We start from the raw sequence: 104,693 nt of genomic DNA, 5'->3' as shown, positions 1-104,693 counted from the left end.
ATGACAACTTGAACTTCTCCAGATAAGATCTGTGAGAAATGTTTGCTCTGTGGGTGGTTTGTAGGCAGCCAGCAGTAATGCAGACCATAGATGGGTCGAAAACCAGCTGTTTGAACAACCGATTTTTCATTTTTTTTTTAATCGACCGATGTTACCACCAACGGTAAACAAATCGTCCAATGTTCGCCCCGTCTACAGCCACCATTTTTACTTCTGACCCTTGCAGAGAGCTCCGCTATTATATTGTACATGAATAAAGTCTTGCGGTTGCAACAATGTATCTATTTGTATCCATTCGGAATACAGATTGTTTTATTCTGATACAAATGGATACATTGTTGCAACTGCAAGATTTTCATAGAAAATATAATAGCGGACTGGAATCTTCTTAGTCTTCATCGTCTCTTCTTTCTTTGTTCTTCTTCTCCTCTTCTTCCTCTTCCTCCTCTTCCTCCTCTTCCTCCTCTTCCTCTTCCTCTCTTCCTCCTCTCCTCTTCCTCCTCTTCCTCTTCCTCCTCTTCCTCTTCCTCCTCTTCCTCTTCCTCCTCTTCCTCTTCCTCTTCCTCCTCCTCCTCCTCCTCCTCTCCTCCTCCTCCTCCTCCTCCTCTTTCTCTCTTCCTCCTCCTTCCTCTTCCTCCTCCCTCTCTCCTCTCCTCCTCCTCCTCCTTCCTCCCTCCTCCTCCTCCTCTTCCTCCCCTCCTCCTCCTCCTCTTCCTCCCTCCTCCTCCTCCCTCTTCCTCCTCCTCCCTCCTCCCCTTCCTCCCTCCTCCCTCCTCCTCCTCTTCCTCCCTCCTCCTCCTCTTCCTCCCTCCTCCTCCTCCCTCTTCCTCCCTCCTCCTCCTCCCTCTTCCTCCTCCTCCTCCCCTCTCCTCCTCCTCCTCCCTCCTCCTCCCTCTCCCTCCCTCTTCCTCCCTCTTCCTCCTCCTCCTCCTCCCTCTTCCTCCTCCTCCTCCTCCTCTTCCTCTTCCTCCTCCTGCTCCCTCTTCCTCTTCCTCCTCCTGCTCCCTCTTCCTCTTCCTCCTCCTGCTCCCTTCTTCCTCTTCTTCCTCCTCCTGCTCCCTCTTCCTCCTCCTGCTCCCTCTTCCTCCTCCTGCTCCCTCTTCCTCCTCCCTCTTCCTCTTCCTCCTCCTCCCTCTTCCTCCTCTTCCTCCTCCCTCTTCCTCCTCCTCCCTCTTCCTCCTCCTCCCTCTTCCTCCTCTTCTCCCTCCCTCTCCTCCTCCTCTTCTCCCTCCTTCTTCTTTTTCTTCTTTTTTTCAGGTCACAGCTCATGCGCAGATTTTTTTTATCAGTAAATCCATCGGCCGATCTGCTGCAGGGCTGCACAAAATCACGTATATATACCTGATTTGCATTTCTGGGTGGGGGGGCGCACACGCCACCCTACCTGCGCAGCTATTGTTAATCACCAGGTCCCGGCCGCCACTCATCAGGCAAAGCTGACGGGAGAGACCTGTGTGTAAACAGCACAGATCTCTCTTTTGCCAGCAAGGACATGCTGCTTTGTATGTCTCTGCACAGCATGTCTCCCAAGTAAAACAGCACACAGTTAACCCTTTGATTGTCCCAGATGTTAACCCCTTCCTGCTCAGTGCCATTAGTACAGTGTCAGTGCTTTTTATTAGCACTGATCACTGTATTGGTGTCACTGGGGATGTCAGTGGCAGTTCCCACCCAGTGTCAGAATGCACGCCGCAGTCCCGCTGTAAGTCACTGATCGCCACCATTACTAGTATAGAGAAAATAAAAATTCCAGTACATACTGTATACCGCCATTTATAAACGCTATAACCTTCACATAAACCAATTAATTTACACGCATTGGGATTTTTTTATCAAAGACATGGAGCAGAATACATTTTGGCCTAAATGTATTATTTTTTTTAATAATAATAATAATAATAGTTTTTTTTATTTTTTAACTGGATATGTTTTATTGCAAGAAAAGTCAAAAATATTTTTTATTTTTCAAAATTGTCAGTCCTTTTTTGTTTCTAGCACAAAAATTAAAAAACGCGTGATCAAATAGCACTGAAAGAAAGCTCTGTTTGTGGGGAAAAAAGCACATAAATTTCATTTGGGTGCAGCGTTGCATGACTGCACAATTGTGAATATCCAATTTCAGAGACAGCAGACACACAGAACAGGATTTAGTCAGAGACTGTGGGCATGATACAGGAGACGGTCAGAGACTGGGGAGATGGTCAGAGACTGGCGACACGATGTAGGGGACGGTCAGAGACTGGGGACACGATGCAGGAGATGTCAGAGACTGGGGAGACGGTCAGAGACTGGGGGACACCATGACGGAGACGGTCAGAGACTGGGGGACACCGTGCAGGAGACAATCAGAGACTGGGGGACACCGTGCAGGAGACGGACAGAGACTGGGGGACACCGTGCAGGAGACGGTCAGAGACTGGGGGACACCGTGCAGGAGATGGTCAGAGACTGGGGGAACACCGTGCAGGAGACGGTCAGAGACTGGGGGACACCGTGCAGGAGACGGTCAGAGACTGGGGGACACCGTGCAGGAGACGGTCAGAGACTGGGGGACACCGTGCAGGAGACGGTCAGAGGCTGGGGGACACCGTGCAGGAGACGGTCAGAGGCTGGGGGACACCATGGAGGAGACGGTCAGAGACTGGGGGACACCGTGCAGGAGACGGTCAGAGACTGGGGGACACCGTGCAGGAGACGGTCAGAGACTGGGGACAAGATAAAAGAGATGGTCAGAGGCTGCATACATGCTGCAGAAGACTGTCAGAGACTGAGAGCATGATAAAAAGATTATTGGAGACTGGGAAGGTGCATGAAGAGATTGTACAAAACTGGAGACACTTTACATGAGAATGCCTGATGTCACTGCTATAACAGGGCAATAGGTAAACACATCTTGGTGTCAAGTAGGGCCCTGAGGGCCAAACAGAGCCAAAGCGCTGCAGGTTGGGCCTTCAGGGCTATAAGGCCTCCATTACTGAAAGAACTCAAATCCAATGAGTGAAAGGAGTGGGCCAGGGACAGTCAAGCTTGGAAGCAAAGAGCTAGATGATGCTAGATGTCCTCCCACCAGGAAATGAGGCGGAGCTCTGTGTGACTGGCTGCAGCTTCTAATGCACATTGTGAGAAGCTCACAGTGTGCAGTGACATCAGAGGAATCCATTTCAGTCCAGGAGAGGAGCCGCTACAACTGTGCAGAACTGGAGGGGAGGCCGGAGTGCAGCTTTAAGCAATCATCGATCGTTCGTAATACTTTCAAATTCCCGTGACCAATTTCTTGACAAGTATGGATGTCTTCATAACCTGCATTGGGAGACGAATCTCCAGTCCAGACACAAGTTTAATAGACTGCAGTTCATTAATACATAAAATTATCATCGCTTGCGGAAATAAAAGTAATAGAGTCGTACATTCATATTGATTGGGAATGAAATGGAAATCAGGCGGCTCGGCCGTCCAGCGGTGAAACTGCTGAAATAATTTCTCCCATTTATTTAAGTAGCGCGGTTCTGACTAGTCTAAAGCTGGAAATTTTGAAGTGTACCTGTCGCCTTCTCGCATCCTATTCTAGCACATGGCCTCTGTTGGACCAATCCCGCAACTCGGCTGACATCGAACCTTTACTGCTGCAGTTGGTGGCAGCGCCTACTCCTGTGCATGCGTGTTGCCTTGACGTGATTTATGTTGCATGCATGATGCCTTGACATGATTCATGGTGCATGCATGATGCCTTGACATGATTCATGGTGCATGCATGATGCCTTGACATGATTCATGGTGCATGCATGATGCCTTGACGTGATTCGTGGTGCATGCATGATGCCCTTGACGTGATTCGTGGTGCATGCATGATGCCTTGACGTGATTTGTGGTGCATGCATGATGCCTTGACGTGATTCGTGGTGCATGCATGATGCCTTGACGTGATTCGTGATGCATGATGCCTTGACGTGATTCGTGGTGCATGGATGCATGATGCCTTGACGTGATTCGTGGTGCATGCACGCATGATGCCTTGACGTGATTCGTGGTGCATGCACGCATGATGCCTTGACGTGATTCGTGGTGCATGCATGCATGATGCCTTGACGTGATTCGTGGTGCATGCATGCATGATGCCTTGACGTGATTTGTGGTGCATGCATGATGCCTTGACGTGATTCGTGGTGCATGCATGCATGATGCCTTGACGTGATTCGTGGTGCATGCATGATGCCGTGACGTGATTCGTGGTGCGTTTATTGCTGCACATGCCAATGGTTTTCCTGCGAGTCCTGCATGCACACAGCAATATGGACACATGAACATTTTTTTCTCTCAAGCTGCACAAGTGTTTGTATTCTGATCTGTGTTGAAGTTTATGTCCAGCCAAACCGTTTTTCTTAGTTTTGAATACAGTGTAGTAGGATTAACCCAATCCCCCCCCCCCCCCCCCCCACCAGCCATCGCAGGTTTTTACTGCTATCTGGGGCTCCATTAGAGAGATTTCCCTTCACTTCCTTTCTGCTGACAAAAAAGGCTAGAACCCCTGACTGGAGGAGGTGCGTTATGTGACTGGAGGAGGTGCGTTATGTGACGGGGTGGTGTGTTCTGTGACCGGAGGGGGTGCGTCCTGCGACCGGAGGGGGTGCGTCCTGCGGCCGGAGGGGGTGCGTCCTGCGGCCGGAGGGGGTGCGTCCTGCGACCGGGGGAGGTGCGTCCTGCGACCGGGGGAGGTGCGTCCTGCGACCGGGGGAGGTGCGTCCTGCGACCGGGGGAGGTGCGTCCTGCGACCGGGGGAGGTGCGCCCTGTGTCGGGAGGGGGTGCGCCCTGTGTCGGGAGGGGGTGCGCCCTGTGTCGGGAGGGGGTGCACTCTGTGGCGGAAGGAGGTGCGTTCTCTGAATGTAGATTTGAATGAATGTATAATTCCCCCCCCCGTCCAGTCACTGAACACCCTAATTTCATTGAAAAAAAAATGCAAAACTTTTTTTGAATGGATGATGTGGAGAACAAGCAGCCTGCTATCCAAGCTGTACTACAGATAGAACTGTGCATCTCAGCAGTGGATTTTCAGCACTTCTAGCACTGTACAGGCTAAATAAAAGTAAGCGTTTTCCTGAACGCAGCAGCAGCCACACATGGGACCGGAGTTAACAGAAGTAGTTTATATTTACATAGAAATATAAAAATAGTTTTTTTTTCCTCCCAGAGTTCAGGTTTAAGTCAAAAGTGAAGGCACACTGTGAGTTACGTCCAAGGAGGTGCATGACATCTCCATCTCCTAGGACAGTGATGGCGAACCCGTGGCACGCGTGCCACAGCCGGCTCGCCGAGCCTTATCTGTGGGCACGCCAGGAGAATCCAGCGGTGCGCTGTCTTCCCGGCTTCTGTAGTGTGCGTGACAGCCGGGTCCCAAGTGCGCATGCACAAGAAGCAGTGCTCTTTGTGAATGGTAAGGCGGTACCTGGGACACATGACAGATCCCAGAAGCCGCCGGACCAATCACAAAGCGCAGCGCTTCTCGCGCATGCGCACTGGGCATCCGGCTGTCCGACGAGCACCCACACTACAGAAGCCGGGAAGACAGCGCGCGGCTGGATAAAGGAACAGGTAAGATAAAAAAAAAAACTCTGCGGAAGTAAGAGCGGGTACATGTCAAATTCAGGTACCTCCCCCCCCTCCCCAAAGGTCAGCAGTCATCTGTACTGTCCGCAGTCTCTGGTCATCCCTGTGCTTTCCGCAGTCTCTGGTCATCCCTGTACTGTCCGCAGTCTCTGGTCATCCCTGTACTATGTCTGCAGTCTCTGGTCATCCCTGTACTATGTCTGCAGTCTCTGGCCATCCCTGTACTGTGTCCGCAGTCTCTGGTCATCTCCTGTACTTTCCGCAGTCTCTGGTCATCCCTGTACTGTGTCCGCAGTCACTGGTCATCCCTGTACTGTGTCCGCAGTCTCTGGTCATCTCCTGTACTGTGTCCGCAGTCTCTGGTCATCTCCTGTACTGTGTCCGCAGTCTCTGGTCATCCCTGTACTGTCCGCAGTCTCTGGTCATCCCTGTACTGTGTCCGCAGTCTCTGGTCATCCCTGTACTGTCCGCAGTCTCTGGTCATCCCTGTACTGTGTCCGCAGTCTCTGGTCATCTCCTGTACTGTGTCTGCAGTCTCTGGTCATCTCCTGTACTGTGTCTGCAGTCTCTGGTCATCTCCTGTACTGTGTCTGCAGTCTCTGGTCATCTCCTGTACTGTGTCTGCAGTCTCTGGTCACCTCCTGTACTATGTCCGCAGTCTCTGGTCATCTCCTGTACTGTGTCTGCAGTCTCTGGTCATCTCCTGTACTGTGTCCGCAATCTCTGGTCATCTCCTGTACTGTGTCTGCAGTCTCTGGTCACCTCCTGTACTATGTCCGCAGTCTCTGGTCATCTCCTGTACTGTCCGCAGTCTCTGGTCATCTCCTGTACTGTGTCCGCAGTCTCTGGTCATCCCTGTACTGTGTCCGCAGTCTCTGGTCATCCCTGTACTGTGTCCGCAGTCTCTGGTCATCCCTGTACTGTGTCCGCAGTCTCTGGTCATCTCCTGTACTGTGTCCGCAGTCTCTGGTCATCCCTGTACTGTGTCCACAGTCTCTGGTCATCCCTGTACTATGTCTGCAGTCTCTGGTCATCCCTGTACTGTGTCTGCAGTCTCTGGTCATCCCTGTACTGTGTCTGCAGTCTCTGGTCATCCCTGTACTGTGTCTGCAGTCTCTGGTCATCCCTGTACTGTGTCCGCAGTCTCTGGTCATCCCTGTACTGTGTCCGCAGTCTCTGGTCATCCCTGTACTGTGTCCGCAGTCTCTGGTCATCCCTGTACTGTGTCCGCAGTCTCTGGTCATCTCCTGTACTGTGTCCGCAGTCTCTGGTCATCCCCTGTACTGTCCGCAGTCTCTGGTCATCTCCTGTACTGTCCGCAGTCTCTGGTCATCCCTGTACTGTCCGCAGTCTCTGGTCATCCCTGTACTGTGTCCGCAGTCTCTGGTCATCCCTGTACTGTCCGCAGTCTCTGGTCATCTCCTGTACTTTCCGCAGTCTCTGGTCATCCCTGTACTGTCCGCAGTCACTGGTCATCCCTGTACTGTGTCCGCAGTCTCTGGTCATCTCCTGTACTGTCCGCAGTCTCTGGTCATCTCCTGTACTTTCCGCAGTCTCTGGTCATCCCTGTACTGTCCGCAGTCACTGGTCATCCCTGTACTGTGTCCGCAGTCTCCGGTCATCTCCTGTACTGTGTCCGTAGTCTCTGGTCATCCCTGTACTGTGTCCGCAGTCTCTGGTCATCCCTGTACTGTCCGCAGTCTCTGGTCATCTCCTGTACTGTCCGCAGTCTCTGCTCATCTCCTGTACTGTTCGCAGTCTCTGGTCATCTCCTGTACTGTGTCCGCAGTCTCTGGTCATCTCCTGTACTGTCCGCAGTCTCTGGTCATCCCTGTACTGTGTCCGCAGTCTCTGGTCATCCCTGTACTGTGTCCGCAGTCTCTGGTCATCTCCTGTACTGTGTCCGCAGTCTCTGGTCATCCCTGTACTGTCCGCAGTCTCTGGTCATCTCCTGTACTGTGTCCGCAGTCTCTGGTCATCCCTGTACTGTGTCCGCAGTCTCTGGTCATCCCTGTACTGTCCGCAGTCTCTGGTCATCCCTGTACTGTGTCTGCAGTCTCTGGTCATCCCTGTACTGTGTCCGCAGTCTCTGGTCATCCCTGTACTGTGTCCGCAGTCTCTGGTCATCCCTGTACTGTCCGCAGTCTCTGGTCATCCCTGTACTGTCCGCAGTCTCTGGTCATCTCCTGTACTGTTCGCAGTCTCTGGTCATCTCCTGTACTGTGTCCGCAGTCTCTGGTCATCTCCTGTACTGTTCGCAGTCTCTGGTCATCTCCTGTACTGTGTCCGCAGTCTCTGGTCATCTCCTGTACTGTGTCCGCAGTCTCTGGTCATCTCCTGTACTGTGTCCGCAGTCCCTGGTCATCCCTGTACTGTCCGCAGTCTCTGGTCATCTCCTGTACTGTGTCCGCAGTCTCTGGTCATCCCTGTACTGTGTCCGCAGTCTCTGGTCATCCCTGTACTGTCCGCAGTCTCTGGTCATCTCCTGTACTGTCCGCAGTCTCTGGTCATCTCCTGTACTGTCCGCAGTCTCTGGTCATCCCTGTACTGTGTCCGCAGTCTCTGGTCATCCCTGTACTGTGTCCGCAGTCTCTGGTCATCCCTGTACTGTGTCCGCAGTCTCTGGTCATCCCTGTACTGTGTCCGCAGTCTCTGGTCATCCCTGTACTGTCCGCAGTCTCTGGTCATCCCTGTACTGTGTCCACAGTCTCTGGTCATCCCTGTACTGTGTCCGCAGTCTCTGGTCATCCCTGTACTGTGTCCGCAGTCTCTGGTCATCCCTGTACTGTTAATTAGTTTGCACTACTGTACGAGTTGTTTTTTCTAAACCAAAAGCTCGATATTCAGGTTTCATTGCAGTGTTGGCACTTTGAAAGAAATAAGTTGGTTTTGGGTTGCAGTTTGGGCACTCGGGCTCAAAAAGGTTCGCCATCACTGCACTAGGACATCTCCCAGACTTCTCTCTCCTAATATATCTGACAGGTGTATTGCTCTGCAGGAGTATACACTGACACACGGGGCTGTGAGAGAGGCATACAGAGCAGCTATGCCCACCTCTCCCCTCTGCTGCCCATTCACAGAAGCCTTTGTATTTTGTGAATGAGGTCACATAATACAAAGGCATCTGTGAATGGGCAGGAGGATGGGCGGGCATAGCAGCTGCACCGACTCTAATGTTGAAGATGCTTAGACCTGAAGCATCAGCGTTGGGATCCCAGAAATACAGCGATAGCCGTCTTCCGGGAGTGCAATAAGCCTGTCAGATGTAAGTAACAGGGATAAGTCCAGGAGGTGTCAGGCAGCTCCATGGACGTAACTAATAGTGTGCCTTCACATTTCACAAAGGATCTGAATTCCTGGAATTCATATTTAACAACTCAGAAGTTTTTATCTTTCCTGATTTTCACCTCTAAAGTACAAAATCAAAGGTCCGAATTTCTCCATGTTAAACACAGATTGAGAAATTTGCATCTTCACTACTCCATGACACACCCCTCTGAGCTTAGTGTGATTGCCGGGGATGGAACACTCTCCTTTAATTCTGCTCTATGCCTCGTCTTGGCTGGGTTGTCATGAACGAACCCTGCGGCACACCCCCAAACGACTTCCACTCTGCCTTTACCTAACTTGACACATGGCGGGTGTACTGGCTTTTTTTTCAAGCAGCACCAGCAACTTGCCCTTGGTAGCAAAACAGTTTGCACTAACCCCCGCTAAGCCCCCCCCCCCCCGTCCAGCGGTGTCCTCACCACCGCTGATTTCACCGGCCGCCTTCTTTCCCTGGCGCCCCGCCATCTTTAGTGTGGGCACCCACTGCGCATGCGCGAGAAACACTGTGCTTTGTGAATGGTCCTGTAGTCTTCTGGGACCTGTCATGTGTTCCAGAAGACTACGGGGAGTCTTCTGGGACCTGCCGCGTAGTCTTCTGGGACCTGTCGCGTGTCCCAGAAGAAAACGGGGAGTCGTCTGGGACCTGTCGCGTGTCCCAGAAGAAAACGAGGAGTCGTCTGGGACCTGTCGCGTGTCCCAGAAGAAAACGAGGAGTCGTCTGGGACCTGTCGCGTGTCCCAGAAGAAAACGAGGAGTCGTCTGGGACCTGTCGCGTGTCCCAGAAGAAAACGAGGAGTCGTCTGGGACCTGTCGCGTGTCCCAGAAGAAAACGAGGAGTCGTCTGGGACCTGTCGCGTGTCCCAGAAGACTACGGGGAGTCTTCTGGGACCTGCTGCATGTCCCAGAAGACTACGGGGAGTCTTCTGGGACCTGTCGCGTGTCCCTGAAGACTACGAGGAGTCTTCTGGGACCTGTCGCGTGTCCCTGAAGACTACGAGGAGTCTTCTGGGACCTGTCGCGTGTCCCAGAAGACTATGGGGAGTCTTCTGGGACCTGTCACCACGTGTCCCAGAAGACTACGGGGAGTCTTCTGGGACCTGCCTCGTGTTCCAGAAGACTACGGGGAGTCTACTGGGATCTGTCACCACGTGTCCCAGAAGACTACGGGGAGTCTACTGGGATCTGTCACCACGTGTCCCAGAAGACTATGGGGAGTCTACTGGGATCTGTCACCACGTGTCCCAGAAGACTATGGGGAGTCTACTGGGATCTGTCACCACGTGTTCCAAAAGACTATGGGGAGTCTACTGGGATCTGTCACCACGTGTCCCAGAAGACTATGGGGAGTCTACTGGGATCTGTCACCACGTGTCCCAGAAGACTATGGGGAGTCTACTGGGATCTGTCACCACGTGTCCCAGAAGACTATGGGGAGTCTACTGGGATCTGTCACCACGTGTCCCAGAAGACTACGGGGAGTCTTCTGGGACACGCTCCCCAAAAGTGCCAATCCTTAATGGGCAGCGGGGGACAAAAAAGCATTACAGCGGAGCTTCCCCTTTTGGGTGGAGCTCCGCTTTAAATAACAGCATCAAAAAACCCAAGAAATTTACTGCTCCTTCCAATGACTTGTGCCACATGCGTTGAGTATAAACACAGAAACACGAGGGACCGCACTTTCATTACCCGTTAAATCAAAAAGTAGTAAATTCCAATTTTTTTCACATGCCCATCGCCAATTTCTTGACAAGTATAGATGCCTTCATAAACTCCATTCGTAGAAGTGTTCCCCTCAGCCCTCGCAGACATATAAAAAAAAGCTCATTATTAAAGAAAATTATCATTGCTTGCAGAAATAAATGTGAGAGAGTTCTATGCTGGTATTGATCTGAAGTGAGATGCGGACTTTACGACTGTCCCGGGAGTGGAAGTGGTCCGCTGGAAAATGAAGGCAGCCATTCCAGGTATATGCCGGTAGGTGTGTTGACAGAACACTGGACCCCAGAGGTAGGTAGGAGGCTGAAAGTCTAAGTTTCGGAAGCCATTCTCTGTCTATGGTAGTAACTTTGGAGGTCCCTGGTGCTGTCTAAAGTATGTATGTAACAGAACTGGACCCCGACTGCACTAGGGATATTTCCGTTAGTCTCCCGCTTCCCTGTCCAAACACCGTCCACGGACCCCACCGCTGACCATACAAGACAAGATGACACCAGTCTTGTATTAAACCAGGAAATAGACTGCTTTATTTTAACACAGATACAAGATATATACACAGGGCGGGCAATACATTTAGTAACAAGAGACACATCAGCAGACACCCCCCACCAAGCCAATACACAAACACATACATCCCATAATAGTTTGCTCCCAAGCAAGACACACAATAGAACAATGGGATACAGCCACATGGCACTAAACAATCAACAACCCCCACCCCACCTATACATGTCTACACAATATCAGGACATCTCACCCTGCACCCTTAACAGGCACAGGGTGACTTACACATAAGAGGCATATGGGGAGCTGAGGCAGGGGTCTCCCCACCTCTCCAAAGTGAGCTGTGTTCCATGGGCCCCCCACCCAAAGTCACTCCCGTCACAATATAGAGCAGGGGTGGGCAACTGTGGCCCTGCAGCTGTTGGTGAACTACAAGTCCCATCATGCCTCTGCCTTTGGGAGTCATTCTTGTAACTGTCAGTTTTGCACAGCCTCATGGGACTTGTAGTTCTACAACAGCTGGAGCGCCACAGTAGCACTCCCCTGATATAGAGGATGGGAGTGACGCAGAACTAATGCAGGTCCTGGAAGTCTTTTGTTGTACATTAAGCTGGGTACAAACTGTAAGAAAACCGGAAGAAACATTCCGTACGAGGAACGATCATTCGATTTTTGTATAGCTTTTGTCGTCCAATTCAGACGTTCCAAACAAAAATTTCCAAAAGGACAAACGCCACAATTTTCTCGTACGTGAACAGAGCTAAGGATTTTCGTTTTATTATTTTTCGAGAAAAATCAGGTACACAAGACCAGGCAAGATCAAAAACAATAAACTACAATCTATGCTACAACGTTTCTACATCAAACAAAAAAAAAAATCTTCATCTGAGAATTTTCCTATACTTTTTTTTTTTTTTACCCCCTTCCAGTCCAGGCCAATTTTCAGCTTTCAGCTCTATCACACTTTGAATGACAATTGCGCGGTCATGCAACACTGTACCCATATGAATGTTTTAGCATTTTTTTGAGACAGATAAAGCTTTATTTTGGTGGTCTTTATTCACCGCTGGGATTTTTATTTTTTTTTGCTATGTAAATGAAAAAGTCCAAAAATTTTGAAAAAAAGTGTTTTTCTTATAAGATTTTGCAAATAAATAATATTTCATCATAAATCTTGGCCAAAATGTATTCCGTTATCTTTTTAGTAAAAAAAAAAAAACCCAAATTAGTTTATAACCAAAATTTATAAATTTTTAAACATTTTTTTTTCATTTTTTATTTATTTTTTTACATACTGTCACCCTAGCAGTACAGTGTCACCATGGTGACACTGTACTACTTGTGGGGGGGGTGATGAAGATTTTTTTCTTTTTTTTACACTGATTGCTTTTACACCCATAAAGGCTGTAAAAGCAATCATTTCTCCTTCTCTCTGGCTGCATTCTTGCAGCCATTGAGAACTACTGAGTGAGCTGTGATTGGTCACAGCTTGTCACATGGTACAAGGCTGTTGTGAATGGCCCTGTACCATGTGACCTCTGTGATCATTCACAGATTTCACACGTAGTAAGCAATGATGTCAGAAGTGACATCTTGCTTACTACTTTGCATGTGATCACTGATTGGCCAATCAGTGATCACATGATCGGGACCTCGCGCAGAGGTCCCGTCCGACGATCGGTGTTCCACTGTGTCTGGAGGACACAGCGGGCACCGGATCGCGGTGCTGCGAGAGCGCACAAGCATGTTGCGGGGAGGCCGTTTATATACACCGGGAGGTGGTTAATCAAGGTATTTTTGCATGTCATATAAACAAAACAACAAGCAGGAAACATAAACGTTACATGGAACAATAGTATGCTGACACCAAGCTGAACATCAAGTGAGCAGCAAGTACAAAAAAACTAAGAAAAACAAAAGTACAATAACTGAGGCTATAGGACATATAATCCAAAAACTGTTTAGTTACAAAGATCGTGCAAAATGACATTACAGATGTACAAGATGCTCAGAGTCATGTGATCAGATTCAGCAATACAACCCGTACCCTAGCACATCAGAGCCTGAAGATCCTTCAGTATAAGGAACAACGTATCTACTATACCAGAGAGTTTTCCTATATTTAATACCATCCTCTGGTTCGACTTGCTGTGAAACATCGAGGAAAACCGGACGATCGTTCATTTGAATTTCTTATAGTGTGTACCCAGTTTTACAAACCGTCAAAAGAAAAATGCCAATGTATATCCGGTGCTTAAAATTTCCCCTTCGTAGAAAACTGACCACGCTCTGCTTTTCTGCTTGGGGTGGTCAGTTTTTAATAGGAAAGTAGAGGGACTGGCGGGAACACCGGGGATTTCACACAAAGGAAGCAACACAAAGAGAACAGGAGACTCCTTCATACAAGTACATAGTACAGCAAGTACATATCAGCAATATGAAATGTTGCGTTTACATACTCTTTAACCACTTAAGCTCCAGAACATTTTTCCCCCTTCATGACCAGGCCATTTTTCGCTGTTCATCACTGTGCTTATTTAACTGGTAATTGTGCAATCATGCAACGCTGTACGCAAACAAAATTTATACAATTTTTTTTCACACAAATAGAGCTTTCATTTGGTGGTATGTGATCACCACTGTTTGTTTTTTTGCAATATACACTAAAAAAAAAAGACAGAAAATGTAAAGAAATTTTTTTTTAACTTTCTGCCACAAAACATATCCAATAAAAAAAAAAGATCACATTTCTTCATAAATTTTAGCCAAAATATATTCTGCTACATGTTTTCAATAAAAAAAAATCCCAGTAAGTGAATATTGATTGGTTTGCATGAAATTTATAGCGTCTACAAACTACGTTGTGTATATATACTGGAATTTTGTATGTACTACTAATCAATACACTGCAATAGTGTGGCGGGAATCTGACAGTAATGGACGCTGGGGGGGGAACTGACTGCCACTGACATCACCAGTGACACTAATACAATGATCAGTGCTAATACTATACACTGTCACTGTACTAATGACACTGGCTGGGAAGGGGTTAACACCTAGGACGATCAAGGGGTTAAGTGTGTATCTACCTATGTGTAATGTTTGCTGCTTTTTACTAATGATCTCTTAGTTTGTTATCCCTGCTTTGCAGGACTGAGAAACAGAGAGATCCTTCCCTCGCTGCAGAGGTCTGTGTTGATTGTCAACACAGAGTTCTGGGCTGTGATCGGACACAGCCGATCAGCAGACCCCAGCCGTAAATCATTTTCGGGAATTGCTGACAGGCTCCCGCTGTGTACAGTCAGCGGAAACAGACAGGCAGGGGGGCTCCTGCCTAAAACCCAGAAGCAGGCAGCAATTTATGGGTACTTCAGCCTACGGCTGCCACCCGTCCGCAGTGCATTGCAGGTGGGCAGTCTGCAAGTGGTTAAGAACATTTTTCTTTTTTACAGGAAAAAAGTTACAGTAACAAAATAAAAAAAAATAAAATGCAACTCACTCTCTGTCGGGTATGAGAAAAAAACAACACGGGTATATGGGCAGCACAGTGGCTAAATGGTTAGCACTTCCGCCTGGCAGTACTGGGGTCGTTGGTTCGAATCCCAACCATGGCACCACCTGCCTGGAGTTTGCATGTTCTCCCTATGTCTGCGTGGGTTTCCTCCGAGTACTCCGGTTTCCTCCCACACTCCAAAGACATGCTGGTAGGTGAATTGGCTCCTGTCTAAATTGTCCCTAGTATGTGTATGTATGAATGTGAGTTAGGGACCTTAGATTGTACGCCCCTTGAGGGTTAGCGACCTCAGATTGTGCACCCCTTGAGGGTTAGGGACCTTAGATTGTATGCCCCTTGAGGGTTAGGGACCTTAGATTGTACGCCCCTTGAGGGTTAGGGACCTCAGATTGTGCACCCCTTGAGGGTTAGGGACCTTAGATTGTACGCCCCTTGAGGGTTAGGGACCTTAGATTGTACGCCCCTTGAGGGTTAGGGACCTCAGATTGTGCACCCCTTGAGGCTTAGGGACCTTAGATTGTACGCCCCTTGAGGGTTAGGGACCTTAGATTATACACCCCTTGAGGGTTAGGGACCTTTGTGAATGTACAATATATATGTAAAGCGCTGCGTAAATTGATGGCTCTATACAAGTACCTGAAATAAATAATAAATATAGACCATTTGACCAGTACATAGCAGTATCAGAAATCCAAATTTTAGAAAAAGTGTCTCTCAAACAACACAGACGATGAAACTGGTCATCCACCACATTGGTAAACAGCTTGGGTGGCCACATGCACCCATCAATGATAAGATGTTCCTCGTGTCTTCACCAAAAGATAGATACCGTATTATCAAGGTACAAAATTTAGACCTAGGTTTAGGAACAAAAAAGGGGGCGTTGAAGAAAAGAGAGAGGGGAAAGAGAAAAGGGGGGAAAAATAACAAGAAGAAGAATAGATGTCTCCGAAAGAGGGGATGGGCAGGTGTGAAACCTTCCCCTAGCCTGGTCTTAGCTGATAGGGTGACAATGGCCTTCACATGGCAACATTATCCCCAGGGCAGCCCACATTTAAGTATGACCGGCTCCTTGTCTGACTTCACATCTCTCTGCTGTGGGGATAGAGGAGGTGAATGGCCCCAAAGGGTGCATTCAAATTCAGCAGAGCAAGTATACTCAAGCCAGTAATACCAAGTCCTGTTAAATGTCTCTTCTGTGCTCTTCAAGGCCATCGTTGGGGTCTCCATATGACGGAGGTCTTTGACCTTCGGAGACCATTGTGCCAAGGATGGTACAGTCGCGGCAAAATGGTCTCCCATCGGTCATATGGAGAGCCCGATGATGGCCTTGAAGAGCACAGAAGACACATTTAACAGGACTTGGTATTACCGCGTTGACTGTCTTACCGTTGCCCAGGTTTTTTTTTATTATTTGCTACCATCAGCTTTGCCCTGAAGAAGTGGAGACTTTGAGTCCCTGAAATACGTGGAATTTTTCTTTTGACTTCTCATCATGTGCAGTAAAGACTTGCTCGACTTATATTGGATCTGTGTTGCTTCCAAAACTTTAGTTACACGCCAGGGAAGTGCGAAGTTTACCTTGATGAGTGTTTATACTCTTAAGCCGGCCATACACAGGTCGAATTGCGAAAGAATTTTCTTTCCGAAAATCTTTTTAAGAATTTTCTTTCCGAAAATCTTTTTAAGAATTTTCTTTCCGAAAATCTTTTTAAGAATTTTCTTTCCGAAAATCTTTTTAAGAATTTTCTTTCCGAAAATCTTTTTAAGAATTTTCTTTCCGAAAATCTTTTTAAGAATTTTCTTTCCGAAAATCTTTTCGAAGAATTTTCTTTCCGAAAATCTTTTCGAAGGATTTTCTTTCCGAAAATCTTTTCGAAGGATTTTCTTTCCGAAAATCTTTTCGAAGGATTTTCTTTCCGAAAATCTTTTCGAAGGATTTTCTTTCCGAAAATCTTTTCGAAGGATTTTCTTTCCGAAAATCTTTTCGAAGGATTTTCTTTCCGAAAATCTTTTCGAAGAATTTTCTTTCCGAAAATCTTTTCGAAGAATTTTCTTTCCGAAAATCTTTTCGAAGAATTTTCTTTCCGAAAATCTTTTCGAAGAATTTTCTTTCCGAAAATCTTTTCGAAGAATTTTCATTTGAATTTTGCACCGTTAGTGGGCCACAGAAACGGGCGATTTTTGTGTCGCCATCGAATTTGAGTGATCGGGCACATTGGAAATTTTTTGAAAACGAACAAATTTCAAATCAATTATGGGAGAATTGTGTGAGAAATATAAATGAAAAAGAAATAAGCTTCAGCTGTTACCTGGAAAGAAAAGAAAATTCTTGGCCACGAAAACTCTTTTCTGTAGCAACATGAGGAAATTGAAGGCTCGGTTGGTTGAATTTTGAAATCAATGGTGGCATCATCAGATTACAAAACGCATAAAAATTCTGATTTTCTAAAGGATTTTTTGGAATTCGACCCGTGTATGGCCTGCATTAGACTGTGCTGTGTGATTGCACTGTAGACCATACGCCATTTTTCCCTCCACCAGTAAATGCGAATACAATCCTAAGTAAGCATTGAAAGCTAATCAATCTACTTCTCACAACCAGAATTCAGTTGAGTGTGAAGTCAAACCTGGGCTTGTATTGATTATTGGCAGTGGAACAGAATTAGAATTGAAGCAACAATAAACTCCATAGAAATTGATCAAGTTTTTCCACCAATTGGGAGAACCTTCCCTGGTTCCTCGTTTTCCCTCTCGTCAACATTCTACTGTGTTGATGGGGGACTCAATCCTTAGTGTGGTTCTATGTCATTGTTTCCAGGTTAACCCTTTCTGTGTTCCTGTGATGGTTTGAGGATCTTTTGCCCTGTCGCCCCCAGTCACAATGTTTATTGTTTTTTTTTCCTCCACAGGCCCAAACCGCAAATATCCAGAACCGGAGTCCAAAGCCGGGGCCTGCTGCTCCAGACCAGGAGATGAGCTTCTTCCTGGAGACCGGGCTCCAGAGAGCTCATGTGCTCTACTTTAAGAATGGGTGAGTTGGAACTGTCGGACCTTCTGGCCTCCTCATACACTTGGCTGTCTTGCAGATTTTAAAAAGTAGATTCAATTTCCACTTGAAGTCATGAACTAATTTTCTTGGACCGGAAAAAAAAAAACCCTTTGTCTAGTTTCTTTTTTTTTTTTTTTTTTTTTTATCTTTCATTTTTTTATGTCAGTATTGCTGTAATTTTTCTTCTTTGTAGTTCTGTCTTCAGCATGTTTGTATTTTTGTTTCTTTGGTTATTGATCTGTGTGTTTATAACATTCTGCTGCAGGATAAATTTTCACGAGGATGAACAGTATGTATTCTGTATAGTCTGTCTGTCACTTTCATAGTTCCTGTAGACTTGTGCATGTTAACCCTGAGTGTCCCGTCTTCCAGACCTAAAAAGCCCTTCCATTCACACGGGCTTATTTAATGAAGCGGAGCAAAAGAATCAAAGTGCCGTAACCCATGGCAACCGCATTTCCTGCAGTTTGGCGCCGTCCAAAGAATCAGTTGCTGGTTACTGCACTTTATATATTACTTTTTGCTGTATTAAAGGGGTTGGGAACTTCTGTAAAATCAGGTATCTGCGTATGTATCTCTGACCTATGGATGAGCGGCATTCCTTGACTCGATTCTGACATTCCTATAGAACAAATTGCAAAGAGGAAAAAGTAAGTAGATATTTATGATATGCAGCATTCAATGATCACTCATAAAAAATTATTTTATTTTATTTTTTCCTGAAGCTTTTTTTTTTTCCATTCAAAGCTCCTCTTGGGGCTCATTTAGACTTGCTATGGGATTGCAGTAAAAAATGCACATGGTTGAGGCACGTTTTTACTGCTTTCCAAGTGCTCTCCATTAAAATGACAAAAGTTGTTTTTTTTTTTGGTTTTTTTGGGGGGGGTTTTTTGGGGGTTTTTTTTTTTGTTTTGTTTTTTTACATGTTCCAGGCGGGACACTCGCCGTTGTGACTGGGCGTCATATGACATCCTGTCAAAACGAGCCGCTCACTGGGCCGCACAGCGTCGCGATCTGTCACCAGCTGTGTCCACGGGACACAGCCGATGACCTATCACTACACCGGCCCGTTGCCAGTGTCATGTGACCAATCAGAGCAGATCACATGTCAATTGTATACAATGGATGGCTTCCTGTCCTGCCATCCATTGTATATAATTATGTTGTTAGCTGTGACTGGTCAAGGCAGTCACATGATACAGACAGGGCCAATCACAGCCCATCTGTATCATGTGATCAGCTTTGCCCAATCACAGCTAATCACAACAAAAGACTGAATGAATCAGTTTCATTCAGTAACAATGATTGCAAATATCAATGAAATACATCGGTATTAGCAATCGTATTGTGTTAAAAAGAAAAAACTATTTTGATCACTTGCCCAGAGTAGTTCAATGTTACTATGGTAACATTGTATTGCTTTGGTCACGGTGCGCTGAAAAATAAAATAGTGAAAAAATGTAATACAAAATAAAAAAAAAATAGAAACATTTGGGAAAAAAAAATACAAATTCAATTATTATTATTATTTGCACCAAATAAATGAAGCAGAATACATTTTGACCTAAATTTATGAAAAAATGTTATTTATTTGCAATATTTTATAACAGAAACGAAGAAAAGTGCGTTTTGGTTTTTTTTTCAGTAGTTTCAGGTGTTTTTTGTTTTATTTAGCAAAAAAATAAACTCAGGGGTGATTAAATACCACCAAAAGAAAGCCCTAGTTGTGTGAAAAAAATTATAAAAATTTCATATGGGTACAGTGTTGCATGACCGCGCAATTGTCATTCAAAGTGCGACAGCGCTGAAAGCTGAAAAAAACCTGGGCAGGAAGGGGGTATAAGTGCCGGGTATTGAAATGGTTAAATAACAAACATGTTATACTTACCTTCTCTGTGTAATGGTTTTGCTCAGAGCAGCCCCAATCCTCCTCTTCTCGGGTCCCCCGGCGCTTTTGGCCCTTTCTTCCTACCTAATGCCCCCTTAGCAAGCAGCTTGCTATGGGGCACCTGAGCAGGCCCACTTCTGAGCTGCTGCTCTGCATGTCCATTCACACATGAGCAGGGGCGGGGCCAAACCGTGCTCTATGAAGCATGGTTCGGCCCTGCCCCTGCTCTCTCCTCATTGGCTTACTGGCTGTGATTTACAATGGGAGCCAATGGCTATCACTGCTGTCTCAGCCAATGAGTTGGGAGAGCCGATGCTCTTGTGCACAACGCTAGATTGAAATTGGACTTGGTAAAAAAAAAACCTTGAGCTTTTACAACCACTTTTAGCTGTGAAGGCAGGGGGAGGGGATGTACACATATCATGCCAAGAACCTCCTGCCATGTTTGGTGGGCAGTACCAAGTGAATGGGGCCATGTCGCATCCACCCCATAAACTGTACAATGCGTACAATTGTGGTGCAGGCCTATGGGGGTTAAAACAGATGGTGAGGAGGTGACCTACCACCTCACTGCCTGTTGAACACCCTCTGAAGAACAGTCCACTGTGGATCACTCTTCAGAGGGCTAACACTGTAAACGAGCCCTTAAAACAGCGTTCCAGCCAAAACCTAACTATACCTAAACCTGCTTCCATCCCCATTGTAAGCCTATTCTTTCTATCCTGTGAAAGGAAAGTTGTCTATATTTACCTATTCTGAGGGCGCTCTGGTCCGGTCACATGAGAAACTTCCAGTGCCTGCTCCAGTGTAGAGGAGGGACAGCCAACAACGGATGCCCCATAGTAAGTCTATGGGTGACATCAGCGCCCAGACTCTGAAGCCGTTGTCACTGCCTCTCCTCATCACTGCAGCCGGCACTGGAAGCTGGTAATTTGACCGGACCAGAGCGACTTCAGCAAAGGTAAGTATAGACTTCTTTTCTGTTGCAGGATAGATGGAACAGTCTGAGAATGGGGGTGGGGGTATATTTATGCTTCGGGTATGGCTGGAATTCCACTTTAATTGGATCATAGAAGAAAGATCCCTTACAGACTCAGATTACATCATACATCACATCCAATGTGACTTTTTCAAGGATGAATATGCAGTTTCAACAGAATATCAAGCGAAATCTAATCCACCTTTTCCTCAGGATCTCCTCTTTGACTTGTGGCATTGATCCTCCATATTTGGCTGTTTTTTTTTTTGTTTTTTTTTCTTTCTTAATGACCAAATACGTTTTTCTGAAAAGTCTACTCTGATCCATTACATGAGATTATCTTCACTGTTTGAACTGTATATGCATCCTTGAAAACGTGGCCTTTGTGCTGGGAAATGTTGGATGAAAAGCAACATATTCAAGATCAGCTGTAAAACCTGTATTGTATGACTTGTAATAATGAGATTGTAAAAGATCTTTCTTTTATAATCCAATTTAAAGAAATGATAAATGTCAGGATAGTTTATTGGATTTTATGAAAAAAATTAAAATTGGATTATTTGTATAAATGTGTTGTTGAATGCTGCATGTCATAAATATCCTCCTTTTTCTTTTTTTTTTAAATTTGCTTCAATAGGAATTTTAATTAAAGGTGTTTTGTAATGTTAAGATTATTCCCTCTGATTCCCCCATCCAATTCCGAATTATCAACTCCAACACTCTCAAACATTCTGTCCAAAATACTGCACTGGCACATTTTATTTTTTATCGTTACACCTTGTATCTATACTTTTTTTAGTTTAATCCTTTTTCTTTTTTTACTGTTTTTTTTGTTCATAATTCTGTTTTTTATTGAACAAGTGCACTTTAGCAAACATACAAATACCATTCACACCGATCAGCCTTAACTTTATGACCATCTGCCTAATATTGAGTAGGTCCCCTTATGCCATCAAAACAGCCCTGACTCTTTCGAGGCATGGACTCCATTAGACCTCTGAAGGTATGGTGTAGTACAGGGGTGGGCAAACTTTTTGACTTGAGGGCCGCAATGGGTTCATATATTGGACCCGGGGGCCAGACCAAGAGTAGATGAATGATGTGTATGTGTCATCCATAGTAAGTATAGTAATATTCCCCCATAGTAAGCATAGTAATTAATCCCCCATATAGTAATTCACCCCCCATAGTAATTCATCCCCCATAGTATTTCATCCCCCATATAGTAATTCATCCCCCATAGTAATTCATCCCCCATATAGTAATTCGTCCCCCATATAGTAATTCGTCCCCCATATAGTAATTCATCCCCCCTATAGTAATTCGTCCCCCATAGTAATTCATCCCCCATATAGTAATTCATCCCCCATAGTAATTCATCCCCCATATAGTAATTCATCCCCCATATAGTAATTCATCCCCCATATAGTAATTCATCCCCCATATAGTAATTCATCCCCCCTATAGTAATTCATCCCCCATATAGTAATTCGTCCCCCATAGTAATTCGTCCCCCATAGTAATTCGTCCCCCATAGTAATTCGTCCCCCATAGTAATTCGTCCCCCCTATAGTAATTCATCCCCCACATAGTAATTCATCCCCCCTATAGTAATTCATTCCCCATATTAATTCATCCCCCATATTAAGTCCCCAAGTCCCCCCTGTGTCAATTCACTTACCTTTGCTCCGCGCGTTCCTCTCGCCGTGTTCCCTCGCCCTTCCGGTGTAGCATGAAAATCTGTCTCCTATGAGGATCTGTCCCCCTCGACGTATCTGCGCATGTGCCAGTTTCAGGCATTAGCAGCCGATCGGCGATCTCCGGCACATGCGCAGATACGTCGAGGGGGACAGATCCTCATAGGAGACAGATTTTCATGCTACTTCGGTCTTCAGGGCGGACTGTGAGAGGAGCCTAGCGGGAGCCTAGCTCCGCGGGCCGGATTAAAAGGTCCGCCGGGCCGTAGTTTGCCCATTGCTGGTGTAGTATGACACCAAGCCATTAATAGCGGATCCTTTTGAAAAAAAAAAAAATGCTCCTTTTTTTTTTTTCTTTTTTCAGGTAAAAAATATGAATGCTTCTTTTTTCCCCAATGGAGCCTGCAGAGCATTGCACCCAGGATCAGCAGATCGTGGGTGCTAGGCCTGGCTCCTGCAGACTCTCAGTACCTCTGATATGGCGAGGCAGACTAATGAACTACAAGGACACTCAGCAGCGCTCTCGCAGTTCATTGAGAACTACAAGCCATCAGCTGCAATGGCTGGCACTAGACTGGCAAGCAGTAAACTGTGAATGAATGGCGTGGCCGTGTCGGCAGAGCCCCACACAGTTGTGAAGATCCCCTGCCTGCTGTCATGGGGGGGAGGGGAGAGGGGGTGAGAGAAGGTGCAGGAACTGGAACATGTTACATGTTCCTAAGGTGAACTTCTCTTTTAAGACCTGTAAGTTGTGAGGTGGGGCCTCCATGGATAGGACTTGTTTTTCCAGCATGTCTAACAGATGTTCAATTAGATTAAGATCTGGAGAATTTGGAGGCCAAGTCAACATTTCAAACTTGTATTATTCAAACCATTTTTGCAGTGTGGCAGGGTGCATTATACTGCTGGAAGAGGCCACTACCATCAGGGAATACAGTTTGCATGAAGGGGTGTACTTGGTCACCAACAATGTTTAGGTAGGTGGTACGTGTCAAGTAACATCCTCATGAATGGCGGGAGCCAAGGTTTCCCAGCAGAACATTGCCCAAAGCATCACACTGCCTCCCCCGGCTTGTTTTCTTCCCATACTCCATCCTGGTGACACCTCTTCCCCAAGTAAGTGATGCACACACACCCAGCCGTCCGCATGATGTAAAAGAAAAAGTGATTCATTAGACCAGGCCACCTTCTTCAGTTGCTCCATAGTCCACAGGGTTAGCATGGACACCCTGACCGGTCTGCAGCTACACAGCCCCATATACACAACACTGCGATTCCAATTTTTTTTTCTGCTTTCAACACATCAACTTCAGGCACAACATGTTCACTTGCTGCCTAATATATCCAGCCCACTTTCAGATACCATTGTAATGGGATAATCAATGTTATTCACTTTACCTGTAAGTGGTCATAAAGTTATGGCACATCGGTGTATACCACATATATGTTCTGGTTTGTAACCAGTTAGGTTCTTTCATGACTGGGCAAATCCAACATTTTTCCCAGGATACCCAAATATGACTGGAGACATAAACTTCCTTCATTATTCAGTAGGGAGTATCTGTGAAATTATACACATTGGGGAAGATTAACTAAAACTGGAGGGTGCAAAATTTGGCTGCCATGCACAGCCGCACCAGATATTGCTCTCTCCGGTTTTAGTAAGTCTCCCCCCTTATATGTAAGTAAAATGAATGCACATTGTGGGGATTTGAGAGAAGAGGATTGTCCTGAGGGGACCTGTCATACAGAAATATCCAGGATCGCTGATATAGAAGCTTGCTTTGTTTTAGTCTGGCATGGTGACACAACCCCTTTAAACCTGGTAGGTGTGTGAAGAGCAGGAACTGTGTGTCGTGTTCTGTATTTCCAGGAGAGGTAAAGGAAAATGAACGCTGAGTAGTCGGCTGTGTTCATTTTATCCTCCTTCAAAGCTTGGAGTCTCACCAATCTGTTTTTAGTGATTTAATTTAAAGCTAAAGGTTAATCTGCTTATATTGTGCCTTCCCTGGTTCCTCCCTCACACCTCATGTACATGCTAATGCATATTTACATATGTCCTTTCCATTTTCATTACATTCCTTATTTTAGATGTAGTGATATGATCACTGGGCCTGTGAGGTTCTCTATGCAATGCAGGTAGATCATGACCAGTAGGAGGGGCTGAAACAAAAAAGTCCCCTGCGCTCGAGAGTGGTGTACTGTACTGGAAACATATCAGGTCTTTAGCACATCCAATGCTTTCATATTCCTTGCTGCTATTTAAGGGTCGGGGAAACACCCAAAGGAAATCACTGTAACAACAGGTGAGAAGAGGGTGCAGCAGCCTAGTGAAATTACCAAAGATAGCAGCTTTATTAAATTCAAAGTAGATATATAGTCACAAACAACTGGGGTAAAAAAGCGTATCAAAGTCCAAAGCGACCAGTTCACTGGATCAGCTCCCAATCATGAGAGGACCCTCAAGATGGTTGACGCGTTTTGAGCCCATTGGCAGAGGAGACTACTCCTCGAAACGCGTCAACCATCTTTAGGGTTGGGTTTAATGATGGGGTGGGTACAATAGGCAAGGGTTTAGTGATGGGGTGACTATAACAGGCAAGGGTTTAGTGATGGGTACAACAGGTAAGGGTTTAGTGATGGGGTGGGTACAACAGGTAAGGGTTTAGTGATGGGGTGGGTACAACAGGTAAGGGTTTAGTGATGGGGTGGGTACAGCAGGTAAGGGTTTAGTGATGGGGTGGGTACAATAGGTAAGGGTTTAGTGATGGGGTGGGTACAGCAGATAAGGGTTTAGTGATGGGGTGGGTACCATAGGTAAGGGTTTAGTGATGGGGTGACTACAACAGGCAAAGGTTTAGTGATGGGGTGGGTACAACAGGTAAGGGTTTAGTGATGGGGTGGGTACAACAGGTAAGGGTTTAGTGATGGGGTGGGTACAACAGGTAAGGGTTTAGTGATGGGGTGGGTACAACAGGTAAGGGTTTAGTGATGGGTGGGTACAACAGGTAAGGGTTTAGTGATGGGGTGGGTACAATAGGTAAGGGTTTAGTGATGGGGTGGATACAACAGGTAAGGGTTTAGTGATGGGGTGGGTACAACAGGTAAGGGTTTAGTGATGGGTGGGTACAACGGGTAAGGGTTTAGTGATGGGTGGGTACAACGGGTAAGGGTTTAGTGATGGGGTGGGTACAACGGGTAAGGGTTTAGTGATGGGGTGGGTACAACGGGTAAGGGTTTAGTGATGGGGTGGGTACAACGGGTAAGGGTTTAGTGATGGGGTGGGTACAACGGGTAAGGGTTTAGTGATGGGGTGGGTACAACGGGTAAGGGTTTAATGATGGGTACAACAGGTAAGGGTTTAGTGATGGGGTGGGTACAACGGGTAAGGGTTTAGTGATGGGGTGGGTACAACGGGTAAGGGTTTAGTGATGGGGTGGGTACAACGGGTAAGAGTTTAGTGATGGGGTGGGTACAACGGGTAAGGGTTTAGTGATGGGGTGGGTACAACGGGTAAGAGTTTAGTGATGGGGTGGGTACAACGGGTAAGAGTTTAGTGATGGGGTGGGTACAACGGGTAAGGGTTTAGTGATGGGGTGGGTACAACGGGTAAGAGTTTAGTGATGGGGTGGGTACAACGGGTAAGGGTTTAGTGATGGGGTGGGTACAACGGGTAAGGGTTTAGTGATGGGGTGGGTACAACGGGTAAGAGTTTAGTGATGGGGTGGCTACAACGGGTAAGGGTTTAGTGATGGGGTGGGTACAACGGGTAAGGGTTTAGTGATGGGGTGGGTACAACGGGTAAGGGTTTAGTGATGGGGTGGGTACAACGGGTAAGGGTTTAGTGATGGGGTGGGTACAACGGGTAAGGGTTTAGTGATGGGGTGGGTACAACAGGTAAGGGTTTAGTGATGGGGTGGGTACAACGGGTAAGGGTTTAGTGATGGGGTGGGTACAACAGGTAAGGGTTTAGTGATGGCGTGGGTACAACAGAGAATAAAATGATGGATATTACATGTTTATTTGTCACACAATATTTGTGCAGTGATTTTTCGAACGCAATATTTAAAAAAAATATATGATTGAATAAGTTTTAATGTACGAAATCACAATATAATATCCAATTGTTTGGTAAAATATAAAAGATGTTACGCTGAGTAAATAGATCCCTAACATTTCACGCTTTAAAATTGCGTACACCCATGGAACAGCACCAAACTACGGTCCCTAAAAACCTCCATAGGCAAGGCTGTAAAAATGTTTCCAGGTTACCAGTTTAGAGTTACACAAGAGTTCTGGGGCCATGTGTGGTTCAAACACTGTTAACGTATGCATCTGCCTCTGCACGGGGGGGGACTTTAACTTTTTTTTTTAATATTGGTACACTGTTTCTTTAATTTTTTAAATCACTTTTTTTGCTTTCACAAGGAATGTAAACATCCCTTGTGATAGCAATAGACAGTGACAGGTACTCTTTATGGAGGGATCTGGAGTCTCTTGGACCCCAGATGTCTGTTCTGCTCTTATAAGCATGTGATCACACCAAGTTCCGTATGATCAGATGATTTACCAATTTCAAAATGGCGCTGTTTACATCTGGGAAACTGGAAGTGATGGAAATGCTCGTTGCAGCTGGTTTATTATTCCATAGCGATCATTCAGTCCTCCGCAATCTCTATGTTCAGCCGGCACCGCCTGCAATCCTGGGTTTCCCGGTGAGATGGGAGAGCCCGGAAAGGCAGCGGAAGTTTCCCCTAGAGAACATTTGATTTTTTTAAACTCTGCACGCTGGCCGCACACAAATGTGCGGCCTCTCGGCGTCTGCGGTCTCCATGTGACTGCGGTCACATGATCCCTAAACCCCGCCCCGTCCGTCCCACCTCCCAGCTTCTGAAACTCTTAAAGGGCCGGGAGGTGAAGGGGTTAAGGTTGAGTGTTTCTGGGGCTTCGAGCTTCTAAACTTCAAGTGTGAGTGCCGCCTTAAAGTGATACAGCGTCTAGTTAGCTGCTAGGAACGCTTTTACGAAAACGGGAATTGCCGGCTAAAAAAAAAAAAAGGATGATTGTAGCTGCAGGCATCGTCCCGGTTTAACCACCGAAAGTCCAGGACAACCATGGACATCCTTGGGTGGGAAGTGGTTAAGATAAAAAAGTTTTAACTCCAGAACCTCTTTAACTTGAAACAGAATTGTCAGACTTGGGAAATATTTGAGCTTCAACTCGTGGGCCGGGCCCGAGAGTCTCTAGGAATGCTTCAGGATCTAAAAACTGCCCAATAAATACTGTGAATCATCTGCGTCCTCATGTTAATAATTCTCAATTTCATGAGTAAATTCCATTTACAGATCCTCACTCCAAGTTTTGAAATGTTAAATTCTTGTCTCAGTGTGTGTTTGTGTGTCGATACATCATCATATATAAATCCAGAGTGAGTCACTCATCATATATAAATCCAGAGTGAGTCACTCATCATATATAAATCCAGAGTGAGTCACTCATCATATATAAATCCAGAGTGAGTCACTCATCATATATAAATCCAGAGTGAGTCACTCATCATATATAAATCCAGAGTGAGTCACTCATCATATATAAATCCAGAGTGAGTCACTCATCATATATAAATCCAGAGTGAAACTCTATAGTTTTCTGGAAGGTTCTCATTAATATTGTGAATTTAAAGTGGTTGTAAGCCTTTCCATATATCCAGCGAAGTGACTGGTACACAGATACACAGAGATGAAACAAATCCTCCTACATAGGTTGTACCTGTTTATCTGCAATATTCTCTTCTCTACATCCTTGCTGAATTTATAAAGCTTGTCTGACAGTTCAGAAAAAAGGGGGTGGAGGGCTCTGAGAGCTGTCTGGAGGGAAGAGACACCCCCACTGCACACAGGAAGAGAGCTGAGGCTGCCAATCTATTGAAGGTCCCCCTTTTGTCACCATTTTTCTCTTTGGTGTCAGGAAAACTTGTCAGAAGAGTCTCATGCTGATAAGAAAGGAATGAAGTAGCAGACAGAAATTACACTTGAGACAAGTACACACTATAGAGGGATATGCTTTGTTCATATTTCATGTCGTAGGTTTTCAACCACTTTAACCAGTTAGTAAATCTAAACCCAAGAATAAATATTTCATATATTGCAGCTTTACAGTAACCAGTGGTGGTTGCATTAGTTTCCAATGTTCAGACTAAGGACATTTTTTTGCATGCACAGGAAATACCTGCTGATGCTGATAGAATTCCAGTATCCTTGTACATTTCTGTGTCCTCGGCTGACATCTCAAACCATTTTGTTAGCTTCCCCAGATATCTTCTGTGTGCTACAAATCCCATCCTCCCTTTGAAATAGATGGATGAGGAGGGGGGGGGGACGTTTGTAGGTTTAGATCAGGAGCGCAGACTAGGGTGACAACTGTGGTCCTTCATAGATCACAAAAAAAACTGCGAGAGAGCTCATTGCACACGAAGTGTGTTACTGGCAGGATCATGAGGAAAAGATGAAGAAAAGACAATCCTTGAAAAAAAAAAGGAAAATTAATGCAGCAACCACATAGGACGATATGGCATGTTTGTTTTAACACTGTGGTCATGGCATTACAAGTATCCCAATAACCGCACACAATACAAAGCTGATTGTCCTGGAAGTAATAACCTCAGCTGACTCTGTAAAGCCAAGCCCCAGCGCGTTTCGTCTCATATCTGGGGCTTAATGGTGGTGCTCCATGCTTAAGGACTGGGCAAAACACGTTGGGGGTGAGGTTTTGAAGCTGCTATTACTTCCAGGACAATTGACTTGGTACAGTGTGCAGTTATTGGGATACTTTTTTAGCCTCTACAGTGTGCATAGAGTCAGGACAGACTGTTATCCAACCAGCACCCACAGCGGCTCCCAATGAATACGGTTGCGAAAACCTGCACTAAGACCCAAAGTGTATTTAGGTTCACATTGCAGTAGGGATGTAAAGATACCCTTTTTTGATCAGCAAGTACAAGTACTGATACTTTCGGTCAAGTACTCGCTGATACTGAGCACCGATTCTTTGCGGTGCGACTTGCGTCAATACAAAATGTATGGATGCAAATTACACTGCAAAGAATAGCATGCGATTTGAACAGGAATGCGATTCCTGTCCGAATCGCATGCAGTTTCCCCACTGCTCCTGTGTATTCTCCGCAGAGTATTGCCATGGATAGAGAAGGAGCTGCAGAAGGCGATGCTTCCTCTGTAGCACCGACTTCTGTCCCAGACGGAGTTATACCAAGTGGACTAGGATCTTTCTAGCAGCCTGGGGAGTGATGCCGGCAGAAGCTGGAAGAGGAAAAGAAGGTCAGTGTATTAAAAATCACATACACTGTACCTTTGCAATGGACACATTAGCACTTGTTTTCGCACTGATCCTCAGGCTCAGCACAGTGCACCAGCGGCTTTCCTGCTGGTTAGTTGCACCGAGCCATAGACTTGTATTATATCCTGTGGGTTTGGTGCGCTTTCAGGTAGTGCACCACACCCGCAAGATGTAATAGAAGGCTATGGCAAAGTGCAGGAAAGCCACTGCGCCCCTGACGATGTCAATTGTATGATGAAACGCGTAGGGTGGAGCTTTGGCGTGTGACGTCATCACGTTTTGGAGGGACGGCGGCCATTTTCCTGGTTAGAAATGCTGGTAGCTATCCAATACAATGTACGAGTAACCTTTAATAAACTGAGTGATTTTATTTTATAATTACTGCACTATAAGTGGTCTTCTCTTATTCCTCATCTAAATACTGGATGGGAGTCTTCTTTCAGGGCATGTAAAGTTCTTTTTGAGAAGAAGATTGAAATCAATCTTGGTGAGGATTGCCAGTTTCATTATCTGCAAATATTCATCTCTCATTTAAGCTGCTGACTGGTGTGTTTCGGTCAGAACTTCTGGTAAGAGGCTCAACCATTCGGGTGTTTTGGTAATGGTGGATCGTGGGAACTTTGCTTGGGACATTATAATTGGAACTTTTCTTATTAATTGGACTTTATGATTATATGTTTTTGATTAGCGCAGCAATTTTATATTATATTTTTTATCATAGTTTTGTATTATATCTTGTTTTGGTGCGCTTTCAGATGTAATAGAAGTCTATGGCAAAGTGCAGGAAAGCCACTGCGCTGCAGCTGTGGTGCAGCACATCTGTGTGAAAGCAGCCTTATAGGGGGCTCAGGACAGTAAGGACTCATTTATATTTTGAGTTTGGGGGCGCGGGAAAACCCCGTAGTTCATTGTGGCACGTAAGCAGTTACCAAATCACTTAGGGTGGCCCTTGTTCTTCAAAAGAGCACCCCTGGTTTACATGCTGGGGAGTGCTGAGAGCAGACAGGTAGGTATGTTTTATTACAGAAGAGACATGTAATGCCTCTTCTGCAATAAAAGAAAAAACTTGCCTGCTCTCAGAGAATAACAGAACTTTAGTTCCACTTTAGGGCATTGCTGCTCGTGTCTGTGTCTCACTAGATTTGGAGTGAGATTTGGTGAAATCATTACTGTTTTCCTTGCTGGAGAGGAAGCTGTATCTGAGGACCTGCAGCACAAGAATCTCCCTGCTTTTGCTTCATTAATTCTGTGGATCTGTGCTGCTTCCTCTTCTCCTACTACTTGCCTACAAATCATCAAGGGGACTGCTCTGACCTGAGGAAGCAAAGACCTGTCTTTTCCAAGATGGCCGCCACTACACAGAGGCACAGTGCAAAACAAGGCATGGTAAGTTAAGTCCGTAATAGGGAGAAGATCAGCTGCAGGGAGCTTATAGTCATTACCGGTAATCTAGCCCTTTGCCACCTGCTTGCCTTGTTTTGGGCACAGCTTCTACAGTACAGATCCTCTTTAAAGTGGTTATAAAGGCTTAAGGTTTTGTACTTTCATGCATTCTATGCCCGAAGGTAAAAACCTTCTGTGTGCAGCAGTGCCCGCAGCCTCCTCAATACTTACCTGAGCCTCATCGAGATCCAGCGATGTGAATGACAGCCTCTGCTGCCCCAAATCTCTGCCTCCTCATTGGCTGAGCCATTAACTCCTGCTGCTGTCAATTACAACCAGTCAGCCAATGAGGTGGGGGTGGGGCCAAGCCACGGCTCCATTTGTGAACGGACACACGGAGCAGTGAGTGCCCCCATAGCAAGCTGCTTGCTGTGGGGACACCCGACAGGAAGGAGAGGCCAGGAAAGCCTGCGAGGGACCCGAGAAGATTAGGATCCAGGCTGCTCTGTGCAAAACCACTACACACAGCATGTAAATATAGACATTTTTGTTATTTTAGAACAAAAAAAAATGAATCACTTTAAATGTAAGATATATTGATGATTAAAAGAAGATATCCATGCAAAGTGGTCCCGGAGTCTTGTTGCCATCAGCCTTTATTTCTTCAGTGCCCACACACATTACCAGTGTCAAGGCTGTATGCAAGTGGCCCTTGCCAAAGAAACTTGTAGAACCAACCAGTTGGTAGTTTCTCCATGGACTGATACCTGCCATGGAATTGGGTGTAGTGACTCACAAGATCCTTTCTTGTTTTTCCGTATTCGTCTTCACTCATCTAAAGGGTTTAGCCACCCTGTGTCAGGTTCTCACCACCTCAATTGTTCTTTATTTATGGAGCTTTGGGGTCCATTTACTATAAATCTGTTCATTGCCCTATGTTGGTCACTCACACTTTTATATAGTCAGATTTTTATGGGTTTTTTTGCATGTTTTTGCTAAAACATGCAACTGAGAGATCTGCTTTCATTTAAAAAAAATGGTTGTATTTAGGTCGCAGCAAACCAGAATTTAGCTTTTAACGATGAATATGCGAGGACGACCTGTAAGGCTTGGTGTTACGGAACCGACCACAGACTGCGCTTGGGTACTCTGTTAGACTACCACGTTCCTGACCAAACACTGACAACAGACACCACAGCCGACCATACAAGACTAGTTTATTTGAACACAGATACAAGACATATACACTCAGGGGGCAATCCCCCCTCCCTGCATAATGACACAGGGTGGGGCAATCTACATTTAGTAACAAGAGACACACAGGTATCCAAACTTCACACAAACAGACAGTCCCATCAAGAGGGAGAGCTGCTGGAGACCCCCCCCACCAAGCCAATAAACATAAACACATACATCCCATAATAGTTTGCTCCCAAGCCAGACACACAATAGAACAATGGGATGCAACCACATAACATCAAACAATCAACAACCCCCCACCCCAATATTAGGACAGATCACCCTGTACCCCTAACACACAGGGTGACTTACACATAAGAGTGATATGGGGAGCAGAGACAGGGGTCTCCCCACCTCTCCAGTTAGCTGTGTTCCATGGGCCCCCCACCCAAAGTGACTCACACTTGGTTCACGTATGTGCGTGTGGCGCCGCTGTGGATCCACACGAAAATCCGTGCAGCCACACAGAGGAATGCGGACCCATGGGCGGGTGCCATAAGTTCTAATGGCACGCCGCCTGCACTGGAAAACTCAACCGTACTGGGAACCGAGGATCCCGTGTGGGCTGCGTTTTCAGAAGAAGTGCAGGGACTTCTTCCCTGCGTGTTACGGGGCACGGGAGTCCATTCAAATGAGTGGGCTCTTGTGCCCGCACAAAACGCGGTCCGGACGGTCGCAGATATGTGAATCGGGGATAACGAATTCATCCAGTGCTGTTTACAGTATGAAAAAACCGGACACCCTGTGAGGTTACTGCAGACACCGGCTCTATTTTTCATCCCATTGATGAGCTCCGCAATGTAATAATACAGTTGGAAGCGGACAACGTCAAATATCTGTTGCTGCGATCGATAGAACGTTACTTAGTCTGCTTTCTGCGCAGTAGCTGCCGCAGTCGTCGAGTCTGACCTTTAATTGCATTGCACACTGGATTTGGGCGAATGCAATTTTCCGTAGTTTAATGAAGATCAAACATCTTGGCTTTCGCTAATGGAGTCGGCTATTATTTGGAGGTCGTAGCCGTTCTGTAAACGTTATAAATGAGAGCACTTCCCGCTCTCAGACATGTAAAAATTAAAAAGCTTTATCATCTCAGCACTGCCCCGATCCCTATCTGTTCTGGGGAAGGCGGAATTCAACGCTGTGCCGCGCTGGCTATTAGTGTGTTGAGCAGATAGAGGAAAACAACAGAAATGGAAAATAAAAGAAAGGTGATATGCTGTACATCACCTGCACCGCTGAAGTTGTTCTTTTAAAATATAAACTAAAATAAAAATTATATCAAAATGAATTGCAGCACTAAACAAATAAAATTATAAACCAAGCTCCACAAAATCATAAATTCTAAATTCCACACAGTGAGTAGGAGAATTGTGTAAAAGTTCCACCAGTGCTCATGTGCTAGTAAACTTCTGCAAGAGTTAAAATTTATAAAAATTAATAAACCAAATAGTTCATAAAAGTTCACTTCAATGTATAAACTGTTCTGTGTTGTTATATCTTCACAGAAGATTATTGGCACATGAACACTGATGGAAATTTGCAATTTTATAAACTTTTATACTCCTTTTTTTTTTTTTTCTCGAAGTACGGAATTGCAAATTTATGCTTTTGCGGCGCTTGATTTATAACTTATTAATTGTACAGCACTAAAGTTCATTTTGATAGTTTATTGGGATTGTTATAATTTAATGCAGCTGCAGTGATTTTGGGGTTGTTTTACACTTTTTAAGAAATATCCAGGAGTGCAGATTAAGGGAGGATTATTTTTATAATTGATTGGAATGTATTTCCCTTTACGGCAAAAGCTTTTTAAGTAATTTTTTAAACAAATTTAGAACAGTGCGGTGGTGATCTACTAAAGTGGTCTCCAGCCTGCGGCCTGATTTTCACCCTTTGGTCTTATCTGGCCTTTGAGGCTCTTTTCCACACTATGAGGCACTATTCCTCTAATTTATACGAAGCATATTTCCTTCTGCTGACACCAATAATGGGGCGTTATTCCTCCCACTGACATCAACAACGGGACACTATTCCTCCCACTGACACCAAGGATGCAGGTGCTATTCCTCCCACTAACACCCAACAGAGGTGCCCTGCTCCTCCCACTGAGACCACCTGTGGGGCACTATACCTTCCAATATTAAAATTGATGAGGCACTATTCCTCCCATGGACACCAATGATGGGGCACTCCCATGGACACCAATGATGGGGCACTCCCATGGACACCAATGATGGGGCACTATTCCTCCCACTGACACCAACAATACGGGTGCTATTCCTCGCTCTAACACCCAACAGCGGTGCCTTGCTCCTCCCACTGAGACCACCTTTGGGGCACTATGCCTTCCAATATTAAAATTGATGGGGCACTATTCCTCCCACTGACAACATCGATGGGACACTATTCCTCCCACTGACACCATCGATGCGGGTGTTATTCCTCCCACTTACACTCAACAGCGGTGCCTTCCTCCTCCCACTGAGACCACCTGTGGGGCACTATACCTTACAATATTAAAATTGATGGGGTGCTATTCATCCCATGGACACCAATGATGGGGCACTATTCCTCCCATGGACACCAATGATGGGGCACTATTCCTTCCAATGAAAGCAGCGATGGGACACTATTCCTCCCACTGACACCATCAATGGGATACTATTCCTCCCACTGACACCAACGATGCGGGTGTTATTCCGCCCACTAACACCCAACAGCGGTGCCTTCCTCCTCCCACTGAGACAACCAGTGGGGCACTATACCTTCCAATATTAAAATTGATGGGACACTATTCCACCCACTGACACCAACAATGCGGATGGTATTCCTCTCACTAACACCAAACAGCGGTGCCTTGCTCCTCCCACTGAGACCACCTGTGGGGCACTATACCTTCCAATATTAAAATTGATGGGGCTTTATTCCTCCTATGGACACCAATGATGGGGCACTATTCCTCCCATGGACACCAATGATGGGGCACTATTCCTCCAATGGACACCAATGATGGGGCACTATTCCTCCCATGGACACCAATGATGGGGCACTATTCCTCCAATGGACACCAATGATGGGGCACTATTCCTCCTATGGACACCAATGATGGGGCACTATTCCTCCCATGGACACCAATGATGGGGCACTATTCCTCCAATGGACACCAATGATGGGGCACTATTCATCCTATGGACACCAATGATGGGGCACTATTCCTTCCATGGACACCAGTGACGGGGCACTATTCCTCCCATGTACACCAGTGATGGGGCACTATTCCTCCCATGGACACCAGTGATGGGGCACTATTCCTCCCACTGACACCAGTGATGGGGCACTATTCCTCCCACTGACACCAGTGATGGGGCACTATTCCTCCCACTGACACCAGTGATGGGGCACTATTCCTCCCAATAATACCAGTGATGGGGCACTATTCCTTTTATTGACAAGAACGATGGGCCACTGTTATTCCCACTGACACCAATGAGGGGCTTTATTCCTCCCACTGACACCAACGATGGGGCATTGCTCCTTCCACTGACACCACCGATGGGACACTATACCTTCCACTAATACCAATGATGAGACACTATTCCTTCCCTTGCTGAACACAGGTGCTACTGTATATATTTGTTATGCTCTCACTGACCAGCAGACCTTTTCTACTCCTACTTGTCACAGTCCAGCCCCCCTATAGTCTGAAGGACAGTAAACTGGCCCTTTGTTTACAAGGTTTGGAGACCCCTGATCTTACAACATAACGAAAACTCAGCATCTGCAGGTCTATGTGTATAAATGCAGGTGAGCAAAAGAGAACTGTAAACTGCAGGTACATATTACAGGTTTTAGGAGGGGGCGCAAGGACCAATGTCTTAATAGTGTAGGGGTATATGTCTCCATGATCATGCCATGATGATGATACATGGTGGGCACTGGTGCATGCATGGTTCATTACTGGAGTGACTTGGGAAGGAGTGTCCAGTAACAAAAGATTGTCACTTAATGGTTTATTTGAGAAATGTATTAAACATCGAAAGTAACACGTGGGGCCGACGTGTTTTGAGGGAATTGCCTCCCCTTCCTCAGGGCTGTTTGTGATAAACTTTGAAAAGTGGTCAGGCTCAGACAGAGGCTTCTTTGATGATGTTGGCACTTCTGCGGAGTGTCAGCACTCTGGGACATTTGGCCTTTCTATCTTCAGTAAACTGATCAAATAAACCATGAAATGAGATGATCCTTTGTTACCAGGCTCGTCTTTATACTCACCCAGGTGTCCCCCAATGAGATGTCTGCCATCGTATCAGAATGGTAGCAGCCCAAGGCCTTAACTGAGCTTACTTCCCTTCATTTGGTAATAACCCCCCCAGAAGGGACTCCCTCTGTATCCCTCTGAGTTATTTAGGGATGTCTGAGAGCATTGTGAAACACAAGTGTGAACTTTGACCTCCTTATGTAAAAAGTATTAAGTCAGATTAGTTCTGTAAGTTCCATTTAGCTGCTAAATTATGTTAAACTGAGACATGTGCTTCCTGTTGGTCGTCCCTCTTCAGATGTGGAGGCTGAGAATGGCGGACGTTCTCCGTGGTAGGCTGTCTGTTCCTGCGCTGCAGTGATACTACTGCTCCCAGCATGGATGGGCTGCCATGGTGGGTTCTTATAGCTCCACCATGGACATAACCACTCTCTTCCGGCTAGTTGGTATTGTAGAGTTTCTCACCGAAGTTGTATTTACTGAGATCAGCGCACAGACTCTACAAGATAATGATGTACCCACGTGGAAGAAAAATATATTTGAAATATATTTTAAAAAATATTCCTCCCAAATACATATATTTGAAATGCTACAATTTTGTCCATATTCAAATATCTCAATATGGATGGAGGGATAGATGGAGGGATGGATGGAAGGATAGATAGATGGAGGGATAGATAGATGGAGGGATGGATGGAGGGATAGATAGATGGAGGGATGGATGGAGGGATAGATAGATGGAGGGATGGATGGAAGGATAGATAGATGGAGGGATAGATAGATGGAGGGATGGATGTAAGGATAGATAGATGGAGGGATAGATAGATGGAGGAATGGATGGAAGGATAGATAGATGGATGGATGGAAGGATAGATAGATGGATGGATGGAAGGATAGATGGATGGATGGATGGATTGAAGGATAGATAGATGGATGGATGGAAAGATAGAGGGATGGATAGAGAGATAGATAGAGGGATGGGTAGATAGAGAGATAGATAAATAGATGGATGGATTGAGAAAGATAGATGGATGGATAGAGGGATGGATCGAGAGATAGAGGGATAGATAGATGGATAGAGAAAGAGAGATGGATGGATAGATAGAGAGATAGATAAATAGATGGCTGGATGGAGAAAGAGAGATGGATGGATGGATAGAGATAGAGATGGATGGATAGAGAGATAAATAGATGGCTGGATGGAGAAAGATAGATAGATAGATAGATAGATAGATAATAGATAGATAATAGATAGATAATAGATAGATAGATGATAGATAGATAGATGATAGATTTTGTTTAACATCCCAAAAATGTAGATTTGTATTTTTAAAGACATACAGTATATTTGAAATGTATTTTTAAAAAAAATTTTCATATATTTTGTAATAAAAATGCATTTCAACATGCAGTATAGATATATACATTTATATATATGTATTTATTGAATTATATTGAATATGGCCAAAATTGTAGCATTTCAAATATATGGCAATATGTTTGGGAAAATGTTTTTCAAATATATTTTTCTTCCATATGGGTAGGCTTGTTCCGTAAGGCATTGCAGATTGTTAGGGACGTTGGATGTCTCACAATTGCTTTCATAACTGACCCCATGTGCTTTATAATCTGTAGACCTTTAAGGTTCATTTCAGGTTTTTATCCTTCAACTTCCATTCCTGTTAAATGAACCCGTTAAGCGATGAAGCCGGTTTTACAGTTAAAGTGGCTGTAAACCCTCATATATACCCAGTGAAGTGACTGGCCTCAGGTGATACACAGAGATGAAACAAATCCTCCTAAATAAGTTGTACATGTTTATCTGCAGTCTTCTCTTCTCATCTGTTCAAAGTGCTGAATTTTTTAAAGCTTGCTTGAGTGTTCATAAAAGAGGGGGTGGAGAGCTGAAATTACACACTTTTCAAAATCAAATTTAAAAAAATGCAGCACTAATGTATAAACAGTGATTCATGAAAAATTAAAAGAGTGATCAAAAAATAAAAGTTTAATATAGATAAATATTTGTGCTTCAATATTGCAAAGTGCAGCCAATAGAAAAAGGCATTCAATAAGACTGAAGGGAAAACTCCTCAGAGATCCGGTGGTGATGAAAGTAGTTAGGATGATTACTGTAAGTGTTTGGCTTTCAAATTAATGAAAAAGCCAGCAGCGCTTTAGGAGTTACCCCCAAACAGATGCACAGTAGATGGAAGAACGACAGCACTGTGACCCTCGGCTCCGCTCCAACTCCACTTTCAAGCAGCATGGGCATATAACATACAAAAGCTCCTAGTGCACTATATCCTTGTGTGAAAGATGTATTTAAGATGAACTTATTGCATTCACGTGACGTCACCACGCTTAGCGGATGCTGGCTGAAAGGAATGTGTTGCTGTTTTTGTGATTGCTGCAGATTTGAAATTATGGTGCCTGCCTACTTTTAACCTGATGTGAGTGTTGTATCTGTTAACCTGTGCCAGCAGCTTTATTCATTTGTTATATAAATATTTTCTTAATCTTGGCACAGAAAATAACATGTTTATGTTGAAATTACACACTGTAGAGCTCAGTGAGGAGAGCTCTGAGAGCTGATTGGAGGGAAGAGACACACCCCCCTCCACACAGCACATAGGAACAGAGCTGAGGCTGTCAATCTGCTGAAGGTCCCTCCCCTGTCACCATTTTTTGGTGTCAGGAAAACTTGTCAGTAGTGACTCGTACTGATAGCAGCGGATGGTTGCAGCAGACAGAAATGACACTCTAGACTGAGACAAGTACACACTATAGAGGGATATGCTTTGTTCAGATTTCGTGTCTGAGGTTTTCAACTACTTTAAGCCTAGGTTCACACATATGCGGTGTAAAATCGCTCAGTTTTGTAGGGAGCCTATGCAGTGCGAATTACATGCTGTTCTGTTTCAATAGTAGTGCATTTCTGATGTGCTTTTACTACAGCTGTGTTTTTGGAGCTGCCTTCTGCATAGGTTTTTCATACAGAGTCAGTTATGCATGCCTCTGCATCCCTCTTCCCCCCTCTCTCTCTCCCTCCTTCTCCCTCTCTCCCCCTCTCTCCCTCCTCCCTCTCTCCCCCTCTCTCCCTCCTTCTCCCTCTCTCCCTCCTCCCTCTCTCCCCCTCTCTCCCTCCCTCTCCCTCCTTCTCCCTCTCTCCCTCCTTCTCCCTCTCTCCCTCCTTCTCCCTCTCTCCCCCTCTCTCCCTCCTTCTCCCTCTCTCCCCCTCTCTCCCTCCTTCTCCCTCTCCCCCTCTCTCCCTCCTTCTCCCTCCTTCTCCCTCTCCTCCCTCTCTCCCCCCCTCTCTCCCCCCTCTCTCCCCCCTCTCTCCCCCCTCTCTCCCCCCTCTCTCCCCCCTCTCTCTCCCCCCCTCTCTCCCCCCCTCTCTCCCCCCCTCTCTCCTCCCTCTCTCTCCTCCCTCTCTCTCCCCCCCTCTCCCCCCTCTCTCTCTCTCCCCCTCCCTCCCCTCTCTCCCCTCCTCCTCTCTCCCCCCCTCTCTTCCCCCTCTCCCCCCTCTCTTCCCCCCTCTCCCCCCTCTCTTCCCCCCTCTCCCCCCTCTCTCTCCTCCCGCTTTCCCCCCTCTCTCCCCTCCCGCTTTCCCCCCTCTCTCCCTCTCCCCCCCTCTCTTCCCCCTCTCCCCCCTCCCCCTCTCTCCCCCCTCCCCCCTCCCCCTCTCTCCCCCCTCCCCCTCTCTCTCCCCCTCCCCCTCTCTCTCCCCCTCCCTCTCCCCCTCCCTCTCTCTCTCCCCCTCCCTCTCCCCCTCCCTCTCCCCCTCAATCCGCCATCTGAATTCGCATCCGAATCCGGACATGCGTGAACCAGGGATAAAGGAAACCAATGCTAAGACATTTCTGTTGGCCGCTATTGCTGCCATGCTTCTGAAATTGCTAATTGCCTGGATGTCGTGGTAATCCAGAGTCTTTAGTACTTTCTCAGTCACTGACCCAGAACAAGATAACATGATGTGAAAAGATCATTTGTACGAGGGAAGTGACCTAAATATTCCGGTTCCCCAGATCTTACCAGTGACAGCAGTCTGATGCAAGAATCGCATTAGTGAAAGCTCTCACAATTTCCCATTGACCAGCCTTTCTTAAAGAAACATAAAACCCCAAAACAAAAGTGTATTAAAATGAAGCTCACCAATTCTTAGATGTGGTGGCTGCATTAGTTTTTTTTTTTATATTTACTTAGAGATTCTGTGGATAGATCTGTTATTTTTCAACTTACTTAAAGGGCTCACCCACACCAGCCTTGGTCCCTGAAGAGCCATCCGCTTTCAGATGGCTCTTCAGAGAGCGCTTGACAGGTGGTAAATAGGTGTTATATCACCTCCTTACTGCCTGCTTTAACTCCCCGATCCCCATTGCACGCAGTTGCAGAGCCGCCCCTTTTATTGGACAATGAGGTATAATTCCTGCTGAGATTGCAAAGCATCATGGCTGCGGCATGTGCGCACACGGCTCTGCAGCTGAGAAGGGTAGTGGTTGATGGGTGGTGAAAGTGGAGCTCAACTGCAGGGTTTTACCATCCACCCAACCGCTAGTGTGAATGAGCCCTTACAGACCAAGCTGTACAGACAAAGTGGCAGTTAGAGGATTAAGGCAAACCATGTACCACTGGCAGGGGTGCTTACAATGACCCGCTTTATCCCAAAAGGAACAAAACGTTTTGCTGTAACCGATTTCAATCTGTTAGCTGGAGTTCAGCTTCAAGCCTATCTAAAGTCGGCCATTCATGGATCAAAATTCGACGGCTTCTTCAAGAATGGCTGAATTTTGATCCAGTATGGACAGGCTGGTTGTATAGAGGTTGATCTGCCAATCGACTTCTGTACGACTAGCCTGTTGGATTTTTCTTGAACGATCAGTGCCGCTGGCTGTAGCTGGCAGCACTGATCAATGTGTTCTGACATCGGGGAGGTCTCCCCACCAGTGGATGTGATTTCCCCATCCACATCGATGGGGGGGGGATAGAGTCATTTTGTTCAGCCTGTTTGGCCAGCTGGACACTTTTCTTTAAAAAAAACAAACCCCCCCCCCCCCCCAAAAAAGCACTATTAATGTACAGGACGGGGTGGAGAGGAGGGATGAGGATCCGCTTTAATACCATTTTAACCTTTTAAATAGTGATGCCTCGATACCCTTTTATGATTGGCGAGTACCGCTACGTTCGGTCACGTTCTCACCGATGCCGAGTACTGATACTTTGCGGTGTGTTGTATGGACGCAAATTGCACCGCAAACAATAGCATGTTTCCTGACGAAATCGCATGTGGTTTTCCCCTCTGCTGGTCATAGCCTGAGTTCACACAGGAGTGGGAGAGAAGGGCGTGTGGGGATATATATCTTGGTGGCAGATGCTCCATATTCTCAGCTGTAGGAGAGGAGAAAGCTGCGTGGACTTGAAATCACATGGATGGTGCTGGCCAATTAGAAGTTACCTAGCCCATACTGTCATCCCTGCATAGAGAGGAGAAAAGGCTGCTGCACAGGTCTGGGGATTTGAAATCCCTGTGGCTTTCTTTCTTTTGCTTGCAGGGATGACAGTACGGGCTAGATGGCTTCTGATTGGTCAGCACCGTCCATGTGATTTCAAGTCCCAGTGACTTTCTCTCCTCTGCTACAGCTGAGAATCCAGAGCATCTGCCTCCATGTTGGTATACATCCCTACATGCCCACTCTCCGCTCAGCATGAGATTGGTTCAGGAAGGTTTCCCAGACCCCTCCTGTGTGAACTCAGTCCCACCCCTCATGCCAGGGTACTAGGTGTCATCCTAGACTCCCATCTGTCCTTCCAGCCCCAAATCCATTCACTGTCCAAATCATGTAGACTTCACCTCCACAACATTTCCAAGATACGCCCGTTCCTAACCTCGGAAACCACTAAGCAACTCATTCACTCCCTTGTTATATCTCGCCTTGACTACTGTAACTCCCTCCTCATTGGCTGACCTCACCGCAGGCTATCCCCACTACAGTCCATCATGAATGCTGCTGCCAGACTCATCCACCTTACTAACCGTTCTGTATCTGCCACCCCTCTCTGCCAATCCCTCCACTGGCCTCCAATCAGTGTCCTCCATCCCTCTCTGCCAATCCCTCCACTGGCCTCTACTCAGTGTCCTCCATCCCTCTCTGCCAATCCCTCTACTGACCTCCACTCAGTGTCCTCCACCCCCCTCTGCCAATCCCTCCACTGGCCTCCACTCAGTGTCCTCCACCCCCCTCTGCCAATCCCTCCACTGGCCTCCACTCAGTGTCTTCCACCCCTCTCTGCCAATCCCTCCACTGGCCTCCACTCAGTGTCCTCCACACATCTCTGCCATTCCCTTCACTGGCCTCTACTCAGTGTCCTCCACCCCTCTCTGCCATTCCCTTCACTGGCCTCCACTCAGTGTCCTCCACCCCTCTCTGCCATTCCCTTCACTGGCCTCTACTCAGTGTCCTCCATCCCTCTCTGCCAATCCCTCCACTGGCTTCTGATTGCCCAACGGATAAAATTCAAAACACTAACACTGACGTATAAAGCATTTATAACTCCGCCCCTAATTACATCACCAATCTTGTCTCCAAATATCACCCAAACCGTCCTCTCCACTCCTCGCAAGACCTCCTACTCTCTAGCTCCCTTGTCTCCTCCTCCCATGCTCGTCTCCAGGACTTCTCCAGAGCTTCCCCCATCCTCTGGAACTCCCTACCTCAATCCATTAGACTATCGCCTACTCTGCTCACTTTTAGGTGATCTCTGAAAACCTATCTCTTCAGGGAAGCCTACCCCGCCCTCAGCTAATACTGTAATCCTCTACTCTTCCAACCAGTCCACCCCCCACAGTTATTACCTCCTGTACCACTAGCCCCTCCTTCCTAGATTGTAAGCTCCAAGGATCAGGGCCCTCGAACCCCTCGTGTATTGAATTGTATTGTTACCGTACTGTCTCCCACCATAATGTAAAGCGCTGAGCAAACTGTTGGCGCCATATAAATCCTGAATAATAATAATAACTCCGGCTATGACAAGCCTTGGTTCACACAGGAGCAGTGGGGAAAGCACATGCGATTTGGAAAGGAATCACTTTCCTGTTCAGATCTCATGGTGTTCTTTGCCGGGCAGTTTACAGTTTGTATTGACCCAAATCGCACTGCAAAGTATTGGTTTTCCGGTGTTAAGAGCATTTTCACAAGTACTTGTGAAAATACCTGGTATCGGCACCAATGTCAAAATCAGCGCATACCTACCTTGAGGCTAGGTTCACATACATGCGGTACTTTGCTTGTGATTTGCACAGGAACCGCACCGCATTCCTTTGCGAAACACATGCTATTATTGTGCGGTGCGGTTGGAGTCGTACATTTTGTATGGCTCTAATCGCACCCATGCCAAAAAAGCGCAGGACCCTTCTTTGGGTCCGCACTAGAATCGGATCGCATGGGTATTCACACCTATGGGATCCGATTCTGCACATCGCATCGCGTTTGGCGGACCAATTTCGGGGTGTCGTTAACATACGCACCCGCAGCGCTTCACATGAATGGGGTGCGATTCTGATACGGTGCGGAATTCGCACAGAAAACGCAAATGCCACACCGCATCATTGTGAACCCGGGATAAAATATGGAGGAACCACTGAAATAACTTTCTGGTCTTAGGAAAGTCAAAGATCAAACAGCCATTTTACACAATGCGGAGGGTTAACCCCTTAGGTTCCCCAGTGACTATAACAAGCATGCTTTACTGCATCTACAGAATGTGCAGAGTGACTCCTAGAGCTCTGTACTATCAGCAGATGGATTGGTAGAAGAAGGGGAGGATCAGAGAGGACAGGATCAAACAGCCTTTTTACACAATGCGGAGGATTAACCCCTTAGGTTCCCCAGTGAGTATAACAAGCATGCTTTGCTGCATATACAGAATGTGCAGAGTGACTCCTAGAGCTCTGTACTATCAGCAGATGGATTGGGGACAGTAGAAGGGGAGGATCAGAGAAGACAGGATCAAACAGCCTTTTTACACAATGCGGAGGATTAACCCCTTAGGTTCCACAGTGAGTATAACAAACATGCTTTACTGCATCTACAGAATGTGCAGAGTGACTCCTAGAGCTCTGTACTATCAGCAGATGGATTGGGGACAGTATTAGAAGGGGAGGATCCGAGAAGCCAGGATCAAACAGCCATTTTACACAGTGCGAAGGATTAACCCCTTAGGTTCCACAGTGACTATAACAAGCATGCTTTACTGCATATACAGAATGTGCAGAGTGACTCCTAGAGCTCTGTACTATCAGCAAATGGATTGGGGACAGTGGAAGAAGGGGAGGATCAGAGAAGACAGGATCAAACAGCCTTTTTACACAATGCGGAGCATTAACCCATTAGGTTCCACAGTGAGTATAACAAGCATACTTTACTGCATCTACAGACTGATTGTACTGTTGGGGGTTCAGTAACACTTTAAAATAATTTTTTTTTTAAATTTCTTGGAAGGAAGCGTTGTATTTCAGCGTAGAGGGGAGCAGGGCTGGAAAACAAACAGGGCTGCGCCGGAGCCAAAGCACGCAGTTCAGAATGGGTATCGGCGTGTTGTCAGGAGCCGTGTTAGGTGGTTTGATGACGGTTTCAGTAAACGGATATCTTGCAGATCTGTGCCGGTGCCAATTCGCTATACACAGCTAATTAGAGGCATTAGTAACCCATCCTGCGCCACGCAGACGTGAAACGCATTGCCAGATCCTGGATGCGGCACCTCGCCCTCCGCTGTAATGGATTCTGTTGACCTATAAACCAATTTCTGTCTCTCTTTATGCCAGTCTTAGCTAATCGGTTTTTTTCTCCTCTCTACAATATCCATTTTCTGCTGTAAATTACAAACGTGACTTTGCATCCCAGATTTTTATCCAAGCGAAATATTTTGAGCGCCGTGCCGGCAGAACATTTGGGTGGCGCATCTTATTAAGCGATCATTGCGTCTGCCAAGCTTCCCTTGCAATTACCGTCTTAAGCCGGAGCCGGCGTGTCACATTCCGCTCACAAAGATTCTTTCATCAGTTTTTAGTTTTGTTTTTTGTTTTTCTTTGTATAATACGGATTATAAGTTGGAGACTCTGCAGGTTTTAGGCAGAAAAATAGCAATAAAAGAAATGTTATCTTTCATCCGTTGATGGGCCGAGCTTTCTCTGTTTCTGCTGGAAGGTTTGTCCACTTTTTTTAAATTTATCTACCCTCCCCACTGACACCACCAACTGTGGAAGGGAGTTTCACATCCTTACCGCTCTAACAGTAAAGAACCTCGTACACAGTTTAACCACTTCCAGTCCGGACACTTTCACCCCCTTCCTGTCCGGACACTTTCCCCCCCTTCCAGTCCGGACGCTTTCCCCCCCTTCCAGTCCGGACGCTTTCACCCCCTTCCAGTGCGGACGCTTTCACCCCCTTCCAGTGCGGACGCTTTCACCCCCTTCCAGTGCGGACGCTTTCACCCCCTTCCAGTCCGGACGCTTTCACCCCCTTCCAGTCCGGACGCTTTCACCCCCTTCCAGTCCGGACGCTTTCACCCCCTTCCAGTCCGGACGCTTTCACCCCCTTCCAGTCCGGACGCTTTCACCCCCTTCCAGTCCGGACGCTTTCACCCCCTTCCAGTCCGGACGCTTTCACCCCCTTCCAGTCCGGATGCTTTCACCCCCTTCCAGTCCGGACGCTTTCACCCCCCTTCCTGTCCGGACACTTTCACCCCCTTCCAGTCCGGACTCTTTCACCCCCTTCCAGTCCGGACACTTTCCCCCCCCCCTTCCAGTCCGGACACTTTCCCCCCCCCCCCTTCCAGTCCGGACACTTTCCCCCCCCCCTTCCAGTCCGGACACTTTCCCCCCCCCTTCCAGTCCGGACACTTTCCCCCCCCCCCTTCCAGTCCGGACACTTTCCCCCCCCCCCTTCCAGTCCGGACACTTTCCCCCTCTTCCAGTCCGGACACTTTCACCCCCTTCCAGTCCGGACACTTTCACCCCCTTCCAGTCCGGACACTTTCACCCCCCCCCTTCCAGTCCGGACACTTTCACCCCCCCCCCCTTCCAGTCCGGACGCTTCCCCCCCTTCCAGTCCGGACGCTTTCCCCCCCTTCCAGTCCGGACGCTTTCCCCCCCTTCCTGTTCGGACGCTTTCCCCCCCTTCCTGTTCGGACGCTTTCACCCCCCTTCCAGTCCGGACATTTTCCCCCCCCCCCTTCCAGTCCGGACACTTTCACCCCCCCCCCCTTCCAGTCCGGACGCTTCCACCCCCCCCCTTCCAGTCTGGACGCTTCCCCCCCCCCTTCCAGTCTGGACGCTTCCCCCCCCCCCCCCCTTCCAGTCCGGACGCTTTCACCCCCCCTTCCTTTCCGGACACTTTCCCCCCCTTCCAGTCCAGGCCAATTTTCAGCTTTCAGCGCTATCACACTTTGAATGACAATTGCACGGTCGTGCAACACTGTACCCATATGAATTTTTTAGAATTTTTTTTGAGACAGATAAAACTTTATTTTGGTGGTATTTATTCACTGCTGGGATTTTTATTTTTTTGCTATATAAATGAAAAAGTCCAAACATTTTGAAAAAAAAATTTTCTTATAAATATTTGCAAATAAATAATCTTTCTTCATAAATCTTGGCCAAAATCTATTCAGTTATCTTTTTAGAAAAAAAAAAAATTAGTGCATAACTAAAAATGATAATTTAAAAAAAAATTTTTTTTTACATTTTTTTTAACATACTGTCACCCTAGCAGTAGTGTCACTATAGTGACACTGTACTACTTGTGGGGGTGATGAAGATTTTTTTTGATTTTTTTTTACACTGATTGCTTTTACACCCATAAAGGCTGTAAAAGCAATCATTTCTCCTTCTCTCTGGCTGCATTCTTGCAGCCATTGAGAAATACTGAGTGAGCTGTGATTGGTCACAGCTTGGCACTTGGGCAGCAGGAGCCATTGGCTTCCACTGCTGTCAGTCATATCCTGTGATGAGGGGCGGGGCCAAGCCACACTTTCTATGTCTATGGCTGCAAGCAGTTCAGCTCAGGATCCAGCCCACGGGTTTGCCACCATAGGAAGCAGCTTTCTATGGTGGCACATCCAGAAGGAGAGGAGCCAGGAGTGTCGGTGGGGGACCCCAGAAGAGGAGGTTTGGGGCCACTCTGTGCAGTACTCCCCCTCCCAGCACCTCTGCTAAGTAACCTGTGTAAGATAGATGTGTATACTTACCTATTCTCAGCCTGCTCTGGTCATGTGATCACTGGCGGCAGCCAGCGGCGGCTGCAGGAGAAAGAAGAGAGCACTCCGACAATGGCTAATGCAGGCTATAGACGGTTCGTTTATCGGCTGAATTTTCGGCCGAAAAATGAAAAATCGGTCATTCTGTTGCCACCAATGCTTACAAAAATCATCTGTTTTTCATAACTTTTCCAGCATGACCGATAAAAGAAACAAGGAGGAACCGCGAACATCAGCCGACGACCTTGCCCCACGAACGGTGCGAATATCGGCCAATTATTCTTTCGGACAAAAATTCGGCCGATAAACGAACCGTCTATGGCCTGCCTCAGTAAAGCCTGGAGCGGTGATGTCACCCTTATGCAGGCCATAGACTGCTCGTTTATTGCCCGAATTTTCGCCCGAAAGAACAATCGGCCGATATTCGCACCGTTAGTGGGGCAATGTCGTCAGGCGATTTTCGCGGTTCCTCCTCGTTTCTTTTATCGGTCATGCTGGAAAATTTACGAAAAACGGCCGATTTTCGTAAGCATTTGTGGCAACAGAACGACCGATTTTTCGCTATTCGGCCAATAAACGAACCGTCTACGGCCTGCCATAGGTTCCATCTGTCGCCGGAACTCCTGCCTGTCCCCTGCAGCTGCCACTGGCTGACACAGGGGAGCCAGATCACATGACTGGACCAGAGCTGGCTGAAAATGGTTGGCTGTATGCAATGGGCGTCCTACAACGATGCTGTCCCAGGCACTGAGTCCTTGGGTCATGCCTGGAGCAGAGCTACACTAGTAATGATGAATGGGCGCTCCTCTTCCCCAGACATCTCCATCACCACCCTATGTGCCATCTCTGCCGTGGCAGCGTGAACAGCGATACCGCTGGATGTGTACTTCAATGCCAGCAATAAAATGGATGATTGTTCGCTGCTCTGCGGCACCGTTCTGCCTGCGGGGATTTTATTACCACAATTCTCCTTTTTTGATGGATTACATGTTATTTCATCAGCTTTGCCGATAGGAACCACATGCTGTCTGTGTGGTATTAAACCCGAAAACATTCATTTATTATGTTGCTGCTTATTAGTTCTTAGATGTGATGGCTGCATTAGTTTTCTTTTTTATAAGTTTTTTTTTTTTCTGTTTTCATCTGGTGATCCAGCCAGTAAGTCTGTTGTTTTTCAACAGAAAAGCTCTCTTGCAGTTACAGGGATGGGACAAACCATTTATCACTGACCGGGGGTGCTTACAATGTTTTGCTTTTATTCATTCATGTAAAACACGGGTGTCAAAGTGGCGGCCCTCCAGCTGTTGCCAAACTACAAGTCCCATGAGGCATTGCAAGATTGAAAGTTATTTATTATTTATTTCAGGTACTTATATAGCGTCGTCAATTTCCACAGCACTTTACATATATATTGTACAGTCACATTAGTCCCTAACCCTCAAGGGGCGTACAATCTAAGGTCCCTAACCCTCAAGGGGCGTACAATCTAAGGTCCCTGTCCCTCAAGGGGTGTACAATCTAAGGTCCCTAACCCTCAAGGGGCGTACAATCTAAGGTCCCTAACCCTCAAGGGGCGTACAATCTAAGGTCCCTGTCCCTCAAGGGGTGTACAATCTAAGGTCCCTAACCCTCAAGGGGCGTACAATCTAAGGTCCCTAACCCTCAAGGGGCGTACAATCTAAGGTCCCTAACCCTCAAGGGGAGTACAATCTAAGGGCCCTAACCCTCAAGGGGCGTACAATCTAAGGTCCCTAACCCTCAAGGGGCGTACAATCTAAGGTCCCTGTCCCTCAAGGGGTGTACAATCTAAGGTCCCTAACCCTTAAGGGGTGTACAATCTAAGGTCCCTAACCCTCAAGGGGTGTACAATCTAAGGTCCCTAACCCTCACGGGGCGTACAATCTAAGGTCCTTAACCCTGAAGGGGCGTACAATCTAAGGTCCCTAACCCTCAAGGGGGGTACAATCTAAGGTCCCTAACCCTCAAGGGGCGTACAATCTAAGGTCCCCAACCCTCAAGGGGCGTACAATCTAAGGTCCCTAACCCTCAAGGGGTGTACATTCTATGGTCCCTAACCCTCAAGGGGCGTACAATCTATGGTCCCTAACCCTCAAGGGGCGTACAATCTAAGAACCCTAACCCTCAAGGGGCGTACAATCTAAGGTCCCTAACCCTCAAGGGGCGTACAATCTAAGGTCCCTAACCCTCAAGGGGCGTACAATCTATGGTCCCTAACCCTCAAGGGGCGTACAATCTAAGAACCCTAACCCTCAAGGGGCGTACAATCTAAGGTCCCTAACCCTCAAGGGGCGTACAATCTATGGTCCCTAACCCTCAAGGGGCGTACAATCTAAGAACCCTAACCCTCAAGGGGCGTACAATCTAAGGTCCCTAACCCTCAAGGGGTGTACAATCTAAGGTCCCTAACTCACATTCATACATACACATACTAGGGACAATTTATACAGGAGCCAATTCACCTACCAGCATGTCTTTGGAGTGTGGGAGGAGACCTGAATACCCCAAGGAAGCCCACGCAGGCACAGGGAGAACATGCAAACTCCAGGCAGGTGGTGCCATGGTTAGGATTTGGACCAACGATCTGAGTACTGCTAACCATTTAGCCGCTGTGCTGCCCATGATTTCCCACGGGTTCTATCTGACTGGCTGCAGCTTCAAGAACCCAAGAGCTTTTCCACTTTGCCGTATTCTCTGTGTGTAATTTGTATCTAAAATGTTCACATAAAGGAACTTTGGCATAAGCCGGGTTGAAAATACTGTTTTGGGCAATACACAGACAGTCATTTGCTCAATATTTCTCCTCGTTTTGGATATTTTAGACGAGTGTTTTCTTGTTGGTAGGAGAATGTAGTATATATTCAGTGTGCTCCGTCAGGCTGTGGGATGGTAATCTCCATTCTGTAGATAGAAGGTAAGGCCTCCTCTGAATGGCCTGATGTAGTCATAGGAGTCCAGCAGAGGCGCTCTGTAATGGAGGGTAAAAAGTAATTAATTTTCTCCTAATCCCAGGAACTTGACACGAGGAGTGGGCAGATTCCGGGAAATCCTGAGGGCTGTAGAGACCAGAACCACGCAGAACCTGAGGATGGTGAGAGGAATACTTTGTGTTGTCCTGCTTAGACCTCTGTTTGATGTCCTGTATTTTGTTATGGTATAGGAGCGCTATTTAGAACCCTGGTCCCCAACTTGTGACCTGAGGGCCGCCATGCATTAGGTACTGGAGGTTTGCATGTGGCCCTAAAAGCCAGTATTGACACTGGTAGCACTGGTTTGTAGAGGCTTTAATGGTAGTAACTACTAGCAGTCTCATCTAACATGTCCCCAGTGCTTAACCATCTCCTGTCCACAGTCTCTGACCATCTCCTGTAGTATGTCTGCAGCCTTTGCCCATCTCCTGTAGTATGTCTGCAGCCTTTGCCCATCTCCTGTAGGATGTCTGCAGTCTCTGACCATCTCCTGTAGCATGTCTGCAGCCTCTGACCATCTCCTGTAGTATGTCTGCAGTCTCTGACCATCTCCTGTAGCATGTCTGCAGCCTCTGACCATCTCCTGTAGTATGTCTGCAGTCTCTGACCATCTCCTGTAGTATGTCTGCAGCCTCTGACCATCTCCTGTAGTATGTCTGCAGCCTCTGACCATCTCCTGTAGTATGTCTGCAGCCTCTGACCATCTCCTGTAGTATGTCTGCAGCCTTTGCCCATCTCCTGTAGTATGTCTGCAGCCTCTGCCCATCTCCTGTAGGATGTCTGCAGTCTCTGACCATCTCCTGTAGCATGTCTGCAGCCTCTGACCATCTCCTGTAGTATGTCTGCAGTCTCTGACCATCTCCTGTAGTATGTCTGCAGCCTCTGACCATCTCCTGTAGTATGTCTGCAGCCTCTGACCATCTCCTGTAGTATGTCTGCAGCCTCTGCCCATCTCCTGTACTATGTCTGCAGCCTCTGCCCATCTCCTGTACTATGTCTGCAGTCTCTGACCATCTCCTGTAGCATGTCTGCAGCCTCTGACCATCTCCTGTAGTATGTCTGCAGCCTCTGACCATCTCCTGTAGTATGTCTGCAGCCTCTGACCATCTCCTGTAGTATGTCTGCAGCCTCTGACCATCTCCTGTAGTATGTCTGCAGTCTCTGACCCTCTCCTGTAGTATGTCTGCAGTCTCTAACCATCTCCTGCAGCATGTCCTCAGTATCTGACCATCTCCTGTAGCATCTCCTCAGTCTCTGACCATCTCCTGTAGCATGCCCTCAGTATCTGAGCATCTCCTGTAGCATGCCCTCAGCATCTGACCATCTCCTGTAGCATGCCCTCAGTATCTGACCATCTCCTGTAGCATGCCCTCAGCATCTGACCATCTCCTGTAGCATGCCCTCAGCATCTGACCATCTCCTGTAGCATGCCCTCAGCATCTGACCATCTCCTGTAGCATGCCCTCAGCATCTGACCATCTCCTGTAGCATGCCCTCAGCATCTGACCATCTCCTGTAGCATGCCCTCAGCATCTGACCATCTCCTGTAGCATGTCCTCAGCATCTGACCATCTCCTGTAGCATGTCCTCAGTATCTGACCATCTCCTGTAGCATGTCCTCAGTATCTGACCATCTCCTGTAGCATGTCCTCAGTATCTGACCATCTCCTGTAGCATGTCCTCAGTATCTGACCATCTCCTGTAGCATGTCCTCAGTCTCTGACCATCTCCTGTAGCATGTCCTCAGTATCTGACCATCTCCTGTAGCATGTCCTCAGTCTCTGACCATTTCCTGTAGCAAGTCCTCAGTATCTGACCATCTCCTGTAGCATGTCATCAGTATCTGACCATCTCCTGTGGCATGCCCTTAGTATCTAACCATCTCCTGTAGCATGTCTGCAGTCTCTGACCATCTCCTGTAGCATGTCTGCAGTCTCTGACCATCTCCTGTAGCATGTCTGCAGTCTCTGACCATCTCCTGTAGCATGTCTGCAGTCTCTGACCATCTCCTGTAGCATGTCTGCAGTCTCTGACCATCTCCTGTAGCATGTCTGCAGTCTCTGACCATCTCCTGTAGCATGTCTGCAGTCTCTGACCATCTCCTGTAGTATATCTCTAGGCTTTGACCATCTCCTGTAGCATGTCTGCAGTCTCTGACCATCTCCTGTAGCATGTCTGCAGTCTCTGACCATCTCCTGTAGCATGTCTGCAGTCTCTGACCATCTCCTGTAGCGTGTCTGCAGTCTCTGACCATCTCCTGTAGCGTGTCCGCAGTCTCTGACCATCTCCTGTAGCGTGTCCGCAGTCTCTGACCATCTCCTGCTGTATGTCTGCAGTCTCTGACCATCTCCTGCTGTATGTCTGCAGTCTCTGACCATCTCCTGTAGAATGTCTCTAGTTTCTCACCACCTCCTGCAATATGTCCTCAGTCTCTGACAATGTCCTATAACATTAAATATACTGAATATTATATAAGCCCTCTGGGGATGTTGGGAGCCACAGTTGAGGCCTCCTAATTCTAGTAAGTTGATTAGCACTGATCGGTACTATGCCAACCAAACACTAGTCATTAAAGCAGACCCATGGCCCAGAGGATGGTTTCCCACCCCGTGCTGTCTACATTTAGCTAATAATAGCGTCCAAATACTTATCTGTGACCCAGGCCAATCCATTTCCAGGTTTGCCGAGCCCCATGAATTCCTGCTGCCTCCTCCCAAGTGTGTCCCGCAGTCTGCTGTTCTAGTACTTAACTGTAAAATGTGCTCTTCTGACTCTGGATTAAGAGCTTATTGACAGGTGCCGTCTGCTGCCCATACCGTCCGGGCTCAGATGTTACATGAGGATTGTTACTGGATGTGTCCGGAGGTCCCACCCAGACTGCCCCCCCCCTTCCATATACCCCCTCCATATTGTATTCCCCCGTCCATATACCCCCCTCCATACTGTATTCCCCCTTCCATTTACCCCCTCCATATATCCCCCTCCATACTGTATTCCCCCCTCCATATACCCCCCTCCATACTGTATACCACACTCCATATACCCCCTCCATATACCCCCTCCATATACCCCCCTCCATACTGGATATCACACTCCATATACCCACTCCATACTGTATTCCCCCCTCCATACTGTATTCTCCCATCCATATTCCCCCCTCCATACTGTATTCCCCGTCCATTTTCCCCCCTCCATACTGTATTCCACCGTCCATATTCCCCCCTCCATACTGTAATCCCCCATCTATATTCCCCCCTCCATACTGTATTCCCCCATCTATATTCCCCCCTTCATACTGTATTCCCCCTCCATACTGTATTCTCCCGTCCATATTCCCCCGTCCATATTCCCCCGTCCATATTCCCCCCTCCATATTCCCCTGTCCATATACCCCCTCCATATTCCCCCCTCCATACTGTATTCCCCCCTCCATATTGTATTCCCCTGTCCATATTCCCCCCGTCCATATTCCCCCCTCCATATTCTCCTGTCCATATACCCCCTCCATACTGTATTCCCCTGTCCATATTCCCCCCTCCATATTCCCCTGTCCATATACCCCCTCCATATTCCCCCCTCCATACTGTATTCCCCCTTCCATATTTCCCCCTCCATATTCCCCCCTCCATATTCCCCTGTCCATATACCCCCTCCATATTCCCCCCTCCATATTCCCCTGTCCATATACCCCCTCCATATTCCCCCCTCCATATTCCCCCGTCCATATTCCCCCGTCCATATTCCCCCCTCTATATTCCCCTGTCCATTTTCCCCCCTCCATATTCCCCTGTCCATATTCCCCTGTCCATATTCCCCCCTCCATATTCCCCCCTCCATATTCCCCCCTCCATATTCCCCCCTCTATATTCCCCTGTCCATATTCCCCCGTCCATATTCCCCCCTCCATATTCCCCTGTCCATTTACCCCCTCCATATTCCTCTGTTCATATACCCCCTCCATATACCCCCTCCATATTCCCCCCTCCATGCATGTTAGTATGACGCTCTCATGAATCTTTGTACCCATCTTTTGAAGTTCCGTTATATGAAATGTGAATTTCTTCCTCGCAGACGATAGCCAGGCAGCTAGCCGAGATCCTCCTACGAGGGATGTCTGAACAGAGTTACTGGAACCCATTAGAACAACCACCCAACCAGTCCCCCTTAGATGACCCGCTGCATCAAGGTCACAACACAAAGAGCTATGCACTAAGCCGGAGGCCCTGGCTTTACTCTGGGGAAAGGTAAGTAGCAGATCTCTCTGTTACAACCATTCGCTGGCCCCCGTCCTCCTGTTTTTATCTCATGTCATTCCTAACAGCTTAAAGCCCAACTCCAGCTTCAAGAAAAAAAAAATTTTAAATCTTTTGCCATGCAGCAGTAATAAAAAGAATAAATATTTATAGTGCTTGTGAGCTACTATGGTGTATTTTTAAAATTATAAATTGTTATTCCAATAAACAATATTTTTGTGGTTCGCTTACACCCTCCACATGCTCATTATAATGTGTTACTGTAAAACTATATTCTATAAAATTGTGTAGCGCTCCATTACTATTCCCAATTGTGATGTGTGAAAATAAAATTTCAATATAAATTAACTTAATTTAAATGAATATATTTCTTTTTATAATAAATTATTTTTTTTTATTTTAATTTATTATAAAAAGAAATATATTCATTTAAATTAATTTATATTAAAAAAAAAAATTCACACATTTCTTTTTATAATTAAAATAAAAAAAAATAATTTATTATAAAAAGAAATATATTAATTTTAAATTAATTTGTATTAAAAAAAAATTTCACACATTTCTTTTTATAATAAATTAAAATAAAAAAAAAATATTTATTATAAAAATAAATATATTCATTTAAATTAAGTTAATTTATATTGAAATTTTATTTTCACACATCACAATTGGGAATAGTAATGGAGCGCTACACAATTTTATAGAATATTGTTTTGCAGTAATAAAAAGCAGCTCTCACTACAATACTCACCCTATCTCTGGTGCTGTCCCCCCACAGGCTTACCACTCTTCAATCCAGAGCTGCTCCTGTTGGGGGGTAAGTGACACCCAGTATTATGGTGGGTATAGAAAAGAATCACCCTCCCCTTTAAAAAAAAAATAAAAATCCCTGTTTGTTGCTTTGCAGCCTGAAATGAAGACAGATACAGTTTTTGTTTTATCCAGCTGTATAACTTATAACATCCAAGGGAAAGATATAACACTAACATGTCAGAAAAAAAAATCACATGGAATCGCTGAGTTGGAAAAAGGATCCCCCCCTTTTGTCATTATTTTGTTAAACCCCCTTTTTGCTTTAATTCCAGCCTTTAGTCTGTTGGGATCAGGGGGGGGGGGGCTGACAAAGCATGGGGCCCCCTGGCAATAGGGGATCATGGGGTCCCTGTGTCCTTGCCCAAACTCAAAAAAGCCTATGAAAAAGGTACCAGGGGCATCTCATGGGGCCCCCTACTGACCCCGGGCCCTCGGGCAGTGCCCAAGTTTCCAAATGGTCAGTCCGCCCCTGATTGGGATTTGTCTCTACCTCACACCTAGACTTTGCAATATTTGCCCGAACTTCTTCTTTGCAGAACTGCCCAAGTTCAGTTCAATTTGATGCTGATGGTTTGTGGTCATTCCACAGATTTTCAATGGGGTTGAAGTCTGGGCTCTGACTCAGCCATGCCAGGACATTCCCCTTTTTCTCCTCCAACCACTGTGGGCTCATGGTCGCTGTGTGCTTTGGCTCATTGTCATCCTTTTTTCCAGTGACACCTTTCTGGCAAAGGGCAGCAAATTTTCCTCCAGAATGTGATGGTATTTTGCCCCGTCCATTTTTCCTTCTATCCTGACAAGTGCTTCAGTCCCTGCTGCAGAGAAACCCCCCATAACAGGACATTACCACCTCCATGCTTTACTGTACGAATGGTGGGATTTGGATGGTGAGCTGGATTGAATTTCTGCCAGACATATCGTTTAGGGCTCATGTACACTGCAGCTGATAAACTCACGTTTAGGATCTGTTCAACGTTTTTTTCCACAGCCCCTGAACTCTCCCTAATGTTTTCCTATTTGTCCATGTACACATCTTCATTTACAGTCGTTTACAGGCATTTGAGTTTACAGTTGTTTTTTTGAACTCAGAAAACTTGCGTTCAGCAGTCGATTTTATCAGCGTTGTAAATGTGGCAAATCGTGTTTATAAGTGTTTGAAATTTTTTTTTAACTCTTCCAGTTCTCGATGTTGTTCAGAGCCTTTTTTTCATCATGTAAAATGCATGCAAAGTGTTTTCAAGGTACTCAAATGGACAAAACACTGAACACAGGATGTTCCTACCAAGCTCCTCACACATAGTAATCACCAATTCACACCTCAGACCTCTTCCACCCTTGGAAACAAAACATGTTAATGACCATTCATACCTCAGACCTCTCCCACCCTTGGAAACAAAAGATATGTTAAAGACCATTCACACCTCAAGTTCCTCATGAAGACCCCCTGCCAGGTGGCCATAATGACTCCCTCCACCAGACACCTTTCCCACCCTTGGAAACAAAAGAAATGTTAATGAACAACTCACGCGGGCCATAGATGGGTAGAAAACCGGACGATTTTTCTTTAAAAAAAAGAAAAATCGGTCGTTCAATCAGCCGATGTTACCAGGAGCGGTAAAAAAAAAATCGGCCGATTTTCATCCCGTCTACAGCCGGCAAAAAGTGTCTCTGCAGAGAGCTCCGCTATTTCTTTGACAGTTCTTTGACATTTATAGCAGCTGCAACAATGTATCTATTTGTATCCATTTCGGATACAGATGTTTTTATTCGGAAACAAATAGATACAATGTTGCAGCCGCTATAAATGTCAAAGAAATAGAGGAGCTCTCTGCAGGGACACTTTTTGCGGGCCTGGAATTCTTCTTCTTCATCCTCTTCTTCTTCATCCTCTTCTTCTTCTTCATCCTCTTCTTCTTCTTCCTCTTCATCCTCTTCTTCCTCTTCATCCTCTTCTTCATCTTCATCCTCTTCTTCTTCTTCATCCTCTTCTTCTTCTTCATCCTCTTCTTCTTCTTCATCCTCTTCCTCTTCTTCATCCTCTTCCTCTTCTTCATCCTCTTCTTCTTCTTCATCCTCTTCTTCTTCTTCATCCTCTTCTTCTTCTTCATCCTCTTCTTCTTCTTCTTCATCCTCTTCTTCTTCTTCTTTCTCTTCTTCTTCTTCTTCCTCTTCTTCATCCTCTTCTTCTTTTTGTCTTCCTCTTGCAGGTCAGTTCTCATGCGCAGATTTTTTATCGGTAAAAAGATCGGCCGATTTGCCCATCATTGCCGCGAAAATCGGCCGATCAGCAAAATCAGACATTTTTTTTCAAACTTTACAGATAAAAAAAATCTTCCAAAATACCGAAAAACGGCCGACCTATTAACCCACTAATGATCCGAAAATCGGCCGATTTTATTTTCGGCCAAAAAATCGGCCGATTTTCAACCCATCTATGGCCTGCATAAAGCTACCAATTCTGACATATTGGTGTTCTATCTTTCACTTGAATGTTATAAGTTGCACTAAGTAAATGCAGCTGGATAAAACAAAAACTGTGTCTGTCTTCATTTCAGGCAGCAAAGCAACAAAAAGTGATTATTTTAAAGAGGATGATTCTTTTCTATACCCACTGTATATAACCAACTTCCTGTGAGCCCAAGGCATCAAGGGCATCCTCCTTTGGGGGTTAATTATCTAGCTTCCTAAGCTCACAAGCGAGCTCTCCTGGCATTCAGGACTTGTCCACCACCAGAGGAAGAGGGCCTGTGATATCACACAAACCAGCAGATCCTCGGAAAATAAAGACATTTATTTACCTTTTTAAAAAAAAATAAAAATCTATGTACAGTGATGGAAATGCGTATTTGCTCCCCGGCTGATGGTGACTGTTCGCCCCTCACACAGAAATGATCGGTCTAACAATGGAATGTTCGCTGTAACACTGAGAGACAGAATACAACAACAAATTCAGCAGAAATGCGTCTAACAAACGATGACTGATCTGCTTGTTCATGATGGAAAGAAGGATTTGATCCCCTTCACAAAACATGACTTAGTACTTGGTGGCCAATCCCTTGTTGGCAATCACAGAGGTCAGACGTTTCCTGGAGTTGGCCCCCAGGTTCGCACACATCTCAGGAAGGATTTTGGCCCATTTCTCTTGGCAGATCCTCTCCAAGTCATTAAGGTTTGGTGGCTGACATTTGGTAACTCGAACTTTCAGCTCCCTCCACAGATTTTCAATCGGATGAAGGTCTGGAGACTGGCTAGGCCACTCCAGGACCTTAATGTGCTGCTTCTTGAGCTGCTCCTTTGTTGCCTTGGCCCTGTGTTTTGGGTCATTGTCATGCTGGAACACCCATCCACCACCCATTCTCAATGCCCTGGCTGAGGGAAGAAGGTTCTCACCCAAGATTTGATGGTACATTGCCCCGTCCATCGTCCCTTTGATGCAGTGCAGTTGTCCTGTCCCCTTAGCAGAAAAACACCCCCAAAGCAGAATGTTTCCACCACCATGTTTCACAGTTGGGATGGTGTTCTTGAGGTCATAGGCAGCATTCCTCCTCCAAACACTGCATCATTTGTTAGACATGCGTTTCTTTTGAATTTGTTGTTGCTATTCTGTCTCTGTGTTAAAATACACCGAACATTCGATTTTTAGACCGGTAATTTCTTTGTGAGTTGGCAAACATTCAAAATCAGCAGTGGATCAAATACTTATTTCCTTCACTGTATGGTGAAGGGTGCACAAAATTGTCTTTTAGTTTGGTTCAGCCACATTTACCCAAGCTATGCTAACTCCGCTAATTGTGTAAGACTAAAGCCAGCCATAGATGGATCGAATCTCGGCCGGTTTAGCAGGGACTGGCTGAGATTCGATCCGTCTGTCGGCAGGCTGGTTGTACTGAAGTCAATCCATCCATTGATTGCAACCAGCCTGTTGGATTTTTTGCATGCGATCACTGCAGACGGCTATAGCAGCCGGCAATTATTCTGTTTTGCCGGCAGGGAAGACTCCCCGCCGGCACAATACAATAGGGGGGGCTTCCCCTATGAACTCTGACTGTGTTGATGGGAGAATCGAGTGATTGTAGAATCTATGGCCTGCTTAAGAGGCCATTCACAGTAGCTGTGTTGGGCCTCGTTATAGCTGCCCTGTTGCAAGGACAAGGCTAATTGCCTTGCTTTTCTTTTGCTCCGTTCACATCAGCGTGCGTTGGTGGGAGATGGTCAAAATCGGAACATGTTCCCTTTTTGCGCAGTGGACACCAACATGCTGCAGCGCATATTAATAAAATGACATCACAATGAGTTGAAGGAGACGTACGGCCAACGGTCTTTCGGCCATACTTCTCTTGTGGGTCACAGAAATGCATTTAGTTCTGCACTGTTGTGATCCGTATGCAGCCTGCCGCTACCTCCACAGAGCCGGTTCAGTTGTATCTGGATCTGTACCGATGCATCACCGGCAGCTGGCTCAGCCTCTCAGTGTGCTGATGGGAAACTGGCTAGCCCAGGGGTGGGACACTGTGACCCTCCAGCTGTTGTAGAACTACAAGTCCCATGAGGCATTGCAAAACTGACTGTTACAAGCATGACTCCCAAAGGCAGAGGCATGATGGGACTTTTAGTTCGCCAACAGCTGGAGGGCCACAGTTGCCCACCCCTGGGCTAGCCAATCCCCTACAGTCCAGCACTCCAGTGAGCACTGGAGGGGCAGAGCAGAGAGCAGTGCCTGACTGTCGCCTCTATGTGCTCAGTGCAGAGAACTGAGCGATCGGCTGCCTTTGATCACTCAGTTCTTGGTGTAGAGCCGGTGGGAGACAGCTACTGCATGGGGTCAATGCTGCAACCATCTAGGTCAGGGGTAGGCAACCTGCGGCTCTCTAGCTTTTGTGGAACTACATTTCCCATGAGACATTGCAAAATTGACAGTTACAGCTATGACTTGCAGAGGCACGATGGAACTTGTAGTCCTGCAACAGCTGGAGAGCCGCAGGTTGCCCACCCCTGGCCTAGGTGAATATGAATGTTTGATTTAATTCCCATACTTCTCTTTTAAAAAGGAGAAAGTGTGAAAACCTCATGGCAGCGGAATTCAAAGCACACAGCAGCACATGTGCATTTACATTGCGTTTATCATTCTGCCTGATTACTGCACTCATGTCATTTTTTTTTCTTTCCTCCATTGTCTTGCAGCATCTTCTGCCCTCAGGAGAACACCGAAGAGGCCCTGTTACTGCTGCTAATCAGTGAATCTATGGTAATATTTATTATTTCAGGTACTTATATGGCGCCATCAATTTACGCAGCGCTTCACATATATATTGTACATTCCCATCAGTCCCTAACCCTCAAGGGGCGTACAATCTAAGGTCCCTAACCCTCAAGGGGCGTACAATCTAAGGTCCCTAACCCTCAAGGGGCGTACAATCTAAGGTCCCTAACCCTCAAGGGGCGTACAATCTAAGGTCCCTAACCCTCAAGGGGCGTACAATCTAAAGTCCCTAACCCTCAAGGGGCGTACAATCTAAGGTCCCTAACCCTCAAGGGGCGTACAATCTAAGGTCCCTAACCCTCAAGGGGGGTACATTCTAAGGTCCCTAACCCTCAAGGGGCGTACAATCTAAGGTCCCTAACCCTCAAGGGGCGTACAATCTAAGGTCCCTACCCCTCAAGGGGGGGTACATTCTAAGGTCCCTAACCCTCAAGGGGCGTACAATCTAAGGTCCCTAACCCTCAAGGGGCGTACAATCTAAGGTCCCTACCCCTCAAGGGGCGTACAATCTAAGGTCCCTACCCCTCAAGGGGCGTACAATCTAAGGTCCCTACCCCTCAAGGGGCGTACAATCTAAGGTCCCTACCCCTCAAGGGGCGTACAATCTAAGGTCCCTAACCCTCAAGGGGTGTACAATCTAAGGTCCCTGACCCTCAAGGGGCGTACAATCTAAGGTCCCTAACCCTCAAGGGGCGTACAATCTAAGATCCCTAACCCTCAAGGGGTGTACAATCTAAGGTCCCTAACTCACATTCATACATACACATACTAGGGCCAATTTAGACAGGAGCCAATTCACCTACCAGCATGTCTTTGGAGTGTGGGAGGAAACCGGAGTACCCGGAGGAAACCCACGCAGGCACAGGGAGAACATGCGAACTCCAGGCAGGTGGTGCCATGGTTGGGATTCGAACCAATGACCCGAGTACTGTCAGGCAGAAGTGCTAACCATTTAGCCACTGTGCTGCCCCATACGTCCGAAAATCAAAACGTCGTTCGTTCTGTAATCCGATGGTGCCATCAATGATTTCGAAAATCTGTCGTTTTTCACAAATTTTCCAGCATGCCCGATAAACGAAATGGGGAGGAACCACGAAACTCGTCCGATGCCATTGCCCCACTAACAGAGTGAAAATCGGTTGAACCATGTATGGCCTGCATTACATGTTTCTTTGACAGAAGTTGATCAAGCATTTGATTTCTGTTGCCTGGGTGTGGCCACATGCTCATCAATATTGCGTGCACCGGTTTTTTTTTTTACGGAAAATGCAGGCAAGGCAGCCCACAAGTGGGAACCGGGGCTAAATATTTATATAGGGAAAGACATAATTAGACACTCTAATGCAGGCCATAGACAGGTCGAACATTTTTGCACCGTTAGTAGGTTAATTGGTCGGCCGTTTTTTGGGGTTTTGGCACATTTTTTTTATCGGTAAAGTTGGAAAATTTGCGGCTGATTTTGATGATCGGCCAATTTTCCCGGCAATGGTGGGCAAATCGACCAATCGTTTTACCGATAAAAAATGTGCATGAGCCGTGACCTGCAAAAATAAGAAAAAGAAGAAGAAAAGAACAAGAATTCCAGTCCGCTATTATATTTTACATGAATAAAGTATTGCGGTTGCAACAATGTATCTATTTGTATCCAAATAAAACCATCTGTATCTGAAATGGATACAAATGGATACATTGTTGCAACCGCAAGACTTTATTCATGTAAAATATAATAGTGGAGCTCTCTGCAAGGGACAGAAGTAAAAATGCCGGCTGTAGACGGGACGAAAATCGGCCAATTTTTTTTTTACCGTTGGTGGTAACGTCGGACGATCGAACGACCGATTTTTCTTTTTTTTTTATATAAAAAACAGCCGGTTTTCGACCCGTCTATGGCCCGCATAAGGAACCAAATAGATAACTGGTATATCAACTGGACCCCCTTGCGCAGAAGTGATCAAGCGGCTGTTTAAACCATTTAAATCCCTTCTGTATAAAAGAGAATCGCTGGCTGTAAATTCTGAGATGATGCCTGTAGCTGCACGCATCGTCCCGGTATAACCACTCCAACCCAGGACATCCATGGATGTTCTAAGGGCAGGAAGTGGTTAAACTACAATTAAAATGACAAACCTTTGTAAATTTTACAACATATTGGTATAATTATTTATAATACGTTCATCTAATTCATACTTGGATTAAAAAAAAAAATGTTTTTGCCTTGAAAAAAAACAAAAAAAAAAGCTTCCTAGTGCCAAATCCTACTGGAAACAAAGAAAAAAAAATGTACGGACACTAAGGGCTCGTTCACACTTGACTTTATTTCTAACTCTTGCCAAACGCCCCTATAGCGTTTGACAGGCATTTGGGAGGTGTCTTTAACGCTCCTCAAACGCACCCCAGACGCACCGTGCGCGGATTTGAGGTGGTTGATAGGCGTTTTCCAAGCGTTAAAACCGCACCACAAATGCCTATAATGAAGTTAAATGGTATTAACGCTCCACAACCGCGTCGCAACTGCCAGGTGTTTGAGGAGCGGCACCATAGACTTGAATGGGAGGCTTCAACTCCACCTGACTCAACATGAGGCGTCAGTTCTGCCACGACGCTAACGCTTCAGTGTGAACAGCGCCCTGTGCTGCCATGTGCAGAATTTTCATAGGGGTTTGAGAAGCTTAAAAAACGCTTCCCAAATGCCAGTCTGACGCCTGTTGACAAAGCTAGTGTGAACTGAGCCTAAGTAGGGCAGAAATATTGGATTCTTTGGGCACAGTAAGAGACCACACAGTAAAATACAGCCATTTATTGACATAAAAGAGTCATATATTCTTTATAGGACCCATAATAAATGGGTATTATGGGTCCTATAAAGAATATACGATTTTTTTTCCCTTGCCGGATCAAATTGGATCTTTTTTTTTTTTTTACCTTCCTCTGGATCAACTGTGGGTGTAGGATTATAACTATTTTTTTTTTTTTTTATGGTTGAACTGGATGGACTTTTGTCTTTTTTCAACCACACTATGTAACATACAGTGAAGGAAATGTGTATTTTCTTCCCTGCAGATGTTGAATGTTTGCCCACTCACAATGAAATGATCGGTCTACAAATCGAATGTTCGGTGTATTGTAACACTGAGAGACAGAAGAGCAACAACAAATGCAAAAGAAATGCATGCCTTTGGCGCTATATAAATACTGTATAATAATAATAATAATAATGTCTAACAAATGATGCACTGATTTGCATGTTCATGCAAGTACCTTGGTGAGACAGACCAAGCAGCTTGGTGAGAAGGTGACAACAGTTGGTGCAATTATTCACAAATGGAAGAAACACAAAACAAGTGTCAGTCTCCCTAGGTCTGGTGCACCATGCAAGATCTCACCTCGTGGAGTGTCAATGATCATGAGAACAGTGAGGAATCATCCCAGAACTACACGTGAGGATCTTGTCAATGATCTCCAGGCAGCTGGGACCACAGTCACCAAGAAAACAATTGGTAACACACTACGCCGACAAGGACTGAAATCCTGCAGTGCCCGCAAGGTCCCTCTGCTCAAGAAAGCACATGTCCAGGCCCGTCTGAAGTCTGCCACTGAACATCTGAATGATGCAGAGGAGGACTGGTGGGAAGTGTTGTGGTCAGAGGAGACCAAAATCCAGCTCCTTGGCATCAACTTAACTCGCCGTGTTTGGAGGAGGAGGAATGCTGCCTATGACCCCAAGAACACCATCCCAACTGTGAAACATGGTGGTGGGAACATTCTGCTTTGGGGGTGTTTTTCTGCTAAGGGGACAGGTCAACTGCACCGCATCAAAGGGACGATGGACGGGGCAATGTACCATCAAATTTTGGGTGAGAACCTTCTTCCCTCAGCCAGGGCATTGAAAATGGGTGGTGGATGGGTGTTCCAGCATGACAATGACCCAAAACACACAGCCAAGGCAACAAAGGAGCGGCTCAAGAAGAAGCACATTAAGGTCCTGGAGTGGCCTAGCCAGTCTCCAGACCTTCATCCGATTGAAAATCTGTGGAGGAGCTGAAAGTTCGAGTTGCCAAACGTCAGTGTCAAGGTCCTACCTTTTCCCTGAAGTTTTGTTACTCCATGTGCTGGCGTCCATCTTGGATTCTGCTGTTCATGGTGGGAATCCTTTTATGCTTTCAGGTCTCTGAGGTCCATCCCCCAGAGGGGTGTGGCTGATGACATATAAGCCTGTGGCCCGCACATGCTCTTTGCACTTGTGTCTTGTGTCTTTGTCTTCCTACAGCTCTGTGTATACTCTCGTGACTCTTCTGGTATCTGACTCGGCTTGTGACTAAGACCATTCTCTGTGTTTTCCTTCGATCTGACCTTCCGTTGCTGAACCCGGCCCGTGACCTGTGATTCTCTGTCTACTGTTCTGTACCGTTTTGTCCCGTTGTTGTCGACCCGGCCAGCCTGACTACGCTATTGTCATTCTCACCAGCTACACGCCATTGGCGGCGGCCATTACCGCAGCCGGGGTGTCTCGGGGGCCGCGACCTGGTACCTGGCTGCGTCAAGTCCATCCCCACCATCAGGGGCCCTGGTGAAGGGCAGCCTGGGACATAGACTCCGCGCCCTGAGGGACTTCGGTCTGTTGGTGGTGGTTGTCGTCAGCCAGTGCGTTACCCTGCCACTAGGCCTACCCGTCCGTTCCACAGCCCTGCCCTGACAGTCAGCCACCAAACCTTAATGACTTGGAGAGAATCTGCCAAGAGGAGTGGGCCAAAATCTTTCCTGAGATATGTGCGAACCTGGGGGCCAACTCCAGGAAACGTCTGACCTCTGTGATTGCCAGCAAGGGATTTGCCACCAAGTACTAAATCATGTTTTGTGAAGGGGGTCAAATCCTTCTTTCCCTCATGAACATGCAGATCCGTCATCATTTGTTAGATGCATTTCTGCTGAATTTGTTGTTGTATTCTGTCTCTCGGTGTTACAATACACCGAATATTCGATATTCAGACCGATCATTCCTTTGTGAGGGGCAAACATTCAAAATCAGCAGGGGAGCAAATGCTTATTTCCTTCACTGTAGGTATAGGTCATTTACGGAAAGCCTGGTCGAAAAACTCCCAGAGATGGCATTGTCCCATCCTGCCTTGTTGCTAGGACATTGCTAAGACTCTTCCAGCTTATTCAAACCACCTCCGATTGAAAATCTGTGGAGGGAGCTGAAATTTCGAGTTGCCAAACGTCAGCCACCAAACCTTAATGACCTGGAGAGGATCTGCCAAGAGGAGTGGGCCAAAATCCCTCCTGAGATGTGTGCGAACCTGGGGGCCAACTCCAGGAAATGTTTGACCTCTGTGATGGCCAACAAGGGATTTGCCACCAAGTACTAAGTCATGTTTTGTGAAGGGGATCAAATACTTATTTCCTTCACTGTATGTGGTAATGCTGCGATCGTCAGAAGCAGAATTTATTTTGGGTTGTTCTTTGGTGATAGATTATGGAGCTAAATTTAAACAAAAAAATACATCTTTTACTATTTTGGACCAGTTTTCTTTTGGTAATAAAAAAAAATCAGTAGATATCAGTTCCCATGTATCACCAAATGAAAGCCTGGTTTGTTCACAAGGAATAATCGTCTTGGATAGTTGCGATGATATGCCCAGTTTTGCGAACACGTCAAAGTCGCACAATCTGCTCCGGGCGTTGGGTTTGTTCTACCCTCGGTCATGAAGTGGTCAAAGCGCAGCGTCCATTCTGTGATCAGTGAAATTCTTTGATAAATGAAATTGTTGCGTTTTAATGATTCATCTTATTTCAGGCCAACAGGGACGCAGTATTGAGTCGTATCCCGGAACATAAAAACGATCGGATTATCAGTCTGCAGAGTGCGTCTGTGGTGTACGACCTGCTGACCATCGCACTGGGCAGGAGAGGCCAGTATGAAATGCTCTCAGAGGTCAGTGTCTTGTGTGTAACGTTCTACAGATCACGCCGCTTTGTCATTTGTCTGCGCAGCATGAGAAAGGTGACAACACTTTCTCCAACCTTGCGGTTCTGAAGATTTTGTGTCACTGCCGTGCCCCACGCTATAATGGAAATGCTGCCCTCCTGAACCTTATTCACCCCCTTCTGATATTTAAAGGTGTCAATCGTGTCTCCCCTTTCCGGTTTTCTTTCTTCAGGCTGTACATATTAACCCCTTGGCGCCGGCGCCTCCCAGCCCTTTAAGGGTTCCTGAAGCCGGGAGGCGGGGTTTTAGAGTCATGTGACCGCCGTGATTTGCTGTCACGGCGGTCACAAGATCGGGAAAGGTCCCTATCGCAAGAGGAGATCGGGACCTTTCCATGAATACGGAACGTGTGTGCTGGGAGCGCGCAGGACGCGCTCTCAGCACATATGGTTTTCTTTTTTAATAGAATGCAAATGTGCGGCCGCTTGGTGTATAGGCCCAGACGCTGGGAGGCCGCACATTTGTGTTTGGCCGGCGCCAAGTGGTTAAGGCGCCACGTACTCCAGCTGATAGGAGCGTTTAGGAGCTTTTCTGCATTTTTTTCAGCAGCCTCTAATGTTTTCCTGTGTGTCAGTGTACACATCGTCCTTTACAGTCCTTTACAGGCAGCTGAGTTTACAGTCGTTTTTTTTGAACGCACCAAACTTGCGTTCAGCAGTAGATTTTATCAGCGCGTAAACGCGGCTAACCGCATTTATAAGCGTTTGCCATTGGAAAATTTTTTTAACTCTTCCATTTCCAGATGCTGTCCAGAGCCCTTTTACAGCATGAAAAATGCATGCAAAGCGTTTTCCCGGTACTCAGATGGACCCGACACACCATACTTTGATGTTTCACATAAATGAAAATATGTCAGACACGGCTGCAATAATTTCTGCACAGAAATGAGCCGGAACATCCAAACACCACAAGAAAAAAAAATACAGCTAATCTCAACACATACTGCTCTCTCTGCTTCTGCTCTCTCTATTTGTCACAAAATGTCTGAAATAGTTAATTTTGTACTGTTTTTCAGTGCATTCTGGGCATTTTGGAAGGTCTCCTGAGGTTATCTTTAAAAAAACGCTTCTAAACGCAGTATGCAAATGCGGCTAAACCAGGGGTGGGCAAACTTTTTGACTTGAGGGCCGCAATGGGTTCATATATTGGACCCGGGGGCCGGACCAAGAGTAGATGAATGATGTGTATGTGTCATCCATAGTAAGTATAGTAATATTCCCCCATAGTAAGCATAGTAATTAATCCCCCATATAGTAATTCATCCCCCATATAGTAATTCATCCCCCATAGTAATTCATCCCCCATATAGTAATTCATCCCCCATATAGTAATTCATCCCCCATATAGTAATTCATCCCCCATATAGTAATTCATCCCCCATATAGTAATTCATCCCCCATAGTAATTCATCCCCCATATAGTAATTCATCCCCCATATTAATTCATCCCCCATATAGTAATTCATCCCCCATATAGTAATTCATCCCCCATAGTAATTCATCCCCCATATAGTAATTCATCCCCCATAGTAATTCATCCCCCATATAGTAATTCATCCCCCATATAGTAATTCATCCCCCATATAGTAATTCATCCCCCATATAGTAATTCATCCCCCATATAGTAATTCATCCCCCATATAGTAATTCATCCCCCTTAGTAATTCATCCCCCATAGTAATTCATCCCCCATATAGTAATTCATCCCCCATATTAATTCATCCCCCATATAGTAATTCATCCCCCATATAGTAATTCATCCCCCATAGTAATTCATCCCCCATATAGTAATTCATCCCCCCTATAGTAATTCATCCCCCATATAGTAATTCATCCCCCATATAGTAATTCATCCCCCATAGTAATTCATCCCCCATATAGTAATTCATCCCCCCTATAGTAATTCATCCCCCATATAGTAATTCATCCCCCATATAGTAATTCATCCCCCATATAGTAATTCATCCCCATATAGTAATTCATCCCCCATATAGTAATTCATCCCCCATATAGTAATTCATTCCCCATATAGTAATTCATTCCCCATATTATTTCATCCCCCATAGTACTATTCCCCCCATGTAGTAAGCCAAGTCCCCCCTGTGTCAATTCACTTACCTTTGCTCCGCACGTTCCTCTCGCCGTGTTCCCGCGCCATTCCAGTCTTCAGGGCGGACTGTGAGAGGAGCCTAGCTCCCCTCACGTTCTTCACGCTGCCCCGCCTACACACATCCTGACAGCCAATGTATCACGCTCCGCGGGCCGGATTAAACGGTCCGCCGGGCCGTATACGGCTCGCGGGCCGTAGTTTGCCCATTGCTGGGCTAAACAGACGTTTTTTAACCTATGTTCTCCAGCAGTCAGTTTCCATCGTTTAGAAGTGTCCCGGGTACATGGAGCCTACAGCGATATTACCAGTTCTTAGCTTGGATGTGATGGCTGCATTAGTTCTTCTCTTTTTTTATTTCTTTTTTAGATTTTCTTCTATTTTCGCCTGGTGATCCTGTCTGTAAGTCTGTTGTTTGCTCTCCTGTAGATGTAGCAGTTACTGGGTTCAGACAAACCATTTACTACTGACGGGGGTGCTTACAATGATCAACTTTTATTTATTCAAGTAAAACCTTTATCCCAAAAGGATAGAAAAATTGTTACTGTAACTGAAGTGGAGTTTGGCTTTAATGTGTTAGTATATTTAAATCTGCGAGTGCATCTAGCACTCCCCTGCCCCCCAGACTGACCATGCTGCTGCGCCTCCTGTGCGCCTTCATCCAGTGTGTGGGCACTTGTATGCAGGAGGTGTGTTACTGGCCAGATCACCAGGTGAAAACAAAAGGAAAAAAATCCAAATAGAAGAAAACGAATGCAGCCACCACATCTAATGCAATATATTACATTTTTATTTTGGGTTTAACACCGCTTTAGGTTCCTGAAATCTCTCCTGATATGTTTTATCTCTCGGACCTTCCACCATTTTCTTCCTTGTCTCAGGACCTGTTCTGTGTTGTTAATATCTTTTTGTAAGTGAGATCTCCAGAAGTTAGTCGGTTTATCTCTGATTTGCAGTTGCTGCTATAAAATCGATGGATCTGGGCCCGATTTATACATTCCTGCGTTTCGGCATTCTTTTCACAGCTGCTGGCTGTACCCTGGAGGCCGCTCGCCGGCCCCATTATTCTGCAGAATTCTATTGGCTGATTTTTAGGAGCTGTGTTTATTGTTACGGAACAGAAGGGCCCCGCTCCTCCCTCCTCCCATCATCAGATTCTTTCCATCTTATAAATACTAAAAACAAAAATGCATCAGTAACACATTTCAAGGGTTTCGTCTCTTTCAGGCTTCATCTTTTAGAGGGAAAACATTTTGTGTGCGAGTTCCATTTTATATGCCGGAAATCCCTTTAGCTTTTAACCCCTTCCAGTCCGGACACTTTCCCCCCTTCCAGTCCGGACACTTTCCCCCCTTCCAGTCCGGACACTTTCCCCCCTTCCAGTCCGGACACTTTCCCCCCCTTCCAGTCCGGACACTTTCCCCCCCTTCCAGTCCGGACACTTTCCCCCCCTTCCAGTCCGGACACTTTCCCCCCTTCCAGTCCGGACACTTTCCCCCCCCTTCCAGTCCGGACACTTTCCCCCCCCTTCCAGTCCGGACACTTTCCCCCCCTTCCAGTCCGGACACTTCCTCCCCCTTCCAGTCCGGACACTTTCCCCCCCTTCCAGTCCGGACACTTTCCCCCCCTTCCAGTCCGGACACTTTCCCCCCTTCCAGTCCGGACACTTTCCCTCCCTTCCAGTCCGGACACTTCCCCCCCCCCTTCCAGTCCGGACACTTCCCCCCCCCCCCTTCCAGTCCGGACACTTCCCCCCCCCCCCCCTTCCAGTCCGGACACTTCCCCCCCTTCCGGTCCGGACACTTTCCCCCCCTTCCGGTCCGGACACTTTCCCCCCCTTCCGGTCCGGACACTTTCCCCCCCTTCCGGTCCGGACACTTTCCCCCCCTTCCGGTCCGGACACTTTCCCCCCCTTCCGGTCCGGACACTTTCCCCCCCTTCCGGTCCGGACACTTTCCCCCCCTTCCGGTCCGGACACTTTCCCCCCCTTCCGGTCCGGACACTTTCCCCCCCTTCCGGTCCGGACACTTTCCCCCCCTTCCGGTCCGGACACTTTCCCCCCCTTCCGGTCCGGACACTTTCCCCCCCTTCCGGTCCGGACACTTTCACCCCCTTTCAGTCCGGACACTTTCCCCCCTTCCAGTCTGGGCGCCCCCCCCCATTCCAGTCTGGACACCCCCCCCCTTCCAGTCCGGACGCTCCCCCCCCCCCCCATTCCAGTCTGGACGCCCCCCCCCTTCCAGTCCGGACGCTCCCCCCCCCCCCCATTCCAGTCTGGACGCCCCCCCCCCTTCCAGTCCGGACGCTCCCCCCCCCCCCCCTTCCAGTCCGGACGCTCCCCCCCTTCCAGTCCGGACGCTCCCCCCCTTCCAGTCCGGACGCTCCCCCCCCTTCCAGTCCGGACGCTCCCCCCCCTTCCAGTCCGGACGCTCCCCCCCCTTCCAGTCCGGACGCTCCCCCCCCTTCCAGTCCGGACGCTCCCCCCCCTTCCAGTCCAGACGCTCCCCCCCCTTCCAGTCCAGACGCTCCCCCCCCCCCCCTTCCAGTCCGGACACTTTCACCCCCTTCCAGTCCGGACACTTCCCCCCCCCCTTCCAGTCCAGGCCAGCTTTCAGCGCTATCACACTTTGAATGACAATTGCGCGGTCATGCAACACTGTACCCATATGAATTTTTTAGCATTTTTTTGAGACAGATAAAGCTTTATTTTGGTGGTATTTATTCACCACTGGGATTTTTTTTTTTTGCTATTTAAATAAAAAAGTCCAAACATTTTGAAAAAAAAAGGTTTTTCTTATAAAATTTTGCAAATAAATAATATTTCATCATAAATCTTGGCCAAAATGTATTCAGTTATCTTTTTAGTAAAAAAGAAAAAAACCCAAATTAGTTTATAATCAAAAATTATAATTTTTGTTTTATTTATTTTTTTTTATATATATTTTACATACTGTCACCCTAGCAGTACAGTGTCATCATGGTGACACTGTACTACTTGTGGGGGGTGATGAAGAATTTTTTTTTTTCCACACGGATTGCTTTTACACCATAAAGGCTGTAAAAGCAATCATTTCTTGCAGCGATTGAGAACTACTGTGTGAGCTGTGATTGGTCACAGCTTGTCACATGGTACAAGGCTGTTGTGAATAGCCCTGTACCATGTGATCTCTGTGATCCTTCACAGGTTTCACACGTAGTAAGCAATGATGTCAGGAAGAGACATTTTGCTTACTACTATTTATGTGAGCACTGATTGGCCAATCGGTGATCACATGATCGGGACCTCGTACAGAGGTCCAATACAGCGATCGGTGTTCCCAGGGAGCACGTGCACAGGCAATGGATGCAGGGGGAAAGTTTTTAGAAAAGTCCTCCCGCATCGGCAACACTCCCGGCTGGCCGTTTATCAGCATGTGTCAGATGGGATGAGGTTAAAGCTTAAATCTACAAAGTCCGCCTTTGCAGCTGGGCTGCCTGGCACTGCAAGGGGTTAACTGCTTGTTTAGTTTTACTGACCTGATCCTCTGTTCCCCCAAAAAATTGTTGCTCCAAAAGTAAAAAGAGCCATTTTACTTACTTGATCCTCCGTTCCCCCAAAGAATGGTGCTTCGGCACTGGACTTTCCCTTGGCTTCCTCACATCCAGTGCAGGGCTATGGGACATGCATTGGTCTTGATTTTAGAGGACTTTAGACCACTGAAGTGTAGGGAGAAAAGGCTGTGGGAACCAGTCTGGCAGCACCGAGGAGTACGCGGGAGGCAAGGATCAGGCTAGAGAAACTTCTTTTCAAGTTCCCTAGACGAGCAGTTCAAGTATAACTAAATGCAAAACTTTTTTTTTTCTTAGTTTTGGATGGAGTGGAGAGGGATCAGACCCCCTGTCAGTTTTTATTGCTGTCTGTGTCGCCGTTAGGAAGATTCACCCTCCCTATTTGTCCTGTTTACCATTATCGTGGAAAGTAAAAGAAAATCCCAAATTTTGGGTTGTCCTCAGAAAAGTAATAGAGGGGACACTAGTTCCGGTGACCTGGTGGGACCCCATAGAATTCCTTTCATTTGAATTTTTTCACTTCCTGTTTTGGCTATGGGACAGGAAGTGAAGGGGAAAATCTGTAATGAGACACAGATGGCGAACAAATATCTTACAGGGGTTATAACCCTCCCTTATGCAGACCATACATGGTTCGAATTCCGAACGATTTTCGTATGAAAATCGGACCTAAGAATAATCGTCCGATTTTCACTCTGTTAGTGGGGCAATGGCATCGGCCGATTTTCGTGGTTCCTCCCCATTTCGTTTATTGGGCATGCTGGAAAAATGACCGATTTTCAAAATCATTGGTGGCACCATCAGATTACAGAACGAACGAAGTTTCGATTTTCGGACAAGAAATCGCTCGGAATTCGAACCATGTATGGCCTGCATAACTCTATCCAAAATGAAAAAGAAAAGCTTTGCCTATACAGGCGTACCTCGGTTTACCAACGCCTCGGTTAATGTAATTTTCGGTTTACGAAGGAAGAAAAATAATGACTCAGTTTACGAATTGTTTTCGCAACTTTTTTCTGACCTCCGGAACGGATTAATTTGTTTTCAATGCATTTACGAATTTTTTTTTAATCACGTCCCTGTACAGTATTTATGCCTTTAAAGTGCACTTTATAAAGAGTTTTGAACAATTAAAACTTTTTTTTTAAATTTTTTTCTGACCTCCGGAACGGATTAATTGGTTTTCAATGCATTCCTATGGGAAACAGCATTTCGGTTTACGAATTTTTTGCACTACGAAAAGTCCCGTAGAACGACTTTTTTTTTTTTTTCCCCGGTGGAACTCCGCTTTAACCGCCTCCCGCCCGCCATATAAGGAAATGACGGGCATAAGGTGGTTCTCTCGTTCTGGGACAACGTCATATGACGTCCTCCCACTCTAACCGCACGTGCGCGGCTGCGGGAGTGTGCGGCGCTGCGATCGGTGGTGCGCTGTGTCCCTCGGACACAGCAGATCACCGATCAAAGGAAAGAGCCGAAGATGGCGCGGTCATGTGATCAGCTGTGTCCAGTCAAAGCTGATCGCATGTAAATAGGGAAATGCCCGTTATCGGCATTTCTCTCCTCACGAGCTGACAGCTTGAGAAGAGAGGAGAGCCGGTAATCGGCATTGCTCAGAGGGGACATGTACACTGATCATCAAGGCACTGATGATCAGTGTAGCCCCATCAGTACCACCTACCAGTGCACATCAATGCCACATATCAGTGCCCATCTGAGCTGCCTTTCATTGCTGCCTATCAGTGCCCGTCAGTGCTGCCTATCAGTGCCCGTCAGTGCTGCCTATCAGTGCCCGTCAGTGCTGCCTATCAGTGCCCGTCAGTGCTGCCTATCAGTTCCCGTCAGTGCTGCCTGTCAGTGCCTTATGAGTGCTGCCTATCAGTTCCCGTCAGTGCTGCCTATCAGTTCCCGTCAGTGCTGCCTATCCGTTTCCGTCAGTGCTGCCTGTCAGTGCCTTATGAGTGCTGCCTATCAGTTCCCGTCAGTGCTGCCTATCAGTTCCCGTCAGTGCTGCCTATCCGTTCCCGTCAGTGCTGCCTATCCGTTCCCGTCAGTGCTGCCTATCCGTTTCCGTCAGTGCTGCCTGTCAGTGCCATATGAGTGCTGCCTTTTAGTGCCCATCAGTGATGCCTGTCAATGCCCATCAGTGCCACCTACCAGTGCCTCCTATTCAGTGTCCATCAGTGCCACCTATCAGTGTCCATCACTGCAGCCTCATTAGCGCACATCAATGAAGGAGAAAAATTACTTATTTACAAAATTGTAAAACAAAAAATAAGAAAAAACATTTTTTTTTTCCAAAATTTTCAGTTGTTTTTGGTTTGTTTAGCAAAAAATAAAAACCCCCGAGGTGATTAAATACCACCAAAAGAAAACTCTATCTGTCTCAAAAAAATAGTAAAAATTTCATATGGGTACAGTGTTGCATGACCGCGCAATTGTCATTCAAAGTGTGACAGAGCTGAAAATTGGCCTGGGCAGGAAGGGGGTATAAGTGTCCTGTAGACAAGGGGTTAAGCATCACTAAAGCCAAACATTTTCAGTATGGAAATGGAACTCCTATCAGTTTGTTTTGTCTCTGTGTCCCGTTGGGGAGATTTCCCTTCACTTCCTGTTTCATAGACACAGCAGGAAGTGAGAGGAGATCTAATGAAAATCTCCTCTTAGCTGTCAGTGAAGCAGGTGTCCCCACCGAAAGATTTTTCTTCTTTTCTTTTTGGTGAGCGCAAATTTGGGTTCTCAATCACTGGGGTTGACTTACTAAAGGCAAATAAACGGTAAACTCTGCAAGTGTAGTTGCTGCAGTTTAGTAAATGCAGTAAAGCTCTGCTGATTTCCATCATCCAATCAAATGCAAGTAAAAATTCTCTTCTTTTTTTTTTTTTTCTTGCTTGGATATTATTTTCTTGCTGTCGGCTCCCTCCTGTCTGACACCCTCAGCCCCCATTCTATGCATGTGGAAGTGAGGCCGATTCTCACTGATGGGATGACAGACAGAAAGAAAAAAGCTGACAGAAATGTCCTCTTTTTGAAAAAAAAAAAAAACCTGAACAATATATTGCGGCTTCAATATTGTGAAGTATATTTACGTTCCTTTTGTCTTTCTGCAGTGTTTGGAGCGGGCCATGAAGTTTGCATTTGAAGAATTTCACCTCTGGTATCAGTTTGCTCTCTCCCTGATGGCTGCAGGAAAGGTGACGTCTCTTTATTGTCTGCACATGACACATAGTTAGAAAAATTAATAATAGCGCCTATGGTCAAAATTATAAAACTTACTAATAGTGTACCAGCTGCAAAAAATCACCATATATAAAGTGTACCAATAAATAAATAATTTGCGCTAGTAAATGTGTATAAAAAGAAATCATCAAATCATAAGTCCAGAAAAAAATATATATATGCCAATACCACAAAAAAAATTCAAAAAACTTTTAAGTGCAAAAAACTTTTGTGCAAAAAAAGTGTCTAAATATGAAAAATTTTCACCAAAAAACCTTGATAATATAATGGCATTCATCCGCTCCGTGAGGACGTCGATGACGAAACGCGTAGGGCGGAGCTTGATTGATGTGACGTCATTAGGAAAAAAAACCCAGCAAAGCACGATCCAATCTGCTCCTGCAGGAAAAAATTCCTTCCTGATCCCCCCGAGAGGCAATCGGATATTCCCGGGATCAACTTTCCCTATAAATGTTATATCCAGTTATATTCTGTGTATCCAAGAAAGAATCCAGGACTTTCCTACAGCAATCCACTGAGCTGGCCACAACCAACTCTGGAGGGAGTCTATTCCACATTCTCACAGCTCTCACTGTGAAGAAACCTTTCCGTGTTTGGAGATTACATTTCTTTTCCTCCAAACACACATGGGCTACTTATGATTTGACGGAGTGCAGAAAATGCCTTCAGCGAGCATTTCTTGTGCATTTCTAGGAGTTAAAACATAAAATAGTTCCACGCTTTCCCAGATATATCATTTGTATGAATTTACATCCCATGTGACACTGAATATTCACATGTAATAAAATAAAACATGCATAAATTAATATTATTATACAGTATTTATATAGCGCCAGAAAGTTTGCTCAGTGCTTTTCAGAGTAGTGGGGGACAGAACATGAGACAATACAGTAACAATACAATACATGAGGGGTTCGAGGGCCCTGCTCCTTGGAGCTTACAGTCTAGGAGGGAGGGGAAGGTGGTACAGGAGGAAGTGGCTGTGGGGGATGGAGTGGTAGGAGGAGTGGAGGAGGTCGGCTGTTAGGTGACGGTGGGGTAGGCTTCCCTGAAGAGATGGGTTTTCAGGGTCCGCCTAAAGGTGAGAAGGGTAGGTGACAGTCTAATGGATTGGGGTAGTGAGTTCCAGAGGATGGGGGAAGTCCTGGAGAAGTCCTGCAGTTGGCCGTGGGAGGAGGAGACCAGGGAGCTGGAGAGTAGGAGGTCTTGTGAGGAGTGAAGGGCGCGGGTAGGGTGGTATTTGGGTATCAGGTCGGTGAGGTAGTTTGGGGCGGCGTTATGAATGGCTTTGTAAGTCAGTGTTAGTAGTTTGAATTTGATCCGTTGGGCAATCGGGAGCCAGTAGAGGGATTGGCAGAGGGGGGTGGAGGACACTGAGTGGAGGCCAGTGGAGGGAATGGCAGAGGGGTGTGGAGCCAGTGGAGGGAATGACAGAGGGGGGTGGAGCCAGTAGAGGGAATGACAGAGGGGGGTGGAGCCAGTAGAGGGATAAGCAGAGGGGGGTGGAGGACACTGAGTGGAGGGAATGGCAGAGAGGGGTGGAGGACACTGAGTGGAGGCCAGTGGAGGGAATGGCAGAGGGGTGTGGAGCCAGTGGAGGGAATGACAGAGGGGGGTGGAGCCAGTAGAGGGAATGACAGAGGGGGGTGGAGCCAGTAGAGGGATTGGCAGAGGGGGGTGGAGGACACTGAGTGGAGGCCAGTGGAGGGAATGACAGAGGGGGGTGGAGCCAGTAGAGGGAATGACAGAGGGGGGTGGAGCCAGTAGAGGGATTGGCAGAGGGGGGTGGAGGACACTGAGTGGAGGCCAGTGGAGGGAATGGCAGAGGGGTGTGGAGCCAGTGGAGGGAATGACAGAGGGGGGTGGAGCCAGTAGAGGGAATGACAGAGGGGGGTGGAGCCAGTAGAGGGATAAGCAGAGGGGGGTGGAGGACACTGAGTGGAGGGAATGGCAGAGAGGGGTGGAGGACACTGAGTGGAGGCCAGTGGAGGGAATGGCAGAGGGGTGTGGAGCCAGTGGAGGGAATGACAGAGGGGGGTGGAGCCAGTAGAGGGAATGACAGAGGGGGGTGGAGCCAGTAGAGGGATTGGCAGAGGGGGGTGGAGGACACTGAGTGGAGGCCAGTGGAGGGAATGACAGAGGGGGGTGGAGCCAGTAGAGGGAATGACAGAGGGGGGTGGAGCCAGTAGAGGGATTGACAGAGGGGGGTGGAGGACACTGAGTGGAGGCCAGTGGAGGGATTGACAGAGGGGGGTGGAGCCAGTGGAGGGAATGACAGAGGGGGTGGAGCCCAGTGGAGGGAATGACAGGGGGGATGGCAGAAGAGAAGCGGTTGGTAAGGTGGATGAGTCTGGCCGCTGAGTTCAGGATAGACTGGAGTGGGGAGAGCCTGCGATGAGGGAGGCCGGTGAGGAGGGAGTTGCAGTAGTCCAGGCGTGAGATGATGAGGGAGTGAACAAGTAGTTTAGTAGTGTCTGGGGTTAGGAACGTACGTATCTTGGAGATGTTGCGGAGGTGGAGCCTGCATGAGTTTGCCAGCGATTGGACATGGGGTTGGAAGGACAGGTTTGAGTCCAGGGTGACACCTAGGATCAGTATAGACCACACAAATTATAAGGGAAACAGTTAAAAGTGGAACTCCACCTAAAAGGGAAAGTTCTGCTTTAAGCCCCCCCACCCTATCACATTTTGCAATCTTCTTGGGGGAGAGGGAGCAGGTACCTGATTTTTGACAGGTACCCGCTCCCTCTTCCACTTGGATCGCCTAGGCGAGGAAATGCTCCTCCCTCCCTGCAGTCTTTTGGGACACAGCATAGGTCCAAGAAGACTGCGGGAACAATCACAGTGCGCACTGGGCCGCGAGCTGTCACAACTGGTTGCCCACAGCTAAGAAGATGTCGGTGCCCCCTCGGGCGAGCACACGGCTGGATCCAGGGACAGGTGTCTGTTTATTGAACTAAAAAGTGTCTGTTTATTAAAAGTCAGCAGCTAAAGTTTTTGTAGCTTGCTGACTTTAAATTTTTGCAAAAATGATTGGAGCTCTGCTTTAACCCCTTTGCACTGGTTCCTCCCGGCCCTTTAAGAGTTTCAGAAGCTGGGAGGCGGGCGGAGTTTTAGAGTCATGTGACCGCCGTGATTCGCCGTCACCTCGGTCACATGATCGTAAAAGGTCCCGATCGCAAGTGGAGATCGGGATCTTTCCGTGAGTCACGGACATATGTGCTGGGAGCCAGTAAACCCCCCAGCATGTGATCCTGTGTGTCCATGCGCACATAGACTGGAATCAACGTTTTTTGGCTGGAAAAAAAACCCAGAACAGTGGGTTTCTAGAAGCGTTTGTTAGCTGTAAAAACGCTCTAATGCTGCAAAATGCGGTAAATCGCGGCAACCTATCTTTTTTGGATGTTTTTTTGACTAAAAAATTTTTCGGTTAAAAAAAATCCTGAAAAAACGCGGCTAAACGCTACTACAAAATCCGCTAAAAAACCGCTGAAATGTTTTTAACGCAGCCGCTGAAATGTTTTTAACGTGACTGTGCACAGCTAACGTTACCAGCATTCTTAAAATGCCCCCCCACCCCCATGTGTACGGAGGCTAAGTACGGAGAATGCACTCTGCTCTCATTGGCCTGTTGATTCCTGCGCTGAATGTCTGTAAATACTTAGGACTCGTTCCGCACTGGGTAAACGCCAATTACTGCTAGAGCACATAGTAAACCAGTGTTTACTACGTGCCCCCCCCCCCCGTACACTGCAGTGCAGCCCAGAGGTGCAGTGCATGGAGCTGTGCTAAAATACAGACACGTGGTATTTAGCTGAAGAGCTGGGCGCTACACAGCAGGGCAGTGAATCACGCTGAATCAAATGTGAATTTGTGCATTTCAAATAAAGTTTAAAAAGTAAACAGAGTGATGCGCTACAACGCGCATCACGCCACCCCCTCACCATGGCTCACAGCAGCTGAAATCAGAAAGCCGCCCACGCACTAAACAGTCCATTTTAGCATGTGGGCGGCTTTCTGTTTTTGGCAGCAGTGAGCCGCGGTGAGGGGGTGGTGTGATGCGCGTTGTAGTGCATCACTCTGTTTACTTTTTTTTTTTTTTTTGGTTTTTTTTTTTTTTTTATCCTTCGTGTTTCTACAGCCCAAACCTTGTTGTTTGTTTTTATTTTGGATAGAGTAGGGAATGGTTAAATGTTTTCTTTTTTTATGCCATCTATTTCCCATCACTACACACAATGGGAGTTAAAAAGGGTTAGTGTGGCGTGGGCAATGGAAGGGTTCATTTTTAAGATTTAAAGGGATACTAAAGCTAAAAACTTTTTTTTAACCTTAATGCATTTCTTGCATTAGGGTAAAAAAATGCTTTCTATTTCTCTGCCCCTCCCCCTTCCTTGTGTGCAGAGGAAGAGAGGGGAGAATTGATCCAGCGCCCTCTTTTCCTCAGCAGGAGCCATTGGCTCCATAGCAAGCTACGTGCTCTGGGGGCACTCTGCAGGTGGCCAGGGGCGCAAGCGGGTGACCCAGGAAGAGGATCTGGGCCACTCTGTGTAATACCTCTGCACAGAGCAGGTGAGTATAACATGTTTGTTATTTATTTAAAAGGTTTTTTTGGACTTTTATTTAACACTTTAAAAGAGAATTCCAGGTTTCCTGGCACTTTAACCTGGACTGGACATAATAGCCCAGTTAAAGGGATGCTGCGGCTGAGTGGGAACCAGTTATTATCCAAATTAGAGTGAAATCAGGTTGAAGTAGTGAAAGGTTTATTGCTTTTCTTGTTCAAATATTTTATTAGCATTTTAACATTGAGGAAAAGAAGGGACAATGACGATATACATTTATTAGACATAAAATTGCAATGATGGGAATCAATGATGACAGAGTCTATACAAAAAAGGGGAGAGGAGGGGAATGGTGGTTTTGACAAAATAACAGATTTAGGGGACAGAAGATGAGTAAAGCCAATAGCTTCGGTTCATTAAAAAAATTTTGATAAATAAGCGCACCCCCCAATGTTGCTTAGGGGGATCATAACATAGGAGTGTAGAGTTATACAGAATGGTCAGTCGGGTCGGGAAGGTTTATTGCTTTTTATAGTGTTTCCATCCCATCATCCCACCCGATCACACCTATGTGAACACAAGATGCACTAACGGGGGGGTTGTGGTTTTTTTTAAATATTTTATTTTATTTAAATATTTTTTTAAAATATTTTATTGGAAATTAAATTATTTATGCCCTATACAGAGTAAAGGGGATGGATACACTAGCTAGGTTCACACCACATGCGGCGAGATTGTGTTGGGCGGCTATACCAGTGCAATCCCACCACATGGACAAGGCAACATGCCTCATCTCCTGTGTTCCCCGTTCACACCACTGCATTGTGATATTGTACAGGCACGGTGCCCTGAAAAAAGTACTGCACGTGTTATATTTTTCTCTATTGCTCAGCGCAATACAAGAGAATCCACTGCCTCGCTCTGTGTGTTCGGTAATCTAACTTTTTGAGATGTCTGTGTGACATAGAAATAAAGTTTGCTTAAAAAAAAACAGTGCAATGCATCAAGCTCAGAAATAAAGTTTGTTAAAAAAAAACAAAAAAACAGTGCAATGCATCAAGCTCAGAAATAAAGTTTGTTATAAAAAAAAACAGTGCAATGCATCGAGCTCAGAAATAAAGTTTGTTAAAAAAAAAGAAAAAAAAAACAGTGCAATGCATCAAGCTCAGAAATAAAGTTTGTTAAAAAAAAAGAAAAAAAAACAGTGCAATGCATCAAGCTCAGAAATAAAGTTTGTTATAAAAAAAACAGTGCAATGCATCAAGCTCAGAAATAAAGTTTGTTAAAAAAAAAAAAAACGTGCAATGCATCAAGCTCAGAAATAAAGTTTGTTAAAAAAAAAAGAAAAGAAACAGTGCAATGCATCAAGCTCAGAAATAAAGTTTGTTAAAAAAAAAAGAAAAGAAACAGTGCAATGCATCAAGCTCAGAAATAAAGTTTGTTGGAAAAAAAAAAACAAAAAAAAAAACAGTGCAATGCATCAAGCTCAGCGCAATATCACTGCTCTGATCTCGGCCCCACCCTACTGCACACCAGCCACTGCATTTCAGTGCAGCAGCTGATGTGAAGGAGCCCTTAGGCTAGGTTTTCATATGTGCGGGTGGTGCCTCTGCGGATCCACACCACAATCCGTGCACCCGCACCACCCACACAGAAGAATGCGGACCCACGGGCAGGTGCCATTAATTCTAATGGCACTCCGCCTGCACTGGAAATCGCAACCGTACTGGAAACCAAGGTTCCCGTGCGGCCTGCAGTTTCCAGAGAAGTGCAGACTTCTTCCCTGCGTGTCACGGGGCACGGGAGTCCATTCAAATGAATGGGCTCTCGTGCCCGTGCAAAACGTGGCCCGCAGGAACGCACATATGTGAACCAGGGTAAGATTCTCCCCTGCCTTGTCTTCAGACTGCCACAGAGCATTAATCAATAGAGACCATCCACTCTGTGAATTCACCCATATACCACTTCCTCCCACCTCGGCACTCCCACTGCAAGACTGACCTCAACTTGCAGCCAGCATAAGGCAAGTCAGTATGAAGAGGGCTTTCACATAAATACAAGTGAATTGAGGAATGACTTGGTGAAGGAATACACAGGTGAACCAAATCTGCTTTTTCCTTTTTTTTTTTTCTATTTACATGGAGTTATTTTCCTTCTCTCTGTTTGTGTTTCCATCCAGTCTGCCAGAGCTGTCAAAGTTCTAAGAGAATGTATTCGCCTCAAGCCAGAAGATGCCACCATCCCCCTCCTCGCTGCCAAACTATGTATGGGATCCTTACACTGGGTGAGTCTGCCTGGCACTGCCGAGAGTGGCATCGCATATGAGCAGTGCATAGCTTGTACGCGTTAAAAGAAAAATCTCTATTTGCAGTTGCGCCACTGGGTCCTATCCCTCCGTCGTACCTCTACATATCCTTTCCGCAAAACGCCCTTTGAACACATCTGTCAGCATTCCCCAGGGTCCCCTGGTCTCATTTCTGTAATTTATGCCTCCCTTTACAGTAGGTCCTCCTTACCACCCCTGTCTTATGTCTTCTCAATGGGAGCGAGATCTGGGTGTCTCGATTGCGGCGGAGGATTGGCGTAGGGCCTGGGGGTTGGTGGCGAAATGTTCATTCAATACAGTCACTCTGGAGACAGCCTACAAGGTTTTCCTGCGGTGGTACTGGGTCCCGGCTTGGACTGCTCACTTTAATCCGACTGGCGGAGATAGGTGTTTCCGGAACTGTGGTCTACATGGGGACGTCTTGCACATTTGGTGGTCGTGCCCGCGATTGATAGGTTTCTGGTCTAGGGTTTTTGGTTTGCTACAAACGTTATTTCATATTACGGTCGGTAGGGATGCAAGGGTGGCCCTCCTGCACTGCCCAATTTTGGGTCTGTCTAGGTCTCAGCAGAAATTGGCATCCTACCTATTTATTTCTGCCAAACATGCTATATCTCAAGCTTGGAGAACCCCTTCGGTTGTCTTCCAGGTGGTGAAGACCCGGATGAATGCTATGTTGATCAATGAACAGATGTCTAGCATTCTTCATGATTCTCATCCGAGATTCCTTAAGGTTTGGGATACGTTATTCCTTGCCATCCCTGCCTCCTACTAGTTATGGCCTCTTATAGTCGCTGCCTGTGCTAGGCCTGGATCCGTGACTCTTCTAGTTTTCCTTTCCTCCATGTTTTCTTTCTGATTCTTTTTTTTCACTTCTTTTTTCTTCTTCTTTCCTCTTCTTTTTCCGGTAGTATGATGGATTGCTGCTGCTATTATTTGGTTTGGCTTTTTGCCGTCCCTCCTTGATGTCATTCTGCTATTTGGCTATAACAAGTCAGCAGGATGCATCTAATTATGTGTTATTGCTCTGCCCCTCCGTCGGCGTATCTTGAGCTTGTTGTATTCTTAAAACAAAACTTTCTTAATAAAAATATTGAAACAGAAATGAAAAATCTATGTGACCCCATTATTTAAAATCTCACTTCACTCAGACATGCTTCACTTGTCTGGAATAAAATTCTTCCCATCCCCAAAATACTAATCATATGAAAGCCTTGCTTAAGGTTTGATTGTGTATAGTAGACTGAAAGGAAATGTGTTGGAAAATTATTATTCTCCAAGATACACCTTCTGGTAGATTGTGTTTGTATAGTTCCACTTCCCTGAAGAGCCTCACACATATTATGGATCCTCAGGGGCGTTGACCATTATATCCCCTCCATTGAGGAGCACATAGACAAATACTCATAAAATGAGAAAAGTGCTCAGAATCTCTGTAAAACAGACATTACAGACCATTCTGCCAGCAAAAGTCTATGCAAATTTAAAAAAACAGATGTGTATATTTTTGCTTGCTGTGTGCAAAGGGCCCTCATTCTGTTTTGTCTTTTGACTGTTACACCTTTTGCAGATGGATGAAGCTGAACGGTTTGCCAAAATGGTTGTTGACTGCAGTGACAAAAGTCCTGAATTTAAAGCCAAAGGTTATCTAGCCCTCGGACTCGCCTATAGTTTACAAGCATCAGATGGTAATGTACATACAGAATGGATGTTTTAGGCCATGACCTTTACTGTATGTTTCTGATTCCTGATTCATGTTGCTATGTAGTATGTAGATTGTCACTGCTCACCTTATGAAAGTGCTGATTGTCTGTCTGTCTCTGACATCAGTGTTTTCTGAGTTTTTGATCCAAACTAGAGTGCAGAGACAGAAGTCCATGTATAGGTTTAATTTATAGCCATGATGGTCAACTTCCTCTACACTGTAAGGGGCCCTCAGATGTAGCCTCTGACATCACCAAAGGGCCACACATAATGTTCTTTGAATGCAAAACTACAGAAAACTGTAAATAGTCCAAGACTACACACACTGCAGATCCATATAGATTTGTGCTTCCTATTAGAAAAAAAAGGCCAGTCTTAACATGATTGTAACATCAATAAAGAGATATATACAGTGAGGAAATAAGTATTTGATCCCCTGCTGATGTTGAATGTTCGCCCCTCACAAAGAAATGATCGGTCTAAAAATCGAATGTTCGGTGTAATAAGAGACAGAATACAACAACAAATTCAGCAGAAATGCGTCTAACAAATGATGACTGATCTGCATGTTCATGAGGGAAAGAAGAATTTGACCCCCTTCACAAAACATGACTTAGTACTTGGTGGCCAATCCCTTGTTGGCAATCACAGAGGTCAGACGTTTCCTGGAGTTGGCCCCCAGGTTCGCACACATCTCAGGAGGGATTTTGGCCCACTCCTCTTGGCAGATCCTCTCCAAGTCATTAAGGTTTGGTGGCTGACATTTGGCAACTCGAACTTCCAGCTCCCTCCACAGATTTTCAATCGGATGAAGGTCTGGAGACTAGCTAGGCCACTCCAGGATCTTAATGTGCTTCTTCTTGAGCCGCTCCTTTGTAGCCTTGGCTGTGTGTTTTGGGTCATTGTCATGCTGGAACACCCATCCACCACCCATTTTCAATGCCCTGACTGAGGGAAGAAGGTTCTCAACCAAGATTTGACGGTACATTGCCCCGTCCATCATCCCTTTGATGCCTTGCAGTTGTCCTGTCCCCTTAGCAGAAAAACACCCCCAAAGCAGAATGTTCCCACCACCATGTTTCACAGTTGGGATGGTGTTCTTGGGGTCATAGGCAGCATTCCTCCTCCAAACACAGCGAGTTGAGTTGATGCCAAAGAGCTGGATTTTGGTCTCCTCTGACCACAACACTTCCCACCAGTCCTCCTCTGCATCATTCAGATGTTCAGTGGCAGACTTCAGACGGGCCTGGACATGTGCTTTCTTGAGCAGAGGGACCTTGCGGGCACTGCAGGATTTCAGTCCTTGTCGGCGTAGTGTGTTACCAATTGTTTTCTTGGTGACTGTGGTCCCAGCTGCCTGGAGATCATTGACAAGATCCTCACGTGTAGTTCTGGGATGATTCCTCCCTGTTCTCATGATCATTGACACTCCACGAGGTGAGATCTTGCATGGTGCACCAGACCTAGGGAGACTGACACTTGTTTTGTGTTTCTTCCATTTGCGAATGATTGCACCAACTGTTGTCACCTTCTCACCAAGCTGCTTGGCGATAGTTTGGTCGCCCAGTCCAGCCTTGTGTAGGTCTACCATCTTGTCCCTGACATCCTTGGACAGCTCTTTGGTCTTTGCCATGGTGGAGAGTTTGGAATCTGATGGATTGATTGCTCCTGTGGACAGGTGTCTTTTATACAGGTAACACAATGAGATTAGCAGCACTCCCTTTAAGAGACTGCTTCTAATCTCAGCTTGTTACCTGTATGAAAGACACCTGGGAGCCAGAAATCCTGCTGAATGATAGGGGATCAAATCCTTCTTTCCCTCATGAACATGCAGATCAGTCATCATTTGTTATACGCATTTCTGCTGAATTTGTTGTTGTATTCTGTCTCTCAGTGTTACACCGAACATTCCATTGTTAGACCGATCATTTCTGTGTGAGGGGCGAACATTCCATTGTTAGACCGATCATTTCTGTGTGAGGGGCGAACATTCAACATCAGTAGGGGATCAAATACGCATTTCCTTCACTGAAGGTTTATTTTATTGCACATGAGATGCTGCATGTCTCTTTTAAAAAGCCTACCTGCTTGCAGTTTTTGACAGCGAACCTTTGGTTCTGATTTAAACAGCAATGCATCTTTTAGAAAAACAAATCTTTGTACCTCCCCTATCCAACTGAGCCACTTCTCTTCGGTCTTTGCATGCCTTTGGACTGGCAACTTGAGTTGCTGAAAATCCAGTTGCACAAGGATTCAGATATGGATGAGGAAAGCAACTTGACCGAGCAGCTTGCATATTTTCTCTGGTGGGGGTCTCCTGCTTGGACTGCCGTAATTCCCATAACACCTTGTAAGCAACTTCATTCTTGGAGTTTACTTTAGGGTGCCTTTCACTTAGCGGGTCCAGTCAGATCCGCCTTTCAGTTTGTTGAGCAAATCTATAGATTATGAAATATAATATTTCTCTGATATGATTTGGTAAATGAAGAGTTCTTACCCAGAAGTGAAAGGTTTAACACACAACCAAAATGTATTGGTGAATAGGATGGAGGTCTAAACTAACACAAACAATCTATCTAGTTACATAAAAGAAACAGTATTAAGAAAGCTCGAACATATTACAAAATACAAACCGTGAGACAGAAAAGACATAAGACAAACATTTAGATACAAGTGCAAGGGATATATTATATAATTACCATGGAACTGGACCTAAAAGTTCCATTCCCTTCCTCTGGTGTTCCAAAGAGACTCTCTCCCTCTCTCCCTCTCTCCTCTCTCCCTCTCTCCTCTCTCCCTCTCTCCTCTCTCCCTCTCTCCTCTCTCCCTCTCTCCCTCTTTCCTCTCTCCCTCTCTCCCTCTTTCCTCTCTCCCTCTCTTCCTCTCTCCCTCTCTCCCTCTTTCCTCTCTCCCTCTCTCCCTCTCTCCCTCTCTCCCTCTCTCCCCCTCTCCCCCTCTCTCCCTCTCTCCTCTCTCTCCTCTCTCCCTCTCTCCTCTCTCCCTCTCTTCCTCTCCCTCTCTTCCTCTCCCTCTCTCCCTCTCTTCCTCTCCCTCTCTCCCTCTCTTCCTCTCCCTCTCTCCCCTCTCTTCCTCTCCCTCTCTCCCTCTCTTCCTCTCCCCCTCTCTTCCTCTCCCTCTCTCCCTCTCTTCCTCTCCCTCTCCCTCTCTCCCTCTCCTCCTCTCTCCCTCTCCTCCTCTCTCCCTCTCCTCCTCTCTCCCTCTCCCCCCCTCTCCTCCTCTCTCCCTCTCTTCCCCTCTCCTCCTCTCTCCCTCTCTTCCCCTCTCCTCCTCTCTCCCTCTCTTCCCCTCTCCTCCTCTCTCCCTCTCTTCCCCTCTCCTCCTCTCTCCCTCTCTTCCCCTCTCCTCCTCTCTCCCTCTCTCCTCCTCTCTCCCTCTCTTCCCCTCTCTCCCTCTCTTCCCCTCTCCTCTCTCTCTCCCCCTCTCCTCTCTCTCTCCCTCTCTCCCTCTCTTCCTCTCTCCTCTCCCCCCCCTCTCTCTCTCTCTCTCTCTCCTCTCCTCCCCTCTCCTCTCCCCTCTCCTCTCCCCTCCTCCCCTCTCCTCTCCCCTCCCCTCCTCCTCTCCTCTCCCCTCCTCCTCTCCTCTCCCCCTTTCCTCTCTCCCCTCTCTCCTCTCCTTTCCTCTCTCTCCTTTCCTTTCCTCTCTCCTCTCCCCTCCTCTCCCTCTCTCCTCTCTCTCCCTCCTCTCTCCCTCCCCTCTCTCCTCTCTCCCTCCCTCTCTCCCCCTCTCTCCTCTCCCCCCCCCTCTCCTCCCCCCCCCCTCCTCTCCCCCCCCCTCTCCTCTCCCCCCCCCTCTCCTCTCCCCCCCCTTCCTCTCTCTCCCCCTCTCTCCTCTCTCATTTTTAATATTTCAGAGACATACTATGCATCAAAATGTAGGTCTGGGTCTTGTGAGTCTCACACTTAAAAGCTCTTCGGTGTAGGATTTATCATTTTTAAACTACAACCATTTGAACATGGCAACTGCCAGTGAAGTGAGCAAGTTGGAGCAGTTTGTTTTTAACCGCTCTTCTCTGCCCTTGCTGTAGAGTGAGTTGCCATAGGAACCCAGGTGTGTGAGCAGGCAGCAGAGTGACAAAAGCCAGAGTGTGAGCTGAAAAATCATCTGCTAGGCTTGATAATGCTGCTAATGTTTTTATAAATGTATGTTTTCATGTAACTGTGAAGCACTTTGGGCAACAACATTGCAATTAAATGTGCTATATAAATAATTAAAAGTTGAAATGCATTTCTCACTCTATCCAGCTTGCCATGTGCACTTTTTAAATTTGATCAATCAATTGGTTAGTGTAATGTTTACTATCTTTACTCACTCCAAACACTCCACACTGTTACTCCGCCCACTCCACCCAGTTACTCCGCCCACTCCACCCAGTTACTCCGCCCACTCCAGTTGTAGACTACTGGTGGAGGCAAAAACACTTCACACAATTTCCTCAGAAAGTGTAGCTTTTCTAGTTTGTAATTGTTTCTGTACATGAAGGCAATCATATGTACTCATTGCATAGGCCCCACTTCCCGCTTTGCAGCATTACTTAATGCAGTGGCGTCCCGAGACAGGTGCAGGGGGTGTGCGCCACACCGGGTGACACCGGACCCGCTCCACGAAAAGGTAAGTTGTAAAGCAAGCCGACAATAACACTTGGTGACACCCCCTCCAACGATCCCCGCAGAATGGATCGGATCTGCAGATTGAGCATAATGGATCAGACTCCGAACCATTAAACTCCCCAATTCCGCAGATCCGATCCATCCTGCGGGGATCGGCGGCTTTCTTTACAACTTACCTTTCCGTGGAGCGGGTCCGGTGTCACCCCGTATAGGTTGCATGCCGACGATCCCCACAGGATGGATCAGATCTGCGGATTGGGATGCATAATGGATCGGACTCCGATCCATTATGCTCAGTCCGCAGACCAGAACCATCCTGCGGGGATCTTCGGAGGGGGTGTCACCAAGTGTTATCGCACCGGGTGACACCAACCCTAGGGACTCCCCTGACCCAAAAGTTCTGCTTAGACTGAGAAGCTGTACCATTTTTACAAAAATAAGGTAATTTGTTGTTTTTAATCACGTGATCCGGACGCTCCGGCTCCCCTGTATCAGTCAGCGGTTGCTGCAGGGGAGAGGAGGGAGTACCAAAAATGGCTGGGTCGTGGGGAATGTCACCACTCCCGGAATTCCAAACCAGTGTCCAGCATTCCCTGTGCCATAGCTGCGGAATCATGAGAGCAAGCTGGAGTAGATTAAAAATAGGAAAATATACACATCTTTTTATAAAGTGTATGCAGAATAGGTAGAAGGAGGAGGAGGAGGGAGTCTAACTGTTCTTTTTAAGAATAGTTATACTTACTGTAGGTCAGGGGTGTCAAACTCCATTTTATTGTGGGTCGTATCAGCATTATGGTTGCCCTCAAAGGGCCGGTTGCATCTGTAAGACTAGATGTCCAGAGCACCCCACCCCCAATTACATCAGATGTCAAGAATCCCACACCCACCCTAGCATCACCTTGCACCTCCTTTGGGGGCAGAGCTGGAATGCAGAAAGTGCAGGGTCTGGAGGAGGACCAGAGGAGGAGTGGAGTCATGTACCAGAGTCTGCTGAATGCTGAGACCAGGGGAGGCAGAGATGAGGGGGTGCTGCAGTTGCACTGAGAGGTGCAGGATGTGGCAGAGGAGTTCTATTCTCTCTGCTGCCGACTGCTGAGACAAGGTGGGGGTGGGGACAAGGAGGTACCTGCTGGAGAGGTGCAAGGGCCACATGAAATGGCCTGGAGGGCCGGGTTCAGTCCGCGGGCCTTGTGTTTGACACCTGTGCTATAGACTTTTCTTCCACTTTAAAGCCTTCTCTGTCCAAAATAAAATCATGTATGACACGTTGGGGTTGACTACAAAATCTAAGAGGAGTGGAACCTGGACAACGCAGAATTAAAACAAAAAACACTCTGGGATTAAGAGGGGAAAATAGGGGGCTCAAGTGATTCATTTTTTGTCTTGTTGTTACCGGTCCAGGAAGTGAGATGAAATCTCATCATCAAGGAGACCGGCAGCAATATCTGCAAATTTGCATCCGCTTTTTTTAATTGTTGCACAAACCAATCAGAGGTGAAAAATGTATAAACAAATAATGTTTCTGGTCTAAAAAAACGGATTTAAGCGGAACAGATGTAAACAGATGGCATCCGTTTACATCCATCTAAACAGAAAAGGACGCAGCTTTGATCAGTTTAAAGACAACGGACACGGATGTAGGCGGAAGTAAACGGACGATCATCTGTTGACATCCGCCCGCCTACATTGTGAAAGGGTCTCAATGTAATCAAAGTAATATCTCACAAAAACTACAATATTCATTCCTTTAAAGGCCAAAATGCACCACGCAAACAAAAAGGTGCTTAAAAAAATGTATTAACAGATTTTCATTAACCCCCCTGGCGGTATTCCTGAGTGTAGCTCGGGGTAAAGTTTCAGCACCACAAGCGGTAACCCCCCCCAGCTACACTCGGGAATACACTGCAGCGTTGCTCCAGGATCTCTTCTGCACTTACCTTGTCCTGCGCTCCCGCGATGTCCCCCCTGCAGTGTCCCCGGCAATGTCCTCCGGCCGATGCCAGCAGCCGTCTTCCGGGTTCCGGTCCCTGCGACGTCGGGACGTACGGGGGATGGAACTGGCGGGATATTTAAAAATGTCAAAAAGTGACATTCACTCAATACACTAAAATCACATAGTATAACATTCCTGTATCAAACCATTTCACATACATTTTGTCCCGAGTGCTTTGTCTGGCGCCCTGCCTGCATTTTTACTGTTCTTTCTGCCTGGAAACTGAGAAACGTCCATGGCGTCCAAAAAGCGTCCCTTTAGGTCAGACGCGGTTTTAGACCGGCTAGAGAACAGCGATAGTAAATCAGAACCACTTGCAGAATTGAGTGATAATGATTGGTGGGGGAAATTCCTCATCAGACACTGAAAACGATTCTGCGACTGAGCTCAGCGATGTGAGAACTTGGCGCTCTATTTCACATTTCAGTGTTTTTGGTTTGATTATATTACTGAATTAAATATATTGTTATATTATTATTTTTTATCATTATTTATTAAATTATAATTTATGATTTCGTGTTTCAAATGTTATCCTCCCCGGGATGTTTACTAGACTCTTGTTTGGACAGATTTCAGTGAGTTATTCCTAAAAATTACAGGCCTACAATAAAAAAAACACATATTTCCATGTAAAAAAATGTACCGCTTTGAGCACAGAAATACTGATATAATCAGACCGCTAGGGAGGCTACGTGTAACAAATACTTTGACAATTCTCCTAAATGCCCATGATCAAGTCTATGTGCCTGGCATTTTCTAGCTCTGCTGGTGTGAGCGGGCCAGGTTTTTTTTTTTTTTTCTCAGGAAAGGTCGTTGTTTTTCTGACATTGCACAGCGGTCAGTTTATGTGGCCAGTTAAGATGTAAATTGCTCTGAGCGGGGTTCAGCTAGAATTGTTTATAGCGGAGCAGCAATGAAATGTCAGCTTAGTTGCACAGCCTCCTAATTCATATCTGGAAATGTCATTTGTGAATGATGAATGTACAATTGGGTGATGCCTTTTTCTCATTCCTGTACACAATTATCTTGCAGCGTCTCTGCGTGGGATGCAGGAGGATCTACAGAGGAAAGCCCTCCTCGCCTTCCAGAGGTAAGTGTGTTGGCTGATTCTTTAAAAGAAAAGTTTTGATTTTTTTTTTTTTCTTTTTTAATATATATATTTTTGCCAATTTTGTAAAAACTGGAGCTTTTTTAATCTGATATTATTATACCAAATTATCAAAGTTGAGACATTAATAATAAAATAAAGCATAAGTCTAGGGATGCACTGATTTTTTTTTTTTTACCGGCAAGTACAAATACCGATACCTCTGTGGTGCGATTTGAGCCCGTACAAAATGAATGGGTTCAAATCGCACTGCAAAGAATTGCATGAGATATGAACAGGAATGCTGTGAGATTCCCGTCCTTGAGATTTGAACAGGAATGCTGTGCGATTCCCTTCCTTGAGATTTGAACAGGAATGCTGTGCGATTCCCATCCTTGAGATTTGAACAGGAATGTTGTGCGATTCCCTTCCTTGAGATTTGAACAGGAATGCTGTGAGATTCCCTTCCTTGAGATTTGAACAGGAATGCTGTGCGATTCCCGTCCTTGAGATTTGAACAGGAATGCTGTGAGATTCCCGTCCTTGAGATCTGAACAGGAATGCTGTGAGATTCCCGTCCTTGAGATTTGAACAGGAATGCTGTGCGATTCCCGTCCTTGAGATTTGAACAGGAATGCTGTGAGATTCCCTTCCTTGAGATTTGAACAGGAATGCTGTGCGATTCCCGTCCTTGAGATTTGAACAGGAATGCTGTGCGATTCCCGTCCTTGAGATTTGAACAGGAATGCTGTGAGATTCCCTTCCTTGAGATTTGAACAGGAATGCTGTGAGATTCCCTTCCTTGGGATTTGAACAGGAATGCTGTGAGATTCCCATCCTTGAGATTTGAACAAGAATGCTGTGAGATTCCCGTCCTTGAGATTTGAACAGGAATGCTGTGAGATTCCCGTCTTTGACATTTGTACAGGAATGCTGTGAGATTCCCGTCCTTGACATTTGTACAGGAATGCTGTGAGATTCCCGTCCTTGAGATTTGAACAGGAATGCTGTGAGATTCCCTTCCTTGAGATTTGAACAAGAATGCTGTGAGATTCCCGTCCTTGAGATTTGAACAGGAATGCTGTGCGATTCCCGTCCTTGAGATTTGAACAGGAATGCTGTGAGATTCCCTTCCTTGAGATTTGAACAGGAATGCTGTGAGATTCCCATCCTTGAGATTTGAACAGGAATGCTGTGAGATTCCCTTCCTTGAGATGTGAACAAGAATGCTGTGCGATTCCCGTCCTTGAGATTTGAACAGGAATGCTGTCAGATTCCCGTCCTTGAGATTTGAACAGGAATGCTGTGAGATTCCCGTCCTTGACATTTGTACAGGAATGCTGTGAGATTCCCGTCCTTGAGATTTGAAGAGGAATGCTGTGCGATTCCCTTCCTTGATATTTGAACAGGAATGCTGTGAGATTCCCTTCCTTGAGATTTGAACAGGAATGCTGTGAGATTCCCGTCCTTGAGATTTGAACAAGAATGCTGTGAGATTCCCGTCCTTGACATTTGTACAGGAATGCTGTGAGATTCCCGTCCTTGAGATTTGAACAGGAATGCTGTGAGATTCCCGTCCTTGACATTTGTACAGGAATGCTGTGAGATTCCCGTCCTTGAGATTTGAACAGGAATGCTGTGCGATTCCCATCCTTGAGATTTGAACAGGAATGCTTTGAGATTCCCATCCTTGAGATTTGAACAGGAATCTTGTTCGATTCCCGTCCTTGAGATTTGAACAGGAATGCTGTGAGATTCCCGTCCTTGAGATCTGAACAGGAATGCTGTGAGATTCCCGTCCTTGAGATTTGAACAGGAATGCTGTGAGATTCCCGTCCTTGAGATTTGAACAAGAATGCTGTGAGATTCCCGTCCTTGACATTTGTACAGGAATGCTGTGAGATTCCCGTCCTTGAGATTTGAACAGGAATGCTGTGAGATTCCCTTCCTTGAGATTTGAAGAGGAATGCTGTGAGATTCCCTTCCTTGAGATTTGAAGAGGAATGCTGTGAGATTCCCTTCCTTGAGATTTGAAGAGGAATGCTGTGCGATTCCCTTCCTTGAGATTTGTACAGGAATGCTGTGAGATTCCCGTCCTTGAGATTTGAACAGGAATGCTGTGAGATTCCCGTCCTTGAGATTTGAACAAGAATGCTGTGAGATTCCCGTCCTTGACATTTGTACAGGAATGCTGTGAGATTCCCGTCCTTGAGATTTGAACAGGAATGCTGTGAGATTCCCTTCCTTGAGATTTGAAGAGGAATGCTGTGAGATTCCCTTCCTTGAGATTTGAAGAGGAATGCTGTGAGATTCCCTTCCTTGAGATTTGAAGAGGAATGCTGTGCGATTCCCTTCCTTGAGATGTGAACAAGAATGCTGTGCGATTCCCGTCCTTGAGATTTGAACAGGAATGCTATGCGATTCCTGTCCGAATCACATGCTGTTTCCTGCACAGTTCCTGTGTGAACCCAGGCTTGTCATAGCGACTTTGAGCCCGAGTTCACACAGGAACACGACGGGTTCCACCACCTCCGGCTCCCGATCCAATTGTGAACATCAGCGGCTGTGGCTTGAGCTCCTCCTGCTTCTCCCATGGCCCTCTCTCCCCCCAGCCTCCAGCAGTTCCAGCCATCCACTGGACCCCATCCCCCATGGTCCCGCTGTACCAAATTGCCGATCCTCTGCTGTCAGACAATGAAAAGCCACTTCACAGGTCCAAGAATTTGAAATCTTGTGCCTTTCTCTGACAGTACAGGCTAGATGGCTTCTTATTGGTCAGCACCTTCCATGTGACGGTGCTGACCAATCAGAATCCCTATAGTCCGTACTGTCAGCACTGCAAGGAGAGGAGAGAAAACTATGGGGATTTAAAATCCCCGGACCAGTGAAGTGGCTTTTTGTTCGATCGGCAGTCTTTGTAGTGCGATTTGAGCCCATTCATTTTGTATGATGTGTTGATTTGTGCTTTTGCTGCGCTGGAACTCACCTTTCCAGCAGGACAAAATCCCATCAAAATGTATTTTCCTTTAAAGCCTATGAGACTTTTCACATTGCTGCGCTGCATTTGCTCTGCAGTTTGAAAAGTCCTGCATGGTGCATCTTTGGTGCACTTTTAAAAAGCTCACTAAAGATGCTTCTTCCACTGAAGTCAATGGGAAACTCACCAAAAATGCACCCAGGGTTTGTTTTTAGGTGCATTTTGAGGTCACCTAGCTAAAATATGCTGGTTGTTAAGGAGCAGGCACCCGCCAGCATCCTTATCAACCAGTGAATAGCTGATTGTTAAGGAGTCAGCACTTTCCGGCTTCCTTAACAATCAGTGGGATGTGAACAATGTCCCCTGCACAACCTCCTACCCTGGCAGTCACCAGCAGCTCAGTCCAGCTTTCCCCTGCCTGTTACCCTCAGATCCAGCTCTCCCCACCGCCTTCCCTCAGATTCCTAGAGCCAATGTTCCCTGCTGTACCACCCGCTGTCCCTCTGCTGCACCACCCGCTGTCCCTCTGCTGCCTCCTCCTCCTGGTGGTACCATCGCTCCTCAGCTCAAGCAGGTTCCGGCTCCTTGCCAATCACCCCCCAGCGTACTTAACCAATGAATAGCTGGTTCTATAGGAGCTGGCCTGGACGACTTCCTTAAAGTGGAGTTCCACCTGAAAAAAATAAAAAATAAAAGTCAGCAGCTACAAAAAATTAAAATACAGCCATTCACCTGTCCCTCGGTCCAGCGGTGTCCTCACCACCGCTGGTTTCACTGGCTTTCTTCTCTCCCTGGCGCCGACATCTTCAATGTGGGCACCAGGCTGTGACAGCTTGCGGCTTCACAGCTGGGTGCCCACTGCGCATGCGTGAGAAGCGCTGCGCTTTTTGAATGGCCCCGTAGTCTTCTGGGACCTGTCACGTTTCACAGAAGACTACGGGGAGGACAACTTCCGCTTCCGATTGCCTAGGCGATCGCAGCAGAAGTGGGAGCGGGTACCTGTCAAATTCGGGTACCCCCTCCCCCCCTGCTCCCCAAAGATGCCAATCCTTAATGGGGAGTGGGGGACAAAGGCTTAAAGTGGAATTTCCCCTTTTGGGTGGAGCTCCGCTTAAAGCAAGGCTTTCATCTGATTAATATTTTGGGGATAGGGAAGAATTTTATTCCAGATGAGTGAGGCATGTCTGAGTGAATCTGAGATTTTAAATAACGGGGTCACACAGATTTTTCTTTTATCAAATACAAGAAATGCACTACTCATATGCGATGCCACTCTCAGCAGTGTCAGGCAGTCTTACTCAGTGTAAGGATCCCATACGTGGGAGCGGGTACCTAATAAATTCGGGTACCCCCTCCCCCCACCGCTCCCCAGAGGTGCCAATCCTTAATGGGGAGCGGGGGACAAAGGCCTAAAGCGGAACTTCCCCTTTTGGGTGGAGCTCCGCTTTAACAACCAGATCTTCACGGCTTTGTGCACTGCATGAAAAGCATTTAAACACGCTATGCGTTTTATAAGCACTACAGTGTATAAGTACATGAAAGCAACCTAACTTGGTGATGTATAATTAAAAATCTTAAAGAATAAGTTCACTTGTATTTAGGGTGGAACATGTAACGTTCCAACTCCTGATGCCAAATTCTGGGCAAAGCAACTTCACTGATCATATGTGGGAATTGCGTCATCAATGGCTGACGAAGAAAGATGCCAGATGGGAAAGAAGCGCCAAAAAAGATGGCAGTGATGGAGAGGTGAAGGGATCGCAGAGCTATCATTGCTAAACAGAGGCAAACCGAGAAGTTTGTTAGCCATGACGTTCAAGTATATCATGAAAATAAAGGGGGGAAAAAACTCGGAGAAAAGAAACCTAATGTAGTTGGCACATCTAAGGACTGGTAACCTGCAATATATTCAATTTTCGTTCCCAGGTTTAGATATGCTTTAATATATTTCAGTCTCGCTGCCCTGCTTTGCAGGATTGTGGATATTCATTCAAGGGAAACTATACACAGTGCACAGTGTCAGACGTGTTTTTGACTGTCTTGATTCCTACCTCCTCAGGGCTCACAGCTTATCGCCAACAGACCATCAGGCCGCGTTCTACCTCGCTCTGCAGCTGGCCATATCTCGGCAGGTAAGCTGACCAGAAAGGTTCTGTTTTTCCAAACTTGTGAACTATGCTTCTACCCCTTGGTGCTCTCTGATCAGTCAGTTATTGTTTTGTTAATTTGCAACATAAAGTAAAAAGTTTCCAGCTCAAATGACCTAATCAGAAAGTGGCAGTCACTGGGGTTGATTTCCAAAAGAAATAAAGACTGTTCACTTAGCAAAGTGAACAGTCTGTATCATCCAATCTTGTGCAAGCAAAAATCATGTTTTTTGGGGGTTTTTCCTCACACTTGATTGGATATTCAAAATGAACTCCAGATTCACCTGATTCACTAAGCTAAGTGAGCAGTCTCTAATCCTTTAGTAAATGAACCCCACTGTGTCTTTTTCTGACCTGCAGAGGCAAAGTGCATGTAAGTGGGGTAATGACACAAGAATTTCCCAGGCAATCTTGCTAGCCAGTCAAGAAAATCTATGTATAGAATGGCTCCAATTTAAACGTCAGTGCCTGGCTGTCATAGTAATCCAGTGGCTTAAGTTTTCTCTGGGGCTGGGGCCTTTTATTCTGTGTGGTGCTTGTTCTGTATCAGTGCATGAAAAAGTATTAAAGCCACACCAATGGAAAAGAAAGGACAATATCTTTTTTTTCTTTTTTTTTTTTCATTCCTTCCTCGTTCCTTTCTCTCCCCTTCCTTCCATTGTCTCTTCTTGCTCTCTCCCTCCTTCTTTGCTTTCTCTCTCCCTCCATTGTTTTCTCTCTCCCTCCTTCTTTGTTTTCTCTCTCTCCTTCTTTGCCTTCTCTCTCCCTCCTTCTTTGCCTTCTCTCTCCCTCCTTCTTTGCTTTCTCTCTCCCTCCTTTGCTTTCTCTCTCCCTCCTTCTTTGCTTTCTCTCTCCCTCCCTCCTTTGTTTTCTCTCTCTCCCTCCTTTGCTTTCTCTCTCCCTCCTTTTCTTTCTCTCTCCTTCTTTGTTTTCTCTCTCTCTCCTTCTTTGCTTTCCCTCTCCCTCCTTCTTTGCTTTCTCTCTCCCTCCTTCTTTGCTTTCTCTCTCCCTCCTTCTTTGCTTTCTCTCTCCCTCCTTCTTTGCTTTCTCTCTCCCTCCTTCTTTGCTTTCTCTCTCCCTCCTTCTTTGCTTTCTCTCTCCCTCCTTCTTTGCTTTCTCTCTCCCTCCTTCTTTGCTTTCTCTCTCTCTCCTTCTTTGCTTTCTCTCTCCCTCCTTCTTTGCTTTCTCTCTCTCTCCTTCTTTGCTTTCTCTCTCTCTCCTTCTTTGCTTTCTCTCTCTCTCCTTCTTTGCTTTTTCTCTTCCTCCTTCTTTGCTTTTTCTCTTCCTCCTTCTTTGCTTTCTCTCTCCCTATTTCTTTGCTTTCTCTCTCCCTATTTCTTTGCTTTCTCTCTCCCTCCTTCTTTGTTTTCTCTCTCTCTCCTTCTTTGTTTTCTCTCTCTCCTTCTTTGCTTTCTCTCTCTCTCCTTCTTTGCTTTCTCTCTCTCTCCTTCTTTGTTTTCTCTCTCCCACTTTCTTTACTTTCTCTCCCCATCCTTCTTTGCTTTCTCTCTCCCCCCTTCTTTGCTTTCTCTCCCCCCTTCTTTGCTTTCTCTCCCCCCTTCTTTGCTTTCTCTCCCCCTCCTTTGCTTTCTCCCCCCCCCCTCTCTCTCTTTCTCCTTCTTTGCTTTCTCTCTCCTTTGCTTTCTCTCTCCCTCCTTCTTTGCTTTCTCTCTCCCTCCTTCTTTGCTTTCTCTCTCTCTCCGTCTTTGCGCTCTCTCTCCCTCCCCCCTCTCTCTCTCTCCCCCCCTCTCTCTCTCTCCCCCCCTCTCTCTCTCTCCTTTGCTTTCTCTCTCTCTCTCTCCTTTGCTTTCTCTCTCTCTCTCTCCTTTGCTTTCCCTCGCTCTCTCCTTCTTTGCTTTCCCTCTCTCTCTCCTTCTTTGCTTCCTCTCTCTCTCTCCTTCTTTGCTTCCTCTCTCCTTCCTTCTTCTCTTGTTCCTTCTTTGCTTCTTCTCTCCTTCCTTCTTTGTTTCCTTCATCTCCCCTTCCTTCCGTGTTTGCTTCGTCTTTCCTTCTTTGTCGCTCCTTCCTTGTTTCCTTTGTTTCTCTTTCCTTCCATCCTTTCCTTTTCCTTCCTTCCTTCCATCCTTCCTTTGTCTATCTCTCCTTCCTTCCTTCCTTCCTTCCTTCCTCTCCTTTCTTCCTTCCTTCCTTCCCCTCCTTTCTTCCTTCCTTCCCCTCCTTTCTTCCTTCCCCTCCTTTCTTCCTTCCCCTCCTTTCTTCCTTCCCCTCCTTTCTTCCTTCCCCTCCTTTCTTCCTTCCCCTCCTTTCTTCCTTCCCCTCCTTTCTTCCTTCCCCTCCTTTCTTCCTTCCCTCCCCTCCTTTCTTCCCCTCCTTTCTTCCTTCCCTCCCCTCCTTTCTTCCTTCCCTCCCCTCCTTTCTTCCTTCCCTCCCCTCCTTTCTTCCTTCCTTCCCCTCCTTTCTTCCTTCCTTCCCCTCCTTTCTTCCTTCCTTCCCCTCCTTTCTTCCCCTCCTTTCTTCCTTCCTTCCCCCCCCTCCTTTCTTCCTTCCTTCCTTCCCCTCCTTTCTTCCTTCCTTCCTTCCCCTCCTTTCTTCCTTCCTTCCTTCCCCTCCTTTCTTCCTTCCTTCCTTCCCCTCCTTTCTTCCTTCCTTCCTTCCCCTCCTTTCTTCCTTCCTTCCCCTCCTTTCTTCCTTCCTTCCCCTCCTTTCTTCCTCCCCTTACTTCCCCTCCTTTCTTCCTCCCCTTACTTCCTTCCTCTCCTTCCTCTCTTCCTCTCCTTCCTCTCTTCCTCTCCTTCCTTCCTTCCACTCCTTCCTTCCTTCCTTCCACTCCTTCCTTCCTTCCTCTCCTTCCTTCCTCTCCTTCCTTCCTTCCTTCCTCCCTTTATATCTCCCTTCCTTCCTTCTCTATTTCAAAAATTAAAAATGGAAGAAAAGGCTAACTATGGGTTTTCTTAAAATACTGCCTCCCCTCTCCTCCTACCAATTCTGCAGAGCCTGTATAAACTATCTGTGCATTCCTTTTTTAATTGGCTCCCTTGTGGTCACATGATTGAGTGACTGCTGCAGGAACATGAGAGTGGGCCATGGGAGCAGGTGGATGACAACACGTCTCCAGGAGTTCAGAGCTTTTGTCGAGGGCTCCACTGGAGCTGCTAGATCATGTGACAACAGAGGAGTGGATTTAAAAATAAAAAATCATTACAGGAGTGGTTAGGCCAAAGCACTCTCAGCCTCACTCAAAGGTCCCTGAGGCACTTCAGAACCAATTTTCGGGGATACGCGGTCTCTAGCATTTTATTTATATTACCAATCTTTCCTGTTTTAGAGCAGTGACAGGTTTGCTTTAGGGTAAATATTTCAGCAGTATCTATGTTTGCAGATGCCCTGTTCCCCGTGTATCTGTATTTAGAGCAGTTGCTTTGCATATCTGGTGTTTGTGCGACTTTCCTGAGCACCATGATTATGACTTGGCTAGTTTGCATAGTCTGAATAGCTAGGAAATGCCTCCCGGCTTGTCCTGCTTGTTTAAGGCTTAACAGCTGCTTTAGAGGCGCCCGGGGCCCAGTGCCAGGTGACTCTCCTCTGCAGAGGGGCCACTCATTGCTGCATGCTGGACCTTCCCTGTATGTTTAATCTCCCGCTCTGTGTGAGTAGATTTTAGGTGAAGACAGGTACCATTCATTTAACCACTTCAAGTCCGGACACTTTCACCCCCTTCCAGGCCGGACACTTTCACCCCCTTCCAGTCCGGACGCTTTCCCCCCCTTCCAGTCCGGACGCTTTCTCCCCCTTCCAGTCCGGACACTTTCCCCCCCTTCCAGTCCGGACACTTTCACCCCCTTCCAGTCCGGACACTTTCACCCCCTTCCAGTCCGGACACTTTCACCCCCTTCCAGTCCAGACACTTTCATCCCCTTCCAGTCCAGACACTTTCATCCCCTTCCAGTCCAGACACTTTCATCCCCTTCCAGTCCAGACACTTTCACCCCCTTCCAGTCCGGACACTTCCCCCCCCTTCCAGTCCGGACGCTTTCCCCCCCTTCCAGTCCGGACGCTTTCCCCCCCTTCCAGTCCAGACACTTTCACCCCCTTCCAGTCCAGACACTTTCACCCCCTTCCTGTCCGGACACTTTCACCCCCTTCCTGTCCGGACACTTTCACCCCCTTCCTGTCCGGACACTTTCACCCCCTTCCTGTCCGGACACTTTCACCCCCTTCCAGTCCGGACACTTTCCCCCCCTTCCAGTCCGGACACTTTCCCCCCCTTCCAGTCCGGACACTTTCCCCCCTTCCAGTCCGGACACTTTCCCCCCCTTCCAGTCCGGACACTTTCCCCCCCTTCCAGTCCGGACACTTTCCCCCCTTCCAGTCCGGACGCTTTCCCCCTCTTCCAGTCCGGACACTTTCACCCCCTTCCTGTCCAGACACTTTCACCCCCTTCCTGTCCGGACACTTTCACCCCCTTCCAGTCCAGGCCAATTTTCAGCTTTCAGCGCTGTCACACAATTGCGCGGTCATGCAACATTGTACCCATTTGAATTTTTTTGCATTTTTTTGAGACAGATAAAACTTTATTTTGGTGGTATTTATTCACCACTGGGATTTTTTTTTTTTATATATATAAATGAAAAAGTCGAAACGTTTTGAAAAAAAAAAGTGTTTTTCATATAAAATTTTGCAAATAAATAATCATTCTTCATAAATCTTGGCCAAAATGTATTCAGCTATCTTTTTAGTAAAAAAAAATAACCCAAATTAGTTTATAACCAAAAACTATAATTGTTTTTAAAAAAAATTTATATTTTTATTTTATTTTTTATATATTATTTGGGTTTTTTGTTTTGGTTTTTTTTTACATACTGTCACCCTAGCAGTACAATGTCACCATATTGACACTATACTACTTGTGGGGGGTGATGAAGATTGTATGAAGGCTGTAAATTTTGTTTTACATTTTTATTTAGTTTTTTTTTATATTATTATTTGTTTGTTTTTTTTACATACTGTCACCCTAGCAGTACAGGGTCACCAGTACAGTATGGGTGTCATTTCTTCAGTGTTGTCACATGAAAAGATAGAATCAAATATTTACAAAAATGTGAGGGGGGGACTCACTTCTGGGAGATACTGTATATAGTTATGTAGTTATTTACTGCAGGGGCGGTACGGCTAGTGACTACGTCACGGGGTAACAGACCTATCTCGTCTAGGTGCTAGTCTCCGTAGATTGCAACCAACGATCCCAAATGTTATATTTGTTGGGACATCCTTTATTAACATATATTCATTTCTTCAAGGGAGGGTGTTGTTGATATCTGCCTTCCACTCCTCCAGAGTTGGATGAAGTGCCTGCATCCAGTGAGGGGCTACCAATTTCCTGGCATTAAATAACGTTTCATGTAAAAAAGGAGTCAAATGCTTGTCAGCTTCTGAGGTGGGGATTATTCCCAACAGACAAGGCTTTGGGTTCAAGGGTACAGGAGAACCCATATGATCGGACTACCTGAGCCCAAAATCCATTTATCCGTGGGCATTGCGAAATCAAATGGAAAAACGTGCCCAGGGACACTTGGCATTTAGGACAATAGGGGACCCTGTCGGTTCCAAACTGCTAAACGAGTTGTAGTGAGATATGCCCTATGCATTATATAGAGTTGGGTAAGGTGGTCCGGCAATTTAGGGGAAACCTGCTTACAGTTATCTAGGATTTCCTCCCATTCCTCATCATCAATAACCCCGATGTCACACATCTAGGTTTAAGAGAGTATTATTATTATTATACAGTATTTATAAAGCGCCAATAGTTCGCTCAGCGCTGTACATTACAGAGGGGGACAGAACATGTGACAGAACAATACTAATACAATACAAAACATGAGGGGATGGAGGGCCCTGCTCTTTCGAGCTTACAATCTAGGAGGGAGGGGATGGTGGTACAGGAGGAGATAGCTGTGGGGGATGGAGTGGTAGGAAGAGTGGAGGAGGTCGGCAAGTTAGCAGGGGGTGGGGTAGGCTTCCCTGAAGAGATGGGTTTTCAGGGTGCGCCTAAAGGAGAGGAGAGTAGGTGATAATCTGATGGGTTGGGGCAGGGAGTTCCAGAGGATGGGTGACACCCTGGAGAAGTCCTGGAGGCGGGCATGGGAGGAGGAGACCAGGGAACTAGAGAGAAGGAGGTCTTGTGAGGAGCGGAGTGTGCGTGTTGGGTGGTACTTGGATATTAGGTCAGTGATGTAGTTCGGGGCAGTATGGTGGACGGCTTTGGACGTCAGTGTTAGGATTTTGAATTTGATCCGTTGGGCAATCGGAAGCCAGTGGAGGGATTGGCAGAGGGGGGTGGAGGCCAGTGGAGGGATTGGCAGAGGGGGGTGGTGAAAACGGAGCGGTTGGAAAGGTGAATGAGTCTGGCAGCCGTATTCAGGATGGACTGAAGCGGCGTTGGCCAGTGAGGAGGGAGTTGCAGTAGTCGTTGCAGAGTAGATTTCATCCACTTTTTAGAGATTTCCCCTCACTTCCTGTCATGTCTCTTGGACAGGAATTGAAAGCGATCTCCGTGATCACATGATGTGGTAAAAGACCAATCACAGCGGCCTTTTACCACGTGATCAGCCATGTCCAATGACACGCTGATCACCGGGAAATGCAATTGCCGGTTCTCGGCTGCACTTTCCTCACGCTGTCAGAGCGTGAGGAAAGTACTGCCGAGAACCAGCAGTTGTCAGAGCGGGGATCGGCACCGATCATCAGGGCACTGACGATCAGTGCCCAGCAGTGCCACCCACCTGTGCTCAGCAGTGCCGCCCAGCAGTTGCGCCAGTCAGTGCCCAGCAGTTGCGCCAGTCAGTGTCGCCTATCGGTGCCGGCTCAGTGCCAGCTCATCAGTGCGGCCTTAATGCACATCAGTGAAGGAGAAAAATTACCTGTTTGCAAAATTTTATAATAGAAACAAAGAAACTTTTTTTCAAATGTTTTGTTCTTTTTTTGTTTATAGCGCAAAAAATAAAACCCCCAGCGACAAGTAAATACCACCAAAAGAAAGCTCTGTTTGTGAAAATAAAATTATAAACATTTCATATGGGTATATTGTTGCATGACCGCGCAATTGTCATTCAAAGTGTGACAGAGCTGACAATTGGCCTGAGCAGGAAGGGGGTATAAGTGCCCTGTAGGCAAGTGGATAAAAATTGTCAAAATGATAATATTTCTAAATTCTTTGGCAGGAAAGAGGTTAATTAAATAATTATATTTTACACCTTTTTTTGTCTGGAGTTTAAATTTGATTTCCATTTTATGATATTGGTAGTGTAGTGGTCAGTTGTAGAAGGTGGAAAGCTGCAATCAAAAACAACTTG

General features: G+C 46.5%; 1 protein-coding gene across 1 annotated transcript; it reads left to right on the top strand.

Annotated features, from left to right (window-relative positions):
* Positions 1 to 2,300: 2,300 nt before the first annotated feature.
* LOC149432915 (tetratricopeptide repeat protein 7B-like) lies at positions 2,301 to 97,368 on the top strand (the record flags this gene model as incomplete). Its single annotated transcript, XM_089664813.1, has 11 exons — positions 2,301 to 2,408; positions 17,579 to 17,700; positions 50,796 to 50,874; positions 54,824 to 54,996; positions 61,000 to 61,063; positions 66,873 to 67,010; positions 75,830 to 75,913; positions 82,701 to 82,805; positions 84,418 to 84,535; positions 92,205 to 92,262; positions 97,296 to 97,368. Coding segments are annotated over exons 1-11 (1,122 nt in total), but the record flags the coding sequence as incomplete, so codon positions are not given.
* Between the last annotated feature and the right edge of the window lie 7,325 nt (positions 97,369 to 104,693).

The sequence above is a fragment of the Staurois parvus genome, unplaced genomic scaffold, assembly GCF_062004578.1.
Source record: "Staurois parvus isolate SC_StPar_1 unplaced genomic scaffold, SC_StPar_1.0 ptg002049l, whole genome shotgun sequence".
Classification (NCBI taxonomy): Eukaryota; Metazoa; Chordata; class Amphibia; order Anura; family Ranidae; genus Staurois; species Staurois parvus.
This window is presented reverse-complemented; position numbering and strand designations above follow the sequence as displayed.